The sequence below is a fragment of the Hippoglossus stenolepis genome, chromosome 6, assembly GCF_022539355.2.
Source record: "Hippoglossus stenolepis isolate QCI-W04-F060 chromosome 6, HSTE1.2, whole genome shotgun sequence".
Classification (NCBI taxonomy): Eukaryota; Metazoa; Chordata; class Actinopteri; order Pleuronectiformes; family Pleuronectidae; genus Hippoglossus; species Hippoglossus stenolepis.
Genome location: NC_061488.1, coordinates 14,314,018 through 14,455,334, shown reverse-complemented (window position 1 = coordinate 14,455,334; position 141,317 = coordinate 14,314,018). Strand labels below are relative to the sequence as shown.

The following is a 141,317-nucleotide window of genomic DNA, read 5'->3' as shown; positions in this document are numbered from 1 at the left end:
GTACTTAGCAGCAGTGCTTGTATCCTCATCACGTTTTTTTTTTCCCTGCCTTCTCCAGGGGACCTCATCTTCTTGGCTGGGTGCAGGTGCACAGCTCTTATTGCAAAGACAGAGGATTATTGTTGTTTTCCCACATAATTAATTAGGAGAGAATCATCCGCTTCCTTTGGGAATAGCCAGCATGCATCAACTCCTTTATCTTTTCCCTGAGGAGCGGATTAATAGGTATTAGAGATACAGACTGGAAAATGCCTTGTCTTCCAGTGTCAGGCTCTCTCCCTCTCCCCTTCTGTTGCCTGTGTTCATTGAACATCTGATTGCAGATTTAATATTTCCCAGGTACGGCTTTAAATAGATCTGTGACGGGTCCTCGACCTGACAGAGTTAATTATACCCGTTTATTACGGCGAAGCTTGTAACTGCATTAGTGACAGCTTTAATTAGTGATAGAAAACAATGTGTGCCCTGCCTCCTGATTGCATCCATTGTTAATGCTCACTGTGGCTGACACCTGCAGCCCTTTCTCCGTGATTTAGAGTAGAGGTCCCTGCTATCACAGTGCACATGGCTGAAGCACGGCCTGTTGCTAAGCGATGGGAGAATAAGACGTGGCAGGATTACAAAGGGCTTTGCTTTTTTATCGAAGCATGTGCTATCCATGAGGGGTTTTCTTTTCTCTCTGAGATTATTATAATGTTGAGTGACCTTGTTTCATCCCTGCACTTCTAATCAAACAGAACTGAATTCGTTGCCATGGGAACCCGGTGTAGACCAGACGTAGACTAAACACAGATTACAGTTACCTTTTTTTAAAACTCTGTCCTCTTGAGATTTTTCCAACATCCGCATGTCTCGGATTTATCTTGTTATATCCTTTTAGTGTTTTTAGGGCAAGTGCAATATTCGACTCACTTTTATTCTGCATTATTATTCTGGGTCTTGCGTATATGTCCTTGTGTAAAGTTTTTTGTTGTACCATGTAGCCTTCTGCAGCTGCTGTAGCACTTTGGCCCAAGACAAATTCCCCTATGGGACAATAAAGTATATTTGATTTGATTTGATTAACCTGCATGATCAACACCAGAAAAAAACACTACATTAACACCTTTAAGTGAGAAAAGAAGCCATGAACTCAGCTGGAAGGATAAAAACAGCTGGAGATTCATTATCATGTACAAGCCATTCAATGTTTTACTTTCCAGTTCCTTTATAGCAGCCATAATCAATGTTTGAAAAGAAGTAGGGTTCAGTTAGACTGATGAACACAGAATTATCCCCTGAATTAGCAACCCATCGTTTTGTAGCTTCACTTGTTTGGTATGTACGAATGTATGTCCAAGTGTTGTGGTAAGTTTGTTTTTAATTATTTAATGCTATAAAAACAGGATGAAACGTCATGATTGACAGCTGAGGCTGACTCACGATTGGTCGAGCACATGTTTTAGAGGAACCTCACTGCTGCACAGACTCTGGCTCCAAATGTGCAAGATGGCTGCATTTTGTGGCGTTTTTTTGGCTTCATTTCTGGATAGTGGGAGGAAGTGGAGGCACGACGTCCATCTTTATGTTAATGACTATGTAGCGAACATATTAGAACATTTAAATGCTAAAGAGACAAATATATCTAAGGAGTCGGCACAGATAAATCGAAGTGGAAAGTAGACTTGATGGTGGCTCCAAATGAATGAATACTGTATGTGTAAATAAGCCAATGTTTGCTGTCACGTTTGCCATATTAACTTAAAATGTGATAATTTGTCTGTGTTCACAACATCAATTGCCCGAAAGTGGCCAAAAAATATGTTCAGGTTCAAAATAAAAGCTAATCATGCAAAAGTAAACCTTTGTACTGTGTCATGCTGGGGACCCAGCTGCAGATCTAATGCGCACCCCCGGCATGTGGAGTGCAGCTGCATACAACTGTGTATGTTGTGCAAACCAGATGTTATAGGTGGAGCACAGAGAGAAGCTGCTGTATGTAAACATCACTTACATCGGTGCGATCAGGCTTCAGATAACACAAAGAGCTCACTGATAATCCTCACAGAGGTAGAGGGAGGTAAGAGTGTGTTGTTACTCCAAACGTTATCACTTGTGAAAAATGATTTGGTCATCTGAGGAGAAGAAATGGCATCTGGCTTCTACAGTGCTGCTTACAAGAGCTGTACTCACTGTTTTAATTGACAGATTTTCATTCTCTGTCACATTTTACACATTCATTATTTAGTCTATGGAAAAATAAAACAAACTCAATCACTGGTGTTTGTCTGTCGGTTTGTGCATTCATGGAGAGTCATAGATCAAGACGCCGATCTGTGGTAGAAAGTCTTTCTGAGCAGGTGCACAGAGAAGAGCAAGAGAAAGCAAGGCCACCTCACATTCACCACACAGACAAAACAGTCAAGGAAAGGCCGCAGGCAGTTGCCAGGCAACACTATCCCTATCACAGCAGGAAGCAGAGTCGAACAGCACATTAATCACTTTCGGCTTCATCTCGCCAGAGTCACCGTGCTACAATGCTCCGGTCAGACAGAGGTTTCACACTATGCTCAGTCACACGGGCTCATACCTGTTTTTTCTGGTGACTTACTCAAGACTTAGTGAGACACAAATAACCGCAGGTAAACATTTATGAAAATTAATATCATATTAGTCCATTAATGTCCCATTTTATGTGTCAACTTAAGTTTTTTTAGGTTTTACGTGTTTCAAACGTTTTATCTTGTGCTCAAAGAACCTTTTTTGCTGCTGAATATCATTGCCGTTCTGTTTCCAATCTGTTTGTTTCACCTCCCAAAGCATTAGGCAATGCCAGCTCCAAAAGAGTTAATGCAGGTTTATACTCTGCTGTGTTTGTCATGCTCAATGACTCCTAATGGGTGGGATCCAAGTGACATTTAAAGTGCAGTAAGTCATCAAAGGTTAAAATGTTCCCATGGGGTTGCCATGGATAACATTGCTCATGGTCAAACAAGTTTAAATTTGGGAATCGACTAGCGAAAAGACAGAGATTCAATTCAAAATAACCCGAATTTCAAGGTCCCTCTAATACAAAAAATAATTCCCTTCTCAGGCTGCCACAAAAGCTGATCACATCATCGTGATATATCTCATCTAATCTAATTTATCAAAAGATGTCCGCATCCATACATCATGTCATACTGAGGTAATTAAAATGATCCATGTCAGGTCCCTTGTTGCTATAATCCTCATTTATTAAATGATTTATGGTGACACCCTGAGTAGGAAGCTGCATTGGTGTAGCATCTTATTGGCAATGCATAGGCTCCCACAGCTTTACCAGAGCTGCAGCAGATCTGTGAATTGAGGAAAACTTGGAAAAGAAATTCATAAAGCGGCACGTGGGAGGATTCACTTGAGTTAAAAAAAATGACAAGGTTTTCCCCGCTCGGCCGTCTGCACTCACAAAGAGGCGGAATCAAATTCTGCCCAGTGAGCGAGATCGGCGAGCTATGGGAGGGAATCACTGCTGGCAGCCAGCAGCCTATATACCGGGAGCACTAATCCACAAAGCCATGCACTCATTACATTACATTGAAACCTGTAAATATTTTACCTAATATCATTTAAGAAATAGTTTCTCTTCACCTTGTGAAAATACACCATGACAGTGTGTCGCCGAGATGTTACTGCAATACCGAGGTATAAATTACATATGAAATTGCATTTTGTGGAGCAAAATAAACCCTTTTTACATTCCATATTATTCTTATGTTTGAGTTACAAGGTCTAAATACAGAATGCCTCATATAAACTGACAACTGAGCACATGTGTTACTCACTGTATCAACCAAAGATAGCCCAGTTTAATAAACAGGGAGCCCACGTGCAGGCTTGGAAAATAAAAAATAGTGGCACTCGTCGGAACACGGAGCTACTGTTAACATATTCAGTCGTCATATGGTAAGTGATGAGAAAACCTGTGAAAGCTTCGTATGGCCACATTCAGCCGCATGACTTATTTAACCAGTCAAGACCATCCAGCCACCTGGGAGCACCTCATCATGTCAGATGTAGGCAGCACACATTCATAAAAAATTAACAGGAAAATATAAAATATTGTAACTCTTACACTTCAGGCTTGGCAATGAAACAATTAATCTATAACGATATAACAAGGGTCTAATATATATTGATAGCTTATGCGCTGATATTGTCGCTTTTTTCTTGGCTAAACTCCTGATGGACTCTATATTAGACTGTAATAACCTTTAGATTTGCAGTAATGTGCACAGGAAATGTGTGTGAGGGGTCAGGATATGAGGATTTATACTTGGCCTGCACAGGCAAGATGATATTCGAGGAAAGGTCAAAGGTTTTGATATGAAAACATTTTTTTTTTCATCTTTGGAGCATGAATGTCCTGAACAAAACTCACATCAGTACAGAGCTTTTGGTGATAAGGGCTGACTCCATCGCTGTGCTTGTAAACAAAAACACATGATCCCTTGATGGCCTCTGTCCGCTAAACCATCCCTCATCTGAATCCTTCGGAGATAATTATGCATTGTTGTGAACGCGTCTGATCGTAGAATCTCCTGCTGAATCATGTGTGAAAGGCATCTTCTTGAGAAAGTCTGGACCAAATTCTGCAGACATCCTTCTGGAGTTCATGTCTGAAAACGGCTTTACCGAATCAGGAATCGTGCACAGACGAAGGAAATATAATTGGCCAATCTGTGTAAATGTGGCCCCTCTACGGCCCCTGATTTATAAAAATCCTACATCCGCCACTGCTTTAATCTGAACAGAGAATGTTGGATTGAATTGACCCCATGGCCGCTGTCATCATGACGATGATGTGAAGCTTCAATTTGGGCTACTTTACTTTTACCCTGCAGCCGCACAGATATCACAAATCTTTTAAAAGCTCTCCTGGGCTTTTTCTGTGGTGCGTCTCCGCAGCGCATCTCCCGGTAAACACCTCTGCCGTAAGACACGTTGACCACCACACTGCAGCAGAGCACGGACACAGCATCCGGCCTGTGAGCAGCACATGCAGTCAGCTGCTCATGCTCAATGATCTCCATGGCTGCTGCTGCTGCTGCTGATGCTGATGATGATGCTGATGCTGATGCTGATGCTGAGCAGGACCCGCTCCAAACGCAGTCTGAGACGGACGCGGCGGCACCGTCTGCACACGGAGCGATAAGATCCACTGAAATCAAACAGAGCGGCTTCAGTAGTCAGAAGTGCGTAGAGTCGTCTGCTCTTACGTGATCTTTTTTTTTCTTTTGCGTAATTTTGCACCGGGTATTGGATGCTGCGTCCGCGTGGACCGGGATTATTTTGGTGAGGATCTCTCTCTCTCTCTCTCTCTCTCTCTCTCTCTCTCTCTCTCTCTCCCTCTCCCTCTCCCTCTCTCTCCCTCTCTCTCTCTGTAGCGCGCTCTCCTCCACCCTGCATCCAGACACGGACTGAGCCAGACGGGAACCATCTGTGTGCAGCGACACTGTAAACAGACGAGGAGCTGTTTTCATGAAAGACAACATCTCTGCTGCTGCTGCTGCTGCTGCTGCTCGCTGGAGGAAGGTATGTGGCTCCCAGTCGGTGTCCGTCTCCATCCCTCCATCGGCTCACGTTTCCACGGTGTGCTCGTTTTGTTTTCTTCAGCAGAATGGTGCAATGCAACGTTTTGCACAGCCCTTCCTTCCACAGATGGATGAGGATGTGGCAGAATAAGACACTTAATGTTTGCACGTTTTTTTGTTCCTCTGTGTCATTGTGCACAACAGTACGGTGTCTGTGTGTGTTTTTGTCTGAGAAAAGGAGAGTAAGGGAGGGAGAGGAGGAAGAGGAGGAGGAAGAAAACAAATGCGTGTTTTCCAGACGTGTGAATGCACATGGGTTAGCGTGAGTAGGGGTTGTGTGCGTGTTATTTGTTTTGTAAGAAGACGCGAGTTGTGCATAGCAACAGAGGAAAGTTTGTGCAGTGCAGACCACAGTATATCCTTGAGGAAGCTGAGAGCAAGACTGAGGCCACTGTGCATGTCACACTGTGCACATGGCTGCAGAGGTGGCAAGTAACCAAGGACATTTACTCAAGTACAGTGAGATATCCACAAGTTTTTCATATGGAGCATAATTCACAATGAAAATGTCAGGGGTGTTATTATTATTTAAAATTGAGAGATCAGAGGGTAAATACATCTTCAGGTCAATCTCAGTGTAAGGTTATAATGCAGGATCGCTGTAATGCCTCTGTTTCTGCCTTTTTCCAGCCTTCAATCAGCGATGCCTGGGAACCCACCAGCTGCTCCTCCATGCTGTTTTCTGAGAATGGAATTGTAGTAGACCTCTCCAGGATTTAGATCAACTGCTAGCATGTTGCAGCCTTCCACCAGAGCAGGTGGCAGCCTGTTGGAAACGTTACCTCACTGGAGTAAGCGACCGAAATGGGCCCCCTTCCTCACCCTCTGTGTGGCTCTTCTCTGGCCTCCAGGGGCAGAGGCGTCGACCCTAAACTGCCATAAGACATGCATCTGTGCCTCCAACATAGTCAGCTGCTCCAAGATGAATTTGACCACTGTCCCCATTGTCATACCGCACTACACTGGCGTACTGGATCTCAGCTACAATGAGATCGCACGGCTGCGATCCGAGTGGACCCCAGTCAAGCTCCCAAAGCTCCACAACCTCCTCCTCAGCCACAACGGCCTCCAATTCTTGTCTTCAGAGGCGTTCGTGAATGTGAAGAACCTGCGCTACTTGGACCTGTCCTCCAACAACTTGCGGCAGCTGGAGGAGTTCATCTTTGAGCCCTTGGTCAACCTGGAGGTCCTGCTACTGTACCATAACCAAATTTCCCAGATTGACCGCACAGCCTTTACTGGCATGATCAACCTTCAGAAGCTCTACCTTAGCCAGAACCAAATCTCCCGCTTCCCCCTGGAGCTAGTGAAGGAGAAGTCCCGCCTGGAGAAGCTGAGCCTCCTGGACGTGTCCTCCAACAAGATCAAGATGTTGCCCATTGATGAGGTCCAGGTGCTGCCTGCTTGGATTAGAAATGGCCTCTATTTCCACAATAACCCTCTGCTGTGTCACTGTGATCTGTACACACTCCTAGCACATTGGTACCTTCGAAAACTCAACTCCGCTGTGGACTTCAGAGATGACTACACGTGTATTCTGCCTGGTCTGCAAAAAACACAAGTAGGTGTTTTTGACCTCAGCGGCAACGATATGAACTGCAGCACATTCAAGGAGGCGGATGAAGAAGCTTTCCTGGAGCAAACGCTCACCCTGGGATGTGACACCAAACACAGGGACATGTTAAAGACCTGGAAAATGCCCGGCAATGTGCCGGTGTCACCTGGAAGCAACCAGACAGCCAAAGTCTTGCAGGATGGACGTCTGCAGATTAGTCCGGTGAGGTCTGAGGACGCTGGGACCTACACATGCTTTGCGACGAGCGAGGCCTTCAATGAGACGATCTATGTGGTGCTGAAGGTTCACAACTTCACCATGCATGGGGGCGGGGAGTCCCTGAACACAGCATATACCACCTTGGTGGGCTGCCTGGCCAGCGTAGTGCTGGTGCTCATGTACCTTTACCTGACGCCGTGTCGCTGCTTCTGCTGCCCCAACAAGGGTAAGACTCGGGGTGAGGACAGCATCCACTCCTCCATGCTCAGTGTGTCACCGAGCCACGAGGACCCGGAACTCAAAGCTGAGCTGAACAGGCACGTGGCTTTCATAGACTCAAAGGACTTGCAGGGCCAGAACGGAAAGTTGAACCCAAATGGGAATGAGGACGACGACGATCTGGATGCAGAGGTTGGTTCTCTAATGAAGGGGAAGCGGAAGAAGTCGGTAGCAGAGTCCATTAGCTCCGTCTTTTCAAACACTCCCATGGTGGTCTGAGACGAAGTGGCGGATTCCACATGACTGGATGTATATGGTACAACATGAGCCATGTTTTAGCTATTGTAAACTGTGACTGACCTTGTGGGAGAAAACGGACCATGGGTGTTATTCTGTAGTTGCTGACAAGTGGAAATGAGGATCTCAAAGGGAGTAAAAAACAAACTGTCCTGTTGTTGACAGTGAGGACAATAAGCAGGACTTTTTCCAGCATTTCAATCTGTAGCACTTAATATTCATACTGTGAAGGTCACGTCAACTACTGATCAGCACTCAGGAAGTGATACATTAAATTGCTAAAGTGAAGGAAATGCGTCGGATACATGCACAGATTGAAATTAGCTCACATATCGTATATATACTGAAACCGTGGCTGGCTCATAATCATATTTATTACTAGAATAGATCATCTTACGTAAACATTAGGTCATAGGCTCATTTACCCCTTCTGAATCGATGCAGGGACACAGACTTAGATAGACGGCTGTCACCAGGCTATGAAAGCGTGTTTAATTAACCCTGACACACCTATAGAGAAACAGCATGCCATAAACCTACATTATATGAGAGCCATCAAACGTTTATCTTTTACTAAGAAAGCAGTGGCACAAACGTATTATTAGGCCGTCGTAGGTCGTTGTCATCTTAGTTGTATAATTCATCAGACTGATCTGTACTCATAGTCATATAGTGATAGAGGAGAGAGCTCTTTTTTCCTTTGCTATATTAAAGAGATTAATTAATAAATATGGTGTGCCATACAATTGTTAAATTAATCGTGTATCAAAATAAAAGCCTCTTAGCTACCTGCATTACTACAGTATAACCCAAAATAAACTACTGAAGCCTTACACAGTTCAAATGGATGGAGCGCCTGCAGCAGATACACGTTTGGGTGCAGGGACGTAGTTAATCTAGACTGATTATCAACATATTGTCTCAATTCTGTACACAGACATGTACCATGGTCCTTACAAGGACACATAGACGTTTTGTTTGTTGTGCACTGAGGTGCCCCTGACTCTACTGCAGAGTTTAACTCCTCCTCTCGGCCAAGTTGCAGCGTTTGTCTCTCTCTGTCACACTCGCAGGAAGTTACACTCGTGCTAAAAGCTGCCGGCTCATTTGATTCTTTCCTGTATGTGCACCTTACACAAGAATAGGGATTTATTTTAAAGTAACATTCTTCAAAAACGAAACGCAAACATTGGTGAACTCATTCATTATGTCATTACGTGAGATTTGAGTTCTTGCTGAGATGGGACATTCACACTGATTTAAAATGTAGCTGTTTCGCTCTGTGGTTGGTAGAAAACGATGTGCGTCGTATTAGCAGGTAAACATTAGAGACACATTATAAAATCAACAGGGTTCCTTTTGAAGAGGGAACAAAGATTTTACCGTTTGTAGCTGCTGACAGGAAACCTCGTTACACAGGGGACTCTGCGGTTTTATCCCTCGGAGCAGTCCCCTCATCTCAACAATGATTGAATCTATTGTGAATTGAATTTAGCAGACACATTGTATGCTATGCATACTTCATTCAAATATAGGGAGACTGTGTCTTGGCATAAAGAAGGAAAGAGTGAATTCATGAGTGTTTGGCATTTGTTTCAGGGTAGAACAAGGCGAGCCACCGTGTAGATGCTAATTGCATTTTTTTGATGGGATGCAGCTTCCCTCTGCTTTCCACATCTTTGTCTCTCCGAGCATGAGAGGAAAAGGTGTGTTATAATGAGTCACAGCAGCACCAAGCCATTCTCTGTGGCTCCCTGTGCGCTGACAGCCTCCATTCAGAACAGATAGGTTTTCTCTTTTGTTTGTGCACCTCTCTCATTAGGAGGCTGCCCTTACAGAAGTTCAGAAGCAATCATTCAGCCGGGCCATGAATGTGATGCCTTTTAAGTAGTTTGTAGTTTGTTTATGAGGGGAAACGCCTGAATTTTCCACTTTATACTGTATATGAACGGATAATTAAATAAATTACATACATCGTTCGAATAGGAATATCAATTTAGCTCTCAAAATGTTGGGATGCACACATTTCTTGGAGCAATATTGGTGGAATATTTACAGTTGCCGTGTTCACCGCAGCATCTCCTGTGTGGGTGAGAAAAGGAAGTCACACTCGGAGTGGTGTGTGAATCATTCCACGCTCTCACACATAACAGTACCAGGTGGAGAATTATAAAGCAGCAAAAATACCACAAGTCAACACACTTTTAAAACACACACACACCACACACACACCACACACACACACACACACACACACACACACACACACACACACACGCAGACTGGCTGCAGTTGCTAAACAAGCTGCCCAATGTTAAGGGATCCAGGCTCTGTATGTTTTGCCCTCTGGATTTTATGTGTGTGTCGTTCCCTGCTCGTCCATAGTGCAATCACGACTGAGAAGTCCGTCAGTAAGAGAATCTGGAATTGCTAAAAGAAAAACTGAACTTACACTCAGATATTTTGGCTGTTGAATAGCAAACATCAAAGTGCCAGACCATGAAGGAATCATGTGTTCGCCCTGCAGTAACCCAGCGCCAGTCCAGTCCAATCTGCCGTGGCTAATGGGTGGTCTTCTGTGGGTTGTCAGTAAAATTACAAGTTACAGTTTTGTACAGAGAAAAACAAAGTGCTGCTGCTCGTGAGGATCCTAATGTAGAGGAGAAGAGTGGTTTGTTCCCTCCAAAGCAAATCTGCCTTCCTATATATATCTATATATACAGTATATATACATGTATTAAGACTCACTTGTCTGTGTTCAGTATTGATAAGCTGTGTACTGCTATGTTCTACCAGTGTACTGACTGTATTCTTGTGTAATCCAATGTTGTTGATCATTTTGCATTTTGTCTGCCACTGTGCTACTGTTAGTTGTTTCAGATTTCAAGTCTTGACCTAAATGTTTATTTTTTAAGCAGGGGTGGGGGGTTAGTTTTTTATTGAAAGATAATGATTTTACACTGGACTCTGCTGAAGACTATGGTTGAACTGAAAAAAAAAAAAACTGCATAGATAAGGAAGCCGGCTGTGAAATCCTGATCCAAAGCCATAAGGAGTTGGAAGAGAACGCATGGGGCTTTATAGAAAGGTGACGTAGGGAGTTATAGGTGGGGAAGTGAGTTCTCCATCAGATACTTCATGACGATTAAAGCAACTACTTTCTATCTGCGAGAAAAGTCAAAGAATTGAAAATCAAGTAACAAGTCAGGGATTTTAATTAACATTTAAAATGACAGATCAGAGGGTAAATAAATCTCAGGAATATCCCAGTTTAAAGTTCTAATGTAATATGATGTGAAAACATCCTTTCAAAGGTTTTCACATTTGCAGCAACACTAAGACAAAATGTTTTATTTTTAGAGCAGATCACATGCCCTTTGCTATTTGTAGCAACGGCACTTAAACCGTTCCTTGAAATCATCAGTCCTGAAGAAGGGAGCGGCCTCTCCCTGCCCGACACACTTCTATCTCCATTCATCGCACTATTTAGTAGCAATTACTGTAACATCCTTGAGATGGTGGAGCTAAAAGCTCTCTGCTTCTACAATGTGATACTTTGAGTGTCTGCGGGACAAGAATGGAGCTTTTAACAGCCTTATCAGCCTTTAGAGTTTATTGACCACTGCTTCAAACACGAGTTGGTCACTGCCATAAAATCTTGATAGGTCTTTGCAGCTAATGGAATGGCTTTGCATGGTAAGGGCGTCTCTGACTGCAGGATAGGCGCAACCTAGTAGGAATTTAAGAATGCTGATATGTCATTTGACTCTAATAAAAGATCAAAAGTGAAACTTTGTGCTGTCTTACTGCTGTCTCTTACTTTTACTGGAAATAATCATCTACTGGGAAATGTTAAGATAAAATACGATTTGATAAGACGAGATACGTTATAAGGAGAAGATAAGAACCTTTATTAGTGCCACTATGGGGGAATCTGCTGTGTTACAGCAGCAAATAGGGATAGTGAAATGCCTACTTCGTAAAAGTAATAAATAAGTAAAGACAAAAATACTAGAAAATATAGAAAAAATGTAAACAGAATGCAAAAAACAGTATTGCACATATATGAAATTGAAATAGCACAAAAAAAAAAGATAATTTGAATTAGTTGAAAACCTGATTGAGATATTGAATATAAGGTGCATGTTGTTCATAGGTTCCTGTAGCTTTTTGCTTCTATAGTTTTTTTTATGGCTGGTATCTGAAGGTTCATCTTGAGAACAAAGGAGTGACCTTTTTTTCTTTAAATTACTATGACTAATATTATTAAAGTAAATATATACTTTTTAGAATACCTTAAACAGAATACAGTTGCTGAAGGGCTGTGTTTTTCCAATAATTTTCCTTTAACATATAACTGTTTTGATCAGATTTTACATTTGATTCCCTGTCACATGACCAGCAGAGAGCAGTATATGCAGTTATATACAATATGTGCTTATGTAACTTGGTGGAAAAGGCCAAAGGTTCCTGCTGCTCTTTCTATGGGGAAACATTAATGACTTACCACCATCTAGTGGTAACATGGTGTAGTGCACTAGAATATGTAAACAGATGTTACTTAGTCACCTATGAAGAATTTGTTTTGCATTCAAAAACTTCTATTAAATATCAAATGTGCATAGGTGACTATGCTTGAAAAAAGAAAAACCTTATTAGTTATTTTGATTTTCAAATAGAAAAAAAACCTTTACACGCCTGAATGTACGACAACTTGTGAAAAGGTGTGGAGAGAAAATCATGAATAAATAATTTTAATAATAATTTTAAATATTTCAAAAATATTCTGCTTCATTATGGGAAATTAATGTAATGAGTAAACTCAACTGACCAATGCTGCAGTTGTACCATTTTCAACACCCTGTCAGTTCATAACCTTACCATGTAAAATAACAGAAGAAAGGGCTACAAGAATTCAAGTTTTTTTTATTTGTTCACTGTGAAGAAACGTTTCACTTTAGCAGCATCATGAGAATACTGAGGTATTTTTAACCAAAACATTCAAGAAAACATTATTTTACAAAAATAAACAGTAATTTGCAGAAAAACACTCATTCCTGACATCTGTGCATAAAAATGTGACAACGTAAATAGATGTGTACACACACACACTCATGCACGCACATCCAAGACAAATATAACACATACATGTCTTTTGAGGCTTACAGGGCTGGATTTGCATCATCATAAAAACACTACTGGTTTGCAGTCTACTGCATGAAGAGCAGGTGAGTGCACTGACTCTTCAGGAGTTGGAAGTTTTGTCCAGGCCCCAAGCAAGCACATCCCCGATATTCTCCCCCTTCCAGGCAAGGAGGCTAGAGCGGGAGGGAGAGGACAAGCGCTTACACTTGGAGGTTTTGGATACTGAGGATGGCGGCGACTCGTTGCTTCCTTTGCGCTTTTGGCCACGACCATTGCAATCAAAACCCACCGCCTTCTGCTGAATTCCTGAGGCCCTCCCTCTGCCGCGGGGGGAGCGGTCTGTTTTTGCAGGTAAGGCCGAGCGCTTCTCCAAAGCTGACAAGTGTCTCTCTGAGGGCTGCAGTGGCAGAGGAGGACATGGCTTCTTTCCCTGTGAGAAGTTACTACTGGCTGGTCCTTTACAGGAAGGGGAGCGTGGCTGACCCTTCTCATGGAGAGGGGGATCCCTGACGTTTCTGGCGGATTTTTCCTTATTGCTCTGTGGCAGCCGGGTAGCTGCATCTTGCATAAGCACCACCTCCTTCTGCTGAACCTTGCTTTGTTGTCCAACAGGGTTGCTCCATCGGCCGGGCCCAAGGCTCACGGAGGAGGCGGAAGAAGGCGGTTTGGTACCCTGAGAGTTGTGCTGAGTGGTTTTGTTTTCCAGTTGTCCGATCGAGGTAGAGTCAAGGCTGAAGGAGCCCGTGGACTGGAAGGGTTTCCCTGTCGCTCTAACAGCTGGTGGTGTGACATGACAAGACCTGAGATCTGGTGATACTTGAGGCATTTTCCTGTAAGTTAAAGGAAGAGCGTGAGGATGATTAGATTCCTGTATTGCATGTAAATCATATAAAATAAGTATTTTGGTTTTTCTTTAAAGTGGTCTGGGTGGATCAGCTGCAGCCACATTCTGTGATGAAATATATTATCCAGTGGATTAAACTCACAAATGTTTGCTAACATCCCTTCAGTCAAGTCTGAATTATAGAAATATGAAAATAAAATGCAGAAATTCCCCTTTTACATTCACTTGAAGTTGGCAGCTACACATGTTTTTCTCAAGACTATGGGATGTAGTGAAATCTGGTGACTTGGTGATGCCATTAATTCTTCCATTCTCTTTATGTTATATTTCTATAAGGGTATCAGAATTTTGTCCATTCCTTCATTATATAATTAAAACGTGTATAAAATCAATGAGAGGCAATGCAAATCAGTATGTCTATCATCTCCATACGTGCAAAGACAGCACCTAGCAAAATAAAGATATTTATGCCGTCAAACCATTTACCACCGAGTAGGTTCAACCAAAAATGTATGCATTTTCTAAATTAATACTGGTGTGTGACTCTGCATGAATCCCTACCAGAGTGAAACCAGATACAGCTGCAGAACAACAACCTGCAGTGAATTCAGTGTCTTGTTCAAAGACAGACACCGGATCATTAGCTGGACGACTCCCAGCTCACTGAGCAGCTCTTTTCTTCACCTTGCTGGATACAAACAAGCACCATATCTGCTCTATATGCCGTGATGATACTCACTTCCACATGTGTGTGCTGACATGGTGCTCCAGCATGGTGTTGAGGGCAAACCGCAGGTGATGCAAGCGGCGGTCAAAGGTGAGGATGCTGCGACCCAATGTACGGCATCCAAAAGTGCAAAGCTACAGAACAGAGACACGTTTATGAATACAGACACGCTCCTGTGTTTGTTTTTAAATCTTAACAATGGCAAAGTAAAATGAAAATTGTTTTTCAAAGCAAATCATACAAAATTATGTTTAAACATTCCTGCATTGGGCTTATGATACAAATTCCTATCCCATCTAATGGCTGCTCTGTGCATCCGTGTGGTTCTCCACTCACTCCGAGAGGTTTGGGGTGACATGGTGAGGCCGGCAGATCCGTGGCTTCCTCCTGCTCATCGTCTTCACTTCCCTCACTTGACAGCAGGCTCTGGTTGAGGGCATAGGGAGGCTCCACTTCCACAGTGCGGTCGCCTTCCTCTTCTGGAAAATCTTCTTCTGTATCCTTGGACCTGCACGAAATAAAAATAATGGAGAATTTAAAATGATGGAACATCTTCTCAAAGAAAAGATTGTGATGCTTGCTCAATAGGTAACTTTAGTAAATCAAATTAACTTTGTTGATATGAAAGTATTTCATACCCGAGAATGTGGCAGTTGCTGCCGAGGTTGTGTCTGCTACCCTGAGTTAGTTTCTCTTCAAAAGCTTCCGAATGTTGCTCTTTGTCTTTTAATTTGACAAGAAGCGGCTCCATGTCTCGACCTGCAGAGGGGATTCTCTCTCTCTGCTCCACAGACAACTGATCAGACGCCTTAGTCCTTCCCTGCACTTTCTGCTGCTGGGGCGTTGTATTAGCCTGTGTGGAAAGAAAAGCAAACATCTCATTCTAAACAAATGTTGAAATCGTCCATGTTTCACCATCGGTGCATGGGCCCTAATGAAACACTCATATTTCTGTTGATAATAAACAACAAAAAAGAGAGTGCTGACGGCGTTGGGTGGAAAGGAAAAGACACTGAGAGCTTACATTGCATATAAGCTCCCGGCTGCTCAGCATCTTCCTCTCTGGATCCAGGATCTTGCAGTGTTTATTCAGGTCACGTTCTTTCTCTATGGGAAAAGAGAAAACACAGAAGTCCGTGAGTAACAGCAGGACACAGTCAGTCAACAGGATCCATGCAGGCAAAGAGATTACACACCAACATATGGTCTTTTTTCTCCAACAGAATAACACAAATAATTCTGAATACAATCTAATTACACAAATACTTCTTTATACAGACACACTATATGCCAGACTACTGTGCTAACACTCTCTACACTCTTGAGCTACTGCCTGCTGCACATTGGAGGATTTTAAAATCTTTCCTGATACAAACATTTTGGGAGACGACAGACATAATGACAGATGTAACCAATTCTTAAACAAGCAATTTCTGAGTGGTGATTCAAGAGACTTGGGAACTCGCAGAAACTTCAGAATAAAATAAAAACAAACATTGAGGCGGTTGGCAGGTGTCATCAGCTGCTTGTGCTTGTTTGTGCAATGTTTTGTTTGAACTGATATTGACGGTTTAGAGATGTGACCAAAAAGCAGCAGGGGAAGACAGAAGAGAAGTCGTGTAAACAAAAGACTTACTGTCTACGTTTTTATAAATCCGGCTGTAGGTTCTCGTTCCTCGGAGAGGAGTGTGAGACTCACTGGTCTGTCCAGCTGTGGACTTCTGCTCAGAGGGCCTCTCCGAGTTAGAAGGGGAGGGGGAACAGAGGCCAGGGGGCAGGGGTCCCGAGTGACATGGAGGAACCCTGGAACGAGGCATGGGCAGGGAGTGTTGTGGGAGAGAGGACTTTACCACTGAAGGCAAACTGAAGAGGAGGACGGAGAGATAAACTTCAGAATGGACTCATGAGATTCAGATATGCAAATTCAAAAAAGAAGGTTACAAAAAAATTGTACATGGCATAAAAGGAAACACAATAAAAAAAAGAATCTAATCGGATTGCCCAACACACGAGATTCCTCCCAAATCGGCATAATTCACAATTCATGTGCTGTTACGATATGAAGGTGAACAATCTTAAACAGTACCTTGCTGCCTCCCTCTGGGCCTTACTAGGCCTGTGCGGGTGGACAGGTAATGCTGCTGAGGAGGGGGCCCCATCCTCATGAAGACTGCCATCCTTCTGCTTTTCTCTAGGGTGGAAAAGATTTGAAGGAGGCTGGCCAGGAAGGGGTCGCTGCAGTGGAGACAGAGTCGATGGCTGGCCAAGCATTTTGGTAAGCGGGCCATGGCGCCGCTCACAGTGCTTCTCGAACGCTCCAGGCTTCACCACCTGACCACAGTGACTGCACACCACCAAATAGAAATCATCATGTGCCGGGCAGCGGCCATATATGTGCATGTCTGTAGAAGAAATAGAAAACTGAGTTAGTTTATGTTAAATTCATCAATCTGAGGTGATGCTGAATAGTGTCAGTGTTACTGAGTCGCCACCTTCTTTCCTGAGGGTCATGGTCTCAGATGGGTTCCTCCCACAGTTGCCGTTGTCTTCAGCATTAGACCCGGCTGCAAGCAAGGCAAAGACACACAGCATGAAATGTGGTGATGGGACATTTGTGTTTATCAGGTTCACTGATAAACCTGGACAGCTTTGCTTTGATGAAACCTGTGTCGTGCCAAAAAGTGATTTCTATTCAGTGGAAAACAGATTATTACGGGTTATGTTGCAGCCGTAAATATGTATTAAACTGGTAAAAAGAACAGGATCAGTTTCAATCTACTGCACAAGGAAAAGTATGATAAAGTCATAAGGATAATAGCAAAGAGATACATGCTCTATTTTTACATACAACACATCAATATAACACAGAGAAACCAGGGCCATAAAGTGTGTGTACAAGCTATGACTGTTTAATAAAACATAAACTGGGCGTTTTAGTGTCAAGAGGCTGTGCATCACTTTCTCACACAGGAACAGGTCTTTCACATCAGTCCATGTTTCAGATTTCAATGTTTTTACTGTTTCTTATAAATCTGAATGAATACAAACTTGAAATCTCCCTCTTGAATGACTCCACTCCCTGATGTTTCCTGATGCTGCAGCAGGAGCTCGTGTCTGCTGCCCAGTGTCTCTGCTCGCAGACTTAAATCCTTGTTAAGTAGTTGTTGTTAAGTGAGACAGCGGCGGAGTGTCTAGCAGTGATCTGACCACACATGACACCATCGTGTTTATCACTCGACGTTTCACCGCGACGTCTCTGAAACAATAACTTAAGGAGTGTTACGCTTTGTAAACCCTCCCTGCACTAGGACCCAGCAGGTCTTTTGTTTGGGTCGCGCTTTATGCCGCTCTCCGGTTTAAAAGAGGAAATAAAACCGCTCCACTGTGACTGTGCCCTGATGGACACCTCACCGAGGGCAGGGGGCCACACTCACCGTCCGGCGGGGAAACATCCACCATGTCCGCCCAGCGGCTCCAGTTTAATCCGACACAGTCGTCGAGGTTGGGATGTCGCCGACTCGAGGCGGCCATTGCTGCTCGAGCGCGGTCACGAGGGTGCGATCGCCGGTTCACGCGCAGCGCAAACCCGCGTCCCCGGAGCTCGCGGCCGCGCTGAGGCGGGGAATCCTGATCACATTGACACTTAAGCTCTTATAGCTTTTTATAGTATTATATATCCTACATGTCCCTGATATTGTGATTATGTATCATTGTGATTATTTCCTCCCTTGTTGTTTGTAATATATTTGAATTTGAAAAAGAATATATGTCTGTGGAGATTGTCAGTCATTCAGGTCATGGTATATCCAAGAGTTCTAAACAGTCAACTGGACTTTGTTGAGTTTCTTGAAGATGTTTCACCTCTCACCCAAGAGGCTTCTGTGGGTTTTAGAACCCTGCACTGGGCTCAGTCTGTGCCGACAAGGTCAGAGGGCAAAGAGAGGGAACAAACACACATCAAAAAAACACTTAAAGGTTCAATGTGTAGGATTTAGTGACAACTAGTGGTGAAGTTGCTTGTTGCAGCTGAATACCCCTCACCTCACCCTCCCCTTCCACACATGAGAGAGAACCTGTGGTAGCCTTCAGTTGTCATAAACTCAAAAGTTGTTTAGTTTGTCCAGTTTTGACGACTGTAAAAAAAATGGCGGCCTCCGTAGAGAGGACCCGCTCCCAATGTAAATATAAAGTATTTAAATAAAAAGGGATAATATTAGGGTAAAGAAAACCACAATCCTTTCAAATTAGACAATTTCACACTATTGAAAACATCACTAGGATTATTTTATATTCAACATCTGCCACTAGATCCCTTTCACCTAAATCCTACACACTGAACCTTTAAAACATGTGGTTATCCCAACTGGGCCTTTGCCAAAACCATAAAAAGGAGAAACAGATCAAAAAAGGAGGAAAAGAAGGATCAACAGAATAACATTGTGATCCCTTATGTTGCTAAAGTATCTGAAAAATTTAAAACATTTCAAACCTGAAAACACAATGAGGCAGAAAATGGTCCATCTTTAAGACAAAACACCCTGACATAAGAAGACCAATGTGGTATATTGTTGAATATAGGGAGGAATGCACAGACCTGTACATTGGGGAAACTGAACAAACAATTCACAAACACATGACACAGCACAGGAGAGCCAGCTCCTCAGGTCATAACTCAGCAGTCCGCCTACATCTAAAGGACAAGGGACATTCATTTGAAGACAACAATGTCTACAGTTTTTCCAGAGAAGACAGATGGTTTGAAAAAAGAGTGAAGGAAGCCATCTACGTCAAACTAAAGAAACCATCTCTGAACAGAGGAGGGTTAAGACACCACCTATCAGCCACTTACAATACAGTCTTGATTTCCATCCCCATGTTTCACTATAATTCACACCATAGGACACACAACTCACAGGGGGTCGGCAGGTCAACGACCCACAACGACTCCCAACGGTACCAACAGCAGGGTGGGTCCAGCCTCTCAAATAACCTCAAAGACTCCTAACAACCCTACAAGTTAAATACCTGGGACTCCCAGGTGTCAGTTAGAACTGAAGAAGCCTCTTGGACGTGAGGTGAAACATCTTCAAGAAACTCAACCAAGTCCAATTGTTAAATGATATAGTTTCTAGCTAATTTGGTTCTGGTCTTGTCCCCACACTGTAGCTTCTGTCAAGAAATGTGTACATTTATTTACCAACATATTTGATTCTGAATTCTCCGTCTTAGGAAAACATTTTGTTTGGTTTATTTTCTTACTCTCCTACAAAAGTTAAGCAATACTGTCATTAATTATTTGATGATTATTCCTAAATCACACATTCACAGATATAAATATAGTATCTATAAGCCATAATTAATTATTTTTGATAATAAAATCAAACAATATATTAAACCAATTCTACACTCCAAAAAAAAGAAAGCAATCAAAACCCTATATGTTTCTAGTATGATATTTTTGTGATGGGCTATCAACTTTGTATGTGCTGTGTTTGTACCAAACTTGTTTTGATGAATTTGTTAATAAAAACGTTGGGGGAAAAAAAGCTTATAGCATCTCAAGTCTGTTCTACTGCACACAAGAATAAAAATTTCACTCCACATCCCTGGATGTTGCTCACTACCTTATTTTCATAATAATCTGCATCAAATTGCATTTATCACTACACTTTATTTGACTGCACTAATGAGGGTGTGTGTGTGTTGGCAGTTGACGATGCCTTGCAGAGGTACATTGCTTGCCACCCACTCTGCAAGCTGGATGCCCAATCAGCACAAATTACTACAACTCGCACACCATCTTTTCAGAGTGAGAAACAGAAGGTGTGGCGTGACTGATTACAGTGCACTTTGTGAATCATGTGCTCAAGTGAGTGAGTGTGTGTGTGTGTTTGGTGTCAGGTCGGCTTCATCTGTCTGTTCAACACATTATGTACTGTACGTCTGCTAAAAAATATATAAATCAGTTATGCAAAAAAAAAATCAGACACGACAAATACAGTTCTTAATTTTTAATGATACACTGTATTTAATGTCCACACTGTAGATTCATGGATTGTGATAAGAACTCCCGTCTCTTCAATGTGACATTTTGGTCAACACAGTGAAGGCGCACACTTGAACTGTTAAACAAACAAGGCTTTATCAGAGAAGGAAATAAGAAAAAATGGCAATAACAGGGAAAACAGCTTGCCTTCCCTTGTAACAATGTGGAGGTAGAAGCCAGGCTAAAGCAAGATAGAACAAAAGTATGCAGTTAGTACAAATCACTCAGTTTTTTATAAACTCTGCTAAACAGTAACCAGCTAGTTAAGGGTGTAGAACAGTTGTATTCAAATTCTGTAAGACTTTCGGGAACCTCCGTTTTTTTTTCCTTTGATTTAAACATGAACTGAACAAATAAAACAAATCCTGTCCAGAAAAAAAACAGTTTAGCTAATAAGTGCAGTAACTTTAAATGTAAATAAACAAACAAAAGAGAGCCATCATGCTCTTAACAGTTATATGCACCACAAACATGACATTCAGCTATTTGTCTAATTTCACAACAGTAAAATGACTAGGCCACAAAAGTGTTGAAATAAAACTGCGTGGACACATTATAAATAATCTCATAAGGGCAAATTAATCATTTAAAAAAATATTATTTAACGTTTAATCATTGCATCTACGAATTTTTGATGCCTATTTCAAATTTTAGGATTAAACAGAAAGAGTGTCTCCAATTTTGTCTCCGGGCTATATTGTGTCAACAAAAAATGCACTTCAACTATTTTATATTCATTTGGTATTTTGTTATTCTGACACTCAAAACCCAGACTTTTTTGGTGTTTGGAAACAAAAATATGGTAGAGAAACAGTGTTGAAAGTTAAGATGATGACAAAGTGATGCTGCAGTTAAGCAAACAATGCATATATATGTGTGTGTGTGTGTGTTAAAAAAATGCAAACATTTATGAGAATACATTTTTTTCCCCCACTGGTATAACTTCCTGTGTAGCTTTCAGTCCAATAAGTCAAAGTCTACTACCGTTTGAAATTACATTACACCGCCGTAAATATAAAATTAATACCATGCAAAAAAAAGAGGCGGTTGGTTTTAGAAATGTGTATCTTACGTTCTACAGTATTATCCTAACAATTAGTACCTAAATGACACTTTCAATAAAACTACATGGTAGACACTTTTGAGATGAGGACGCTGTGCAGTTACGTTGGCCTACCAGCCCCCTCCACATCTGCAGGCTGCTCGGCAGATTTGTGGAACGGTGTTTCCTTGTAAATGAACCAGCAGTTACCGCTCCACAGGATGAGGTTAAGAAAACCAAAGATCTGCCGGAGAGTGACACACGAGTCAAATATCCTAGGCTGTGGTAGTGTACAGAGAACTTTAAAACAAAACACCAAGTTGCATACAGCTTACCACTGAAGCGTTGAGTCGGCCCATGTGAGGCATCGCGCCCTGGGTGCACGTGGTGATGGAATCCTTGCAGACATTAGGAATAAGTATAATGGTTGAAGGGCTGGTGGCAAACTTGACATCAGTCAAGCCTTTAGCCCAAGCAGACGATGATGCCAACCACAGGAAAGCAAAGGCCGCAGTCACCAACAGGTCCTAATATAACAGCAGAGAAAACTTATCATTGGTAAGAAGGGGTACATTTACTCAAGGAGCTTTCTTGGACACAGATTATCTAGTGCAGTTTGTTAGCTGCTATGTTACCACACCCTGCTCCCTGTTTCATTTACACAGCTCTGTTAAATGAACTTTCTCTGACCTCCTGCTGGATTCCAGTATGAAGTGGAATCCTTCAAATCCAGCAGCTTGTGTCAGAGATAAAACCTAGATCCAAACACTTAAAAGGTTCATTGTGTAAGATTTAGGTGAAGGGATCTATTGGTAGAAATTGAATATAAAATAATGCTAGTTATGTTTTCACTATTGCGTTTCATCTAAATTGTACAAATTGTGGTTTTCTTTACTGTAAAATGGGCCCTTTATAATAAATACTTACTTATATTTACATCTGGAGCGGGTCCTCTCTACGGAGGCCGCCATGTTTTTTACAGTAGCCCAAACTGAACAAACTAAACACCTTTTGAGTTTTTATGACAACTGAAGGCTACCACAGGTTCTTTTTCCATGTTTGGAAGGGGAGGGTGAACTGAGGGGTGTTCATATGCAACATGCAACTTCACCAATAGATGTCACTAAATTCTACACACTGAACCTTTAAGCATCAAGCTTTCCTGTGAGAAATACAACCTTGTAAATCACACAGTTACTTCTGGATGGGAGAAGACCTGGATAAGCACAAGCATTTCACCATTATTTCATTTCGTTTCTTATGCATTATAATTTTATTTCCTTTTCTTTTAAATGCCATGTTAACATGCTCTTATGTTTCTTAAAATCTTCCCTTGTTATTTTGAATAAAGTTTTAACATGATTTCATTTTCAACTATATTGTATGTAAAGTAATTTGAGCTACATTTCTTGTATGAAAGGTGTTACACAAAATAAATAACTTTTATTCTAACAAGTGAGAGACTTCAGACAAACTCACCACGAGGGGACCACGACTAGATTCTCTATACAAGTGCTGGTAGCCCAAGTAGAGGACTAGGGTGGCAGTGCAGTAAAGAAAGGCCAATACTCCAATAGCGACGAAAAACTCTGCCGAGGATGAGTGGTCTCCTGTCAGGAAGTAAGGAGTGGTGGTGGTGGTCTGATTGACTTTACAGTCCGGAACATTATAGGGATGCTGCATCAACCTGCGTAGACATAGATATATAAAAACACACACATTCTAGTATACTGCTACCTTGCTTTAGAGAGGTGTGACATGATTTGTCTTTGCTCTCAAACACACACACATACACACCTGAACGGGTAGTTAAACGCTGCGTGTACTTCACTAATCGCAATCCCTTTGCACTGGACGTTGATGCTGGTTGTGCCACTGTAACCTACAGTCGTAGCGAAGGCAAATATGGAGAACACCTGCAGCCACAGACAAAGACAGAAAGAGGAGAAACTTGTGCATGAGAGGATGTTCAGAAAACACATGCATACACATTCTTTTTTTTTTAACGCGACATACTTTTGACAGATTTCAAGCTAACTAACTAGCCACTAGTTGACTAGCAGGCCCACTGAGAATGATTTTTGTTGTTGTGATTTTTATTTCAGTCGCACCTCTGGTTGTGCATTTTAGAGGCATTTTCACTGGGCATCGCAACACCCATAGACTTCACACGCCTACCCTCGATAATGAAAATGAAGGGTGTGGGATATGTGGTCTAGTGGCAGCAAACATCATACATAAAACAGGATAGTTCACTGAAAAATATCAGAGGATATCAGAGGTAATTTAGGCTTAAAACGTGGAGTAAATGATGCTGTTGCGAGTTGAAGTCGAATGTCGGGGCTTACGGAAACTTGGCTGACACCACAGGAGCAGTATGGAGGCGTTTTATGTTTTTTTCTGTTGTTCTGCGAAGTCATACACGGGTTAATTAATTTGTGTTTGATTTGGCTGCAACACTGTTTACACCTGACACACATTTTATGGACTCAGAAACCTCGCCCACCCCTCCATCTACATAGTGGTGACTAGATAATGAGTGAATTTAAATGTTTCTGTGAACTTTCCCTTTAACACCTTACAGGAGCAGCTAAGCCTATAATGAGTATTATCTCTGATATAAACGTTGAAGCACACATCCAATCTCTCGTAAAATATTTATGATATGAGATATTGTCATTTGCCTACAAGTTTAATCATTGGCGCACGTAAACCATCAGTCTGAGCCACGTAAAGCTAACTTGTGGTTTAGAGCCGGACTTTATCATCGCCCTCTGAACTTCACAGCTCTGGTCTGCATAACTTCTCTGGGCGTGCAGCGGATCACAAGACGAACGACATAATCAATTTGAGAAGGATTTCCGCCACCATGCATGGACAGCTCTTGTGAAACACACCCCGCCGTAGGCCAATATGGTAAAAAACAAAAAAAACCCGTCCTTACAACGTGTCAGGGGAAAACTTACCCATTGTAACAAACGGATAAACGCCAACGGCTCTTTCAGGGGCCCCAAGTCAAGAGTGAATCCGGAAGTGAGCACTTTCTGGTGGGAAATAAAAGAAAGTTACAGAGTGAGAAAGGAGCCACCGCACAGCTCGAGTGGCCGCACGCACATCGGTGCTTGCAAAAGTGTCTGATCGTTCACTCTTCCTTTCCGTTACCTGGGCGACAGCTTCCATAGTTGCTCCGGAAACAGGGACCGTAAGTTTGTGTGTCCGTCAGAGTCTTCTGATCCCCGGATATTCTCTGTCGACGCTCCTCGGGCTTGTCAAACTTTTCTCAAACTTCAGCAAATAGTAGTAGGAAACACGTGACGTGATCACTGACGTTAGGGCGTCAATAGAGGGCGCTGATAGACAATGAAAAAACATACAGCAACAAGACTTCCGGTTTATCATATTTATCTCAAGTCTGCTCGTTGCTTTTGTTCTCAACAAACAAAACTAAACAGATATAATATAATATAATATAATATAATATAATATAATATAATATAATATAATTATTATAATATAATATAGTAAAACACGGTGATACAAACATATGTTGTTACTTAATTTGCAACAAATGTCACACTGCACCTTTGAATGTTTAGTTTTGTATTAAATGCATTAGACTTTTTTTTATATTAGGCTCTTTCTACATTTTAATTTTGCTATTGCACTGCTGAGCTGAGCGGTTTCTTCTTGTCCAACACCTTTCATTGTCCTGTTGACCCTGTGTTAACTTGCATATGACAAATAAAACTTGAAACTATAATACTAACAACAACTACACTTGTTGATATTGTTAACACAATGATTATTGCTATTATTTATTCCTACAAATGATTAATAACTAGAATCACTTTTCTGTGCTATTTATTTTCTTTATTACTATATAACTTGTTGACATTATCATTACTTTTATTGTCTAATATATTTATACCTCAAACTAGTCGATTTGGAAATGATTTGGAGTCAGCTTTCGCAAAAACGATGTCGGACACAGTAATTTTCTCTGGCCCTCTCCCTAACACAACAGGTGATGACATGTTTAGCCGCATGTTGTCTTTTAACCGCTGGCTGTCGAGGTGGTGTCCTGTAAATGGTGTGGGCTTTGTAGATAATTGGCAAACTTTTTGGAGGAAACCTGGTCTTGTTAGGAGAGACGGCGTTCATCCCACTTGGGATGGAGCATCTCTCTTATCTAGGAATATTACCCAGTCTATTAAATGACAACCCAGAGTTGGGACCAGGACGCAGAGCTGCAGTGCTAAACACTTCTCTGCGCTCCCTCTGGACCAGTCACACAACCACAAACCCATAGAGATTGTGTCTGTCCACCGTCCCGTTACATTATTTAAACCAAACAATAACAGAGGGAGAATTCCACACAAAAATCGAATACAAATTAACACAACCTCTGCAACAACTCAGGAAATAAAGACTTTTAAATGTGATCTGTTAAACATAAGATCATTGTCATCAAAGGCTATTTTAGTTAATGAACTAGTCTCAGATCATAAAATAGATTTATTGTCCCTCACTGAGACGTGGCTGCATCCTGATGAATATGTCAGCCTAAATGAATCTACTCCCCCAAGTCATGTAAATACACACGTTCCCAGAGAATTTGGTCGAGGAGGTGGAGTTGCTGCTATTTTTAACTCCAGTCTATTAATTAATCCTAAACCTAAACTAAGCTACAACTCATTTGAATGTCTTGTTCTTAGTCTTCCACGCCAATCCAAGAAACACCAACAGCCAATCATATTTGCTGTAGTTTACCGTGCCCCTGGGGCTTATACTGAATTTTTAACAGAATTCCCTGAGTTTTTATCAAACCTAGTCCTAAAGACCGATAAAATTATTATTGTTGGTGACTTTAATATTCATGTTGACAATAATAAAGATAGCCTTAGCGTAGCATTTATTTCGCAATTAGACTCAATTGGTTTCAGTCAGTGTGTACACCAACCTACTCATTGTTGTAACCACACACTTGACCTTATATTATCATACGGTGTCAAAATTGAAAATCTAACAGTACTTCCGCCAATCCAATTCTATCAGACCATAATTTAATAACCTTCGATTTTCACTATCAGAATATATGCCACTAATAATGAACTCATTTTCAAGATGTTTACCTGATAGTGCTGTAGCTAAATTTAAGGAAATAATTCCGATTACATTTAAACCCGTACTATCCGTCGATATAAACAACAAATTCATTAAAAACCCTAGCTCCACTGAGATTGACCATCTCGTCGATAGCTCTGTAAGGTCATTACGATTAACATTAGACTCAATAGCGCCTCTAAAAAAGAAACATATAAAACATAGTAAATTAGCTCCGTGGTATAATTCCAAGACACATGAGTTAAAACAAGTATCAAGAAAACTAGAAAGGAAGTGGCGCTCCAGCAACCGTGTTGAAAATCTCCTAGACTGGAAGAATAGTGTTAAAGCATATAAGAAGGCCCTCCACAAAGCAAGAGCTGCCTACTATTCAAAACTAATAGAAGAGAATAAAAACAACCCCAGGTTTCTCTTCAGCACTGTAGCCAGGCTGACTGAGAGTCACACCTCCACCGAGCCCAGTATTCCTCGATCCCTAAATAGCAATATCTTTATGAATTTCTTTAATGATAAAATTCTAACCATTAGAAATCAAATCAACCATCTCCTGCCCTCAATTGGCACTAATACCCCATCAAGAATAGAAAACTCAGAAATGGCCAAGAATCTTACCAATTATTTAGACAGCTTCTCTCTGATCAGAGACAAATTGTGATTTGTGAATATGGGCTATACAAATAAAATTTGATTGATTGATTGATTGAGTTGGTCACATACCATGGAAACTATTAAAAACGTGCCCACCTCTTTTTTTCATCAAAATGCATACAGTTTTCTCTGAGAAATTAAGGAAAATATTAAAAGGCGCCCTTCTTGTAATGTTAAAGAAAGTGAAATCTGGATCTGTACCATAATTTATTGGGTTCTTCTCTGACACATAACAGATCCTCCAACCAAGTTTCATTGTAATCCATCCAGTGGTCTTTGTGTAAGGATTCTAACTAGAAGTCTAATGAACAAACCAATGCAGATTAATACATAACCACCTTGGCAGAGGTAAATATCCCACATGCATTTCAGTTTGCAGAGTGGAAAATTTGAGTACATAGTGAATACACAGCAATGCTAATTACTTGTCACTAGAGGTCAGCTTTTCCACATAGACTATTTACTCATCAGGAAACTGATCTTTTATGGTCAAAGAAAGCCGTGTGTTCTCCCATGAATCCCATCAGTTTGCTGAACTCATTCACACCCAGGCTGTCAATGTAGTTGTCTCAGTTTAGTTCAGTGGAAAAGCCCATTTTAATGAAAACGCTTGTTTTGGGGCTTGGTACTCAGGGACAGTCAGGGACACAAGGTTCCATCCTTTCATTTGTATAGTTTTTCTCAGCACTTTGCACAGGGATTTTGGGTTCCTGTGGCACAGCTCTTATCCTAACAGGGCACATCTCAAAAGAATAAGAGTGGCTTTGTTCTCCACCTTTTAATAGTTGACAGGGCTGCTGTGGGGGAGGGGCTGCTACGCCATTGTACAGTCTCTTTGTGAAGGAATGCTGCTCTAGAGATCAGATTGTTTGGGTTTCTCAGTGCATCTGAATCAAGAAATACCCAAGCAAAGAGCTAACACACACACAAAGGATACTCCCAATGCTCCAAGGAAGACTGAGAGTGTAGCTAAGCTGTGCGAAATGTGGTCTCAAGTAGTTTCAGGGTTTTTAAAACCAGTGAAACTTGGTTAACAGCTTTTATTTTGGGCCGTGTTAAGATGACACCTTATTTATTGTTGCACCCTCACAGAACCTGTCAGGCAGGTTTTGCCAGAGCGAAGGCTCAACATGAGATTAATGTGATACTGACTCTCTGATGACGTCCTCTCATCTTTTACCAACAATTTCCCTTGTCCTGCTGGTAATAGGCATCAATGTCCCATCTCACGCAGGTGGAGACTTACCCAAGAGATGAACTTAGCCCACTACAAGTGAAATCTGAAACTATATATTATTTACAGTATTATTTAGTTGGAAATGGTTCAGACTGGCCAGTGGCAGCTCTGAGTGCAAGATTTGTTTTTTTCTGCAATGCATGACCAATAGTCATGGGTTTGTTATGATCCACAGTCCAATCACATGCACAAATTTAATCAAGAATGCAATATGATTCATTGAAGCCAACAAAATTATTAAATATCATTTGAGAATGCAGTAGGTTGTTCACAAGTATCAACTGTAATTCATTTACACAAGATCATATGATAGAAAGGATCATTTTCCTTTTTTGACCCCTTTCGTTTTGACGGTGGTGAATGTGATCATGAGCTTTCAGAGCAGATCCGTCACTCAGCTTACTCAAAACTGTTGAGACCATGCAAGAAGCGAGACTGATGCAACCAGATCCAAATCAAATAGTGTATAAAAAAACAGATTTAATGTCTGTAATCAGGGATTTCTTCCATGTTTTCCATTATAAGGGTGGGTGGATTTTCTCTTAAACATTTTGTGATGTTTTATTGATCCAGCTCCTAACAAACATTGGATTTATCACAACCAACCTCATTTTTTTTTAAATTGTGAATTTGCATCAACAGAGCATTTCAAATATTCAAAGTGCACAGCATTGCAATTCACCAATGGCAAGGATGTGCCACTGGTGGAGAGATTACTAAAATTCTGCATGATTTAATCTCTTGTTTGAGCTTCCCAACATCGCAAAAGATCCAGATGTTTAATCCTGAACAAAGAAAAATGCGGGTACGTGTATGAGTTTATGTTACACATTTTATTATTATGATTATATGTGTTCAAGGATTGGTAGAAAAATGTTGTATAATCAGAAGTAGTATTATAATCATCATGTTTATAAACAATGGCTAGTAAAAACATACCACTACTTTCAAAGCACACAGATTTGGGATCCTATATGCTTTTTAGTTATTTGTCCATGTGAAATGTTAAAATGTTTTTTCACCTTTAATTTGTGTTGCATTTAATATGAAATGTAGCGCTGTAATATCATCATATGGAAGTTGAAATTAAATTATCTTGTGGTAAAAAAAGCGTTTTCATCCTTTTGTACTTGGGTAAATGGGAACATTTTGCATACTGCAATTCACATTTCTTTCAAACCTTTATTTATTTGTGAATTTATCTAACTATCAGACCTATTAGGTTTTCAGTGACCGAGCCTGGTGGCTGAACCAAATATTTATAAAGTTGTAATAAAACATTAAAGGGATAGTTCACAGAAAAATTTAAAACTCGCTCATTATCCAATACAATTGAAGTAACCAGCGACTGAGTCTTGGAACGGGAAAAAATGAAACAAGGTCATTTATACCATGTTTTAAGCCTTAATGTGATCCACGTGCCCCAATGTGGCTCCAGGCTAAAAACATGGTGTAAATGACGCTGTTTATTGTCCAATTTGAATGCCGGGGCTTACGGACACCTGGTTGACACCACAGGAGCAGTATGGAGGCATTTTATGTTTTTATTTTTGAAGAATTGGTCAACATTTACTTAAATTGTATTGGATTTGGCTGCAACACTGTTCACCCCTGAAACTCCAAAAGTATGTTGTGGACTCAAACACGTCACCCACCCCTCCACTGGCATAGTGGTGATTAGATAATGAGTGAATTTTCATTTTGGGGTGAACTATCCCTTTGAGGTGCCATTCCACTGTGTATCAATATGATTGTCAACCTTGAATGTTATATATTTATATATTTAAATCAGCATTTTTCAGCCAGTCAATGATAATTGATTTGTCCTGCTTTCAGTGAGGTTGAAACTGGATGGAGTTAATGATAGTATCACTCAACCTATCCTGACACTGCCACTGACAGCTCATTATGCAGGATCCTCTGTTTGGGCACCGCCCTTCCAGAGTGTACCCAATCAGAAAAGTGAATAGGTGGACCACGATAGAGGAGCAGCCAATCGCAGCGCCTGGTGGCCGCACCGAGCATCACGGGTCTGCAGACACAATCAGCTCGATGGTTACAGTGGATCATGTTGTCTGAGGAGTTGCAGCTCGATTAACTGGCGTCAAAAACTGCGTTTCATTCGCAGTAAAACCGCGTTTTCTTGTTTCCCGTGTTGGTAATTTTTCGCTCCCGCAGTGCTGAAGTGGCCGGAGCAGCGAGGGCGCTCCGTGTTTTCAAAGCCCGAAACAGTCGGTGTCAGGAGGAGCGGTGTTTTTGTTGATGTCATCCGCGGCGGTGGAGCTGTAGCGACCTTCACTTTCTCCCGGATAAATAAACACTCGGTTTCTCGTGCTGTTCTTCGTCTTCTTCTTCTTCTTCTTCTTCTTCTTTTCCATTCCTGCCGTTGCCACCAGCAACGAGGATGGGACTCCTGCCGCTGCGGTGTGTCCTGCTCCTGTCGGCGTCTCTCCTCGCAGCCGGTTCAGATTTCCTGCCGGGATCCGAAGCCTCCGTGCGGCCGCTCTTCGCCAGGCGTCTGATCGCCGAGGAGGGAGCAGCGAGGGTGGCCAAGCGGTCCCTGCCCGCCTGGCTGGCCGCTCCACCGCTCCACAAGATCAGACGCCGGAGCACCGAGCCGGGCGACTCCTGCAAAGCTCTCCAAGGATACGACGCCAAGTTAGCGGCCAACACCCACCGTGTAAGTTTACCTGCGGGTCCTGTTACACTTCGCACGTCTGACAATTTAATGAGGCGAGAGGAGACGACGCGCAGGTGTCGGACCAGGCACAGGCCCGATCAGCCTCCAGGATCCTACAGCTACTGACGACGGGCTGTTTTCCATTCAGCCCAGGAGCTCAGGATGATGGAGGATATTACACTGTAGATTTATATTTCCCCTTGCAGGCCTGTCATTGTCAAGATCCTTAGCACGAGTCTAAGTTCAGATGTTTCCTGACACCTTTCTCCAAGCCCATTAAAGGACCCTACTGGTCTTTCTGGTGATTGCCACATCAAGGCTGCCCAGATTCTTGTCTTGAATATTTGGTGCAGTGACACACTAGAGAAGACTGTAACAACGCCTGATTCCTTCATACTTTAGGAACCATCGCGCTGAAGCCCCACCAAACCCTCTGAAGTGGCCATGACCTATATCTCCTTCTTGTCAAGCATGCAGCTCTCACTGTGTGTCTGAGGATCCCACTCTCCTCTGCCTGACTGGAGAGTGAAGCTGTCTGAGCGTTTATAGGAAAATTGGCCCAGGGGGGGGAAGGATCCATGTGACTGGCTGTGCGGTGGTTATTTTCTAATTAAAAGCTGTGTTTGTGCGGTAGTGAGAGCAGTTAGCAGGCAGCCAGTCTATTAGGAAACAGAGGGTACAGTATATTTGACTTTACTCGCACTTGGATCCTGAAGAGAAGTCTGAACTTGGTCTCGCCTGATTCCACAGATTCCGGCAAGGAAGAGAAGGCAACAAAAAAGACCTACGCAACTGTGCACTGCTTTCCTTAAAGCAAACAGGAGGCCGACAGAGTCCTGTGCTGCAAATTTCCCTAGCTCCTCGCAGCCATGTGATCAACTTTGCATTGTTGCCTTTGTATACTTGGCCTTAGTAATCTAAAGTTGACAGAATTCCTAGGGGCTCAGCCCTGTCATTCCCCCCAGGTTGCTGTTGCAGGTCCCATCGGCACCGGAGCTGCTTTCAGTCCGAGCTGCTGAAAGAGACCTGTCTGAAAACAGTTTGTGAGTGTCCGCCCAGCGGGAGAGTTAGAGGCCACTGACTGGAATTTCAGGATATGTGACTTTTATCTCAGGCCTCAATCTGAAAATGAAAGCATTGCCAAAGTGAAAACATGATTCTTGACTTTAAGATTGTGTTCTGTGGTTTTATTCAAAACTCAAAAAAGCTTTTACACCTCCTCATCTATGCTTAAACATGTGATTAGAGGAAACACAGTTTGGAGGCCAAATACACAAATAGTGTTGTGCTATTTACAATGCTATTTAGACATACTCCTCAACCAGTACTGTGGTTGTTGATGTGTGTTTTTTAATATATCTTTCATACATGAACATGTTTTGTCATTTCTCACAGTATACCTTCAATGACCTGAGTGGTTCGGTGTCCCTGGCCTGGGTTGGAGATGGCACAGGGGTGAGTATCACACCTAACATGTTCCACTGGCACAAAAAATGTTTCTTTCACAGATTTCTGAGTGAACCAGTTGAACCTTCTCTCTTTGCAGGTCATCCTGGCATTGACAACTTTTCAGGTGCCCTTCTTCATGATAAGACTCGGGCAGTCCAAACTCTATCGAAGGTAAGTCCCATGAAATAACTGGTTTTAAAAAAGTACATCATTGGATTTGCATTTGATTTGACTATTTCCCTACCAGTGAGAACTATGGGAAGTCATTCCAGGATGTCACCAGCCTCATCAACAACACCTTCATCAGATCAGAGTTTGGTATCGCTATCGGCCCTGAGAACTCAGGCAAAGTAAGTCATGTGCCGAGTGAGTCTGCACCATATTGACCACTGTAAAGATTTGCATGTGGCCTCATCAGTCTGAAACTCTGGACTCTGAATTACAGGTGATCCTGACAGGCGATGTGTCCGGAGGTCACGGGTCTCGAATCTTTACCTCTGATGACTTTGGGAAAAGTTTCACCCACAGGGACCTGCCCTTCGTCCCCCTGATGCAGATCACATACAACCCTGAAAATTCCAACGTGCTGCTCGTCCTCAGCAAGAGCGTAAGTGAATGTTAAAAGATCTGCGTTTTGTTTGGAAGGCAACATGTTTGGATGAGAGAATAGCATAAGAATAGTCTATATAAATTCCAGGTTTGTATGTGCGGATTTCAGAGTAGCAGTAGTTTAGTAATTAGTGATAAACTTAAGAGGGCAGGTGACCTTTTTAATGGCCTGTTGTAAAACCCTTAAGCGCCATCTCACTCCCTTTACGCAAAAGGCCTCCCATTGGTCAACCATTCTCTCTGCGTGTTTGCACAAAGTACATTTATTAAAATGGCCTTGGTGTTTATGAGCAGCTCTAGAAAACCAAGTTCCGTCTAACCTGTGTAAACATTGGTTTTATTGCGCATGAACTCGAAAATAATCATTTGTTTTTCATCCCCAGAATGAATTGTGGCTGTCTGAAGATTTTGGCAGCACCTGGAACAAGGCCCACAACACAGTGTGTCTGGTTAAATGGTGAGAGACAAGACAAACAGATGCACCTTAGTCACCTTAGTGCGCAGTGAACAAACACTTGTTATTCAATATCCTCAGGAGTCTGTTTCTCAGGGAAATATCTATTCAGTGAGCGTAGGGAGGATTAGAGGTACCCCATACAAAAGATTTCAAAAATTGAAATGATACCTAAGTCTGTTTTTTATTGTCTTTAGTTTTATTTCCTTCAATAAGCTACAGACGGGTGACAAATTAAAGATAAGCAGTAAGTGTTTTCATAGGGTGTTGCCATGTTGGGCGAACGTATTCAGCTTGAGCCACCTCAGTGCACCGCGGCATTGTTCCTTCAAGTCTCTATGGGGACGTTCCCTCATGTGTTCATAATCTCCCATAGGTGTTGAATTGGGTTGAGATCTGGTGACTATTGATTCATGTGACTCCACTTATCTTTCAGGTTTGTTTTAGTTGTCCCCTGTTTTCTGATCATTACTGCTGCTTTACGATGGACAAAGCAAAGTATATTTTTTGACTCTCAGTTCTGCTTTACTCTCCTTCACTAATTTAAATTAATATTATTTAGCCAAAGACATGTTTACAATGTTATTTCCAAGACTTTTGTTCTTGCTACACCTTTGCAAAATATATAATCATAAAACTGTGACTGTTTGAATAGCCAAGCCCTCAAAGCAATCTTGTTTATTTTTTATTTTTTTATGCACTTCCTGGTTTGTGTTGCCGAGTAACCTTTGGATCTCAAAATAACTTTCGTTTTACTTTTAAAGCTGGTTTGAAGTTCACAGTGTCTGAGAAAACTGTGTGTGTGAAATGGACTTCCTGATACATAACCTTTTAATGCTGCCCCAAAAGAGGCTGAACAGGCTTAACTGTGTCATAATCAAGGCCGGAGTTTTCTGATGTGAAAACACAACACTGCAAAGAAAGAACATAGTAAAGAAGGACATGTCTGCATGGTGGTTGTATTTGATTAGCCATGTCATGTGGTGCTTTCTTTCACGACTTAGCAAAACTAACAACATTATAGGAGTAAACGGAGAATATGTAGAGAATCCTCGTTGCAGGAATGTTTCTCAGCCTGACTTTGTTGTTTATTGAAATGTGTGGACACATCTATTTTGCTGTTAAATCCTTGACTCTGTGGACTGAAATTCTCCGTACTTTCCACGCTGATTCTAGGGGAAGGAAAAACACCATCTTCTTTACAGCCGGCCTCAACGGATCCTGCAGTAAGTGATTTAGTCTTTAAGCCAGACCTGAAATAAAAAATGATCATGTGACACTTTAACCCAGGCCTACTTTTGACCGCATCAATTTTGTCTGTAGGTGTAGACCACATGAAATATAATGTATTTTACATTTTCTGAATACAGTTTAAAAGACAATTTTCTACATGTTTGTATTGACACCTATTTTTCATGATTAACTGGGTTTGGATTTAAAGAATTTAAATGACAAATGCTATTAATAAATTAGTTGATTCTAACCAGATAAAACACCAGATATTTACATCTATATGCTTATATTCATCATTTAGACCTTTAATCCTACATGAAACTTTTGGTTACACTTGTAAATTTGCATACATTTTCATCAGACATTTTCATTTTCTTCTGTTTTACGTCAGTTGATCAGGGAATGCTGGAACTGAGAAGGACGTCAGACTACGGTAAAACCACCAAGACTGTCGCCAGTAAGATCTACTCGTTTGGCCTGGGTGGACGCTTCATCTTTGCCTCCGTGATGACGGGCAAGGTCAGTATACAGAACATCCAAATCATGGCAATACAAACGCATGATCAGGCACCCAGAGGCCAAATATTTCATTTGTTTTTAAGAAAAAGCGTCAGAACTTTGTAAATGTAATATTCTTCCTGTCTCCATGTATGGTTTAAAAGAAAAGTCATTAATCATCATGTTTGCATGGTATGCTATTTTAATAGTCACAGATGTTTGGAAATGTGTTGTTTGTGAAATATTGTTTTCTTTGCCTTTTATGAATTCATTCAAGTTAATAAGCTTAATTGGGTAATTACATTCTAACCTCTTCGTTTTCCCTGTTCTCTGCCTCACTTTTGATTTCATTACTGTCTCTTTCTCTGCAGGGGACTCTGAGGATGATCCATGTGTCAGTGGACCAGGGCGACACTTGGAACATGGCCCAGCTGCCCCCTGTTGGCCACGAGCAGTTCTACTCCATCCTGGCAGCGAACGATGAAATGGTCTTCATGCATGTTGACGAGCCGGGAGGTAAGTCCATGCTGCAACTTCACGCTTTTATTGTACAACAAAGCAGTAATGATAGTTGAAGAGTAGTAGACATATAGTGTGTTTGTCCCTTGTCTCCTGCTGTGTCACACATCGACATCTCCTGGATTTCTACAGACTTTATACTAGGAGGTCAGGCAGATAAAGTCTGTAGAAAGTACTGCGCGTCTCACTCAGATATTTGTGTTTTCATTCAAGTGCCTCATTATCCAATATTTTACTTATTATTATCAGTACACTGTTTCCTATCAGCCGCTGACCCTTCAAGTGAATGACTCTTCAGTATGTGTGATCCTCTTTGTCATTTGAATCTGTTTACAGATACAGGCTTTGGCACCATTTATGTATCAGATGACCGGGGCACCGTTTACTCCAAGTCGCTGGAGCGGCACCTTTATACCACCACAGGGGGTGACACAGACTTCACCAACGTCACCTCCCTGCGCGGAGTCTTCGTCACCAGTGTCCTGGCTGAAGGTACACAAATGTGTCCGTGTTTAGATAAAGGAATAGCAACACATGCATGTGCTCAGATTCCCTTAGAAACACACACAGATATGACTTCTCCATTACACACTGGAGCGAGGGCGTTAGGTAAATATTTAATTAGCTGTTCAGTGTTAGATGTGCTGTCTGACTGAAGCGGCTGGCTGACACTTGAGCAGAAATGTCTCACTTCACCAGCTAGATCTTAACTCCATCATGTCTGCTGCTGTTATTTCTATTTTCTCTCGAATTCTTTTTATTTTTAAATCTGCTCTTTTTCTCCCTTCTCTACATGAACATTCTGGGGTTACATTTTTATTGGGTCTGATCCATGCCTTGCTTACTTGTACAGTGTTTTCCTCAGAATTAGATCAATCTCTGGCTGTGGTTGCACACGCAGGGGGCGGGTGGGTGATGGGTGAATGCACGAGAGCAAACAGTTCACTCCTGTGTGCAACAGAGCCTGAAGGAAAGATAAGACTAAAGTCTCCATGCCGGCTGAGGAATTGGAACATGCACACCTACAGCCAAAGTTATGACGAGGGCTGGCTGCCTGCGAGGGTGGTAAATCTTTATAGCCGTTTTCGGACATGACCTCCGGGTAAAATCTGAAGAATTGATTACGGAGTTTAGCCAGAGTTTGCCTTTCACACAGCGCAGCGGGAGGTTCTCTCCACAGACATCAACTTCTCCTGGATTTCTACAGACTTTATACTGGGAGGTCAGGCGGATAAAGTCCGTAGAAACTGCGGAGCGTCTCACTCGGACATTTGCTCTCACACGTGCACCTCCTCCGGAGAAAACACGGAGGAACTGCAGAGTCCAGTGCATGTCTGAAATCAGCTTATGAAAGTTTTGACAGCACACCGACGTGGCAGGATTTCCCTCAGTGCTGCCAATTGAGAGAGAGAGAGAGGGAGGGAGACAGAGACAGAGACAGGAAGGGAGAGAGCAAGAGCAAGACAAAGAGCACTGCACACACTTATACAATGAAACAACAGCACAAAACACTAAGTTAGAGATTTTTTTTATGTTATAAGTGTGTAAAAAGAATTTTGTTTAATATTGAAACAGTGGCAGGACTCATTCGACTATGGCGGGCAATCACAGTCTAAGTAATATATGGTAACACTTTAGGGTGACTGAAGAATGTTACCATTCTTTTCTTGTTGTTCCAGGTGACTCTGTGCAGTCTGTGGTGTCGTTTGATCAAGGAGGGGAGTGGGTTCCCTTGAGGAAACCTGCCAACACCAAGTGTGACGCTACTGCCAAGGACCCAGAAAAGGTAAAGATAAAAAGAGGAAACTGATTCGTCTTGAGAGAAAGCAAAGATAAAACGATTGAACTGATTGTTTGGTATGATGAATTCAGTTTAGCAGTGAAATAAAAGCCAAATACTACACAGTGTTGGTCCTATAAACAGCCAGATACCAAATGCTGATTGTTTCTATGCCCACAGTGCAGTCTCCACATCCACGCAGCCTACAGCACCGCTATGAGGCTGAATGTCCCCATGCTGCCTCTGAGTGAACCAAATGCTGTGGGTCTCGTCATAGCTCATGGTAAATCCCAGTTCAGAGCTTTCACACACTCAATATGTAAGTTTTTTTTGTGAGATAATCTGGAAGTTATTTATCTGGATTTTCTCATCAGGGAGCGTTGGTGATTCCATCTCAGTGATGAAGCCTGATGTGTATGTGTCGGATGATGGAGGGTATACATGGATGAAGGCCCTCAATGGACCTCATCACTACTCCATTCTGGACTCTGGAGGGCTCCTGGTGGCTGTGGAGCACAGCCCCACTCAACCTATCAACAAGATCAAGTGAGTTACAGTCTTAAGCTGTTTTCAGATATGAACTTTGGAAAATATCTAGAGAATTGGGTTTGGAGATTGCCTTTCATATATAAAGACCGCAGCTGTCAGAGTCAGAGGCGAAAATGTCCAGAACATTCAGGCGAGGGTTGGCACCTGGGTAGAGCGTGCAGGAAGCAGAACAGGGCTTATAAATTCCATTGTGGAAATCACGTTTATTTATCAACAAAAACTCTCAAATAATTTATTTGTCACCAAAAACTCTCAAATATTGTTGTCTTTCCAAATTGACATCTTTAGCTGCATCTTTTACATTTATGGTTCCTTTTTTTTCATCTGGAAATATTCGCATTTTAGAAATGTCATGAACGAAGCTACTCGTTTGCTGTGGATTTTCCTAACTTAGATATTTTTCCTGCCAGAGAGGGCTGGCAGGAAAAGTTACGTCAAATATGCTGAGCAACTGACAATTGAGTTCTCATATAATGTATAACCCCTCAGGAAAATTTGTGTGACAGTGAGCTAGTATGCAAAAATAACAAGTCCCTAAAACTGAACAAGCTAAATGGTTTTCAACCATTATTCATTTTACTATTTTAATTGTGCTTTTCCTTTTGTAAAGTGTTTAATTTCAACTCACAGAGCTCCAAAACCACATTACAGAGAGTAACATCTTAAGCACTGTTACAACAAGGGTTTCACAGATTCCCAGAAGAATAATTCACTACTCTGGGAAAAACAATGGCGGAGTGGCCATCTGAGATCTGGGACTTTTCTCAGTGGGACGCTACACAAATTCAGCTCCTGGCTCAATGAAAAAGAAATACAACATCAGAGAGAGAGAAAGGTAAATGTGGTTGTGTGGTGGTGATCAGCCCAGGGGAGCAGGCTGCACAGCCCACTGTGGTTCTGAGTAGCTGTCATCTCCCTTACATCTCTCTCTCCCTCGTTTCGTCTGAAATATGCAAATGCTTCAAATAGTTTTGTGTCGAGCAGCAGAGCGAGTTCAGGTCGGCGAGTCCAGTGCAAACATACAAGTTTTACCGACAACAGGAAGCTCGTCTGAGTGAGCAGGACTTGTGCAGTGCCCGTTCTAAACCTATCTGTTTAGAATGTGCTGTTTGCTTGGGATGTGGCAATGCTGGTTGCAGTTTCTGAAACTGTAAAAGTGAAATGCAGCGAGTAACAACCGACTGCTGGACGCCACAGAACCCTGAAGCTACAGCTACACCTGTTTATTCAAAATTCCGTGAAGCTCCGTACGCAGAACCCAGAACTAAGGAATCTGTGTTTTTTTGCCATTGTTCTGAACGCACTGCTGTCGTGAACAACAACGTCTCTTATGTTGATCAGTCCCAGCCGCCGCTTGTACAGAGCGCTCAACTGTTTATTCAAATGTTATTGATATTGAACGCATCATGTGTCCAATACGCACCAAATTCATACTACACTTCCTTCCCATAACAAGACACATGCCAAGTGTGAGGCAATAAGATCTGCATTGCACATACAGACAGACAGAGATTTCTGCAGTTATTAGGTACATAGATGATGTGGTCAGCCTTGTGACCTGCATACACTGTAGCCATGAGATTCTCCTTTATGTTTATTTAAGGCTGATGTTTGTACATTTCTGATGTCTTGACAGGTTTTCTACAGATGAAGGACAGTGCTGGGGTGTGTACAACTTCACCGATGACCCCATCTACTTCACCGGGCTGGCATCGGAGCCGGGAGCTCGCTCTATGAATGTCAGTATCTGGGGCTACAGAGACTCCCTCCTCAGCCAGTACTGGATCTCCATCACCATCGACTTCAGGGATCTTCTCACCAGAGACTGTGAGTGACACGATTTAAAAAAGAAAAAAAAAAAAGAAAGAAAATTGTGTAGAATTGGAAATATTTTGTCATATTTTGTGATTTGTTTTAGATTATATGTAAACAAAGTGCAAAATGCGGATGTTTTTAGGTGACGATAGCGACTATGTGCAGTGGTTGGCCCACTCAGACGACATCAGTGATCCCAAGGATGGTTGCAACCTGGGCTACAAAGAGAAGTTCCTGCGTCTCAGAAAGGACTCTGTTTGCTGGAATGGACGAGATTACCAGGTCAACACTCAGCCGACCCCGTGTCCATGCACCCTGGATGACTTCCTGTGGTAAGACTCTGACCTGCACGCTCAAAATGTCAAACTCAACCACTCTGTTACATCGGATTAGACGTCTCTGGATAATGTTAGAATTCAAATAATTTTTTGGTGACTGATAACAACTCTCTTACTGGGTATACAGTATCAAGTAGAATTGTTTCCTTTGGGTAAAAATTGTTTGTGGCTTAACCCACAACTCAGAAAGTAGAATTACTAAGTCAAACAACTGGATATTTACAGTAGCAAGTGTAAATGTAGGTTTTTCTACTCGTATGCTTGTTGCAGTGATTTTGGATACTACCGTCAAGAGAACAGCTCAGAGTGTGTGGAGCAGCCAGACCTGAAAGGAAAAGTGCTGGAGTTCTGTCTGCATGGGAGAGAGGAGCAACTGCAGACTAGTGGGTAAGACTCCAGCTTCAGTCTCTGAAGTCCAACAGATCTCTGTAGCCTCTTTTCCACTGGTTTAAACACCCACCAACATCTGGCTTTTGTCTTCAATGGGAATAGATACAATCAGCATTCACTCCCGGGTCAAATGGCTCTGCAGGAGACGGCAGTAATGGAAACATGACACCCGGGAGAACACTCATTTCTTCTTCTTCTTCTTCTTCTTCTTCTTCTTCTTCTTCTTCTTCTTCTTCTTCTTCTTCTTCCTCTTCTTCTTCTTCTTCTTCTTCTTCTTCTTCTTCTTCTTCTTCTTCTTCTTCTTCCTCTTTATTTTGGCAGTAGACGTGACACTGCACCTTTTCTAGAACTACATTAGGATGAGCATTGAACTTCCGGCCGTTAAAGAGTTAATAGCCATGAGCGTTTACGTACTTATTGTTTTTTAAATCTTGGGAACAACGTACAACAGCGATAATGGTTTATTACTTAACATCAAATAACTGGGTTGATATTATTTTCAACCCATGCAGGTGATGTCTCTGTGACAACCTGTCAGGTGGTCGTGAATGCCCTGCACATGTCGCATGACTTGCCTGAAATTAATTGTCATGTGTGCTTGATGATTATCTATTTATTGTCTTTTGTCCTCACCAGTCTTACTAGAGTAGTGGTAGTAATAAAAGGTTAATATTAAAAGTGTACAACACTTCATGACAGGCCAGCAACACTGACATATGTTATGTTAGAGAAAGTGACAGAGGGCTGTCGATTGTGTTTGTCTGAGTCACAGGAGACGAGAATAAGGAAGTATCTGTGGCTTAGAAGTAAGAGGAAGAGGAAGTAAATGGGAGCGAGAATGAGTCTCCTCTTTTTATTGTGAAAGCGAGAAGGCTGACTAAAATGCAAAGTAAAGTTTTGGTAAACAAACTGTAAACACACACACAGACTAAAAAGAAAATCAATATTGGTAAAGCTGTAGCTGAAGAATCCAGTTAAAACAATTATGTAGAACAGGCAGGTTGTTGTATTGAGCCATATTATGAATTACTGAATAAATTAAAACTTAATAATAATAAAACAACTGTTTTAGACTTATTTTATGCATATGTTTATGCTTAATTTAAATTGTTAAAACATTTATTTGATAAGAGGATAAAATTATTATTATTATTATTATTAGTAGTAGTAATAGTAGTAGTAGTAATGGTACATAGTGGTATTATCACAATAAGTAAATCATGAAACCATCCAGTAATGGTCAAATGGTTTTCCTTAATAATAATAATAATAATAATAATAATAGGAATAAAACTAATAATAGTTTCCTCACTGACTGATTTGCTCTTGGTCCACAGCTACAGGAAGATCCCCGGAGATAAGTGTGAGGGAGGAAAGATGCCTGAGCGTAAAGAGATCGACCTCAGTATGAGGTGTGTGAGTGACCTCGTCGGCCCACAACTTCGGGTCAGTATCTCTGCTTCTTGAAAATGTTACAAACATTGATTTAGTCACAATGTTTGTTTATCTACAGTTTATCTGTAACTGTATTACCCTCCCCCCCCCAACACTTTTATCTGCTGTTTTTTTTTTACAGGTCGACGTGCACTCCTCCAAGTCTATTCCCATTGTAGTAACGGTCGTCATCGTCATGTTACTGAGCATCGCAGCAGGAGTCGTCTTTGTAAAGAAATATGTCTGTGGCGGCAGGTTGGTGCATCTCTCTGCTCGTATTCATAGTCCAGTTCTTAACCCAAACCTTTCTATTGAACAACATGACCAGGGAAACAATCTGTATCTTGGCTTAATTATTGTAAAATATTCAGGGCTCATTCTAGGGTAAAGAAAACAACAATTCGTACAATTTAGGTGATCACACACTCGTGGAAACATCACTAGGATTATTTTTTCTGTCAATAGATCCCTTTCACTTAAATCATACAAACTGAACCTTTAAGTGACCTGACAGTGTTGTGAATGTGCCTTCAGGTTCCTGGTTCACAGGTACTCTGTGCTGCAGCAACATGCCGAGGACAATGCTGCTGCGGAGGTAGACGACCCGCTTGAGACCAACCACACACAGAACGGGAAGATAGTGTTTCACGATGACTCAGATGAGGTACAGTGGATATATTTAACCTCCTCATATACAGGCCAAGATATGAACATGGGTTTAAGGTCTCCTTCAAAGATTAGGCTGAAAACCCACTATGTTATAGTGTTTCCAAATTACCTGAAACACCCTGCATCTCTGGCATTGCTCTACTGCAATTTCTTTGGTACTCGTTGGCCGACTTATTTGCCTGTACCTGTGATATGCTAATAACAGCAAATATAATATATTGAATGATAAACTGGAATCAGGAGTGTGGGAGGGAACAGTTTTGTACTCTATGTTTGTCCTTGCACCCTTCTGGTTTCCTCAAAAACTCTAAAGTGAAACTACATTTACCACCATATGTGGTCCAGTCTCAAAAGGTGTTATGAACTGTAGCTGGGTTTTCATTATCAGAGGATGACATTGTGTTTTAATGTTCCAGCATTAACCTGAAAGGACTTTTAACTAGGTCACCTGAGTAATGGAGTTAGGTGTGTGTGTGTGTGTGTGTGTGTGTGTGTGTGTGTGTGTGTGTGTGTGTGTGTGTGTGTGTGTGTGTGTGTGTGTGTGTGTGTGTGTGTGTGTGTGTGTGTGTGTGTGTGTGTGTGTGTGTGTGTGTGTGTAAACATGACCTTGTTCGCTCTCCTGTGTCAGGTTCTGACTTCAATGGTATGCTGTTCTCTTCTCTTTGCACAGGACCTGCTTGAATAGCAGGCGCAACCTGTCACGCAACTCAGCAACAGGTTTCCAGTCCACCTGGTGGCGGGCTGTTGTTCCTGCATCTCTCTTGTCTCCAGCTACTTCTTCCTTTCACCCTCTAGTCTGAACGTTGGCCTCAGCGAGCAGACGAAGAGTCTGCGGCACTCATCTGTGAAGTATAATGAATGTACAGAGGCGTCTTGGGACTAATGCACGGTTGAGGAGACCTAAGGAGATCTCGTGGTGTTGTGCTTCAGTTCTGATTCGATTGGTTGAGTTTGAATCTGCAATTAAGCAAAGTACTGATGCAGTCATTAGAACTGCTGACAGCCAGAGCAATGGGTTTTTTGAAACAAAGCTGTTTGTATAAATCCACCACCATTGCATTACGGGTCCTGCCTCTCCCATCACCTGGGAGTGCTCCTGGAAATTATACTTTTCACTTCTGTTGAAGGTCTTTATCCTTTTTCTCATGCACTTGTACATAAAACCTGTTTTTTATTCCTTTTGGATGTGGTTTCCGTTTGGAAGGTGTTAAAAGGATTGCTGTTGGAAGCTGGTAAACAACAATCTCAAACTACTCAAGGCTTTATCCCCACTTTTAATACAGTATTTAAACTGTCTAAACAGCCAATAATAAGTTCATATTAGAGACTCCTGTCTTGGCACTGATTTGTGAAATCCATTGGTGTGATCTGTGCTTGGAATATGAACCTCCATTCTTTTGTTGCTCTTCAGTACCAAGATCCTTTCTCAAAGTAATAAGATGCAAGTGAAAACTTTAATTTGCATTAGATTTGATAGCAATAATGTCTTTAGACCCAATGCATTGTCCAAACACCTTAAATAATCCTCTTGGCACAATATCTCTTAAGGTCTCCAGTTGCTCCATTTGTTGAATGGAGATGTTTTTGTGAAACACATTACGTGTCAGTGTATACGGTGGTAAAGTGTGTCTGTTTCAAGACAGGATTTATTTAAAAAAAAAAATTCTGCAGTTCTAACTGCCTAAAGCACAAGGTCCTTTGTATGCTAAGAGTTTGTAGTTTAACAATTTTCCTAAATGTGACCTAATGGTTAATGTGATAATGCTGTAATAATCACTGTAGTGTGTTTATAATCATTCAAGTCGTTTTTCTACTAACTTTTGAACTCTCATGGCAAATGAAAAAGAAAATTATTATAGTTTGATAGTAAATGTCAACAAATATTTTTTACGACGCATTCAGAAAACCCAATACATCAGTATAATTTGGTGATAGTAACACAGAAGCAATGTATGTGTGTGCGGGGGACGGTTCAATAATGTAAATGTTGTATAGGAAGATAAACATTGTAGCTTATTTGTTTATGCTGCAACACCACGTGAGAATTGTTTCTTTTTATATATTTGCATCTGAGGTGAAGCAAATTCTCTAAAATGACAGGGTTATTCAAAGTCTCTCATTTAGGTATATTTTACTGCTAACTACTGTTTTGTTTTCTATTTAATCATCTCGAAACTACTGTCATTGTGAAGCTAAACGTGATTGACCTCGCAACAGATCCGTCCTATCATGTCCAGTCTTACAGGTTTTGTTTTTCTCCTGCTTTTTAATATTTCTTGCACAATCATTTGTCTGTCTCGTTTTAAATGTGTTGCAGGTTTTTATTTATTTGTGAGGTGCAGGTTCAGAGTGCAGTAAACTTGATGCAGGTATGCAAGTGCCTGGGTGTGAGGGTTCTGATGTGAGGCCCCTCTAATGTGAGGCCGGCATCTGTTTACTGATAACTATTTATATCAACTAATGTGTAACCAGTTGCATCCAGTATGTCAGTGACTCCTCTTTGCTGCACTTGAGCAGAAAGAACATATGTTTCATATGGGCTCCTATTGAACTGCATGTTAACACTCAATACTATTTAAATCCACAGAGCTCTGTAAAGAATGCGGCAGTTAACCTGGTTACTATCTCTCATTTCTTGGTGTGAGACTAAGTTCTGACTGTGAGTCAACTCAAATAAAAAGGAGTGTGAATACAGGGTCATTACTCATCTGCTGTATGCTGTACACTGGGAGAGACTTGCCGAGCTCTTTAATGAGGTTTTATTGCATCGAGGGAGGGTAACACATTTTTTCTTGCAGTAGAACTACTGTATAAATAAGTCATAGTGAAGGTTCTGTAAATATACAAGGTTACATCTTTGTATCTGCTATGTTTCTCTCTTCTGTATATTTGAGGCAATTTTATTTGGGTTTGCCAATAAATTCATATGTTCCTCTACTTTGTTGAATATTATTTCCTACTTACACCATTAACAAATAGAATGACACTGTTTACCTCCAGAAAAACAGAAAAATATTAATTTATTAGACTTATTTTTGCCTGTACAGTAGAGATATATACTAGAAGTCGCTGAAATTTAATATTGCATGACGACAGCCAAACGTTCAACAGGAAGTCCTCATATTCTATACATAAAGTTTCCCTCTGCATCAAAGAAATCATTCCCAACTTGCACCACAGGAGAGGGCTTCTCCATCTCCATAAACTCTTCCAGCTGGTTATCTGTCAAAACCCAGCCATCCCAGCTCTCCTCTTCCTCTGTGTCCTCCTCTGTTGGATTAGTGCTGCTGGGCCTGTCCTCCTCTGTTGAGCTTGTCTCTATGGCATCTTTCCTGATGCCAGCTGGGAGCCTGGTGGGCAGAACAGTAACTGGGGCTGGACTCTTGGCCAGGGCTCCAGAGATCATCATCCGGTCAGCTGCAGAGATTAAAGCACCTTCTCTGCTTCCAGATGGGAGTATGGCCACCGCCTTGTTCCCCGGCAGCTTCAGTCTGTCCTGCCCTGCACCTGAAGGCAGCACCAGCTGACTCAATGCAGCCATTACTTTAGTGTCTTGCTTTGCTTTTCTTTCAGGCGCAGGAACAAACTTGTTCCTGAGGACCCTCAGGATGACATCCGGGGTGACAGAGAAGCCCTCAGCTAGACGCTCTACTGTCCACTCCTCTGGCTGCTCTTGCTTCAGGTATCTGAAAACATTACATTTTAAGCCTTAATTAAGTGAATGGTTCTTTTTGGTTTAGTGGCTGAACTGACAACAGACAGCTCCTCACCTGATCTGCTCAATAGCCTCCCAGGTCAGCTTCCTCTGTGGAGCTCCTGGTGGAGTCATCTGCCTCCTCAGTATGTGATACTTCACTGTCCTCTGCCTCTTCCTACCTTCACTGAAAAACACAGGAGATGTGATTTACAGTGTCACAGAGTGTGCAGAGAGAATTAAGTGCATTGGAGGCATTTTGTTTTCGTTGACTGTCCGTCCTATTCATGTGAACACAATAGCTCAAGAACGCCTTGAGCTAGTTTCTTTAAATTTAGTACAAATATAGATTATTTTGGTCTCATGAATGCAACAACTCAGGATCACCTCAAGGGAATGTCTTCAAATTTGGTGCAAACGTTCACCTGGACACAAATGTGAGCTGATTCGATTTTAGTGGTCTAAGGTCAGGTCACAGTGACCTCACAAACCCCATTTTTTTGGCCTTGTGGATGTGTTATCTTAAGAATATTCTGAAACAATACTTTCAAACATCTCTATTGCACAACAAAGACCATAAGGCACTTTAGTATTATATTCTTTCATAGGGCGCCCCAGCATACAACCACAAGATAATTCTCGTTAACATGAGAGTAATGTGTGATGACTGGCGCTTACTCCATCAAGGTCTGGAGCTTGTCCTCCACGTCCCCCACATCCTCCGGATGTCCTCCGCCCTCCTCCTCGGACATGTCCTGGCTGTGTCCTGCAGCTCTGCCTCTGCGCACATGGCTCTGTCCGATCCACGGAGCGACGCCTCTGCTGGAGAACCTGTTAGTGGGAGTCAGTGGCCGAGCACCGAGCCTGGAGAGCAGGGAGAGGACCTGCAGAGGCCGGGCCATGCTCACGGGCACCGGGTTCTGCTGTCAGGAGTCACCGCAGAGGAGGTTCATACAGTCCGGTGTGGGACAGGAAAAAACATCAGAAACTGACCGAGCGACGAACTCTATTAATAATACTCACTGAGAGGATTTCACTGCCTCACCGCTAGTTTAAAACGAGCAGAGACCTTCACTAAAACTAAACAACACCACACTGGTTGCCCTGTGAGACTCGTGCACACACTTCCGCAAACACGAGAATAAAGTGTGTGCAACACTGCCGTCTAGCGGGGTGGAGGTGAAGTAGCACAGATACTATATTGGAGTCTTGTTCAAGCCGCATAAACAACACAGAAGGTATATTACTAAATACTAGAAAATCTAAGTTTTTCTCCAATGTAGATACTCCAGGTTTATTATACAATTCAAAATGTATATATATATCCAGTATCACAAATTCATCTGGAGAACTGTCCTCATGTCAGACACGGTACTCACATCTTTCAATCTACAGGAACTGTTATCACAATTAAAATAATAGATGGATATATATCACTCAATACTTTTTACCTCCTTGGCTTAAGTAGGATTTGGACGTATACATTTTTTTAAATGTCACTCCTCTATATGTCTTTGTTCATGTAAAGGCTAGCACATGTTTTCAGTTGATTGGGGGCCTATTCTGTTGATGAAACGTTCTTAACAAACATACTTGTAAACTGTACTTGGCTGATACCTTCCATACAGAGTGGTCTTATCACAGAAAAGGCTGTTACAAAGTTGTCATAAGTGGTCTTTATAATTTTATTATTGTCTTCAAATGAATGGTTTCGATTTAATTTATCACATTTCTTTCCACACTGAAACAGATTTTTAATTCATCCATCAGGTGTATTGATTATTCATTAATTATTATGAACTGAACAAAGCTCAGTTGTAGCACAATATGTCATCATCACATTTTCTTAAACTATATGCTTTTTATACTCCAAATTATTAGAGAAAATGTCTATCTTTTTTTTGAAAATATATTTTGATAAAGATCTATCTGTTGATGAAAATAACCCAGTGGAACTGTTTAAAATTGTATATACTGTACATAGATGCCTCTCCTCTTTGTTTTACAAATTGAGCATAGGAGGTGTTTGGACTCAGTTAAAATTAGGAGGCTATACTTTTATATACTGTACAACAAACTTGTCATATTGAGGGTGATCAAGCAAAGCGGGACACAATTTATTTCTCAAAATTCTCCTCATCAACATGAGGCCTACAGTGAAGTCAGCTCACAGAAATAATTGAAAAACAAGTCATCTGTTTCCCTCTGTTGCCGAAGTAATATTTTGTGGTGGGAAACTTAGTTTAGCTATAACACTTATCAGCTGATTCTGACTATACTCTGCAGTTTAACTTCTAAAACTACTTGTAACTGTGTTTTGAACAGTGCCATATCACAATAACTTATTATTATCATTATTGTTTTTATAATTATTATCATCATCATCACAATATATCCTTATATTTATGTACAAACTTTTTTTGCTCGTGCAATCATCCTGTGCCACTGCACTTTACTTTATAACATTTCTATACAAACTTTTAGTTATTGTACAGACACTGGATGTCTCCTTTAGGACAATTCTATTGCCTTTTGTAAATAATGTATATTCTCTTGTCTTCCTGACTCTGACCTACCTGCTGCTGTAACAACTGAATTCCCCCCGTGTGGATCAATAAAGTTTTATCTTATCTTATCTTATATTACATTATCATTAAGTACACCGCTACTGAATAAAATGACTCTAGAGACAGAACAGTAACTTGATGGATGGTTATGACATTTCTTAGAAATAAAAATGAGTACTGTCTTGTGATTAAATGATCACATAACAACGTCAAAACATGTTTAGAACGGTTTTGCCCAAATAATTAAATAATGTTTTTTTCTCACAGTCCCTGCTTCTTTTTCATTTCACTTCACCGTATTAAAATAACCTTTTATATGTTTATTTACATCTGTGTTATACATTTTGCGTGATGGTTGTTCCTTGTTCGTGTTTTCATAAACTAATGTCAAAGAAATCATCAATCAAAAGAAGATAGGAAAGAACTAACGTGAATATAACACGTTGTGACGCAGCGGCCCCTGCCGGTCAGCCGGGGCCCTGCAGCTGAGTGTGAGGGACACGCAGCAGCGCACCTCCTCCCGCGGCGCCGTTGTCTCATTTGCGCCATTTTGTCCGCTCACTTTGTTGATTGGGCTTTAGCGAGCTGTACTGGAGCCAATCAGAGGGGAACCGGACAGCGGAGACACGGTAAGGGAGACCCGATTGAAGGCATTGGTAGTTGTCAGCACGGATTGGTTTGTCATGGACCAACCAAATTACTAACCCTGTTAAATGCAGGAGGACAAAAAACACAAGGAGCGTAATGGCAGCTCGTTTTCTGCCGCCGCGTCTCGGGCCGATCAGGCTGCAAATGACTCCTGGTTCCCGGCGTCTGGTCCTGCGAGGAAACATGTTGTGTGGTGCTCCGCAAGCCGCGGCTAACGCTAGCTAGTTAGCTTAGATATCGACTCTCAAACAAAGGGGGTGGTTGGAAATAGCCGCGTCCAGCCCACCAGTGTAGCATCGTATCATAAACTATAACAAGGCACAGCACACCCCACTGCTCGTGCTAGCGGGTTGCCTGTGGAATCAGCCTCTGTGCCGCGTTTTTACTGTGTCTCAAACAGCGTTTATCTGGCTATCTTAGCTTGCTAACTGAAGCTAGCAGTGTTAGCTCTCATACGTCCATGTCCTGTTTAATAAAAACAACACCCAGCCGCAAACCTCTCTGTAAACCTAGTGCATGATTAATATTATATACGTTTCTAAATTCCAGACACAACACGTGGTATGGTATGATACAGGTTCGCGTGATTTGAATACTGGAGGCCGCTTATGTGTCCTTATTCAAATAATGTCAAATGATAATGAGTTGCTATCAGGTCATGAACAACTAATAAGCCATTTGTGGATGGTCACTGAGGCTTTGGTTGTGTAACATGTGTTAATAATTGATGAATCTAACTGTAATAATCTAATACTGTGTAAATGTGTATTTCTTTTGTCTTAAGAGAAAAGGGTTGTGACAATAACAAGCCATGGAGCAGTACACCACTGCCACCACCACTACTGGGGAGCAGATAGTTGTGCAGACCACCAATGGACAGATCCAGCAGCAGGTGAGCTCAGACCCTATGCATAATAAATGTGGGTTATGATAAAGAAACGTATTCACATCCAACAGCACGGTTCACAGGTGCCAGAATCACAGCGTTCCAGTGGATTCCAGGTCCGGTCCAATGTCGTGATAACCACTTGTCTGAGATTGTAATTGTCCTGCCTTGTCTGCAGACACAGGGCACAGTGACGGCTGTGCAGCTGCAAACAGAGGCTCCGGTGGTGACGGCCTCAGGCCAGCAGGTGCAGACACTCCAGGTAGTGGTGTCACCGCCGCCCTGTGACAGTGCCATGACAGTGTTGCCAGTTTGCATGCCACAACCAGGGCTGTTTCTTTTTTTTACATTTCTTTTTTATTCATGATCCATCTCTATGCTGTTTGGTCTGTCCTCCCCCGCCCCAGCATGCCTAGCAGCTGCCTGAACTGCATGTTCCTCAGCACAGTGTGTTGTGTGCCAGACTCCGGTTTTCGCCCACTCCCTCATGCCTAAAAGAAAAATGAACAACAAAAATCGACTGTAGGTCTGAATAGTGTTTGTCTTTCATTTGTAAAAGCTAGTTTTACGAGTGGAACAATCTTCCTGATGAGTATGAAAGGCCAACAGGGGATGCAGGGCTGAAATACACGGATCCATATTCATCACTGGCTGTCACTTCTCATCATCGGGTTATATTTGTCTTAATCAAATGGCCAGGGAGTCCTTCCCTCTGGCATTTCTCTGTGGTACATCCACTGCCACAGGCTTTCAGCTGTCCATTTTTGTCACTCACTTATATGTTGTTGTTAGTTGGACCATCAGTACTTGTTAAGTTGTACATGGGAATGCAAATTGATTTGATGGCAGCATCTCCTCTTATCTAATCATTTGTTTTTAAGCAAGTCTGGATCCTTTCTGGAGGTTTCATGTTAGTATACCCTAAAACAGAGAGAATGACAACAAATCATCCAATTCTTTTTTTTATCCATGACATGGTTTCCTGGATGTTCTAGATTTCACGTTGCCTGCTTGCAGTCCTGTAAGTCACACGTGAGTAACTCCGTGGTACCGAACACTGCCAGTTCTCCTATAACATATCTCCTGTGTCTCCCTGTAGGTCCAGGGGCAGCCTCTCATGGTCCAGGTGAGCGGCGGTCAGCTCATCACATCATCAGGACAACCCATCATGGTGCAGGCCATGTCAGGGGGCCAGGGGCAAACCATAATGCAGGTCCCTGTATCTGGAACTCAGGGACTTCAGCAGGTAAGGGATAAGGCCTAGTTACTAGATTGGGATGTGTATTCAAGATTAACCCCATTATCCTGTACAAGGACACTGATATATGTTGAATAATACTGGTAGATACAAGGATGGGACCAATGTTTGTGTGTTTCTGTGTCTGTGTGTAGATCCAGCTGGTGCAGCCGGGTCAGATCCAGCTGCAGGGTGGTCAGACTCTCCAGCTCCAGGGTCAGCAGGGTCAGCCCCAGCAGATCATCATCCAGCAGCCCCAGACAGCCATCACTGCTGGACAGAACCAGGTATTAAACTCTGACCAGATGAATTTTAAATCCATTGCATGAAATCATTATCAATCAGACTACTGAATGTCTTCTCTCCTCACATGTGGCTCTATAGGGGCAGCAGATCAGCCTGCAGGGCCAGCAGGTGGCACAGACAGCCGACGGGCAGACCATCGTCTACCAGCCCGTCAATGCAGATGGCACTGTCCTGCAGCAGGGTAAGCTCGGTTCTCTCCTGCCTCTTGTGTTTGCCTTGTGCTTTTGTAGACTTTATAAACAGGTGCGCTGCTGAGTTGTGAGTTTTGAGCAATAACTGTGATGAGAATCTCTTTACAGGAATGATCACAATTCCAGCTTCCAGCTTGGCTGGTGCCCAGATTGTTCAGGCAGGGGGTGCCAACACCAACACCACTAACAGCGGCCAAGGCACTGTGACCGTCACCCTGCCCGTTTCTGGCAACATGGTCAATGCAGGTGGAATGGTCATGGTAAGACCCTCTGCAGAGGTATCCAGCATCTTATTACCTTTTCTTTTTTTCTTTTTTTTTGGTAGACTCACAAAAGGGTGTGTGATGTGGTATAGGTCACAGTTTTTTTTAAATGTAGTTTCTGTACAAATTTTGCTGCCAATTTCTGCATAATATAAAATTGTAGAATTTTTTTGCAATGGAATTTATTATCTTTTAATGAAATCATATTGCAGTGATTTGTGAATTAATTATTCAATATTTTGTCTTTACTATTAATTTAATGGTTTTTTACATAAACTGACAAAAGGAACCATGTCAAATGCGGCAAATATTCAGTTTATTGAAAACCCCTAACAACACACCACAACCCCTGCTATGCACCCACGTGTCGTCCTCTTTACCAGCAGACACTCGTTGATGTTACGTTGACCTTATGCTCTTCTCAACGTAACGTCAACCAGTGTCTGCTGGTAAAGAAGACGATTTAGCCAGAACGACTGATGACACATAAGTAGGTGATTTTGTGGATATTCATTTTACCATTTGTACTTTAACTGCTTGTTTGTCTCCATATATTCTATTGTGTATTTTCCACTCTAGAGGATTTAATTGCTGTGGGCCTGTTTTCTTCCATCAGATGGTCCCTGGAGGTGGTGGAGTTTCCACAATGCAGCGTATCCCCCTGCCAGGGGCGGAGATGCTGGAGGAGGAGCCTCTCTACGTCAATGCCAAACAGTACCATCGAATCCTGAAGCGACGACAGGCCCGGGCCAAGCTGGAGGCGGAGGGCAAGATCCCCAAAGAAAGGAGGGTATGGTTTGATGGTCGTTGTCGTGCAATACACAAACATGTACACATTTTAAAGCTCTCATCCTCACTACCCACTTAATGCAAATACTTATATTTAGCCCTTGTTCATCTCTTCATTAGATCCTTTTTTTATTTTGACTGGGCTTTTTCTGTACATCATCTTGTGTTTTGGGAGTAACAGACCAAGATTTCATGGGTGGGGTGGTGGATGATGATAGTCAAACAAAGAGCTGAAAGCTGCATAAAGGTTAAGACTGGGGTGTTAGTTGTCAATGGGATTGGTAGTACAACCCTGATGCTTTACAAGGAGTCATTTAATTTATTAGAAATATGCCTGATATTACTTTGAATGTAGCTGTATGGCTAGATACATTGAGATGAAAGTGAAAAATACAATATTTGGGGATGAGTGAAATGACCTTTGGCCTAATGTTTAACTGGCCATGATCCTTTACACCCGCTTTTTCTCCGACAGAAATACCTGCACGAGTCTCGCCACCGTCACGCTATGCAGCGTAAGCGAGGAGATGGAGGACGATTCTTTTCCCCCAAGGAAAAGGAGGAAATGGCGTTGGCCCTGTCACAGGTGTGACAAGAAGCTGCATGTAGCACAACACAAACTATACATCATCATCCAGTAATAAAGACCAAAAAATACAGACTGAATGGTCAACCCGCCTCTTTAAGATAGATTTTGTAACTAGACATTTCTATTGAATTAGTTTACCGTTTATTGGAAAACTGGATGTCTCCTTTAGGAATGAAACTCTTCATAATTTATAATTGTGACCTCATTGCCTTTCTTCTCGCGTGCAGCAGCAGCAGCAGCAGGAGGCAGCCCAGGCGGCAGCAGATGAGACGGTGGCTCAGATGATCCGGGTCTCTTAGCAAACATCTTCTGCCTGAGAACTTTACCCTGCCTGAGACTCTTCATCCCAGCCAAATCATCTGCCACACCTTCTCCTCTCATTTTTCTCCCCCATCTGCCCCATCGTACTACACCAGCTCTGCAGCTCCGTTACTGGGTTTCTTCTGTTCTCTCTCTACTTCTACATTGGTCTTCCAGGAAGCTGCCCATGTGGCTGCTGAGCCTCTGAACTGGTCTTCTTTTCTGAAATGGAGGATGCTTCCATGCTCAGCTTTACTGGTCAAGCACTTAAGACCAGCTTTTTCACGAGGATTTGTCGGACAGTAATGAAACATAGTTATGGGTAACCAGTGTCGGTCACACAGATGAAAAGGAAAGCTGTGAAGCCATACTCTGTCAGACCCTGGTCTGGTAAAAAATATGAGAATTTGTAACTTGTGGATTCTTGTTGCTTTAAATATTTTTTTGTAAATGGTACAGATTTTTTTTCAGAGACACTCGTTGAGCCTCGATGCTGCTCTTGTGTCCTTTATCTTTTATGTGATGCCCTGTATTTTTGACATTTCAATTTTTTTCAACCCATGTGCTGTGGGGGGTGGACTCAGCATCTCAAGAACAACCTGCATCTAATGCGCAAGAAACAGAAATGTTTAACTAATGTGAAGATGTTGTACAGAAATTATTTTCTTCCCCAGTGTGTGTTTTGGATGTACTCACTAATATGCCCATTTCTGTGGATGCATTTTATACAATTTGTGGTCAGACTTTTTGTGTTTGTAGGAAAAAAATGGCTATGTTGCATCACATTACATAATCTATCCATATAGTTACTTCATTGTGCAGTCCACCTAAGTGTTTGTTTTTTTCATTGTAGATAATAGATTTTTTTACCCAGCAGATGCAGTTGTGTGATGTTATTTTTTTTTTATAATGAAAAAAGTTGGACATTGAATTCATGAAACCTATGTCAATTAAATTTTATTAAGTGACTCACGGTTATTTGTGGTTATTTTAAATTTGGAGTTTTATTCAGATCAGATTTTCATCTTAATGCCACATATTTAAATTGCAGGAATTGTTTCCAATTAATTTAAGTTACAAACTTAACAGACTTTTAGAATGACACTCAATAGAGTACATACTGTACCTCGACCGAGGACCAACAGTCCCCTATGAAACCTCTAAAAATACCTGATTTTGTTCATCAAGATCCATGAATTCCCGTCCGAGAAATTCCAAAATGTTGAAAAACGCTGAAAAACTAAATAATAGGAATACATTTTATATAGCACCTTTCAAAACACAGTTAAATAGTGCTTTACAAGTAAAACATTTTTTAATTGAGGGCAAAAAATAGCGAACTATTAAAAGCAAACTAAAGATTACACAGCATTAGAGAACAAATACAACATTAAGATGTTACAGATGAAAAAAAGGTAGAAGGAAGATTTAAAAAAAGAAGAAGATTAGAGAGTGTTGACTTTGAGGAGACCTCCCAGGTTAAACACTCCCCCCCGAACAGGCTCTGCCAATCAGAGCCCTCAGCCTCCTCGAGATGCTGCACAGCTCTGTACAGACACGCGTTACTTCACCAAACGAAGTAAAGAGTAACAGTAACGTCATTACTCTCTATACGAGTAACGAGTAGCGAGGCTCACTCGTTTTGCTCACCTCCGGCGCTGACTGGATGCTCACCGCCCACACCCCACGGCCCACTTGTTCAGGTGACAACGCCAGACAGCCCGACCCCTCCCGCCGGAGATGTATCAGTGTGTGGATGACAGAAGAGCCGGAGGACCGAAGCGAGCGGTGTGTGCCGGCTGTTTGACAAAGTAACGACGACACAGAGCGGCTCCATCTTTTACTCTCTGCTGCGAGCGGAAGTGCCTCAGCGTCACTGTAACGACGACGACGGTGAAAAGCGAACGTCGGTGCCGAACTCCGCGGTTTATCTCTAGACGCAGCTTGATCTCCGGTAACGGCAGCACCTGGATGCGATGACCGAGTCGGTAGTGGACAGCAAGGCGGAGGTGAAACAAGCCACCAAATATGTCAAGGAGACCGAGAACGTGGCGGAGAAATACTCCGCGTTGACAGTGAGCAAGAACAGCAGCGATGTGAACATGAACGTCGGGGAGATGCCGTCCGCCGCGTTCACCGCAGTGCCCACTCTGAAATCAGTCAAGAAGGTAAGGGACGTGTGCGTGTCTGTGTGGGGGTGAGCAGTGGCACGCACATGTGATGAGGATCATAAATCCACGCACGGTACGCGTTGTACCGCAGTGGTGTACCGCTGCACCGCAAAGTCTGTGTACAATCTGTTTGCTCGTCACACATTTTCATGAGGAATCGTGTGTTTCTGTCAAATCCAAACTTGAGCAGGTGGTCAGCGGTGCTTTGCTGCTGCAATTGTTGGATGTGATGCTGCAGTGTCACACGTAACAGCTCATCCCCCCCTGAGGGCATCTCTCCCATCATCCCAAACCGAGCGGCTGGAAGTGGGAATGGAAGCAGTAGTGGGATTCAGATAAAGACCCTGAGAAGAGAGGCCACACAGAAAACACGTTATTTGTCAAATCACATATTTTATCACTGAGGTGGAAACCTATCATTTCCAGAAGCTGGATTATTATTAAAATCTGCCTCCACACTGAGCCTCCTGTTTATTTATATCCCACACTACAACATCCTGTAGGCAAGTCACAACCAAAAGCCAAGTTGAGCTCTTAAACCTCGGGATCTGCAAAGTGTAGAAATGCACGGGCTAACATATCTGAGCTCAGGCAGTGGGCTCAGTAAGTATGAGGCTTTTAATGAGGAGCCTTCTGAAGGATTTCAGTCCGGTGTGAATTGCAGTCTTTAAGTCCTCAAAGGTATCAGGGTGGTGGAAATTGAATCTGCAATAATGAATCATGTCTATGCCAACTCAAATCTTCCTTGTGCTCATGATATCACTCTTGAATCTGTGTGTGTGTGTGTGTGTGTGGGGGGGGGGGGGCATCATCATCATGGTTAGTAATATGAACAGCATGATGAAGAATGTTTTGTCAGCTTGAGGTGCACCTAGGAGAAAAGGCCTTACATTTATATTCTGTTACACAACAGCACAGAACAATCATTAAAACTAAGGACTCCCTCGAGATGACTTCACGTATCATGACAGATTCACCGTGGCAACACGCAGGCATTAGTACGGAACAGACGGTGAAGGCTTTTTTTTTTTGTCTCTCAAAACTAACATGCTAGGACTCAGGCTCAAAACGTCCCTGACCTTCAGTGCTCTGGTTCAGTGAAACACCGGCTTCGTGAAGCTCATGGTGATAAAAGCTTTTGCCAAAATATGTGGGACTTTTCAAGGCCATGGTATGATTAAATTTAGCATTACAGTTGTGTGCCATTTTTCCATCCCTCAAGGTGACCTTTATCTTGTGGCCTTTCTGCTTCTTACAGGTGCACTCTGACTAATACATATAGTCAGTTGGTGATTTATAGGGAGATTCGGGAGGGGTGGGGGGGCTGCCATCCCCTTTAAACCAAAATGACCTAAAAAACACCCCCTTAATAACCTGTTAATTCTACTATCCCCTCTCAGCCATCCCCCCATCCCCTATGAGTGCGAGTGCAGCGTAGATCAAGAACTCGTGTGTGCAGGTGAGCATCCTATAGTTAATGCTGCTAGCTAAGGTGCGGTATATGCAGTTTTTTTTTTTTTATTGAAACTTAATGGCATAGAAAAGAGAAGAAGGACAACTGTCTTTGCCTCGCTCTTCCTCTCCCTCCCACACAAACTGACACGCTGACCGGAACAGTCAGACGGACCATCAGAGGCACCAAGAGATTTCCTACCCGCGTCAGTTTTCGCTAAAACAGCCATAAAGCTAACCATCTTCTGCTGGCAGACAGAATTCAGCACAAGCTCTGTATATACCGCTTGTGTTCATTCACGCAATAAGCACACAGATCTTTGCTGGAGGGTTGTCGTCCGCCAATGACCATCCTAACAAATGCCCCACTGCATTTAGTCATAACTTGAAGTGTTATATATAGTGTGCACTGATATATTGGTTTGATATCCACTTTACAACATTAAATATTGCTTTTAAATTGTCAGCAAATAGTTGAAAATAAAAACATGTAAATGTAAACTAATCACTTATTATATTTGCTAAGGAATAATTTAAACTATGGAGGCTTAGTTAGCCTTAGTAAGAACCTCATGTTTACTATACATTTGTTGCGTTGCTCGTCCTTATATTTATTGCAGCAATGTTTTTATTTTTCTTTTTTTACAAAAGTATGTCTACTAAAGCTCTACAAAATATTGAGGATAATAAAAATATCTATTTTCCCAGCAGCAGGGCTCACAGACAGAGAACCTAAGCTCAGACCCCCTGTCTGCCAAGGCAATAATGTGTGGACTGTGAGCCGCTTCAGGGAGCCTGATTGAAAACATATTGGATGGTAGGACTGTGCTTATGAAAACAAAGAGCTATGTTATGAATAAATGTGAGAGCTCGGTGTCAAACTGAGCCACCTGTTTGCGTGAAGAAGATTAACAAGTAAAACAAATACTTGCAAATAATTGGGAAAAAAATCTAATTAAAATTCCCAGATATTAGCACTCGTGAAAATGAAGAGTTGGACGTCTGTCGAATTAATAGATTGCCACATAATCAGCTGAAAGGTGCGATGAGTAAAAGCAATCAATGCTACAAATTGAAAATGAACATTTAACGTGTGGGTGGGTGAGTCAAAGAACGCCACTGTTATGCCTCCTCTCTCTTTGAATCCGTCCAGCAGTTACACAACACGCCCCCCTGGGAATGAGACTCTCATCATGAATATGTTCATGCATCATCATTTTTTATTAAACAGAATCTCAAACGTATTCAGACCTCCTGTTCATCTTTATCTCCTTTTGTCGCGCTGACAACATTATGGTGGAGTAGCATGAAGGTCTTTTTTTCTTTTCTCACTTGGCAATTTTAAATTAAGGTGTGGAAACACACAGTACTGTAACTGATAATTAAATCTCTCTTTGCCTAAGCCTCAGACCCTGAGAGAGATTAAAATGTCAAACTTAAAGCCCCCACAGTATGTGTCATATTTGGAATTGTGTGACTTTGGTGACTCCTAAAGGTCGGACTGGACCTGGAGACATGAGAATGATTGGGCTGAATTTTAAAACCTCACATAGGCTGCATTAATGTTCACCAAGATTTCTAGACTTTTGGCAAAAGACTAATTTAAAGGTGAATGAAAATGTATACAAAACACAAAACCAAGATTTACAAAATATACATGACATATTATTCTCTTTGGGGCTTTAGGTTCAACTATCTCTGTTTAGAAACAACACTGACACCAGTTTCTTGATGTTTATTAAAACTCTAAGTCTGCTATAGTCCGCACAAGTGAAGCTCTGTGTTTTCCCCCACTGAGCAACCCATATAAACTTCAGGGGTAAAGTCACCATAGACTGAGAAATATAACACATCCATACTGACTAGTTTCATCATTCTTCAGCTGTGTCTGTGGTGTTTTAAAAAGCATGGCTGTAGTTTAATGACGGTGTTTGTTTCTTCTCTCTTCATATTTACCCTCTAAGTGGTATTGACAATATACCAGGGTCTAGACTAAACAGTGTGAAATTGAGTAGAAGTGATCATTTCTGCTAAAGGTCACAGTAGTTCTGAAGGTGTGTTTTCTTTCAAAACACTTTAAGCTGTCATGCTCATGTTGACCTGTGTAGGTGCCTTTTGCAGACAAACGAAATTACAATCATTATAGAGCTAGACCCATTTGACAAATTCACTTCTTGACTTGAGAATTACTTTACTGAACTTGTACTCTCTTATATTTTAGAAAATTATTTCAAAATAAAATCTCCCACATTAGAGCACATACATCTGCCAAGGCCCAATAACACCAAATTGCTCTCACTAGAAATTAGTCCCTAAACATGGCAGATTTGTTTTCATCAATATACATGAATTATTTCCAGGGAAATGCCAAAAAATGCAATGTTATCAAAAGTGATAATAAAAAAAAACACTTGGATCCGCCCCCTGATTTGGATCCGCACCAGAATTTATTGGGTTCTTCACTCACCTCATCCTTCTACCAAGTTTCATCGTAATCTCTCCAGACGTTTTGGCGTAATCTTGCTTACAAACAAACAAACATACAAAACAACCAACAAACAAATGGAGGAGGCTGAAAGCATAACCTCCTTGGGGGAAGTCTTTGACTGCTGTGAGCAGTCAATATACAAGGATCTAGTAATTGGATTAGACTGTGTGTGTTTTCAGTTGGGTGGCGCTGTTGAGCACTAGTGGTGTCTGGCGAAGGTGTTACTGTTGCCTTATGCCAGACACACAATGAACCCTTTACACCGCCGGCTGACCGCCACACCCCAGCTTAAGTCTGTGACCTGGCCTGCTATCCAAGAGAGAAAGGATATTTTTAGCTGCAAGATGGGACTGGATGGGCCGCTTATTGATGCTGCAGAAGGCTAATGGACACGGTTTAATTCCTCCTGTCACTCTCTTTTTAGTTTGTAATCCAAATCAGGAAGCCTGAAAGTAGAAGCTGGAGAAAATTGTGTGTGTATGTTTGTGTATGTGTTTCTTTTTCTGTACTTATTTCTGGTTTGTGGATCAGATTATTTTTTTGTCTCTCCAAGTTGTTCCTGTATTTGCTCTCGCAGCGCTTAAATAAATCTACCATAAAATATATCCAGACTTTAGCAGCTGGTTGTCAAGGGCAGAATCAGAGAGTGAAAGAGAGAGAGAAGGAAAAAAGCTCTCTCACTCGCTCTCTATCTCCAGGTCGGCCATTAGAAATCACGATAATAGGTGGGAACCTCCCCCCGGCTGTGCCTGGGAGTGTTCTGGGATAATAGCATCAGGGACACCTAGTACCATCACACACAGAGGACACAGGCACAGAGAAGTAGGCTGGAAAACTGGAGAGAGCAGGCAGCCATGGCACACAAACATGGGCACGGGAGAGAAAGGGTGAGTTGCCACTAATGCATCACTGGGAACGTATCCAGCACACTTATTCTTAAAGATAGCATAGGTGCATATCCCACACACAGATGTGCTGGAGTTACTTTAGGCATGTTGCAAGTTTTGTCATCTTTTTTGCAGTCATGTCAAGCAGTGGGTTTTTCTTTGACTTCTATGGGAAAAAAAAAACATTCAGCTGAAATCAGTTAGAGGCACACTCTCCTCACATGGTCGAGTTTGTTCACACAGCTCTTCTGATTGTGAGAGTTTGCTGTGTAAGACCAGCAGGATCTTATATTACACTGAGCAATTAATAAACAACGAGATTGATCTTTTGTTTACCTCAAGAGGCTTTTCTAGGTTTCCATGTCTTTGAATTCAGGTGAAAGATGCAGGAATTCAAAGGGGCTGTGCAAAACTTCTGCTGAATCCTCAGGAGTCCAAACTGATGCAAAGCCAACATAAAAGTCCTATTTTGCAAGTGCATGAGATGGAGCACACTGCAAATTGTGAAAACAGAGACATGCAGAGATCTTGTCAGTTCACACTGTCTCACAAGCTTCTTGAGTTTCTTTTTACTGACACAGTAGATTGTTGAAACCCAGGTGTCACTGCTCATGGAAAGAGGGAATGTGGTAGAAACACTGGTGAACAAAGTTACCAAGAGTTTCTGTACTGTTAACATGAATGGAAGTCATAGCTGTAACTATGAATATTGTCAAGAGGTAGAAGTACTTTTGTTCAAGTATTTTCGTCAGGGTGCCGGCCGTAGGGACGCCTTTCAACCTGTTTCAGCCTCTGCTAACGTTTGTGTGAGGAATACAGGTAACTATGCACAAAACTCTATCTTACTTAATATCTTACATTGTTTTTTGTTTTTATATTACCACAGGGATTTAGGCCGATATCTGTATGTACAGTGCACATCACTTTCACTGTTGTTAGTCTGGCATTTGTGTGTCCCTCGGATTTATTGTCTGTGTGTTGTGTCAACTCTGCTGCCCTGCACATGAGTTATTACTCCAAACACATCCTATGGACAACTAAAATAAGAGAACAAGGAAATCCAGTGGCAAAGTCACAATGAACGAAGACATGAAAAGGATGTCAACCATCAACCATCAACCAACCCAGAGCAACCACATGTAGAAATTATAGATTACAGAGAAAGGTTCCACACTGCTGAGAAATGTTCTTAACTTAATTTAATTGGCTTTAACAAATAGCCTTTCCATAAAAGGACTTTTGAGCTCAACATTCAGTTAATAGCCATGATGAGGAGTGAATGAAGAGGTTAAGGAAGAAACGTGGGAAAAAAATCAAGTAATAGTTCAGCGTATACATCTGCGAAGGGTGAACAATCCTACACACGACTGTCCAGTTCTTATACAAAAGATATAAAAGAAAAAATGAAGTTGTATGATAAACCTAAATTATATATTTTTCATAAAAGATAGATAAAGAAAATGATAACACGTTTGTCATTAAGCAACAAAGGTTTTCTTGGGAGGCAGACTGGTAGATTTCTCATCTTCTCCCCTCAACAAGGTATCTTTTGTATTAGCATTTATTCTATAAAACCCCACAGTAGAATATCTCTTACCAACATCAGTCAGAAAGATATACAGATCAGTTGAATTCATGGGGCAAACAGACCGGTTTTCAGAACCAAAACCCTCCTGCAAACATCCTATTACAGTAAAATGCTGAGTAATGTGACTACTCATGACGTTGTCTAGAAACAGTCGATTTCTTACAGTCCTGTTTCTTCACAGGGCTAGGTGACATCGAAATAGGACCTGCAGCTTTATCTTCCTGGACTTCTACATATGTGAAGTTACTGTGAATCATTTCTGCAGATTATTTCCGACCTCGCTACATTTGTGACATGAATCTCCCTGATCTGGATCTGCACCAAAATATAATGTTTTTTTTCCTGACCCATACCACATCCTTCCACCAGGTTTTTCAGTAATCTGTAGAGTAGTTTTTTACATAACCCTGCTAGCAGACAAACAAAACAAACATGCACATGAAACATGACCTCCTTGGCAGAGGTCATCATTGTCAGGATCAGTGTAGATAGACTGCTCTGCTGGACTTTTACCAAGTGACTCCTCACTGTCCTAACTGACCCAGTTTACTAAAGAACCTGAAGGTTAGGTCTTCCTCCTGTTTCTAATGTTGACAGCTGAGTGCTGTTTACTGCTGCTGCCTGCAGCCTGATTATGATAATTACAGGGTGTTGAATTAACGCAGTGTATTTGTCAGGTTTTTAATCTGATTTTAGCCTTTCCAAGCCCTAAAAAGAGCCAAAGTCATACTAGACGCTGGCTTTTATTTAGTATCTGAATGAAATGACCCAGATCAATGTATGTTGTAACATCAGTCACTGGACAGTTAAGACTGAACTTTTTTTTTGGGGGGGGGGGATAAAGGCTCATCCAGTGAATATCCAAGATAGCTGTGTGCTGATCCACGATATGTGTTTCCAGGTGTTTGATCTTGGGCCCTTTGAAGGGTCAGATCGACACGATTCACCACAACAACAACCGAAGCCTGTGGTTTTGAACAAAGCACAAATCACAGAACAGCATGGAGCATCTAAAAATAGGCAACAGCTCTTTTTTCCCTGAGCCACCTGTGATTTACTGTTACATGCTCAGGCAATTTACCTTCGAATTTATACTTCTTGTGGCCGAACCATCAAAATGAGCTAAATTGTTAACTTATGAGAGTGTGAACACATTACTGCAAATAACAGAGGGTTTATCACTGTTTATATGTGTTGATGATGATGGTATTTTTTGCTCCTCACTCCCCTGATTTCATAATGTCACGACGTTGACCCTTTGAGCTCTGCAATATAAATAGTCCACCTAATTTATAAGCAATAAATAATATAAACTCATGTCAATATAATATTTAATTAAAAAATCTTATTCAAATGTTGCTAAATAAACACATAAAACACATTGATCCAAAAGATCGCTAAACATATGAACATGTACAAGATATTTCTGTACTTACAATTCTTTTGAGATCTGCCAATTTTTCTCTGCTCCTCTCGACAAGTTTCTGGCACCACTGCGCATAATAATAAACACATTTTTCACCACACGTAATGGAACATAACAATGCCATCTTGAGTGTACAACGTGATGATGTGGAGAATAGAAGCCTTGCCTTTCTGTTGGAAGAAGAATGAACGCTCTGGCTATTAGGTTTTTTATTTTAGATACCACATATGCTGCTCACATTCTGTAACATTTTGTCCTGTTTTTTTTTCCTCACCAGATCCAGTTTGCAAACACAGAGGACAAACAGGAATTCAGTAAGTACCCCACCAAGGCCGGCCGCCGCTCCCTCTCCCGGTCCATCTCGCAGTCCTCCACAGACAGCTACAGCTCAGGTAACGGACACCTGAAAGCTTCACTCCACCACTTGATTAGTCAGTTAGATAAAACTAACTAACTGATGAGTTTTCTGTATGATTATTGACGTATGTGCTGTCCATAAATGCAACACATTTATAAACACACACGTTTGCAATAAACACACAACAGACGTGCATACAGGAAAAACAACACGTACACAAGCTCCAACTTTCTTACAATGGATTTGAAGTATACATTTCATAATTGGCTCTTTTGTATGCATTCCAGCATAGTGACCTTTTGTGTTCTCAATTTCCCAGCTGCATCCTACACCGACAGCTCGGATGATGAAACCTCCCCCCGGGACAAAGCCCAGGTCAACACCCATGGCAGCAGCGACTTCTGTGTGAAGAACATCAAGCAGGCTGAATTTGGCCGCCGAGAAATAGAGATCGCAGAACAAGGTATAGCTCAAAAAACCTATCAATGATTTTCCATTTTGAATAGAAAATATTGTATAACATAATCATGGGACCTTTGATCACAATGGGTTTGAGTTTAGTCTCCTCTGCAATCATAGGGAGGCACTAATGTACTTAGTGTATCAGCCATCAATACAAAGAGAGCTTTGACCTTCCAGTGGTGTGACTATGTTCCCAGATGTATATCATATGGCATCTGTTTTGTGGCTCAGCACAGTTTGATAAAGGTCCACTACTCCTGATTTTCAAACAGTATATAACCAAACGTTCTTAATTACTCTGAAAACATGAGACATTACCTATTTACTTCTTCTGATACATCCTCTTCCATCTGAGCTGTTTGTATGTACTCCCCCCCCTCTGTCCTCTCTCTCTGGCTGTTTACATTAAACATGTGAGTGAGAAGTAGGTGCGAGTGCTTGTCAAGAATTCTTCAGACTTAAAGCTTGAACGGCAACATCTGTTGCTGACACTGTTGTTCAATCATTTTCAATTTTACAGTCAAACCACTGCACATCGTTCTTCTCGCTCCCAAAAAACAAATGCTGAGCTCTTTGTCCTGTAAGCTTCCTTCAACTTTCTAAATCTGTTCCTCCCCAGACATGTCTGCCCTGATCTCCTTGAGGAAGAGAGCCCAGGGGGAGAAGCCACTGGCTGGGGCGAAGATAGTAGGCTGCACCCATATCACTGCTCAGACAGCAGTAAGTCCACTCATACTGTTCACTGCAGATCGCTGTGATTGTCACGTCCTTCTCCTCTTTATCACTGCAACCTTTCCATGTAACTGTATATCCTGTGGTTCCGTCTCAGGTCCTGATTGAAACCCTGGTCGCCCTCGGGGCCCAGTGTCGCTGGACTGCCTGTAACATCTACTCCACTCAGAATGAGGTGGCTGCTGCGCTCGCTGAAACAGGTGAGATCCTCTTCTCTGGAAAGTCTGATGCTTGTCACCTTAGGTCTTTGTTTACTAGAAACGCTAATTATAGTCCAGTATGGACGTCTGTAATGCAATAAAAAGTGTTGTGAAACAAACACTTTTGACAGTAAAGATGCATGAACCCAAATAAGACCTGAAACCAAACAGCATCTAATCTGCACATGTGCTTTCACTGTGTGATGCTGTTCTAATGGATCTGTTGCATGTGCAGTTTCCAGTCCTCTGCTCTGCTGTCCGTCGTAGCCATTAGGTGTGTGTGTGTTTTGTTTCTTGCAGGAGTACCTGTGTTTGCATGGAAGGGTGAGTCAGAGGATGACTTCTGGTGGTGCATCGATCGCTGTGTCAACACGGAGGGCTGGCAGGCCAATATGGTACCAGTCTGACAATCCCATGATATACCAGTCTTAGTCTGTTCTCCTCTATCTCTTCTATCCCCGGGCTCTGCTATGGTGTCACAGACGTTTTATTGTGAAGGTCATCTTTGTTGTTGTTAACTGATGCTGATTAGTTTCCCTTAGATCCTGGACGATGGCGGAGACTTAACCCACTGGGTGTACAAGAAGTATCCCAGTGTCTTCAAGAAAGTCCGGGGCATCGTAGAGGAGAGTGTCACTGGGGTGCACAGGTGAGATGGGAAGAAATAATGTCTCTAGAAAAATCACTGTCTCTTTTTGTATTTTATGCCACCATCTTCTGTCTGGTCAAATTAAATTTGCTGCTTTGTTTATTGGTACACAGGAACTCTATTTGTATAGTGTGGATGGTTGCCAAAGCAATGACTGTTGGCAAGAAATGTCCTCGTTTTACTTTTGCTTAATACAGCAAATAATGGGACAATAAATAATAAAGACTGCAGCAGTATTTCTTGGTTTATTGGTATTGATCAGACCCCTGAAGTTATTTTATGGTCGTTTTGTGCTGTGGCATAATAAAATCTTGCTTATAAATTTTGCCTTCAACACCCAAATTTACTCAAGTAACTAAAAAAGTGGGCAGTTTAACCAGTTTCTCCAGAGGGGGTGTGTGTCTGTGAATGCAAATGTCCCAGTGAGATCCTCTGGAGTTTCTGCAGACTTTCTCCACCTTGCTTCCTCAGTATAAAGTCCGCAGAAACTCCGGAGGAGCCGATGTGAGGACACAGCAGGAAATCCTCTGCAGGATTCACCAGGAGCGAGTGAGGGAGTTAATGATGCTTGATGGTTGATGATTGTGACAGACGAAAAACAAATATATCCGGATTAAAAATCACCATGTAGAATACACGTAGAGGATACTGACAAAGATGTCAAGAGAGTTTGTGTTGATAAGAGCCGACGCTGGTGTTGATGTGCTGTAAATAAAAAATATGCGATCTCTACAGTAGAATTAATACGTTACATCTCACCTCTACCTGCTGTTGTGAACGCGTCCGAGCAGAGAATCTCCCGCTGAGTTGTGCATGTTTGAAAGGAAACCTCTGGAGAAAGTCTGGACCCAATTCTCCGGACTTCCTCCATTAGACAAGTCAGAAAATGGCTTTAATGAGTGAGGATATAAGATCTTAAGTAACTCTTCATCGTTGCAGATAAATGTGTTCGTACCTGTTTACATACGTCCTACATACTGTCTCCTGACTGCTGTTCCTTTTCTATCAGTGCGGTTTATCTGTATTTATCATATGTTTTCACCAATAAATTGTTCCACTCCCCATATAAAAAGGAATTAGCAGCTTTGTGACTGATGCACATAGCTAATAAAAGCTACTAAATTGTAGCACTGTATTTAACTGAGTTAAGCTGCTTTTAAAATCCCTTTGAGGTATTTATATTTTCTCCTCTAGATGGAGTTGAGCTTGAAGCAACCAAGCTCCCAACGGAAGCAGTTTCTGATGATTTACATATACTGTGTCAGCACAGTATCAAAGACAGTTGTGTAAATCATATTCGTATTAATACACAGTGACTCTATAGATCGAAAAGGTCACTGGTCTGAGCTCGAGCCTATTTGAGAAACATGATAGAGCTGGACTGCAGCTCACAGCAGCTGCACATGTACTGTACAACTCTCAGTGGAATCAATTATCCAGGCCTTCCAGAAAGTGTAAGGTCATACAGGAGTGCCGCTCAGTTTGTGTTTGGATATGTTGTACGTCTGTTGTGTGTGTGTGTCCATATCTGCCTGAACATCTTTTCTCATGTGTCCTCTCAGATTGTACCAGTTGTCCAAGGCTGGCAAGCTGTGTGTCCCTGCCATGAATGTGAACGACTCAGTCACCAAGCAGAAATTCGACAACCTTTACTGCTGCCGTGAATCTATCCTGGACGGGTGAGGAGAATAAATCATCCAGAGAACTTGTCATTGTTTATGATCACGATGCTGTTGCTTTTTTGATAGACTTATTGTTTTTATTTATTGTGTTTGGAAGACTTATTGTATTTGAAGTATGACGATGCATTCAAGTGTTTTATTTTGCTTGTATCTGCCAGCTTGAAGAGAACCACAGATATCATGTTTGGAGGCAAACAAGTCGTGGTGTGTGGTTATGGAGAGGTGAATCACTCTTTTATTTTTATTTTAAATTTTCACTGCTGCAGAACTTTTTACACATTATATATTTATGTTTACAAATATTGTCATAACCCAGTGTCGACACAATTGTTTTGTATTGGTCTGTAGGTGGGGAAAGGCTGCTGCACTGCTCTTAAAGCTCTTGGAGCTATTGTGTGCATCACTGAGATTGACCCCATCTGTGCCCTGCAGGCATGGTGAGTCACTAACCATTACCAGACAGCACCGCTCCATCATTGAACGTACACCCTTAGTTGTACTGTGTCTATGTTGTGCATCACATTAGCTGTGATGCTAAAAGAACAATATTTAATGATCAGTTGTTTTACGCTTCTGTCAGTGTGTTTGTGCTGCTTGGACTAAAACATATCTGTATATGTATCCACACAGCATGGACGGTTTCAGAGTGGTTAAGCTGAGCGAAGTCATTCGACAGATGGACGTGGTGATAACTTGCACTGGTACGCTGCACCATGCAGTGACATCCATTACTTCTGCTTCGATAATCACAGTGTTTCCAGCACACTATGTGCATCTCATTTAAATATCCCATTTTAGGTCTCAGGGTAACAAACTGACTTTTTTAATCTGATAGCCAAAAGGCTTTTTGGCTCAGTGTGTTAGTCAAGTGAGAGGAAACACAATCATAATTTACATGTTTTTTTAAGTCATTTAAATAAAATGTTCAGTCTCTGCGAACATGACTCACTCCTACTTCATTGATTTGCTTTTTTACTCTTAAAATATAGGCAACAAGAATGTGGTCACCAGAGAACAGCTGGACCGAATGAAGAACGGCTGCATTGTCTGCAACATGGGACATTCCAATACTGAGATCGATGTGGTAATAAGTCGATGTAGCTGTGTGTGTACTAGTCTGTTGGATATGCAGTATGTGTGCCAGGAACATTTCTATTTAAATTTCCAGGTATGCACACATAGTGGGGTGCAGACCAGTGGCTTCAATAAAAGTCAAATGGAAGTAGAACATCACAGAGCTTTTCTCTTCACATATGAAAACACTGGAAGTTTCCTAACCAACTGTTCTAAAACAAATGATATGAAATATGATGGAGTGGACTCTTCTTGTCCAATTGCTCATTTAACTTTCTCTGGCTTTAAATGCCCAGTTTAGAAATCCAGGATAAAAGAGAGGCTTCTCTAAATCGCCTCTCTTTTACCAAACATGTCTATTCGATCCTTTTATATTCAAGAGAAGAGACTGGATGATTAACATCATCAATTAAAGCAAAAACTATGTGGAAAAATGTATTTGAAGTGTTTGCCCATGTCCCATCTGCGAACATGGAAGGGATGGGTTTATGACCTATACTGCAACCAGCCACCAGGGGGCGATCTAGATGTTTGGCTTCCTCTTTGTCATGTCTTCTATCTTTACGTAGATTTATGTGATTGTTTTCTATATTGATATGTTAATGAATAAATCACTCATCTCACATTCTACTTTTACCTGATTTTTTAAATTTGGTCGTGCAGCTGTATGAATGACTGTCTTCTATGTCTTCAGGCGAGCCTGCGCAGCCCCGAGCTGACCTGGGAGAGGGTTCGCTCTCAGGTGGATCACATCATCTGGCCGGATGGAAAGAGGGTTGTCCTTCTGGCAGAGGTAATGTCCCACGACAGCCCTACATCCCTCCAAATCTTAAATCAGTTTTATTACAGATAATGGCTTTTAACAGCACCTTTTAAATTGCACATTGCATTAACCCCAGCCTAAGAAGCCTTTTACTATTGTGAAATATTGCAGTGTTAGAATATTCATGATCACAATTTACCTTACTCTCTGAACTGTTGTTGTGCCGTGCTGTTCATACTCAATCTCCATTTTTTCTCAGGGTCGCCTTTTAAATCTGAGCTGCTCCACTGTGCCTACGTTTGTGTTGTCCATCACTGCTACAACTCAGGTTAGCAGTTTTGTCATCTCTGCCTTTGCTGATAATTAAGTTTTCCTTCTCACCACATCATCCTGCTGTTCTGTAGTAACATGTCCTTTCCTGTCATCCTTCACGTCTGTTTTTCTGTAGGCTCTGGCCCTGATTGAGTTATTCAACGCTCCAGAGGGACGTTACAAACAGGATGTGTATCTCCTGCCAAAGAAAATGGGTAAAGGCTGGCTCCACTGACACAAAAAGATTCTCCTAAACTTCCGTACATGAGTAATGACATATATCAGTTAGTTAAAATGTGCAGTTTTAGGTTATATACGAAGTTTGTACTACTTCACCTGCATTTTACTCATTGCTGCCACCCTGTGACTCTACCGTAGAATTACATGATCCATCAGAGCACATTTCTATTTGAAATATATCCCACAATCTGTCCCCCTCCTCCAGATGAGTATGTGGCGAGTTTGCACCTACCAAACTTTGACGCCCACCTAACGGAGCTGTCTGACGAGCAGGCCAAGTACATGGGCCTCAACAAGAATGGCCCCTTCAAACCAAACTACTACAGGTAGGTCTCACACTGCTGTACTTCTATTATCTACTATTGTCTACCTATATTTTTTTACCACAATGTATTTGCGTACTAAAGCCAAATATGTACAATAACACTCTGTTTCGTTCACAGGTATTAATGAAAGTGTCCGATGGTACGATCCTCAATACACAGTTGCCCTGGGATAAACAGAGATATCTATTTTATTTTCTAAATTGCTACAAAACGGAGGAATTATTTTACTTATTCTGAATGTAACTTATTAATAGCACTTCAGACATAGCATTAAATATGAAGAGTAACATATGTAGGAAACATAATATATATAACCAACTAACATTTTACATGACTTGTCACGTGTGTGAAAAACCAAGCCTGCTTGCATGCTTTCATGTGTATGTACTTAGTTGCTACTGCTTATTTTACTAGATCACAGAGTTGTTGATTTGTTCGGTAATCCTATTAACGCACAGTGCCAAATCAGGGCCGTAAGAATGGAACATGACATTTATGTTTGTCTGTCAATGGCATTAAGATTTTATCAGTACATTTAAGGGGCCAGAGTTTAGGCTGAGCCACATCTAACTCTGTATTACACTGTACATTCTTTAAGAAATGTTTTGTTCCATGTGTTTTTAAATGATCTCATTGGATGGTATCTGCATAGATGCTCTAAAAGGTAACATCAAGACATTCCTTTTATTACAGCAAAGCACAGTGATGAATCACAGTATAACGTGTTATGTAAACAACACAATCCAGTGATGTTTATTCTAAGAAGTTACAATAGCCTATGAATGGCTGGAGTCCAGTTTAAAGTCGTGACTCATGCTGTTGACATTCAATGTTCTTGCTAGAATGATCTAGTAACACCCAGAGATTTTTCTTGTGCTAATAACAGATTATATTACAGAAGAAGTTGAGGAGAAGGTGGCCAGTGAAACATTTCTATAACTTTCCTCATTTCCTACCGAGCTTTCATTTGCTCACCCTTATCCCAGCAGAGTGGTGTCTCGCTGAAGAGTGTTTCTACTGGATAAAACCTTTCAGGCCATGCTAGGAATGTGCCTTTTTAAATCATTCACAGCAATTCAATTTCCAAAATGACCTTAAATAAATGAACATTCCTCGCTTCCATTTACCCACCAGTGCTACATTTAATCTCTTCTTTCCTCTGCTTCTGCTGTTAAGTGTAACTCTACTGTAAGAACTATTATCTTTATGTTTGCCACATTACTGTCACTGTCTTAATTTGACCCGGTGGGGTCGCCTAAACAAATATTTCATGTGATCAAAATGCACAAGTGTCTACTAAGTATGTAAAAGAATGCATTCAATCAGCAATAAAGCCAGTCCTTTAACAGTTACATGTGTGAAACTGTTCATTCTGAGACAAATGAGAAAGAGGTGAATGGTTAAGGTAGAAAAACTTCCACACTTGAAGGAGCCTTGCACATACATTCTCCACATTGGGTTCCTATGACAGTCTGCCCCGCTGGCTGAGCGTCAAGCTTCTGTCCCATTCTGGAATATTCCCCGTCTCTCTCGCACCAGCCAGCTGCACTAGTCACTGAGCTCGGGGGAGGAGCTTGGGGAGGAGCTTGGAGTGTTCTGGAAACCCGGATGGAACAATATAAGCAGTGGCCTGAGTGAGAGCAGGCATTAGTTTGAGACACTGAACAAGAAGCCGACACAAGACGGAGTCTGCTGAGATCCTTCAACCTCTCGGAGCGACACAGAACTTCTCTCTGAAAGTAAGTAGCAACTTATTATTACTTTTTAGATTAAGATTGTTTCAGGATTTAAATGGTGGCATTAGTGCAGACTAAGGTTACAGTCTATCCATGATGGTGACACTTTAAGTACAAATGCAACCATTTTTGCCTTTGTATCTTCATTAATCATGACATCATGTGAATTTCAGTCTATTAGAGAAACACTGAAATTTGAGAATGAGTTTATTTGATTACAGAAAATTGGTGTTTGTAATAGTTTTTTTTTTTAATGTTTCCTTCTGCAAATTTAACATAGGTGTATATCTCTGATGGACAAAATAATAGCAACACAAACATTTTAATTTTGCTAACTGACATCGGTAATTAAGCAATTTTTTTTATGATTTCAGTTGTGGTGGTTGGTGCTTTTATGAGTAGGATAAAACATTGTAATTTAATTTCTTCCAAATTTTTGTAGGAACTTTAAAGGAACAAGCAGGATGTCTTCAGCGAAGGGAATATCCATTGGCATTGATTTGGGGACCACCTATTCTTGCGTTGCGGTTTTCCAACATGGCAAAGTGGAGATCATCGCCAACGACCAGGGCAACAGGACAACTCCCAGCTATGTGGCCTTTACCGACACAGAGAGGCTCATTGGAGATGCTGCCAAGAACCAGGTTGCCATGAACCCCACCAATACAATATTTGACGCCAAGCGACTAATCGGAAGAAAGTTTAGTGACTCCATCGTCCAGTCCGACATGAAACTTTGGCCTTTCAAGGTGATCAGTGATAACGGAAAGCCCAAAGTTCAGGTGGAGTATAAAGGCGAAACCAAAGCCTTCAACCCTGAGGAAATCTCGTCAATGGTCTTGGTTAAAATGAAGGAGATAGCCGAGGCCTACCTGGGACAAAAGGTTTCAAATGCAGTCATCACAGTGCCAGCTTATTTCAATGATTCTCAGAGGCAAGCCACTAAGGATGCTGGAGTGATCTCTGGTCTGAATGTTCTGAGGATCATCAACGAGCCCACAGCAGCAGCGATTGCCTACGGCTTGGATAAAGGTAAAAGAGGAGAGCGCAACGTGCTCATCTTTGATCTCGGTGGAGGCACCTTCGACGTGTCCATCCTGACCATTGAGGACGGCATCTTTGAGGTAAAAGCCACTGCAGGAGACACACACCTTGGTGGAGAGGACTTTGACAATCGGATGGTCAGTCACTTCCTAGAGGAATTTAAAAGAAAGTACAAGAAAGACATCAGCCAAAATAAGAGAGCAGTTAGGAGACTGCGCACAGCTTGTGAGAGAGCGAAAAGGACCCTGTCCTCAAGCACCCAGGCCAGCATTGAAATCGACTCTCTGTTTGAGGGCATTGACTTCTACACCTCCATCACAAGGGCACGCTTTGAGGAGCTCAACTCAGAGCTCTTCAGGGGAACACTGGAGCCAGTGGAGAAAGCCATACAAGATTCCAAGATGGATAAGTCCAAGATCCATGAAATCGTCCTGGTTGGTGGCTCCACAAGAATTCCCAAAATCCAGAAGTTCTTGCAAGATTTCTTTAATGGAAGAGAACTGAACAAGAGTATCAACCCAGATGAAGCAGTGGCTTATGGTGCAGCAGTCCAGGCTGCCATCCTCATGGGTGACAGGGGAGTGCAAGATCTGCTGCTGCTGGACGTGCTCCCTGTCTCTCGGTATTGAGACTGTTGGTGGAGTCATGGCGCCTAATCAAACGCACACCACTATCCCCAGCAAGCAAACCCAGATCTTCTCCACCTACTCTGATAACCAGCCTGGTGTGCTAATTCAGGTGTAGGGGGAGAGAGCCATGACCAAGGACAACAACCTCCTGGGCAAGTTTGAGCTCGCTGGCATCCCTCCTGCTCCCGAGGTGTACCACAGGTGGAGGTAACTTTCGACATTGATGCCAACGGCATTCTGAGCGTATCCGCCGTCGACAAAAGCACCAAGGAAAACAAAATCACCATCACCAATGACAAGGGCCGCTCAGCAAACAGGAGATTGAGCAAATGGTACAGGATGCTGAGAAGTACAAGGCTGATGACGGCCAGAAGAGGGACACGATTTCATCAAGGAACTCACTGGAGTCGATGCGTTTACAACATGAAGAGCAGTGTCGAGGATGACAGTATGAAAGGAAAGATTCAGGAGGAGGATAAAAAGTTGTCATTGACAAGTGCAACCAGACAATTTCCTGGCTGGAGAACAACCAGCTGGCAGAGAAGGACGAGTATGAGCACCAGCAGAAAGAACTAGAGAAGGTCTGCAAGCCCATTGTGACAAAGCTGTACCAGGAGCGGCAGCACCACCAGGAGGCAGCAGCGGCCATGCAGGAGGCAACGCTCAGGGTTCCCACTATTGAGGAAGTGGACTAATACCATGAATGTCAGCATTTTGTTTGCAGGAATATGATAACCTAGTCACAGTTGTTTGTTTGCACAAATATTGTTATTCATTGTTATTATTATTCACTAGTAATGATACAAATCTTGAATCTTGAAATATTTTACATGGCTTTGATGTTTGAACATTAAATTGGGAGTTTTCCTCTCAGTCAGCAAGCAGGTGTAGCTAAAATTGACTTCTCCATTATTAGCCCTCAATCAACTTGCACTCTTTATACATTTTTATTCTGCTTTGTTCACTTTTCCTTCTTGTGTCCTCTCACAGCACATTTTAAATAAAGTTTTATCAAAACCTTGAAATATTTGAAATGTATTTTCTAAAACATTTTTATAAATTTGCACCTAGAATTGAAGACAAATACCCTGCAGTCAGGAAGTAATGGTCCTGTTTTCTCAGAGCAGAGACCTCAGGTAGGAATTAAACTTGAATGCTTGTACTGCACTACAAGCATGAGGCCTGAAAACAAAGTGTAGTACTCAAAGCTAGATCAAACAAGAGAGAGAATCAGGGTCTCAGCATCAGTCTTGGCCATGAAAGACAGAATTGGTGTCATGTTGCACACTTTTAGTCAAAAGGCAGAGACTATAACTTTCCTCATTTCCTACCGAGCTTTCATTTGCTCACTCTTATCCCAGCAGAGTGGTGTCTCGCTGAAGAGTGTTTCTACTGGTTAAAACCTTTCAGGCCATGCTAGGAATGTGCCTTTTAAATCATTCACAGCAATTCAATTTCCAAAATGACCTTAAATAGATGAACATTCCTCGCTTACATTTACCCACCAGTGCTACATTTAATGTCTTCTTTCCTCTGCTTCTGCTGTTAAGTGTAACTCTACTGTAAGAACTATTATCTTTATGTTTGCCACATTACTGTCACTGTCTTAATTTGACCCGGTGGGGTCGCCTAAACAAATGTTTCATGTGATCAAAATGCACAAGTGTCTACTAAGTATGTAAAAAAACATTCAATCAGCAATAAAGCCAGTCCTTTAACAGTTACATGTGTGAAACTGTTCATTCTGAGACAAATGAGAAAGAGGTGAATGGTTAAGGTAGAAAAACTTCCACACTTGAAGGAGCCTTGCACATACATTCTCCACATTGGGTTCCTATGACAGTCTGCCCCGCTGGCTGAGCGTCAAGCTTCTGTCTCATTCTGGAATATTCCCCGTCTCTCTCGCACCAGCCAGCTGCACTAGTCACTGAGCTCGGGGGAGGAGCTTGGGGAGGAGCTTGGAGTGCTCTGGAAACCCGGATGGAACAATATAAGCAGTGGCCTGAGTGAGAGTCTGCTGAGATCCTTCAACATCTCTGATCAACACAGAGCTTAACTCTGAAAGTAAGTAGCAGCTGATTATAACTTTTTAGATTTAGATTCTTTCAGGATTTAAATGTTGACATTAGTGCAGACTAATGTTACAATCTATCCATGAGGGTGACACTTTAAGGACAAGTGCATCAATTCTGCCATTGTATCTATGGGCTGCTGTTGGAGTCAAAATTAAATAAATACATATGTAGGTAAATAAATAAATAGATAATTAAATAAATAAATATGGCTATGAAATAAACCCTGAAATAAAAATAAAGGGCAATATATACATATAATATAAATATATAACTGAATCCATTTACTTAAACAAATAAATAAATACAAATACTTTTTTCAAAATGATGTTTTTCAAAAGATGACATTTATTTATTTCATGGGACTTTTAATTTAATAATGCCACATTTATTTCATGGGTCAGTGACTTTGTTGAAGAACAGTGGAAACACAGCTGCTCAGTGATAAGAGCAGAAGCTGTAGTTGGTTTGTACCGAGCTGGAGTTTCTGTGTCCTCCTCCACTCTGCTCTCACTGTAACTAATAAACACTCATCACTAGTTATCAGGACCTGACCAGCACAATCCACCTGCAGCCTCAGCTCTTATCATTGAGCAGCTGTGACCACAGAAACTTTCTGTTTCCACTGCTCTTCAACAAAGTCACTGACCGGCTGCTTCCCGTGAACGAGCTCTGCTCTCACTGCATGTGTGCGTACACCCCCTGCATTTGCATGTGAGAATTATAAATAGTCTCATGAAATAAATGTACCATGAAATAAATAAAGGTCGTCTTTTGAAAAACATGATTTTGAAATAAGTAATTGTATTCATTTATTTATTAAGGTAAATGGATTCAGTTATATATTTATACTATGCTAAATTTATATATTTATTGCCATATATTTTATTTCAAGGTTTATTTCATAACCATATTTATTTATTTATTTAATTTGGACTCAAACGGCATTCCAGATATATCTTCATTAATCATGTGAGGTGAATAATTTTAGTCTATTAGAGAAACACTTAAATTTGAGAATTAGTTTATTTGATTACAGAAAAATAATAATGGTGTTAGCAATAGTTTTTTATGTTTCCTTCTGCATCTTTAACATAGGTTTATATCTCTGATAAATAGATGGACAAAATTAATAGCAACACAAACATTTTATTTGTGCTAACTGGCATCAGTAATCAAGCAATTTGAAATATTGGTTATATTGGTTGGTGCTTTTATGAGTAGCATTAAACATTGTAAATGCAATTTCTTGCCAAATTTTTGTAGGTTCTTAAAGGAACAAGCAGGATGTCTTCAGCGAAGGGAATATCCATTGGCATTGATTTGGGAACCACCTATTCTTGTGTTGGGGTTTTCCAACATGGCAAAGTGGAGATCATCGCCAACGACCAGGGCAACAGGACAACTCCCAGCTATGTGGCCTTTACCGACACAGAGAGGCTCATTGGAGATGCTGCCAAGAACAAGGTCGCCATGAACCCCACCAATACAATATTTCACGCCAAGCGACTAATCGGAAGAAAGTTTAGTGACTCCATCGTCCAGTCCGACATGAAACTTTGGCCTTTCAAGGTGATCAGTGATAACGGAAAGCCCAAAGTTCAGGTGGAGTATAAAGGCAAAACCAAAGCCTTCTACCCTGAGGAAATCTCGTCAATGGTCTTGGTTAAAATGAAGGAGATAGCCGAGGCCTACCTGGGACAAAAGGTTTCAAATGCAGTCATCACAGTGCCAGCTTATTTCAATGATTCTCAGAGGCAAGCCACTAAGGATGCTGGAGTGATCTCTGGTCTGAATGTTCTGAGGATCATCAACGAGCCCACAGCAGCAGCGATTGCCTACGGCTTGGATAAAGGTAAAAGGGAGAGCGCAACGTGCTCATCTTTGATCTCGGTGGAGGCACCTTCAACGTGTCCATCCTGACCATTGAGGACGGCTTCTTTGAGGTAAAAGCCACTGCAGGAGACACACACCTTGGTGGAGAGGACTTTGACAATCGGATGGTCAGTCACTTCCTAGAGGAATTTAAAAGAAAGTACAAGAAAGACATCAGCCAAAATAAGAGAGCAGTTAGAAGACTGCGCACAGCTTGTGAGAGAGCGAAAAGGACCCTGTCCTCAAGCTCCAAGGCCAGCATTGAAATCGACTCTCTGTTTGAGGGCATTGACTTCTACACCTCCATCACAAGGGCACGCTTTGAGGAGCTCAACTCAGAGCTCTTCAGGGGAACACTGGAGCCAGTGGAGAAAGCCCTACAAGATTCCAAGTTGGATAAGTCCAAGATCCATGAAATCGTCCTGGTTGGTGGCTCCACAAGAATTCCCAAAATCCAGAAGTTCTTGCAAGATTTCTTTAATGGCAGAGAACTGAACAAGAGTATCAACCCAGATGAAGCAGTGGCTTATGGTGCAGCAGTCCAGGCTGCCATCCTCATGGGTGACACTTCGGAGAACGTGCAAGATCTGCTGCTGCTGGACGTGGCTCCCCTGTCTCTCGGTATTGAGACTGTTGGTGGAGTCATGACGCCGCTAATCAAACGCAACACCACTATCCCCAGCAAGCAAACCCAGATCTTCTCCACCTACTCTGATAACCAGCCTGGTGTGCTAATTCAGGTGTATGAGGGGGAGAGAGCCATGACCAAGGACAACAACCTCCTGGGCAAGTTTGAGCTCGCTGGCATCCCTCCTGCTCCCCGAGGTGTACCACAGGTGGAGGTAACTTTCGACATTGATGCCAACGGCATTCTGAACGTATCCGCCGTCGACAAAAGCACCGGCAAGGAAAACAAAATCACCATCACCAATGACAAGGGCCGCCTCAGCAAACAGGAGATTGAGCAAATGGTACAGGATGCTGAGAAGTACAAGGCTGATGACGACCAGAAGAGGGACACGATTTCATCAAGGAACTCACTGGAGTCGTACGTTTACAACATGAAGAGCAGTGTCGAGGATGACAGTATGAAAGGAAAGATTCAGGAGGAGGATAAAAAAGTTGTCATTGACAAGTGCAACCAGACAATTTCCTGGCTGGAGAACAACCAGCTGGCAGAGAAGGACGAGTATGAGCACCAGCAGAAAGAACTAGAGAAGGTCTGCAAGCCCATTGTGACAAAGCTGTACCAGGGAGCGGCACCACCACCAGGAGGCAGCAGCGGCCATGCAGGAGGCAACGCTCAGGGTCCCACTATTGAGGAAGTGGACTAATACCATGAATGTCAGCATTTTGTTTGCAGGAATATGATAACCTAGTCACAGTTGTTTGTTTGCACAAATATTGTTATTCATTGTTATTATTATTCACTAGTAATGATACAAATCTTGAATCTTGAAATATTTTACATGGCTTTGATGTTTGAACATTAAATTGGGAGTTTTCCTCTCAGTCAGCAAGCAGGTGTAGCTAAAATTGACTTCTCCATTATTAGCCCTCAATCAACTTGCACTCTTTATACATTTTTATTCTGCTTTGTTCACTTTTCCTTCTTGTGTCCTCTCACAGCACATTTTAAATAAAGTTTTATCAAAACCTTGAAATATTTGAAATGTATTTTCTAAAACATTTTTATAAATTTGCACCTAGAATTGAAGACAAATACCCTGCAGTCAGGGAAGTAATGGTCCTGTTTTCTCAGAGCAGAGACCTCAGGTAGGAATTAAACTTGAATGCTTGTACTGCACTACAAGCATGAGGCCTGAAAACAAAGTGTAGTACTCAAAGCTAGATCAAACAAGAGAGAGAATCAGGGTCTCAGCATCAGTCTTGGCCATGAAAGACAGAATTGGTGTCATGTTGCACACTTTTAGTCAAAAGGCAGAGACTATAACTTTCCTCATTTCCTACCGAGCTTTCATTTGCTCACTCTTATCCCAGCAGAGTGGTGTCTCGCTGAAGAGTGTTTCTACTGGATAAAACCTTTCAGGCCATGCTAGGAATGTGCCTTTTTAAATCATTCACAGCAATTCAATTTCCAAAATGACCTTAAATAGATGAACATTCCTCGCTTACATTTACCCACCAGTGCTACATTTAATGTCTTCTTTCCTCTGCTTCTGCTGTTAAGTGTAACTCTACTGTAAGAACTATTATCTTTATGTTTGCCACATTACTGTCACTGTCTTAATTTGACCCGGTGGGGTCGCCTAAACAAATGTTTCATGTGATCAAAATGCACAAGTGTCTACTAAGTATGTAAAAGAATGCATTCAATCAGCAATAAAGCGAGTCCTTTAACAGTTACATGTGTGAAACTGTTCATTCTGAGACAAATGAGAAAGAGGTGAATGGTTAAGGTAGAAAAACTTCCACACTTGAAGGAGCCTTGCACATACATTCTCCACATTGGGTTCCTATGACAGTCTGCCCCGCTGTTAGGCGTCAAGCTTCTGTCCCATTCTGGAATATTCCCGTCTCTCTCGCACCAGCCAGCTGCACTAGTCACTGAGCTCGGGGAGGAGCTTGGGGGAGGCTTGGAGTGCTCTGGAAACCCGGATGGAACAATATAAGCAGTGGCCTGAGTGAGAGTCTGCTGAGATCCTTCAACATCTCTGATCAACACAGAGCTTAACTCTGAAAGTAAGTAGCAGCTGATTATAACTTTTTAGATTTAGATTCTTTCAGGATTTAAATGTTGACATTAGTGCAGACTAATGTTACAATCTATCCATGAGGGTGACACTTTAAGGACAAGTGCATCAATTCTGCCATTGTATCTATGGGCTGCTGTTGGAGTCAAAATTAAATAAATACATATGTAGGTAAATAAATAAATAGATAATTAAATAAATAAATATGGCTATGAAATAAACCCTGAAATAAAAATAAAGGGCAATATATACATATAATATAAATATATAACTGAATCCATTTACTTAAACAAATAAATAAATACAAATACTTTTTTCAAAATGATGTTTTTCAAAAGATGACATTTATTTATTTCATGGGACTTTTAATTTAATAATGCCACATTTATTTCATGGGTCAGTGACTTTGTTGAAGAACAGTGGAAACACAGCTGCTCAGTGATAAGAGCAGAAGCTGTAGTTGGTTTGTACCGAGCTGGAGTTTCTGTGTCCTCCTCCACTCTGCTCTCACTGTAACTAATAAACACTCATCACTAGTTATCAGGACCTGACCAGCACAATCCACCTGCAGCCTCAGCTCTTATCATTGAGCAGCTGTGACCACAGAAACTTTCTGTTTCCACTGCTCTTCAACAAAGTCACTGACCGGCTGCTTCCCGTGAACGAGCTCTGCTCTCACTGCGTGTGTGCGTACACCCCCTGCATTTGCATGTGAGAATTGAAATAAATAGTCATGAAATAAATGTACATGAAATAAATAAAGGTCGTCTTTTGAAAAACATCATTTTGAAATAAGTAATTGTATTCATTTATTTATTAAGGTAAATGGATTCAGTTATATATTTATACTATGCTAAATTTATATATTTATTGCCATATATTTTATTTCAAGGTTTATTTCATAACCATATTTATTTATTTATTTAATTTGGACTCAAACAGCATTCCAGATATATCTTCATTAATCGTGACATGAGGTGAATTTTAGTCTATTAGAGAAACACTTAAATTTGAGAATTAGTTTATTTGATTACAGAAAAATAATAATGGTGTTAGCAATAGTTTTTTTTTATGTTTCCTTCTGCATCTTTAACATAGGTTTATATCTCTGATAAATAGATGGACAAAATTAATAGCAACACAAACATTTTATTTGTGCTAACTGGCATCAGTAATCAAGCAATTTTGAAATATTGGTTATATTGGTTGGTGCTTTTATGAGTAGCATTAAACATTGTAAATGTAATTTCTTGCCAAATTTTTGTAGGTTCTTAAAGGAACAAGCAGGATGTCTTCAGCGAAGGGAATATCCATTGGCATTGATTTGGGAACCACCTATTCTTGTGTTGGGGTTTTCCAACATGGCAAAGTGGAGATCATCGCCAACGACCAGGGCAACAGGACAACTCCCAGCTATGTGGCCTTTACCGACACAGAGAGGCTCATTGGAGATGCTGCCAAGAACAAGGTCGCCATGAACCCCACCAATACAATATTTCACGCCAAGCGACTAATCGGAAGAAAGTTTAGTGACTCCATCGTCCAGTCCGACATGAAACTTTGGCCTTTCAAGGTGATCAGTGATAACGGAAAGCCCAAAGTTCAGGTGGAGTATAAAGGCGAAACCAAAGCCTTCTACCCTGAGGAAATCTCGTCAATGGTCTTGGTTAAAATGAAGGAGATAGCCGAGGCCTACCTGGGACAAAAGGTTTCAAATGCAGTCATCACAGTGCCAGCTTATTTCAATGATTCTCAGAGGCAAGCCACTAAGGATGCTGGAGTGATCTCTGGTCTGAATGTTCTGAGGATCATCAACGAGCCCACAGCAGCAGCGATTGCCTACGGCTTGGATAAAGGTAAAAGAGAAGAGCGCAACGTGCTCATCTTTGATCTCGGTGGAGGCACCTTCAACGTGTCCATCCTGACCATTGAGGACGGCTTCTTTGAGGTAAAAGCCACTGCAGGAGACACACACCTTGGTGGAGAGGACTTTGACAATCGGATGGTCAGTCACTTCCTAGAGGAATTTAAAAGAAAGTACAAGAAAGACATCAGCCAAAATAAGAGAGCAGTTAGAAGACTAGCTGACAGCTTGTGAGAAAGGACCCTGTCCTCAAGCTCCAAGGCCAGCATTGAAATCTCTCTGTTTGAGGGCATTGACTTCTACACCTCCATCACAAGGGCACGCTTTGAGGAGCTCAACTCAGAGCTCTTCAGGGAACACTGGAGCCAGTGGAGAAAGCCCTACAAGATTCCAAGTTGGATAAGTCCAAGATCCATGAAATCGTCCTGGTTGGTGGCTCCACAAGAATTCCCAAAATCCAGAAGTTCTTGCAAGATTTCTTTAATGGCAGAGAACTGAACAAGAGTATCAACCCAGATGAAGCAGTGGCTTATGGTGCAGCAGTCCAGGCTGCCATCCTCATGGGTGACACTTCGGAGAACGTCCAAGATCTGCTGCTGCTGGACGTGGCTCCCCTGTCTCTCGGTATTGAGACTGTTGGTGGAGTCATGACGCCGCTAATCAAACGCAACACCACTATCCCCAGCAAGCAAACCCAGATCTTCTCCACCTACTCTGATAACCAGCCTGGTGTGCTAATTCAGGTGTATGAGGGGGAGAGAGCAATGACCAAGGACAACAACCTCCTGGGCAAGTTTTTATTCACTGGCATCCTTCCTGCTCCCCGAGGTGTACCACAGGTGGAGGTAACTTTCGACATTGATGCCAACGGCATTCTGAACATATCCGCCATCGACAAATGCACCGGCGAGGAAGTGGACTAATACCATGAATGTCAGCATTTTGTTTGCAAGAATATGATAACCTAGTCACAGTTGTTTGTTTGCACAAATATTGTTATTCATTGTTATTATTATTCACTAGTAATGATAAAAATATTTTACATGGCTGTGATGTTTGAACATGAAATTGAGTTTTCCTCCTAGTCAGGAAGCAGGTGTAGCTAAAATTCACTTCACCATTATTAGCCCTCAATCAACTTGCACTCTTTATACATGTTTATTCTGCTTAGTTCACTTTTCCCTCTTGTGTCCTCTCACAGCACATTTTAAATAAAGTTTTATCCAAACCTTGAAATATTTGAAATGTATTTTCTAAAACATATTTACAAATATGCACCTAGAATTGAAGACAAATACCCTGCAGTCAGGGAAGTAATGGTCCTGTTTTCTCAGAGCAAAGACCTCAGGTAGGAATTAAACTTGAATGCTTGTACTGCACTACAAGCATGAGGCCTGAAAACAAAGTGTAGTACTCAAAGCTAGATCAAACAAGAGAGAGAGAATCAGGATCTCAGCATCAGTCATGGCCATGAAAGACAGTTTTGGTGTCATGTTGCACACTTTAAGTCAAAAGGCCGACTAGGTCATTTCTTTCATGTGCTGATGAAAAGAGAGGGTGGGATCAATAGAAAAGTAAAAAGGAAGATAAGGCCAAAGGACAGAAACTTCTTCAACAGGATTTAACCCTCCCTAACCCTCAAGCTTTGCCGGTGGTCCATACAAATCCATGTTCCCTAATGCACAGTCACAGCTGAAGATCTGATAGTTCAGCCTGTGACTCAGTTATATGACTCTGTATCCTGATGTCTTTCTTTCGCAACTAACTTGAAATGAAACTCATTTTGATCCAATGAGTTCATGTTCATAAAATAACATCTGACCTCGTTAAAGCGATGCTTTCCTGACCTCTTGTGGTCCAAGTCAGCACTTTCTGAGAGAATGTTCACTCTACACAAAGAAGGGAGTCCAGTCAGGAATAATTAAAGAAAGAGAATTATTTATTAACACAACTACACAGGGCCATTGCAACAGAGGACCCCAGAGAATGGCTGATCATGTTAATCCACTGCAACAACAATTGTGTATTTCCCCCACAGGTTCCTTCGAAACATCCCTGAACTACAAGCTGACCGACGTATATGTGTAAAATGTATGAACAGATACACACAGATCTACAATAAAAAGTACCTACAGTGAAAACTCACGCAGTTTATTTGTGACATAAAACGATGCAAATCCTCTTGATTTTTAAATTTGTTCTCTGTTCAAGAAGCTTGTTGTTCACAAAAGAATCCTCTAGGTGGCAATATCAAACCGTGTCAGCAACATCACGAGTTCTCTGACACATAGGAGACAGAGCTACCTGTTGGATCCATGGACTGTATATAAAGATCACACTAGTTGCATCATAATATAATGTTGATGAACTTCGGCCAGTCCCGGAAATGATCTGAGAGCAGAAATTGTATGATTTGTTTGTGTACTTGTTTGTATTGTGAGACATCAGTAAATATAATTGTTTGTGTGCATTTGTTGGGTTGTGTAATGGTAACACTCCATCAGTCAGCGTGCTCAAGCGCAGTGTGCCCCTTACACTTTCACATGCAGCAGCAGACACGTCATAAACACCTGTACAACCTATTGACTTTCAGTGCTGTTTATACTTTTTGTTACTGGGTTTGGATATCATCCATTCAATTTGTATTTTGTTTATATGTCAGCCTGTTGCCATGAGGATCCACACCTGAGAATGCACATATTTACAGTCTGGAGTGGGAAAAAATTATAAAGCTTACAAAAACAACAGACACACCCACTCACACACACAACCTAACCCTCACCCTAAACTAATCATACAATGTGTCTTCACCATAAAAAATAATGATTACATCACATTTCATTATTGGGACTTGTTTTTTGTCCCTATAAGGTCTCTCTATAAATGTGAGGACACTCATTGGCATAATGCATTCCCCAGCCCCTAACCCTAACCTTACATACACACAATTAAGATCTCTAACCCTTACCCTACTTCTATTAAATCTGTTGGATTTGTGAGGACCAGCCAAAATGTCCTCACAAAGTCAAAATGTCCTCACAATGATGGCACCTAAATTGGCCCTCAAAACTATAGACATGTGCGCGAACACACACACACACACCTCATCAGCCCATCCTCTCGGTCTAATTAGAGGGAGTGGTTCAATAATGCGCCAACCGCCGCCAGCAGCCAACGAGTTAAACCGTCGATGCCGTCGTTGAAACGCACCATCCAACCGGGCTGTGTCGCTGAGGGAGGACAGGCTACATGTGGAGGAGCAACAGATCCCCAGCTGCAAAACAACAGCACATCTGGCACGCGAGCTGAGCCGCGCACATTGAGCAGGACGAGCCGCTGGGATATCTCAACGCATTGCATGGTTTTAAACGCGCGTCTGCGTCCTCCTCAGGCGTCTTCTGTGGAAAGGAGAAAAGTTGTCAGGGACAGTTGTGCGTTTTTGTGCGCTTGGAATTTTAGAGAAGTGTCACGTTACTCCAGGATCAGCGCTTCATGCTACATAGGCCCGCGCTATACCTGCGTAATGAGTGCGTAATTCAGCCAATATTCCTCCTTTTTGTCGGCGGCATCCTCGCGTTCACGGAGAATTGAGTGCAACATCTGGAGGCATCTGTGTGAATCTCACTGTGCTTCATTCGACGATACATATCTCTGTGTTTTTTTGCGGCACAAGACTGAGTTTGGTAACAGGTGGTTTTTCATTGAGCGTCTCACTTGGAGCGTCTGGACCATCAGGTGGATGCATGAGGCTCACAGGCCACCACAAGCACCGGGCTCTGGAATGAGGACCCACTTTGCGTGGATTTTTTGATTTTCTATTTTGTTTTTGTACGAGTGGAACAACAGTTAGTAACGGAGGAGAAGGCGAACGGCCAGAGGGTCTCCGCGTCTCAATGATCAGCTCCGTGTGTGTTTCGTCTTACCGGGGGCGCAAGTCGGGCAACAAACCGCCGTCGAAAACATGTCTGAAGGAGGAGATGGCCAGGGGGGAAGACTCGGACAAAATTATCATCAACGTGGGCGGCACTCGACACGAGACCTACAAGAGCACCCTGAGGACGCTGCCGGGGACCCGCCTGGCGTGGCTGGCGGACCCGGAACCGCAGCCCGGCTCCGACGCCCCGGCCGCGGCGCCCCCGAGCTCCACCGAGCTCTTCTTCGACAGACACCCGGGCATCTTCGCCTACGTGCTCAACTACTACCGGACTGGCAAGCTGCACTGCCCGGCGGACGTCTGCGGGCCCCTGTTCGAGGAGGAACTAGCGTTCTGGGGGATCGACGAGACGGACGTGGAGCCGTGCTGCTGGATGACCTACCGGCAGCACCGGGACGCGGAGGAAGCCCTGGAGATATTCGAGCCGCCGGACCCGGAGGACACCGACGACGACAGGGAGGTTCCGAGGCGGTTCGGCATCGAGGACTGTCCCGACAGGTCGAGGGGCTGCTGCGAAGTTTGGCAGCCGAAGATCTGGGCCCTGTTTGACGACCCCTACTCGTCCAGAGCAGCCAGGGTGAGTCCAGCAGCTGGTTTGCTCCTCTGTGCGCTTTAGTGGCCGCATGTCGGTGTCAAAACATTACAATCCTGCAAGTGGTTTTCAATGTAGGGAAAAGGCGCACATGTGTTTATCAACAGGTGTCCGTGCCTCCGTGGCTCAGCCAATCAGCGTGCAGCAGCCACAGAGACATGGGTGAATCTGAACTATCAACATTTACCTCAAACAATCCGGATTTAACACGAGATAATCTAGTCTGATCTGCATCTGATCCAAAGAGTGGAGAGCAGGACACAGTAAATCAACAATAAAACAGTTAAACATATCGAATAATCCAAACAACCTGTTGCTTTTTAAGTGAAATCCAGGTTTCAGTTGAATCCAGCTGATTATTTTATTCAGTAGCAAAATCTCTTGGAGTTTGAAACAAGTCTGTGAAGTTTGTGGTGAGTTGAGTTGATGCCTGATGTGAATGAACTCCTCTCCATCTTGGTCACAGTTCATATCTTCATAGAGCCCATATTGTAAACGGTCTGTATTTTTCCAATCTTTTTCTTTTCTCGTCTTGATGATAACTCAAAGTTCTTCACAGTACAGTTTGGCCATTCACACACATTCATACAGAGCATGGGTTAGGTGGATGGGGGCGCCAGCGTGTCAAACAGAGACAACAACCATCCACACTCACATTCACATTCACACAGATGATCAATTTAGAGTCTCCAATTAACATAACCCCAATCTGCATGTCTTTGGACTGTGGAGAAAGCTGGAGTTCCCAGGGACAACCTGCGTAAATACACTCATGATTGAGCTGTTTGGTCACTTTGGAGGCTGTAGTTTGTGGTGCTGTTGATCTGTAGGTTATAATAAGAGGTGTTGCAATGTACCCTCTTTACTGTAAACCTGGTGGACAAAAGGTCAGTAGAAACTATGTGGCAACTTCTCGCATCCGGTAGCATTTTTTTTCATCATGTGATTTTAAAAATAGTTTTATTTTTCTGGTTTTTCCATCAATTAATTGAAGGGCCTTCTAACACATTTTTTTTGTTTAAAATATGACAAAATGTGACATTTTCTTCTCCACAGGTAACGCAGACTTTTTCTTACAATGCCCTCACTCCAGGCAACTGTCAGAGAGCAGCTTTTCAGTTCTCAGTTAAATATATGGAAAATACTGAAATTGAGCAAATGCTGTTTCATGACAGAAATACAGAGCTGGTAAAGTGTTCCCACGCGTCCTGCCCAAGCTTTGTTCTCCAAAGCCCTTAAAACACAAGTGTTTAAATCACACTGTATGTTAATGAGAAGGAAAGGGTCCACACGCAAATAGAGGCAAGAGAAAAAGTAGAATTATTGACCTGTGATTGTATTCCTTCCAACTAGTGAAGTTACAGTCTACATACATGTTTTTCCAGACTCATTTTAGGTCATGACCTTTGACCTTTGACCACTGAATCTACTCCAAAAATATGTTTTGTTCACCGAAATAAACTAAAGTGAACCCAACTGAACTAATCAGCTCATCTTTGAGTTCAAATGACAACTGGTCAAAACTTGAAGAAAGCAAGAGATTTCATGTTCCAGAGGCCAAAAACATGATTTGTGAGGTCACAGTGACCTTGACCTTTGACCTCCAAAAACCTTCAGTCCATGAGACTCTTTGTACCAGATGGGTGTCCGGGATGAAGCCTGTCACGTTGACAAGTACATGAGGTCACCATGACCTAGCAAATTTAAAGAAATTCCCTTAAGGGTGATCCTGAGTTACTGTTTTCACAAAACCAAAAATGGAATTTGTAAGGTCTCTTGTAAGGCGAATTTGACCTATAACCTTTAATAAAATATAAAATATATCTAGTTCATCTTGAACGTTTGTAAGAAATTTGAAGTAATTCTTTCTCTGTGTTCTTGAGGTATCGTGTTCGCAAGAATGGGATGGACAACCGGCCACTGGCTGTCACATGGAATCATAATAAATCAATCAATTCATGACAAAGCTAAATTGTATGTCACCCACGTAAGAGTTTTGAGTGAAACTCACCTGCTTCCCCTTATTTCTCAAGATTTTATACAAAGATCTACATCATATCACAGCTTAGGTGTTTTGTTAAGTATTAAACATGATACTCTTGTGTTTGTTTTATGGATAAAATAAATATTGTTGTGTTGTAAAATAGAATCAATTTACTCTTATTGCTTCTATGGGAGACATCATCTTGCTGCAAGCATTTGAACGTACATGTGCTGTGCATAGTGGCTCGGAGACAAAGGCAGAGTGCTTAGTGAAGTAAACGTGAAAGCGAGCGCTGAGCGTCTCTATGGCGGCGCTGTCAGGACCAGGGGCTTTCATCAGGCTCCAACTAAAACACATTGAGTTCAGAGAGAGAGAGAGGCGGATTGTCTCTGGAGTTTCTGTTTGCCTGCTGGTGAAGTTGAAAGCTCTATTCAGAAACGCTCGCTGTGTTTTGCATGTATAATGTTCTTGCTGCATGCCAGTAACGCTACAACTAGTGTTTATTTAGCTCCCTGTCCAGGTGGCATTTGCAGCCTGTCACAGTGGAACAGCTGACATCTCTGAGTCACAGCTGCCACGGCGACGCTGCCATCTGAAGATGACCCGCACCGTTCCTGCCAGTTAATCACGTCTGTCTCCAACTGTACTGAACATTCCTAAATGGTTTGTTTCAGAGCTGCAAGGTTCTTCAAAACAACCCCAGCAAAGCAGATCTATCTGAGAGTCTGTGGTGTAAGAATAAGTGAGGGCGGGGTCCATATTGACTCAGTCCTAATGCTCTCTGTCCATTTCCTCTCCCACCGATTCATGTACGTATACGAATGTTCCGTGTGCGTTCTGAGAGCATTTGGCGGGAGTCACGTTACCTTGATGGCCTCTGTGTTTCAAAAGAGCCTCTGAGCTCATCTTAGGTAATGTGATGAAAGCTAGAGGGAAGTTAATCCTCCATCATTTAGGCCACATCCTCTTCACGACGAGGTCGAGGCTGGAGGTGTGCGGCTCGGTGAAAGTCAGCACATGAAACCTGGGTCGGATCCCAAATCACAGACAGGAGAGAATCATCTTACAACACACGCTGCTGTCAGAGGAGTGACGGCTCTGTACCCCATCACGCTGGAGACAGTACGGTGATCATATTAACACCATGAATGATGACATTTTATTAATAATTCCAGCTGCACGGCTGCAGTGTCAGTTGATCCAGACTGAAATACATTAGCAAGTTGTCCTCAGAGGATGGATCTCAGTTTTCTCACATGTGACAATCAGACCTGGATGTAACGTTGCCCTCGGAGCAGACATCTCTGTTCAGTCTTCCCTTATGCAATATTTCATTAATTGCACATCCCTGATGCCTGTAATTAATCACCGCTGTGGTAATGGGCTGCAGCTTGTTATCAGTGATGAACAATTAAAGCTGCCGTTCCCACAGAACAGAGAAGCGGATCTTCTCCCACGTAGAGGAAAAAAATCAATTTGTCTTTGTTATGAGACCCAGGCATTGACTGGTACGTATTATCTGGAGTATTAACCAATCTCTTGACCAGTTTAGCTCTTTGTTTTCATATACATACTTTATTAATTGATCTTTACAGTCTTAATGCGTGGCTTTTGAATAGACCACAGACAATTATGTCTTGTTTAATATTTATTGGAGCCCAATCGATCACTCGCATATATATGTTTTTTACGTTAAGTTGTAAATATTTGGGTGTATTTGCGTTTTCTTATTTATCGATAGTTATTTATGATAAAGTTCAGGGTTAAACTTTATAAATATCAAGCCTCAATGACATTTCACAATTTAGAAATCATTGACAACTTTTAAGAAATAGATATATTGGCTGATATTTGACAAATCACCCCCCCAAATATCTGTATCAAGAAGGCTCTATTATTTATAGAGATTTTATTCTTATCTTATGAGTCATGGTTTTAGTGATATTAATATATTTGTTAAATATTAATATTGGGAGGAAGATCTTACCATAATAACTCAACATCTCACCTTTTGTCAGCAGATAATGATAGAAATATGTTCACTTTTAAATTATTGATCTAGTCGCCACATCTTCATCCAAACCTCACTTTCGTTTGTAAAACTGAGACGATCAACAATTAACATTCACTTGGATATGAAAATACTGATCATTGTCTCGCAGTGAGTTTATTGGAATATTGCTTCTTAGGACAGATATTCTCACACCTCACATTTAGTCTCAGTGCGAGCTGATAAATAATAAAGCTGAAGCCCTTATTCCTGTGGGCTCATCTCTCACAGCCCTGACACCTCTCCCTGCTTCTCTGCGAATGGAACACAGGATTTGATTTTTCACACATCATCAGAGCAGCGTGGCCGTGCTAAGGAGACTTTTATAACTGACTTCTCTGTGAAAGACGAATCCTGAGTGATTCCCGCCGGCTGTTTACTCTCCTCTGTTCTAAGACGTTCACTGATAATAGAAACACTGTGTTGCTGCATCACAGAGTCTGAAAGGAGCCGCAGACTTTGTTTTGCAGGCAAAAAGAATCAATAAATACACATTAGTTAAAATATCATCTTTCTTCCACAAAAACCGAAGAGCATTCTCAGCTACAACTTAACTGACATTTATCGATGTGTGTTAAAAGCTCTTTAGAGTTCAGATATTTCATTTAATTTGAATAGAACTACTGAAGTCACAGTGTATTTATGGAGATTGGTGAAGCAGATTAAATGGGTTTTTGTCAAGCTCACACCTTGGTAGGATTGCAGTATATTTTTATTCAGACAGAGCAGAAGAAAAGAGGCTCAGTGTTTCTCTCTTTGAATGTATCACATTTTTACCTGTCACTTTAATGCACTCAGTATTTTTACTGGTCACTGTTTTTGAAGGATTGATGAACTTTTTCTTTATCCTCAAAGTTCTGCTTCAACTCTGTGGCCTGTACTTTCGTTTGGAGACCAAATTGTCAAATGAATTTCAAAGTACTTCACCACCATCAGACACAGACGCACATACAGTGTGATGCTGCTTTAAATCTCAGGTTGACATTCAGTGTTTTAACTCTGCCAAGGAGGTAAAAAACCTGTTTTTTTTCTCAGCAGGATTATGTAAAAACTACAGAGCAGATTCCCAGGAAACTTGGTGGAAGGATGGGACGTGGGCAAAGACAGAATCTGGTCAAAGGAGTGGATCCAGGATTCTTTTCCACTTTCTTTGACATTGCGAGACAGGGCGTTTCTGAAATTGTCACTCATTCTCAGGGAATAATTATTGGATCTTAATAAAACAAATCAGGCACATTTATGGAATTGATATCTATGAGTGTGTGTAATTTGATGCAGCCTGATTGAATCTAAGAGGACTGTTGGCGCTCGGCGGAGGTATCGTGCCTCTCTAACTCTAACTGTTTACAGATGGCTGTTTTTCATTTTGTCTCTAGACCAGGGTTCTTTGACACACATGCACCTACATGCTTTCTTAAGGGTTTACCTGCAGACATCATAAAATCCATGTGGCATTGGACATGTTTGTGTTTCTGCTATTTGCAAACATACAGTATTTGCTCTTAGATGCTGGTGTGGTCGTCGCCCTTCAGTGGCATTGACAATACACTGTAGCTACAATGCTAGTTTGTTTAGTCTTCCTCTCATCCTCTTGCTCAGCCTGCTAACCAAACACATACATTTTTATTAAGACCTGTTTTTAAAAGGTTGACCTAAAGGTGAGGTATTTCATGTCCCATATGGTCTAGTGGTTAGGATTCCTGGTTTTCACCCAGGTGGCCCGGGTTCACCTCCCGGTATGGGAAGTACTATGGCAACTTAAGTCTATCTGAAAAAGGTACTCATTATACACATTATGTTTTAGTTCTCTGTCCACAATCACTCAACATTGTCTATCCTGGTCATACAGGGATAGTTAAAAAAAATTCATCCATCATCTTCTCACCACGATGATGATGGAGGGGTGGCTGAAGAGAGTCTTCACCTCCTCTGTTATGTTGTAAGTGGTCGTTTTTGGATTTACCAGTATCCTGGTGCTGCTGTAATTCATTAATCAATTTCCCTCAATAACAGAGACAAAAGTCTGTATTTTGCAGATGTTTCTGGTTCCCAGGAGAAGAGCAGCTAAGAGGCCGAGTAGTGGACACTATTTCTCCTCCATCCTCAGGCGCACCTAAGCCCAGACACAAATCAGAGTGACACAGAATCTAAAAATCTGCTGTGGTTGGCTTTACAGCTGCTGTGACGGCTTCTTGTTTTGGACCCTGCGTAGAGCGTCTGTGTTAGTAACAGGGTGTGATGCTGAGTTGCTGAAGGTGATAGCTGCGATGGGACTCCCCAGCTGCTGCACTCCGACGCACAGCCTGCTGCCCGTCGACTGTCGTGTTATACTCCCCCCTGCCCTTATTTTCCCATCTGGGACCAGGCAATTGTCCCCTTGGGGACCTCTGTGTCTCTCCACTCCCTCCAGACAACCTTGAATTGGCGTCTTTGTGGCACCACTGAAATGACACATCATCTCCACTGCTGTAGGTACAGCACTCAGAGAGTTTTTTAATAATCTGTATCATGGTTTGTATAAATGCACCTACATGCTTTCTTAAGGGTTTACCTGCAGACATCATAAAATCCATGTGGAATTGGACATGTTTGTGTTTCTGCTATTTGCAAAGATACAGTATTTGCTCTTAGATGCTGGTGTGGTCGTCGCCCTTCAGTGGCATTAACAATACACTGTAGCTACAATGCTAGTTTGTTTAGTCTTTCTCTCATCCTCTTGCTCAGCCTGCTAACCAAACACATGCATTTTTATTAAGACCTGCTTTTAAAAGTAATTTGAGCAATAATCACATGTGACGAGGTTGACCTAAAGTTGAGGTGTGTCAAGTCCCATATGGTCTAGTGGTTAGGATTCCTGGTTTTCACCCAGGTGGCCTGGGTTCAACTCCCGGTATGGGAAGTAGTATGGCAACCTAAGTCTTTCTTAAAAAAAGGTACTCATTATACATTAAAAGTGGATAGAATTCCCACTGCTGTAGGTACAGCACTCCGAGAGTTTTTTAATAATCTGTATCATTGTTTGTATAAATCACAAAGTATTGAAGTTGTAAGTGTTATTGGATCTTTTTATTTAATTAAAAAACATCTGGCCAAGTGTTAAGAGGCTTAAAGCAGCTAGTCCGTATTTTTACAGATCAAATGACTGCACAGTATGGTGAAGTCAAGTCGGAGGCTTGAGTCTTCCTGCAGCGGCAGCAGGTGGTTTGGTTCCGACCTGGCTCTTTGGTGCAGGTCTTCTTCATTCTCTCTCCTCATATCACACTTCAACTATCCTGTAATTAAATTGTAAATAGAAAAAACACATGTTAGTTTTAAAGCTTGAATCTAAAACTGCAGGTTTAAGTAAAATTCCATATTTACAGAATATATCTTTATGTCTCTATTTATACATCTACAAAAATGTCTATATTGAATGTTTTATATGTAAAATCTTTAAAAAATCGGCCATGCGACTTGAAACTGGCTTGATTAGAATAATCTTTATCAGAAATAGTTTTAAATATGACAAGGCTCAGAACTATGGCCAATCAATCTAATATAGTGAAGTAAAAACTAAAATATCTGTCTCTGACTTTTGCAACTGTGCAAATTCCACAAAAGTGCAGTAAATGTACTGTAAGAAGTGAAGCTAAAACTTAATTGAGAATCTACCATTACAGCCGCACAGACACAGATTGGTGGACAAATAATGAAGGAGTTGTTTAAATAATATTATATAGTCTTTCTATCAAACCCTCAGCCAGAAGACCAGGAATTGCAAAATATAACGTTCTGCATTAACAGTCAGTTGGCCTCCTAATGATTCTTGCTTGTGTAATATCAGCAGGCTCAGCCGAGCAACACGGAAAACACTCTGTGGTGCAAAGAGACATTATGGTAATCACTCCGACAGCGTTTAAAATGACCGCTGTAAACATGATATTGTGGCCTCTCTTAACTTCAGGCCTTAAACAAACTGCACAGACACATTTAAATGCTGCAAGATTTACTAAGCAAGACAACGACTTGCCGACATGAATGCGCAAACAAAAAAAGACTCAGCACGTGAAGTGGCAGCAACATACAGAAGCACGCATGCAGGTGTGAGGTCCGGCTGTTTCATGTTATTATTAGACTTTTCCCCATGAGCCTTTTATGAGCAGAGCACATAGTCTTCGTGCGTTCGAGGACCTCCAGCACCCTCCCTGCAGAGGTGGCCACGGCTGCAGATCCCCGGCTCTGTTTAGGTCTGGGATAAACCGTTTGGCATTTGAGTAAACTGAACGCTGTCAGAGCCCGTTTGGCTCATCAGAGGCATCCGAGCAGCAGCAGGACTCACAGGTTGCATCTGGTGGCAGCTGGTTTGTCGGTTGTGTCGTAGCAGAGCTCAGCACAGGAGACTTCTCTGTGTCTTTTTTGTCCATGTTTATTTATGCAAAATGATTAAAGTCACCTGGAATTAATACATCATGAAAAGACCAATACAGATGAATGATGAATCAAAGATGAAATAGAATTACGGCCCTGCAGTTGTATGGCTCCATCAACCAGTGCTATTTCAGGCTACATACTTTCCACTCATAAAAGGTGACCGTGACCTTTGACCTTTGACCACTGAAATCTGATCAGTTTATCTTTGACTCCAAGTGGATGTTTGTGCTGAAGTTGCAGAAATTCCCTCATGGTTTTCCTCAGATGTTGCGTTCAAGAGGCCAAAAATGTGTTTAGTGATGTCACAGTGACCTTGACCTTTGACCTTTGGTCAATCTAATCAGGTCTAATCAGCTTCATCTTCCAGTTCCACCCCAAAAATAGATCTTGATTTTGTTGATGCTTATGAATCATACTAAGGTATCATAATAACAATTTTACATGTCACAATCATCACTTGCTAATCCACCCAGGTTCGTCCGTTCTGCATTTCTGCTGCTTGTCTTGTTGTGATTCACCTCGTGATTCCTTCTGTAGTACGCTCACACACATGTGCACGGTTAGCCCTGCTGATGCTCAGGGAATCTGTGTCCACGCAACAGGGGGATCTCTGATCTCCTCCTGGGGCCGAGTCGAGGCTTCACGGCCTTCCCTTTTGTTTTGCAGCGCTGGCTTCGTCTTCTCAAGGGATCGGTGTTGTGAGCTTCCCAGAGCTCTGCAGGGACACAGGGGAAAGCAGTACATGATCCGTGTGCAAAATATATACACCAACATACAGTGCGGGTTTGTTTACATGGGTGCAGTATCTCAGTTTTTGCTGTTTTAAACTGCTACCGGCCAGTTATTTTACTTTCCATTCAATAAACTCCACAAACTATCCAGTACTTATTTAGATTGCTTGTTCCGATGTGTCCTCATCAGACTTTAGGTCCAAACACCAAAAAAACTGACTGATATGTGAGAGGCCCTGCAGGCGGAAAAAAGCCTAAGTGCATGCAGGGCAGACGTACATGTTTATCCAGCTGCAAGATTAGAAAGGTTTGGGGAGGCATTACAATTTGTCCCGGCTTTAGTAAACAATAAAGACAGATCAGGTATGAGTGAGCACACAATGTTAACACAAACACTGCGGCCATTGTGCTGGATCAGGTGTGTGCCGTGCAGCCACATTATTCACTTTACCTACCGGGAATTTTAAAAGTGGTTGGATTTACTTCTCTATGTGGTTTGTATTTGTATTTTCAAGATATTTGTATTATATTAGATGTTTTAATCCCACTCTGTGACATGTCTGATAAACCTGAATGTGTGAATATACTGTGAGTCCTGTCCATTGTCTCTGCGTCCCAGTGCCTGCAGGCTCTGCTCCTCTTCTCACGCATCCTTTGTGCTCAGATTGCAAATGAAGAATCTTTATATGATGTATGCTGAAATACCAAATTTATTTATATCTCATATTTCATAAACCAGAACAATCATAAAAATAATAACAATAAAATAAAAATAAGATATATGTATACTGTTGCCTTGTTTTAATTTGGAATATATTTAAATTGTATCTATGTTGTTGAATGTGTGTCATTTATACTTTATAGACACTGTGATGGCAATGTCAAATTTCCCTCTAGGACATTAAATTATATCTTATCTTATCTAATCTTACAAAGGACCGTTTATATACTGTATATAAATAAAATCCAAAGAGAATACAACATCACCTGCATTAAACACAGTAGTATTTAAAAAGTAGTATGCAATATAATGACATACATACATTTGACAGGTGTAACGTTAGCCCCAAGAACTGACAAGAGTGAGTCAGTTCACACAGTGAGCGCCCCCTGCTGTCTGTGACCAGCAGGGCTCATGTTAATTGAATCAGGTTTTCTCTCAGCATCATCCAGTCTCTTTGTACAAGGGAGTAATTGGTTTTGAATTGGTCTATGCTTTTTACGAGGAGATTGTCCTGGCTCTCTCCTGTGGACACTGTGTTTTTTTTAGTCCCTAATCTTCAAACTGCAGTGGTAGTGGACAATCACAACAGGGAGCTGTTTCCTAAAGGAAATAGGTGTTTACGAGGAGGCAGGAGCAAAATGACAATATTAGGCTGCATTAGTACAAAATTATATAAAATTTTGGGGATTTTAACAATTCACTGGTTTCACTGTGGAGTATTTTTGCTCCTTTGTTTATTAGTTTATCAAAGCCACATATCAGCAGGTAAATCTACTCATATTGTCCTGGAATGACCCTTTATTGTAAAAATGTGAACTTTTGTTTGGGTTTAGGATATTTCAGACACACAGTCTCCTATAGAAAATGCCCTGTTGTATATATATAGACTTAATGGATTTTTTGTACTTTCACTTACTGTAGATCAGCTGGATCTCATTGCCTCGGCTGGAAAATAATCCCTCTAAACATGTTTCTTTAGGGACTTGATTTACACATGATTATAATTAAATATGGTGCAGGGATTGAAAATGGTTTGCAGGAGGCACACGTACTGCAGACAAAGATTTGAATGGGAGCTCTTGCACCACACAAGCGAGTTTGATAAACAACATTGATTGCATATTAATTGAGCGAAACATTACATTGTGCTGATTATCGATGACTAACTTTGTTATCTCGTCTCGTTCAGGGAGTTGCATTTGCCTCTCTCTTCTTCATCCTGGTGTCCATCACCACTTTCTGCCTGGAGACACACGAGGCCTTCAATGAACTTCAAAACCGCACGGAGCAGGTTATCGTGGGCAACGTCACACACAACGTGGAGAGGAGGGAGATGGTGACCAAGCCCATCCTCACCGTGGTGGAGGGCGTCTGTGTGGTCTGGTTCACGTTTGAATTCCTGGTGCGTATCGTCTGCTGCCCAGGCAAGGTGGTCTTCATCAGGAACTCACTCAACATCATTGACTTTGTGGCCATTCTGCCCTTCTACCTGGAGATGGGCCTGAGTGGTCTGTCATCCAAAGCTGCCAGTGACGTGCTGGGCTTCCTCCGAGTGGTGCGGTTTGTTCGGATCCTCCGGATCTTCAAACTGACGCGACACTTTGTCGGCCTGCGTGTGCTGGGACACACGCTGAGGGCCAGTGTCAATGAATTCCTCCTCCTCATCATCTTCTTGGCACTGGGTGTTCTCATCTTCGCCACCATGATTTACTACGCTGAGCGCATCGGGGCCAAGCCCGACGACCCCACGGGCTCCAACCACACACACTTCAAGAACATCCCCATCAGCTTCTGGTGGGCAGTGGTTACCATGACGACACTGGGCTACGGAGACATGTACCCACAGACGTGGTTGGGCATGATGGTGGGGGCCCTGTGCGCACTGGCTGGGGTCCTGACCATTGCCATGCCGGTCCCCGTCATCGTCAATAACTTTGGGATGTACTACTCGCTGGCTATGGCCAAACAGAAACTGCCGAAGAAGAAGAAGAAGCATAACCCGAACCCAGACGCTCCGACTGACTCAGCCTCGTTTGGGAAGTCGGAAACAAACTCACACAGAGACAGCACGCAGAGTGACACGTGTCCGCTGGCTGCTGAGGAGAGTGTCAGCAGGAATCGTTCAGGTCAGACTGTGATGATAAAAGACCAGTTCTCTCAAACAATAGGAAAACATTTTCTCACTCGCCTTTTGTGGTGTGGAACCAAGCAGTTATTTTTAGTCTAATTTAAATTTCACTCTCAGGTTGGATGCTGCTGATTCAATAAAAAAATAATAAAAAAAAGATTTGTCATCTTGTTGAAAAATTACCCTTTAATTTAAATATTGATTTATCCACATATCTGGTAGAAAGAGATGTTTAATTTTTAAGTTATTCACCTCCATTGTAATGATAAATCGTGTGAACTCTCAAAACCTAAATACAAGCACCACTAGATGCAAGTGAGAAAATGCTTTCTTTTGTAATTTGGTTGAACTCCACCTTTAAGATGATGTTACAGTTTTTAGTTTTTACTCATAAGCTTTTAATTTAGATGAATTTTACACCATTCATTAAATTGGATAGTTCATCTTTCCAGAAACCACATGATAGACATCAGAGTGTCTGATAGTAACGTAAACGTCCACTGTGTCTCACAGCTCCTGAGGCTTCTCAGAGTTTTCCTGACAGACGAACCGCACTTAGTCACAAAGAGAGTAACACACCGGGATCAAATTACTCCTCATGAGATCTCAGTCAAATTGGATTTTATCACAGAAAAATACAGATTTCATGCAATATACCTCTGCCTTTGTCTGAGCCCTGGGGGGAGGCTCGGTAAAAGCTTTGGCATTTACGGCGCTGTGTGTTTTTGTCATCCTGTCAGGTTCCAAACAGAACGGTGATGCGAAAGTGGCCCTTTCAGAGGAGGAAGGCTGTAGCCTGACCCAGCCGCTGTCCCCCAGTGAAAAGTGGTCCCTGCGGTGCACCCGAGGGCGAGACAAGAATAAGAAAGAGGCCACCTGCTTCCTCCTGACATCAGGAGACCCATCTGTCCATACTGGTAGGTTACATACATGTCAGTTTGCACATGACCAGCTACATTTACAGTGTTGCATGTTGTACTGCAATCCTGCTGCACTGTAGGTTTTAATTGACTCCCCTGAGAAAATTCAAAGGCGTTTCGGCAGGTCAGTGGTGTTTTCTCAACTGTTGCGTTCAGGGACTGAAATAATGTTGTATTATTCAAAACCAGGATTTAGCCACATGGAACTAGTTCCCAACTTAGCTCATATTTATTGTTATTTGCTTTATTCGTACCATTTCTGAATGCTCAATATAAAACTATAGCCAGGAGGCCTTAGCTTTGCATAAGACTGGAAAAAGCTACACAGGCTCTGTCCAAGGGCAACAAAATACGACCTATCAGCAATTATCTCAACTTCATGGAGTCCCTACTGTTTAAAGTCTACATGCCTGCCAAATAAATGGTCAGAACCATATAAAGAGCACTTGTCATTTCCAAACTTTTTGTACCAATAAAAAAACCGAACAAGATATAAAATGGTATTATGTGTTATTAATTGTGTCATCTAACTCTCAGCAAGAAAGCAAAGACGTGCAATAATCCTCAAAATAAAAGGTTTCACAAGAATAGAGACCTACAGCCAGGCTTGGAGCCCACACTGTAAATATACACCAGAAAAACACAGCTGATGGATGGATGGATGAAAACATTAAGATTTGGCCTCAGGGTGTTGACAGACAAAGGACCATGTTATTAGATTGGTGTTATTAGAAGGTGGAAGCTAAATGTTCCTGTGTTTTACTGTAAGACATGTTTAAGGGTACGATACATAATGTAAGATAGGATATAGATGAAGAGATATGATACGATACAATACAATACAGTACAGTATGGAACGATCTAAATATTCTTGGCTTCACTTAAACCAAAATTTGAAACCTGTGTGGATGTTGGTATAATAACCACAATGTTTTTTATTTATATGACATATGCTAAATTTTGACCTGATGATGACACTAGATAACCCATGAAGAAAAATAGAGCTATTTTGGTGATCACCTGACAGACAGTGTCATCCCTGTAGCTCTGGGGCGAGGTGTAAATGTCTATAGACTCACCACAACAAGCTTTGTTTGCTGCTGAGAAGGTGAAAGAAAAACTCCAGGGTATGTAGCCTCTTCCTACCTTAACTTCAATCATCTCTTGCAACCTCCCACTGACTTAAGGCAGTCATTATTCAGCTGACAGATCCAAAGGAAATCAATGGGAGAGCTTTGCAGTACTAATTGCATCATCCATCTGTCTGTGTGTCTCAAGGAGCTGTACTAGCTTAGGGTAAGCAGCAGCATAAGGTACCAATCAACCTGTTGTGTCTAAATATGGAAGAAAAAGTCCCATACACTCAGGTTCAGTCAAGGAAATACCACAAAATAGTTTTGCTGTGATTGTTCACAGACTGCATTAATGATGCCTTAGCAACACATTTTAACGATACACTACTAATATTCACCCTGCGCACATGTCTGTACTTACATGCAAAATTTCTTATTAACACAAGAGTTGATATTTACCAAACTTAGGGTTTCTCCAGAGACCTATTGGAGCTGATTAATCGAAAGTCAAAGGTCAAGGTAAAAAAAAAAAAAGGTCCACAATCACATTATCAAAGACATATAACAGGGAGACAATCTAAAGCTTATAACGAATAGATCCTGACTCCCCACCTCATGATATCATATGACATCATGAAGAAGTCACACAGAAGCCGGAAAATGATGAATGAACCTAAAAATGTGTTCACTATATGTGAGGAATTATGTCACAATGAAGTCAGAAAATGACCTAATATACTGTAACATCCTGATGGCTTCACTAAGCGCTGGCATCTTTTGATTGCAGTCTGTCTGTCTGCATGTGTTAGCCATGTCTGGAGAAGCGTTCATTTCATCAACATCAGTGGTGTTGCAGATCACAACAACGGCACGTTGAAGATGGGCAATGGTACTGATTCTCCTGTTCGGGCTTCTGTGTACTGAGCTGAGCTTCACCGATCACTGATTAAACAGGTGAACAGCTCTTTGTGCAGCAGCAGCAGCGGTGCAGTTAAGGGTTCTGTGGACTGAGTCCTGTCGTCGGTCGTTACTTGCTGCGGCTGAATTACTGCAGGTCAACCACAGAGAAAGCAAACAGTCCTTTCCAAACAGGCAGGTTTTCAATGGGCACTGCATTAGTCATTATAATATAAAAAACATTAGCATTGCCTGATTGGGGTAGATACAGCGCGGGTATCACCCCTCCGATGCTTTGTATTGGTGACTATTTTAAACAGTCATCTGACAGAGGTAACACAATAAAGGAGATGACGTTCTTGCAATTCTCTCAATTGGCATCCGCTGCAGCCTGCTATCTCTCTCCTGGATCTCACATCTGAGCTTCCCAAAGTACCCAAAAGCCACTTGTGAGAAGAGGCTCTATATTTGGCAGCCATGGATTCATTCCTGACATCCTGAGCACACATCCCACCCAGTCAACATCCTGACTCTTGTCTGCAAACAGCCCGGCGACAGTAAAGGTGTTTTCCTGCGAAACTGCACTTTACGGAGGTGCATTTTTTCTACCGACGCTCATTAGCACATCACTGTTGAGGAAAAAACAGCACATAAATGGGGCACTTACTGTATAGCTTGGCTCCTTTGAGATGTATACAATCTCGCCCCCCCCCCCGACAGCCATTACAAGGAAATTGTGTCCGAATGTTTTTCCTGAAAGCCTTGTCAGTCCCTGCATGTGTTGAGTGTTGTAGACTGGTGTAGGTTAATGGCATGTTGTCATATGCAAAAAAAACCCACAACCTTGCTATCTGTCAGATAGAAGGGAAGTGTGTGGAGATCTAATTCTGCTCAGGGGAGGAAATCAATATAAATGTTACAGCCCCACAGTCACAGTGGGAAAGACAAACACAAAGCGTCCACAGCCTGTGTTCACGCTGAGTACCCTACATTTAAGCTAAATGATCTGGTCAGCTCATGAGATCATCCGAGCTCTCTTCTGATCACAAAGACAAAAACCATGGAAAGCTGAGCAAAGCCAGAACACCTCAAAATGAATCTTAGACAAGAGGGAGGAGAGGGGGTAATTCAATCTGGAGCTCTGTGTCTGCTGAGTATGTGGACAATGACATCCCAGTCTATTACAGGAGAAGATCACACATACACAACACATTTTGTGCTCATTACATTCAAGAAGAGTTCAAGTAGAATCTCAATATTCCTGAAGAATCTGTTATGGCAGAATTCAAAGTTTCAAGGCCTTTGTGTGTTTGCAGCCGTTTTGAGTTAGATGGAGATAGACGAAGGCACCGCGGCTCTGCTGTTCAGAGCTATGCCCACAGGGGATGGTGTTTGCCTAATTGCTGGGTTAGGGGATAGAAGGTATGGATAATATTTCAACAGAGCAGTATGGCAGGAAACAAAAAGAGGGCCAGCAGGTCTGAAGATGCTCCGATGGTTATCGGCGTCAGGAAATGGTTGCCCACCCTGCAGTTTGGAGCAAAACGTTGGTGGATTCGAGGTCATTAAGTCAGTCACACGGATTGCGTGACCTGGCTGAAAGCACGTGGTCCCTGCGATGTGACAACCACCAGCGTGTTTCCTTATGATGAGCGCTGCTAAGAGGAGGCAGCAGGTGGCCATTCAGACAAGCAGAGAAAAGGCTGCTGAGCGTGGATGAACCCTCTCCTCTGGATGATTGCTACTAATAGGTTTCCATTAACAACATGGGTGGTGAAAGTGATGTCTTCTACTGGGTTTAGATCTGTAGAAGTCCTCTGTTGCTGCTTTCCCATGCGTCGAACTCTGGACATTTTCCTGACATTATATGGAAGGGCTTGAAGGCAAATGTCCATGTCAGTTCCACAGGACATTTTCTGGGACTTCTCCTTCCTGTGTCTGGTAAAATATCCAGAAAGTGTCAGAGTGAGCCCATATGAGAATGTAGCAAGACAATGTCTGGAAAATTCACAACAAGCAAGTGGGGTGTTTTAATGATGTTTTTAATATGCAACAGATGCAAAAAAAACGAAAAAATAAAAGGAAAACAAATATCTCTTTTGGTGATATGAGCCGCCAGACATTTTCCATTTGTTGTGAATGTGTCCTCTGCTGCAGTTTTCATGTGTGAAAGGCAAATTCTCTCCTGACATTTTCTAGAGTTCACGTCTGAAAACGGCTTCTCTGTGGTGGAGAGCTGAGACATCCAACAGAAAATTATCATACGCAATTCAAACAAATACTTTAGTAGAAGTCGCACACCGAAGATCTTTTTTTCTATAGTCTTTCCTGCTCGTACCATAAGTCAGTGTGTTGCTGTCTTTTGTCTCTCCTAACAGACATCTGTAAAGACATGCTCGCTGCCACTGGAAACTACGCTCAGCCCGAGGTCACCACTCTGACCTGATGCTGATTGGCCACCAGGAGGAAGAAGAGTGTGAACCCGCAGTGGAGTCCAAGCTGTTCAGAGATTCACCCTGATTTATTTTCTGTCCTAAATGAACTGCAGACCTGATTCTTTTAGTCATGACAAAGTCTTGTTGTTTTGTTTGGTTTCGGTCATACATCCTGGACCTTGTGGTGCTGCTAAGCAGATTTGCCATAGGTGCACTCATTTACATGTTACAGAGCATTTTGCATGTATGCATGATCAATTATTGTAAAATGTACTGTACCATTAATTCACTGTTAATACACTTAACTGTCACTGGTTGTCGTACAGACCCCGAGAGTGTATTTTCTTGTCATGACCGGTGAAGTTTCTGCCAGAGCTGGAAGAGTTTTGGTTATTTCACACAAGGGATTTAGTTTTCATCTGTATTCTTCTCCCTGGTTTGATGAGAAATGTGACATATTTCTATCCAGCAAACAGGGTTTAGCAACATTTGAATCTGCATCAGGATTTGTCACTGTTAATCAAATCTCATCAAACCACAGCGTCCTGACGAATCTTATTAGCAGAGTTTTAGGTCTGTAGACTTTAAATATATATTTTTCACACTTCAGCTTATTTACTCATGAATGTTTCATGTTATAGAGGACAGGTTGAGATATTTCAGGGGCTGTAATCATGAGGCTGTCTGTTTTAATTGCTTGGCAACCTTCTTCGCTCATGAGATTTGGCGTTTGTTTGCGTGTTTGTCCGTTCATGTTTGTAGTCCTATGTACAGAAACAGTCACTTTGAGCTCTTTTTGGAACTCAAAACACTGCCTTCTCGCTTTGGATTCGTGTCTTATATCCATAAATGTCATCAACTGTCAAGTAAGAACACTAAGACACTTGTAATTATGAGTCTGTACAGCAAAACTGTAACTGTGAACTAGGATTAGATGAAAACTTGAAATAATTTGTTTGATCCTCGACCGAACAGACCCAGAGTTCTATGTTGATCATCCGGTCTCTGCCTTCTGTCGTGCCACTGCTTCTTAACACTGACCACAGGGCCAACGCGTAGATATCCTTACAAGGGGACACAGCCGTGGTTATGAATGCTGCTCAGGCAACACATTGTTTGTAAATCCTTGTACAATAACAGAAAAAAAGGAGCAGTATTGCCTGTCTATTACATTAGCCGCATACAGTTGATGCATCATTACGGTTGAGTCAGGACCAAAGACTCCAGTAGATCACATGGTAGATTTTCAGTACCATTGTTAGTAAAACATACACGCAGTGCAATGCCATCAGTTCCACTTGTGCCTCATGTTGAGTAATGGAGCTTAGATATGTGCAGTGACTTCATTAGATTTGGTAGAAACCCTCTGTAGTAGCAGAAGGAATGTTTCTTTCACTCTTGACTTATATAATATGTTCCTTGTGGTCGACCATAGTGGCCTTATGTTTAATGAACAAAGAGAAACTTCATTTCATCTTCATTAGACTCTGTTTCTCTGCTGACCCACAGCTCTGTAATTATGTATAAGCACAGTTTCACGTATGTAGCACAGGACAATATTCTGGATCATTCCTTTGACTCTGTTCTCCTCCTCTCCTCTCTAACCCTAACCATTTCTGTAGCAGATTATCATTTTGATAATTCACGTTTTTAGCCTCATTTTCTCTTTTCCTCTGTTGTATATATACTCGAATGTGATGGAGAAGCACAGAGCACGTCAATTTCATTTCTCCCCATTATGGATTATATAGGTGACTGTTATGGTGTCAGATGTATGCGTGTGAGGGAGTGTGTGCGAGTGTGTGTGTGTGTTGTATAATGTAGGCATGTGTTTCTTTGCAGAAATACAAATAAAATCCATTTCCCCTCCTGGTGAATATGAAATCTCATTGTTTACGTGCACTCTTGTTTTTATTTCCATTCACAGCTTGCTCTGTGGAATCTGAATTTTGGTCATTAACTGCACCGTGTGCGTCAGTACAGTGAAGCTGTTATACTGTACGACTATTTATCCCAGTGACACACAAGTGCATTCTGGTTGATCTTGTGCTCGGTTAAAGTGGTGTAATGTAACAGTCATGGCCGTGCCTCCTGCTCTCCTGTGCCTCTGTGAGGATGTAGTGAAGGTGGAGATGGCTCACAGAGCTCATCTCCATGGAGATTTGGGATGACAGGCACCGCTATTTATTGCTTGGATGCCTAACCCTCCAACCCCCCGCCGCCCTCTGTCTTTCACATGCAAAGAAACACCACTCATTCACATACAAACACAAACACACACACACACAAACACACACACACACACACACACACACACACACACACACACAGATGCCCATGTTTTTACAGCTATCTTAGTGAGGACACTCATTGGCATAATGCATTCCCTAGCCCCTTACCCTAACCCTAACCATCCAAACTAAATGTCTAACCCTAACCCTTAACCTAACCTAAACCTAATTTTAACCCTAACCCTAAAACCAAGTCTTAATCCCCAAACAGTCCATTAAAGGGGGGGGGGGGTCACAAAGTGAGGACCTCACTTTCCCAAAATGTCCTCATTCGGTTGTAGGCTCAAACTGGTCCTCACAAAGCTGTACAAGAGCACACACACACACACACAAATCTTGTACTAGCTCTTAGTGAGGACACTCATAGGTATAATGTATTTTCTACCCTGTTACCCTAACCTTTACCATCACAGCTAATTCCCTAACCATAACCTAAACCCAGGGGTGGAATGTAACAAAGTACAACTACTTAATTAACGTACTTAAGTATGTTTTTAATGTATCTATACTTTACTTAAGTCAATGTATTTTCCTTGGCTTTACTTCTACTCCTCTACATATATCAGCAAATATATGCACTTTCTACTCCACCACACTTTTATAAAGCATTGCGTTACATCTTCACATTGTTTCTCATATTTTTCTTATAAGTAATCAATAACAAATGGGCAATTGGTCCACTGATCCAATCAGAGCAGGCAGGTAACAGACCACGCCTCCTTCAATGAGAGCATCACTGCTGAAATGGATTCAGAAGAGGCCACCGCCGAGACTCAACCATAATGATATAGTAGACAGTTGCATTAACAAATAGGCCTCTCTGTGCAAGTACTTTTACTTTAATACTTATAGTGCATTTAAAAGCAAGCACTTTCCTTCTTTTACTCAATAGAAAAGTTTTTCTTCTGGTACTTTGACTTTTACATAAGTACATTTTAATTTATTTATTTGTAAGTAAAATGTTCCTGTACTTCCTAAACTACTGCCTAAACCTAGTTCAAACCCCAAAAGAGAAATGCACAAATCTTTGTACATCTATCATAGTGAGGACACTCTTGACATAATGCATTTACTAGCCCCTAACCTAAACCATTGAACCAAAGTGCCTAACACTAAAACCAAGTCTTTACCCTGAAACAGCCCATAAAGTGGGTCAGAAAGTGAGGAACGGCCAACATGTCCTCACTCTGAAGGTTATAGGCTCAAAATGGTCCTCACAAAGACGTCTGTACAGGCACACACACACGCACACACGCACATCCTCACAGACACACACTCACTCCACCTCAGCCCAGTGGGATCCTCATTGCTGTTGTTGCCCACAAGGAACATTTTGATGTTCAGGGGATGCGTTGTGGTTAATGAAAGGGGTGGGGGGGCTAGTACGATGTTACGGGTCAGACCACACCATCAGGGATGAATGAAAATGAGACACTATGTGGTCATATAAAAGCAGACACGTGTTTTACCGAAGCTACAAGCTCTATAGGTATCTCATGCTGACGTTCAGATTTGCTTCTCCCGGCTTTGAAACACACCATACAAGAAATTGTACTTTCTTGATTCTTGTTGTTCTGGGTTTGTACCCTCGTGGTTGAATGCACTTATTGTAAGTCGCTTTGGATAAAAGCGTCAGCTAAATGAAATGTAATGTAATCCTTCTGCTTTCACCACAACAAGATAGAAATGAAAGGATTTAAGGTGTCAACAGAATTGAAAAGTTATATTTGAACAAGCACTAATCTCTTATTCCTCATGAAAAATAATCATTAACAAGAATCTTCACAGAAAATAATTCATTGCAGGTATTTCTTCAGCACAAAGTATTTTCTTATGAAATGCTGTTTATTAACAGTGTTGCTCTTTTGTGTTCTGTCCCTCTTGGTACCGCTTTACATGAACACACGTCCTGAATAGTGTCATTGTCATTGTATTGTTATATTGTTGTTTCGCTGCTTGGTGCTGTGCATGCTGATTTTGTTGCTTTTGTCGTCATTCTGGTGTCTCATTTCCGTTGAAGTAGTTTCCAAAGAACCGCGGCTGATTGAGAGCAGGCAAAGTATCACTGGCACATTTACGATTAAAAGACAATTGTCTGTAGTGTGGGCACCACAAACACAATTCTAGTCACATCCATAATATTTGGGTGGAAGTAGAAATTGAATCGGTTTTTAAAACTTCCAAATAAACCAAAAGACATATTAAGAAAAAATATATAAATATATAAATACCTGTGTGACTGGTTAGCTGTAGATATAAGTGAGGAAGTGCACACAGTGGCCACTTTATTAGGAACGAATTAAGATTAAGATTGACTGATTCTGTCAGAGACAAAGTATTAATTTAAATATATGTTTATTATTGAGATTATTTGCAGTCGGGTTGTACTGGACTACATCATATAGAAAAGTGTCTCTAATATTTTGTCCACTTTATTTCACAAGCACAAGGAGTGTAAGATAGCAGAAATATGTTCAGGACCATTAACTGCGATCTCAACAATAACAATATGGAAAGTCAAGAAAGTGAACATTATAATCTTCTTAAATTTCAATTTAATTTTGTCCCTAATAAAGTGATTTCTGTCCATAGCTTGTCATTTCTATCTTTTAATTTAAGATGTCGAGGATCTCACTGACTCCGAAGGGAAATGCCACCTTAACAGTCGTCTTTAAGTCATTGTGCTCAAAGGTGATAATTGCCCGGCTGGATCCTGTGATTTGGTTAAATGTCATATTTTGATGACTCTATCAACACAAAGCAGCTATCGTATTACTAGCTAATAGTTTTTCACACCTGAATTACTCCATTACTAAAGCCACACTGGCCGCTCAGGGGGCCCGGGGAAAAAGGCGATGGACGGATTGGCGAGGCTGTGATTCAAGAAACAAGACGAGCCGGAGCAGAGGAGAAGGAGTCGGGGTTGAGAGAGAGAATCTGTCAGGGCTTGTCCTGTCATCCTAGATTATTCCCTTTCATTGTTTCCCTCATTCCATGTTTTCTTTTTTCCCCCCCCTCCTCTGTTGAAGGTTGTCATGACAATATTGAACACTGTTTCCATGGAGAGAGGCTGAGCCCCAGCCATTACACCCTTTCATTCATTCGTGCCAAACTGTGGAAAAGAGACCATCTTGACTTCTTATCATGCCAGTAACAAGATTTCTCTCATTTATATATATTATTTATGAGGGTGTAATTTAGAGGGTGGGTTTAAATAGCGAATGTATTTAATATCCATCTTTTAACTATAATAATAATAATAATAATAATAATAATAATAATAATAATAATAATAAATCAGTTCATTAAACCCACTTTGTAGAAATATTACTTTTAGAATTTAAGATTGCTAATTTATCTGTTTCTATCTGTATAGTTTGCCCAATTTCTATCTAATCATGTGACTATCTGTGCCAAAATTCAGGGGATTGTCCATTTGAAGACCGATTGTGTCTCTGCAGCACGACTCGGCTTTGACAGCTTCTTCAAATGCAACCTGCAAGAGCATCATTTCATCCCCAAGGACTGAAGGACTCCGAGGGTGGATCCATCTCAGGCAGGGCCAAGCGGTGAGACCCACACGTCAGATGCTTACGTTTTAATGCATCAAGCTTCGACTCAACCGAAACATCTAACGATACATATGTTAAAAAAACTTTTACTGACTCATCCATCGACCTCGACCTCCTCCCAATGTGGACTTTGTTGCTCTACGTTTCCTGACTTCCTCCTTTGCGTGCATCATTAATACAACAGCCACTAGAGGGCTTTGCCAGTTTAACGTATCCATGTAGTTTGCTAAAAAAGATAAAATAAAAGATAAATCGCAACGGAGGCTCTTAATAAACTGTTGACGGTCTCGTTTACAACTGGAATGTCATCAGGGCACCAAAAATCAACATTTGTCTCAGCAGCTGACGACCGTTCTGCCTCAGCGCTTTGTGATCATCCCTGTCCTGAAGAGAAAGGCCCACAGACCCGTAAGTGGGGATGGAGACGTAATGATCTGTAGCGAGCAGGAGAATTATTTCTCAGTCAACTATCCTAAAGGGACTTTCCCCCCGCCGCAGAAGCATTACGTGTTCAGCAGAAGGCCAATCTCCTGTGGGCCACTAATGGACACTGCTCCCTTTTCTCCTGTGCCCCTATTTGTGTGTGTGTGTGAGAGTGTGTGAGAGAGAGAAGGAGATGGAGAGAGAGAAAAAAGTGGGAAACACAATGTCCCAGAGTGAAAGAACTTTGATATTTGTTCTATGTCAAAGTAGAACAAATATCTATGTCTCCATCAACGTTGACCATCAACATCTCACCACTCCCGACACTCCTACCACCACTCTCTTCCTCTGCAGCCCTCATGTGATGATCACACCATCAACAACACACCGGCCGAACAACCAGCAACTGTGTAATCAAAAACTTTATTTCATTTTTTTCAAATGGAACATAAATCCTTATTTTCTGGACCGGTTAACGATCACTACTATGACCACTACTAACACTCTACTGATGAAGTTTATACATGAGATATATGGGAGACAGATGAGTCAGTCACAGACAGCTTGTGGCTAAAATAACACAAGAAAGGTTTGATCAGTGACGTTTTATTCTTGCTGAATATGCTTCCCCACAGAGCACGGAAATAATGACACGTGAAAACCCAGTAAATGACCTCATGAGTTGTTTTTAAGATGAGGTAAGAATAAATATTGATATCAGGATAGGATAGGATTAGAATATATAAGAATATATATTAGATATTGATGTTTTAATTTGAATTGATAGTTAGATTTTAGGGCTGATGATAAATGCCTGTGGTTGTGAATAACTGGCTGCTTTCAGTTCTCGTCCAGATGACTCAGATGTTGTGCGTCTTCATTTAAATGAGAGACTGGAGGTGTGTGGGTTTGCGAGCCTGTGGAAAGGCCAGCCAGCAGGGCCACTTCATTTTGAGCTCATTTGGCCTCGACCGAGGGAGGAAAATATGAGAATGTGGTGTCTGGATTTGTGATTACGAATTCATCTATATACAGCTGTGTTTCTGAGCGGTGGAGTCCCGGAACACGGCTCAGTGGACTGATGAAAAAATAAACCCCCGATCAAATATAGGGAAGAGGAAAGTGTGGAGAAAAAAGGAACAGGCTCATGACCCCCACATCATCTGTCAGACCTGGTGGTGGTTCTACATGGCTGAAACTGGCACACTGACTCACTCCACAACGATCCCAAACAAAAGCAACCAGAGAACATTTCGGGAAAAGTGCCTCCTTACTCTGAATGTTGAACGCTGAATGTCCTCGTGTCAGTGACAGTGGTCCACCTGCTGAAGAGGACAGAGAGACACAACAACAAGCAACAGCTTGAGCAGACTGTGGAGCATCACTACTGCTGATGTCTATGGGTCCAAGATGTCAGACGATATATGATGATGAGGATTTGTAATGTAATTTGGGCCAAATGTGCTTGGCCCAAATTATATCTATGATGGAGGGAGATCTGTCCAGCCGTATAAGATATCCATAGTTAAAGGTTATAGTAAGACATTATATATATATAATTTGAACAAGCTTTAATAATAATAATAATAATAATAATAATAATAATAATAATAATAATAATCCAAAAATAAACAATGTTATAAAATGACCATGAACAGTGTCCAACACAACTGACAGATATTTCCACATTTTAAGAACAGGGACTTAATCATGTTGTATATTTTGTAAGTTACACATTTCATTTTGCTTATTTGTGAAACAAGAATCGACATAAATAAATAAATAAATTTTAAATAATAAAAAGGAACAGGAAAAACACGCGTTCGTATTTCAAACAACACAGAGTGTGAACTCTACACAATCTGAGCCGTGTGTGCTCAACCTTTTACCTCTCGAGCTTCCTGCTTCATGAGAGAACAATAACTCTCAGTAATCAACCTTCACCGAGTGGCCTGCCTGATTGGATTTGTGCCAATAAATGAAAAAAAATAAAATAAATAAAACTCTGCTTTTTCTCAGAAGTCAAACTTTCACACGTAGCTCCCAGGTGGACTGTGCCTGGAAACTGTTTGACAATCACGAGGAGTTTTTCCAAGAAATATGTATTCACCCTGAACAAACTCACAAATAATACCATTCATAAAACTGACATGTAACTGTCATGTGCGCTGTGTCTGTACGTCTTGGAATCTGGAGTCAGCAGCAGGAGAGCATATGAAACTTTGAGTGTTGTCTGTACAGGCTCTTTACAACCATTTAGTAAATTCGTGTTTCTGGGGATGAGATTCTTCCCCTCAAGTGGGAGGGACGTCTCAGAGCTTGGCCATTATGTCTAAAGACAGGCGGGAAATAACAGCCATTAGTATGTGCATTTGCCTCTTTATCGTACCCTCTCAAGTCTCTGAAACAAAGGGTCCATTTAGATACGTCCACATGCCGTCACTTCCTGACACTTTGAAAGGAAAAAAAGAAATGGATAATAGAAGTGGACAGTCGGAGCTCATGAATATTTATCGCTACAATGGCTTCCCTCAAATCCTCCTCTTCACATACTGTAAAGGCCTCGGTGAAAACCCGCCAGCAGACTCTATCTCTTCCCTTTACAGTAACACCACACTGCACACTTCAGATCTGACAGTGCGTCATCCCTAATGCACAATGAAGTCTTTACATCCTTCTGAGATCAATGATGAGTTAGAGAGCGAGAACACGTGCATTTTGTAGTCTTTTCTCAGCGGTGGTCTAATCAGTGCCCACTGCTCTTCAACCGTCATTACGGTGTTTCAGAGCTGCACTCCAGCAGAACGCTTGAATGAGTGCAATCATCTCTTCTGACCGGGCCAGCACACACTAAATGGCTAATGCATTAGTGATGAAGCATCCCCACGATAGGAGGGGAATCATTATGGCGCCGAGGTTATTCATCAAGGGATTGTTGTGTTTTACGTTCAGCTCCTCAATACAACGGAAAGTTGTTAAATATTTCATATTGCTTTTTGTGCTTTAATTGCAGCCACGTCAAGTAACTAGTGGTAGATTATCTGACTTGAAGCTGGGTTGGAGGCGACTCTGTGACTTGAACTTGAGTCAGACTTACATCAAAAGGGCCTGATCTAACAACAACATGACGAACAAGACCGAGAAGGTTGCGTTCGCTCAGATCCTGTTCAGATATCTGGATTCTCATCCCTCCTGAGTGGTCCGATCACATGTGGGCAAACCTAAGAGGACGCAGCTGCGAGCCGCTGAGGACCTATTTGAGGTCCGATCACTCAGACCACATTCAGATGTGGTCAGGGATGGATCCGCCCACATTCCTTTAGCAGCGTAACACGAATGCATCCCGGACCACACTGAAGGACGCTACTCTACAGTTAATCATTTTTACAGTCATTGATTTATTGATATTGATTTATTTGTGGCGGCCTGCAATAGCTGACCGGCATTGATCAACATTGACATTATTTTTATTGTTAAAATTTGGTAGACTCTTTGTAGAACTGTGTGCAGACAGAGCCCTGGTAAATTCTTATATGTACTGATGACAGTTCACAGGAGCTCCACAAGGAACCGTGTTGGCTCCATTTCGTTTCACATTGGGCATGGCAGACGTCTCTGTTGGCTGTATCAGTAAATGTGGAGAGTACGTGCAGGGGCCTCATCGGTGACTTTGGAGAGTGTTGCCAGTGAAATTGTCTCCAGCTCAATGCCAATGAGACTGAGGAGATGGTTCTTGGTGCAAACCTTTCATCAGAAAGCCCAGTGAGCATCCACTGGGCCGTTCAGTCCTACAGATACTTGGGTATCTATCTCATCAAGATGGACTGGAAGGACACCACCGTCACCCTTATTTGTCACCTAACATCTGGCTTTTGTCTGCAATAGGAATGGATACAATCTGCTTTCACTCCTGGGTCAAATGAGTCTGCAGTAGACACAGGTTTTTATCTGCTCCAGGCTCTGATCGGCAGTGATGGAAATATAACACAACATCCGTTTTGGTGCGTTCATGACAAGGGGAAAAACACAGAAAGGCAAACTTATCTACTGCCAATGGGAAAGGAGTCAATTGCCTTCTTTTAGTGGTCAGGCAATGATGCAGCACTTCAGGCCGTCTTGTGGCCCGGGACATAATGGATGTGAGTCTAAAGTGGCCCATTTGTCAAATATCAGACTTTGCCCAATATCCCGAAAACATGCAGTGCTCTAGGGAAGGTGTAATCTGGATGTGAACCTAAAGTGGCCAATGTGGTAAATTATGAATGTGGCCCTAACAGCACAAAACACATCTGGACTAACTTTGGCACCTTTGGTTGACATGTGGTATTACTGTGGCTCACTTCTGGCAAAAAGGATTGAAAGCCAAAGAGCCATCATTCCATGCGGTGTGTTGTTTGGATGACAAATCTGGGCCAAAACAATTTTGCTACGTGATAAAATGTCTGAGTGTATTTAATGAAGTCATATTTCCTGTGTTTGATTAAAAATGGAAGTGGACTTGAACCTAACTTGACGTGGGATAAGTAAAAGTGTATATTGTGACCTGGTAAATAACAGCAGTGACACATCTTGAATTTCTGACTATTAGACCAATGCACAGAAACCATTTTGTCCCGACTATAAAAAGGAAATAGTGTAGCACACTGTAGCTCTGGCAGCTGAATCTGCAGAGACACGTTTACCTGCAACAACTTCTCTGTAAATAAGTCATCACCATCTGGGTCATTTCTTCATAGGCGGTGTTTTCCCGCCCTTCATTCACACCCCCCTGTCTGGCGAGAGCAAAAGCTGCTGCGAGGCTGCGTCAACAGACAAATATAGCGTAGACACGAAACCATAGCAACCAATGAGGATCTCTATAGGAGCAGTCTCAATCAATGTAGGGATCAATGCAACAAATCAGCCTCCTCAACCATCTGAAGAAAGTTAAACCACTCCCCTCACCCCCTGTGGGACAGCTGCAAAAGTAAATTAAATAGGAATGTTCAAATCTGTACATACCTGAAAGACAAATGATTATTCAGCCACAGTTCTATCAGTGATTTGCACGGGAGCCACAAACCCATTTCTTGCAGTACATTTTTGTTTTTCACATTTTCTGAAGGGTTTCCCTGCAGGAAATCAGAGGTAGAAATCACTCATGTGGGAAATACAGAATGTCTGCCGTTGAAATTGGTGTGAGCCATCACTGTCACATGTCCTCGGATGTCGTATTTCGTGTTATGATGCCCGATTAAGTGAGATCAATATCACATTCCTGACTGGCAAGATTTCTGCCAAGTGCTGCTGGAGAAGAAAATGAGAGAATGAACTGGCTCCGAATATTTCCAGAGAACTTGCTGCTCGCTGGCAGATTTCTCCCTGTGAGCCAACCCCCAGGACGCACGTCGATATTTCCATCAGTTCACTTTGAGTGTTTTGTTTTTGTGTTAAAAGCCTTCATTCTAAATTTTCAAGATTTCTACTTGCAACAGTTTGCAGGTGAGGAAGTAACAAGTTACATTTACTCTACTTACTGAAACAGAATTATTGTTGTGCAATTGTAGCTAGTAACGTGTTGTGGGAGTATTTTAAAAATTCGTTATTTACTTTGACTTAAAGATAAAATATGCAACAATTCTTCATTAAAATATCAAAAAAGACTAGATTTATATTATATTATATGATTTACGACTTGTCTACAAACAACATGCTTTTTCACTTTAAAACAAAGTGCAGTGTGTTTACACAAAAAGTTAGATTTCGTCTTAAATCACAAATGTCAGACATCCATGTATCTGAGAAATGATGCAGTCATATGTGTTTGTCTTTGGACCCGACTGTTTATACTGTTTCACTTCTGAAGGATCCTGTGATCTCTGCGCTTCCCCTCTCTCTTCCTGGCGGTTTTCAAAAGTCTTCCTGTTTACCTCGGCCAGGTTTTACGTATATGAAGATGAAATGACCTGCTTTGTGTGTGCAAACATTATCTCTATAAAAAGAAAGAGGACGGCTCAACTTTTTTTCTGTAATGTATCGTTGTTTTGTTTTAACTTCCCATGTTCACTTACTGTCAAGTAAAGAGATTTTCTATCCATGTCCATCAACGGCTGCTGTTACCGGCCAATCAGCTCTGCTTCGGGTAAAAACACAGTCGTCTGTCTCTATCGCCCGTTCTGAGATATTTCTGGCACAGCGTGTATACAACACAAGTGAAACAGGAAATGTTCTCCTCTGAACAGTCGTTAAAAGTCGGAACTGGTTTTCAGTGGGTTTCTGGGGCCGCAGTCGACTCAGCCATGTAATTGGGATCCAGGAAGACAAGGTGCATTGTGGTCCAGCGGTGCTTGAGTGTGGCGATAATTGCAGCAGTCCATGTTCCTCAAGTCTTATGCGGGATCATTATTTTCTTGATAATTTTACATTACTTTATACTCTAATGTAAAGATCAATGTTTTTCCTCAGCTCCTGCACGTCTGATGACATGTAAGAGAAACAAATCTTACAAGATAAATTTGGATGTTTCTTAGATTTGTCTCTTTGCTTCCTGCTTCCCTTCGCTCTGCGTCAGATGATTGACCTCTCCAGCTCTCGCAGCACTGCTCTAATCCTCGTGTTCAACTTGTTGCTCATCCGACAGGAAAAAACAAACGGAGCGGAAACGGCCGCCTCTCGTGACCTGCTCTACCTGTTTCTCTGAGTCCCAGCTGATTGTGAATACTGCTCACATTCATCGTCATATCACCTTCCCACTATTCAACAGGGTATGAGGACATTGCTGGATATCCAGTATTTCAACATCAGTTCTTTTCGCCTTGTTGTAAAGAAATTGTGGAACATTTGTCAACAGTCTAACCCAGGGACATCAGACCTGTGACTGTTGGGCTATTTTATTCCCTGACATGCAAGTCCAGGAACAATGAGGATCAATTTCTCTATTCCTGTTTCAAAATACTATACATTTTCAATTTCAATTTTTCTTTAAAAAACAATTGTATAGGGAATTTTGTGGCTCCAGAAGGAAGCTGCGCAGGTTTTCAAGTCAGCGTTTGTTGGGGCTGAAAGTCTTAGAAGTAAAAATAAACCTAAGGTGTGGAACTAGTGAGAAATTCTGTATTCAATTGTATTTGTATAGCACCAAATCACAACATGTATTCGACTTTACATAATAAGGTTGAGGCCTTACAATATTATAAGCTTATTTAATTTAATCAAATTTTATTTTATTTCACTATTCTTTATTTCATTATGAGTCAAGTTTATTATAAATATAGAAATAAGTGCATCAGAACTCTGTAGCCTGGTTTTCCTCTCTGCTTGAAGCTTAAGGCTTGAGTCAACATTGCCCCTCTACTTTAACTCACCTGTGGCTCCGACAGATTCGTCAGTTATCAAGGTGCATTGTGGGTAATGTAGACACCAGGATTTCACCAGGAAGAAGAATGCATGTCATTAAAAAGACAATACCTGCAGTTTGTTTTGTCATTGAAGGTAAACTCATTTAGATACAGTATTAGTGCAATCCCGTTTACATTGTTAATGTTCTGTTTACGTTATGTATATATTTGGTTTACATTGTGTATATTATTACTCTTTTTTTATATTTCCTTGTGTTTATATTGGATGTTTACTTATTCATTGATTTTTACTGATGTTTCTCATCTTTTACTGTTCCCTTTGCAGCTGCAACACAGTAGATTCAACCTGTAGGGAAATTAAACCTGATTATCTTTTCTCTTTATTTTATCAAATTTGTTCCTCATGCGTGCAACGGTAAATTGGTGGAGTTAAATTGCTCAAAACAGAATCTGTCTGGTGGCAGAAATTTCGAGATGTGCTCAGTGTTTCCTTAATTCTGCCAAAATGCCTGCTGTACCTGTTATCTGTATGTGATAAAGTTGATTTGACAAGTTTAAAGATAGCCTGCTGATAGACAAAACGAAGATACAGTGTGAACAAATGATTTTACATGTGAACAAATGAAAAGCAGGCAGCTAAAACCATAATGAACACCAGATATGAATTGAAAAACAAATTGGAACAAAGGAAAATTTGATAAAATATTTGTTTTTAATGTTTAGTATTTGACACTAGCTTAGTAAAATAAGAAGGATAACAGAGGATTACTGGTTGTATCCTGTTTACTTACTGGAGGTTTTGTTTTGATGCTTTACATTGACGTTATGACACATTCACACAACAATCTTTGCAGTCGTGCAGTTTTTATCTACTGGGCAGACGATCCAAGCATTCAGACCTGAACCCCTTCTGATAAAAAATCCATTTCCAAAGCATGAAATCACTGTCTGTCCCTCTAACATGTGGCATGTGGCCCCCTTCACTGACAGTGCTTTTAAATCGAGCCTTGTTTGCAGTGAGACGAGCTGATCAGTAATGAGCTGTTGCGGCTGTCGGCTCAGTCGTCTGGACAGGCCTCACACAGGACCATCTGGCCTCGGCTGTGGGAGCTGACAGCAGCTGAAAGAGCCATGTGAGAAAATGACTGATGGATCGACGCCCGCGCACTCTCAACCTGCCAGGAAAGTGCCGCTCAAAGTGTGAAAAATATCCAGGGACGGCCTTTTCCTGGACCAGGTGGCGGGGCAGTGGGAAAATGGGAAGTGGCCTCTTGGCTTCTTGTGCTGTTTTTAGATAATCATCTGTAAAGGAAGCTGCAGGTGGGATTCCCATTAATATGCCTGCATATGCACTGTGTGTGTGTGTATGTGTGTGTGTGTGTGTACTATCAAGTCACCGCAGCCTATTTGGGTCTCATGTGCTGTGGTGGGAAATGATTTGTTTACAGGATACAGAATAGTTTGACGTTCTTCAAAGTTCTACAAAGTGTACCGGACAGCTGACTCAAGAGGGGAAGTGTGACGCAACCAGGGGAGACAAATAGCTTGATATTTACACAACCTGTGTGGCCAAAACCAACATAGCAGCAGCAGCAGCAGCAGCAGCAGCAGCAGTCCCCGTTTTATTGGAATACTAAGTGCATCACTCTATAGACTCCAAGATGGCCCGTGGGAGTGGAGAGGCATTTTATTAAATCCACTTCTCAGCAGAAGCGAAGCTTCAATTAGACTGGAAGACTCATCTCAGTCATTTCTCAAAATCGAGTACATTAAAACTCCATGAGTCACGTGTTTACAAATGGCAACGAGAACATTTTCACACCATTGCGAGCACTGATGTTCTGCATCTGAACGCCACCGTGAGCAGCCGTATGGAGCCAGCAGGGGATGGAGCTCGCAGCCCTGCACACGACCACAGTGGAGCTCATGGTGCTGTTGTAGGTTTAACTGGAGATGGTGGAAAACCCTGAGGGCGACCAGACCAAACTGCAGCTTCCATTTCTGACCCAGTGTCTGCCACAGCGGGACACAAACCCAATCTAGTTGGGGGAAGAGGGTTTTAAAAAGGAGCCACAGGGGTAAAGTCGTCCACAGAGACAAAGTTAGCTGTGGTGGATGATGAGGGAGGAATGAATAAAAACGTCCTCTTCGGTTATTAAATAGAAATATACAACAATTGATTATCACTTTATCATCAGGAGCAGGCTAATACACAGATAAGAATGAGATCATCTCTTGACTGTGGTGACAATTTATAAAGAGACAATGAAATGCCACTGCTGTGAACAGGCCTTTCCCAAAGAGCTGCGTCATAGTGGTAAAACATAAAGATTCTTAGAGAATCTACTCAGCCTGTAGCGGTGATTTATTCAATGGAAATAAAACTGTAACACAACACAACTCAACTTCTGCAGCGTTTAATATATTTTTTTCCAAATTGAGAATTGATACATGAGTATATTTTACTGCTTGATCTTGGTTTTAAATCTTATCTCCAATTGGTGAACTCTCTCTTTAAATGCTGTCTGGTATCAGTTCTTTTACATAACTCAAATTCTGCTTCTTCTAAAAATATGTCCTCTACTTGCCTCTCACACACATGTATATTGTCATACACCTCCTCCGTACTTGCTATAAAGCATGTGATCTATAATATTTGATAAAATATATGATTGATAATAAATTAATATTAAACTTTGAATTAGTAGGAAGTCATTTTACCCATCGATGTGCTTAGGATGATAAAAATGTTCCTCATGGTTAGAAGTTATCTTACCGAGCGCCTCTGAATATTTATTATGAGTAAAGTTATTAACGTCACATAAGTATAAATAAAACTCAACAGCACATCACTGCATTCGAACCCAGAATAAATTACACAGACAACATGTTTCTGTTTCATAAAAGTGGTGATTTTAATTTCCGGTCCAAAAAACTAAAGTTTCTGACGTTCTGTTACAGTCGAACATTCCTTCGTGATGGTGTTGCCAGTTTTGTGCTGGAAACCACCGCAGCTCCAGTGAGAAACAATAAGAAGAGATTGCTTACATTAGAGGTCCCAGGTCACTGTAACAACAGGATTTAATCTACCGGATTAGATCAGCAGCACACAACACTGACAGAGGAGAAAGAAACCACACATTTAAACATCAAAAACCTACATTTACACACACACACGCACACACACTCGGATACACACACAGTCACAGTCACTCAGCTATTTGGATTGAGAACAACCACACACTAACACCACAAATCAACAGACTCTAAAGTAACATTACCTACAGTACAAAAATCAAAAATATCTCAAAATATACAATTATTATTTACAGCTCAAGTTTACATCCTGTCACTCTTACTATAGATGCTCAGTGTGAATTCATCAGAATGTACATCAATATGTACAGATTAAATACATCATCTTAAATACTATAAATATAACTATGGTTTGCTCACATAAAGACTATCTGCACATAAAATAAAATACACTATTACTCTACCTTTGTTGAGATAATCGCAGTAACTGAGTTAAGCTCTAGAAGTTGCTCTGTGGCACGTAATGCAACACAGCCGACACATGGACGATACAAAAAGACCCTGGAGTTGGGCTCTTCAATAATAAATATTAAATATCACAATATCCTATTCACTTGAACAGTATTCGAAATAATTTATTAAATATTAGAGGCAAGACCTGCTGTGCCTAGACTGGAAATAACTTGTAATTCTATCAATAGCAGTGAATAGAGGAAAATAAAAAACTCTGTGCTCTTTGTGTGAGATCCACCACATCAGTAGTTTGTCAGACTCCATCTTTATATCGTGCACATCAGTCTGTAACTACAGCGACAGAAACTACTGGTGCAGTTAAGCGTCCAGTGAGGATGGCAGTGCAGAGAGCAGCTTCACCCTCCACTGACCTCTCGGCAGATGCAGGAATCAGACCATAACTAACGTGATCTACAAGTGTCTGACTCTGTATTTTCTGATCCTCGAAACAGACATGAAGCTCACTTTTGTGCTCACGTTCCTGTGCTTCCCCTAAATGTGCTTTTACTCCCGAGCCAAAACTTTTTTTACACAGGTGAGAGCCTTCACCTGAGGCCACAAGTCGATTGGCCATTAAACATCCAGTATATTATCACAGAAGATTAACATTAACAGTTGTGCACATACTCATTTGTAAGGTCCTAACTCCTTCAAAATGGAGACCAACCCTCCATCCATTATCTGTGCTGCTGACAGGTCGCCAGCTTGTCATTAGAAAAACAGAAACATTCACTCTCAAAGCAGTGGCTGATTAACAGTGTCCAAATAACCTAACTGAAATCCGCATGTTGTTGGACTGTGGGAGGAAGCCAGAATAACTGGAGAAAACCCATGCAGACATGGGAAGAAGGTGTCAACTCCACCCTGGTCTAACTGAGATTCAAACCAGCAACCTTCTGACTGTGAAGCGCTAGGATTAACTGCCTGTTACAGCTCACAGGCCTGGGTCAGCACACAGAGTGACGACAGTACCAACCAAAGGAATGGAAGCATCAACCAACACATGTTTTCAAAATCATTAAAAGCCAGATTATAGCCCCTTATGACCATATCGGTGTTTTGTATTAACATGTATAAATAAATATATTGAAATAACGACTTCTTCAGTTTCAGGATCCTTGTTTTCTGCAAGCTGGCTCACACTGTCATGTCTGACTGGGACACTACAACTGAACAGAGGCCACTTTAATCTAATCAGCAACTCTTGTGCTTTTACTGTACCTAATACACTAATAATATCCTCTAGGATAAGATACATTAGACAGTGACTTGTGTCTCTTGTATATACACAGTACATGCTGTATTTACTGAATATGTATAAATATTGCTTATCTATTCAGTGATGGTATTGGAATGATAAATGTTTAACCTCCACAGAGCCTTTTTTGCCAGATTTGTGCTTCACAAACAACTCCAGGGTCTCTGACTAATTAAAGTGCTCAAGTGAACGAGATGTCGACAGTAACGCGGGATCAAGAGAAAGGAAGAAGAGAAAAGCATAAGGCGATACAGACGACGGAGATGCTGCTCAGGCACCAAAACAATGTGACTGTGCTTCACACTACATCTGTTCAGTCTCAAGTATCTGTGTTGTCTCAGGGAGGGGCCACAGGAGACCGCGTGTCACTGGCTCCCCCTGCTGGCCATCAGAGACACCCAGTGGTGAGGACCAAACATTATTATTCCAAACATTTACATCATGGTACATTTTTCACATCACACCCTTCCACATACATTGTCATACAATATTATACATTACAAAATAAAGAGCTTTAAGTTTTCCACAAAAAAGACATCAAAGTGTATATCGTAGTGCTTATGAAATGACGTCATTGAGGAATGTACAACAATTAGGCCCGAGACATCAACCTCTCAGGGAGGAGATGGGATTGGTCCACAGCGTGGCAGTGAACCTCTTGTTAAATGCACTGTAGCATTAATATCATTGAAGGACATGGACAGTAAAATGTCTCATCCCTGTATTGCTGAACAAACAGATGTGCAGGTGGAGCAGACAAAGCAAGGTGCCAACTCTTCTCTTTCTCCTCCACATCAGAAGAGGATCCGTATCTATGGTGCGTTGCCACGGCATCCCCCGGGTAACACAACTCTATTTTTAACCAGGCAGGGTCACCGGGAGCTCTCGTTCAGCGGTGGACGACAACACACTAACATGCACATCTGCCTGCGCACAAAGACAAAACTCACATAACCTATTCCTTCTGTGTCTGCCTCTCTAAGCCGCTCTGCTTATCTCTACCTGTGCACCGTCACCTCTGTCCTTCTAAGGCATTGATTAAAAATGGAATCGCTTGATTAAAGTGATTGATTCAAATGGAAAAGCTTTGTCTGACCCAGCTGCAACTGGAGCGGCACAGAGAGGATGTGTGCAGAGCCTTGTTTTTATCGAGGAGGAGATTGTTTAAAAAGAAAAGTGCGTCTCTGTGTTCAAGCGCAGAGATGCTCTAACGATAGGGGGCGTCTGTGCTTCAGTGTTGATGGAAAATAAATGAGGACGCGAATAGTTTCCGCTGGTTTTGCACTACAGTGGTGTATATACACGATTTACGGTGACATCTCAGACTACTGCACGACACATATGTATAGTATTCTACACCGGTGGGGAAAAGGGGAATAGAAGGAGATCCCCAGCTTCACGAGGACCCTACTTTGACTGGTCATTATTGCTGATGCATGATAGGCACAATAAACGTGAAGATATACTAATGTGCTTGTAACACTGTGTACACGATCAGAATCACTTATTACACACTGCTATGGATGCGATGGAATCATTTTGTCATACACTGTACATGAGAGACGTTCCCATACAGCGATAGAGATTAGGACAAAGATGAGTGTGTTTCGTTTTCGGAGTCTTCTTCCACCCTGTCCCCACAAATAACAATCCTCTACAGCCGAACCGGAGTAAGATGATGACCTCCCAGAGCTACGGACATCCAGCTGTCTCAAAAAAGAGCCTTCTCCAGACAGGTAAACACGTGGGATTACATTTCAGTATAACATTAATCATCTGGTGTTGCACACACCTTAACCTCGGCCAGAGCTTATTACAAAACAAAGCCTGTATGTAAGCTTCATTCCTCCGTCTGTTGCCCCCTCTATCCCCCTCTCTCTGCCCCTGTAATATCTTGACAGATGAAATAGCTCATCATATCTGGTGAGACTCACATTCCCATGATCCCTTCATCTCAGCCGGGGTCGATGGGCAATCAGCAGCATGAATCCTTTGATGGGGAAGAACCATAGGACCAGAGAAGGGGGGACAGTGGGATTCAGCTCTGGGGGTTAAGGTGTGATGAACGCTGCAACAACTGGCAGTGAATTTTCTCTCCTTCTTGACTTCCTCTGCTCCTCCCTCTCTTCCTCTGACTCCCTCTCTCGAAGCAGGGCCGGGGGTTTAACTGGCGGGAGGATCAACAAGCTCAGTGGATCATAGCTCAGACTCCGGCGAGCCGATGTTCTGGTAGCCCGTCTTGGTGCTGGTGCCGTAGTTGGTGTTGGTCATCTCCTGAGTGCCGCCAGGGCCCAGTTGGGCACGGTGGGCGGGCATCGGGGAGGGAGCCTCGCTGGGGTTCTTGCTGAGGATGAAGCGCTGCTCGTCCTGCTCTTCCAGGTTGGAGATCTCCTTCATCATGCCTTTACGGTAGGAGACAGACAGCTTGTTGGAGCCGTCTGAGATCAGGTTGAAGTGGCGGACGAGGAAGACGACGGGTAAAGGCAGCATGGCCGCAAAAATGAGGGCGTAGGCCATGGCTAAAGCCCAGGGGGGGTAGCTATGGAAACGCTCTGCGCCCTGGCAGCGGGAAGAGAAAGAGAAAGAGACAAAGAGGTATGAAAAAAAGGGAAAGAAGAGAAGGGAGAGAACACAGTCATAGACAGGAGAAAACTGAACACTGACCTCGGCCTCCACCCAGGCGTTGTATCCTGCAGGACTCACAGCCATCTCAATGACAGTGGAGATGATGAGCAACACCAAGATAGCTGGAGAAACGTACCTCCACATGTAGTAATAGAAAGAGTAGGGCCTGAAACCAAGCATGTCCTCCAGGTCCTGCATGAACCTGTGAAGGAATGAAAGAAGGAATAATAAATGTCCCATCAGATATATGTCTTTGACCCAACATCCTAGATGCCACTGTGCTGACTAAATTAAACACACTCTAGGTAAGAAAAACATATTGATCTGTGGTGAACATTTCCTTTAAAATGAAGGGAAAAGTGATGAATATAAAGTTACCTCTTAGTGCCATAGATCCAGGCTACAGAGATGTTCTCCAGGATCACCACCACAGTGAGAGGCAAACCAGCTGAGTAGTCGTCAAACATGGTGACAAAGTAGTTCCCTGAACGCTGCACAAACAGCAGGCCTAACAGGAAGGCTATGACACAGCAGGCCACTGAGGGAGAGAAGAAGAAAACTGTCAGAATCTGAGATCAAGTAAAAATAATTTAGATTTTAACAACCAGAATCCAGACTCACCACACAGGATCTCCTTGCGGATCTTGAAGGCATCCAGTATGGGCGTGGTGATGCCGGTCATGGTGCCGATCATGCTTCCTAACCCCAAGTTGATTAGCATGAAGAAGAACATGACGGACCAGAAGGGACTGGCGGGGAAATGTGTCATGGCCTCTGTGAAGGCAATGAATGCCAGGCCTGTGCCCTGAACAGCCTGGATGATGGAGAGAAGGAGGTGAAGAGGTTTACGCTTGTCAAGGATGGCTAATGTGCTGCTTGAAAAAAAAACTACTTCCATTAATTGATGTGATATTAGATGACACTTAAAATCCCACCTTCACCAACAAAGGAGAAAAAAAGGGGAAAAGGAAATGATCACAGTGTCCGAACAATATTTCTTTACATAACATTGAAAACTCAAGAAAATGGACGAGATCTGTTTCCTTGAAGTTGTGACAAATATTAATATAAATTGGAAATGAAGACAAATAACATACTAGAATGGCACTCAGTAAAGCGCATACCGCAGCCAAGGCCAAACAGTCCGCTTAAATAAAATCAAGCTGCACCAAATGTTTACACACTCATAGATACATTTTAAACAGAGTGAAAAAATATTCCTTGACCTGCCCCCTGATCCAGATCCACACCAAAATGTAACGGTTTCTGCCCAGAACCATAACACATCCTCTCACAAAGTTTCATGGTAACCCGCTCAGTTGTTTTAGCGTAATCTTGCTTAAAAACAAACAAACAAACAAACAAACAAACAAACGGAGAGGGAGGAGAACATGAAAACATCTGGCTCACTGACCTTGTTGAGTTCGTCCTCCAGGAGGCAGGCGTCCAGGCCCAGCTGGTCGAAGCTGTCCTCCTTTACCGTCTTAATGACGCCGTACATCTCTTCGTAGTCCTGGGCAGACAGATGGGAGAAGTTGATGTGAGGTGGGATGAGCTCTTTGCTCAGCACATCGGTGCTTAGGAAGCCCAGGATCCTCTCTGCATTCCTGCACATTAGAGATGTGGAGAGGATGTTCGGGTTAGGGAGGGAAGGTTAGAGTGAAAATCAGGAAAGCCATGCAGCGTGTGTTACAGTGTGACACACTCACTCGACGACACACTTCTCGTTCATTACGTTCGCCTTGAAGCCCAGCACAGCAAACACGACTAAAGTGGCCAGGATGGACGTAACAAAGTTGATGATGGAGACCAGCAAGGCATCGAAGTGGCAGTTGTTGTCTCGCTTGTTGTAGCTGGAGAAAGCGATGACGCCTCCAAAGCCCAGACCGAGGGCGAAGAAGACCTGAGTGGCTGCTTCTCTCCACACCTGCGGCTCCAACATCTTTTCCAGCTGAAGACAAGAGGAGAGAAAAAGATCAGTGATGGATTACATCATATTTATTGTCATTCATCATGTTCTCCTCTCAAGTAGCTACATTATAGTTATTACATAGATATTCTTGATAGATAGATAAATGGATATCTGCCTCCTTGAACACACGACTGACAGCATATTCACAAATTCTAAATATATTTTTGATTCTTCTTTTATTTATTATTTTTTTCTTCTTTTTTCAATTTTTATTTGGGTTCTTTGTCCTTTTTCTTCTTGTATTTGGAAAAATGTATTTGTTATAACAGCCACATTTAAGTCTGTGGATACAGAAATATTCAGTAAAAAGTCTAAATTCTACAAACAATACCTGGTTTATCTTTAATATACATATTGTATTACAACAGTAAATTCTACAACTACCCCTGTTGCAATACATGGCAGTATGAAGTCAACTTACAGTTCCACCAAAGGCTAAAATGTTGATCTCACAGTGAAACGTAAAAACCATGAATCCATGGATCTGCCATATTTTTGTTGTTTCCTACTCTTCTTCCAACTACAAATGAACTCACATTGCATGATCACAGATATCAGATAACTACACAGCAATAACCTCGTCAAGGAGGTGATGTTTTCACCCCATTTGTTTGTTTGTGAGCAGGATTACACAGAAACTGCTCAACAAATTTCCACAAAACTTGGTGGAAGGATGGGACAAGAAAGAACACAGTCAATTATTGAGCAGATCCGGACAAAGCTGTGAATCAAGGGAATGTTTTTTCACTATCCTCCACATTGACAGATGGGGTGTCTTAAAACTTTTCCAACAATTTATGTGAGAATAATCCATTAATCCAGGCTCATTTATGAGCCAGTGTCATTTGGGTGCAAATTTAAATCCTATAAAGTGTTGTAGTTCACAGTAAGTAACACTGCTCCTATTAACTGTGCATTTTGGTATGCCACCACAGACACCACTAGAGGGAGACATCAACCCAACACTTGACATAATAGGGTTGTTTATGTTTATGCTCTATGAGGAAATGTGAGTGGTGTAAGTGGTCTAGGTGCTGGAACCATCAGCTGCTCAAGGCTGAACAAAATCAAGTTAAATATGTGCTCTGCCAGTAATCCGTGTATGAGTGATCAGCACTGAGACGGCAGCCGGCTTCAGAATTCATTTTGCCCTCCAGCACCACACACTTACATGTTAGAGAAAGCTCTCTCCATTGTGTAAATTTCACCAACATCCTGCTGAGTTAACCCTCTTTTAGAATTGCACCTTCGCTGAGCCAAAATGGCCTCCGTTTTTCATCTCACCTTGGGGGTGAACATGTGAGCGATGCCGTCCACTGCTCCTTTCAGCATCAAACCTCGTACCAGGAAACAGAAGAGCACCACGTACGGGAACAGGGAGCTGAAGTACATCACCTGAGAGAGAGAGAGAGAGAGAGAGAGAGAGAGAGAGAGAGAGAGAGAGAGAGAGAGAGAGAGAGAGAGAGAGTCAAGTACATCACACAGTGTTGCCATGGACACAGTTTTCTGAGGCCCCACACATGAAGGAGGAACTGTGACAATACACTCATAAACACACACACACATACACAATGAACATATCCCAGAACTATTTTGTGTTTGCTTGGCACTAAATCTGTGAAATCCGACCAAATGTGGAGAAGACTCCTTGAGGTTTATGGAGATGAGTCAAAAATCCTTCCTGCAGCATTGTGGGTAACCACCGCAGCACATACAGTACTATGATAACTGGATCGCCAATTTTAGCGTTAGAAAACAAAACGTGTCAGACCTCGGCGATCGACTCACTGTTTATCTATCGAAGCAGCGGGCCGGATGTTGCGATGTGGAACATGACTCACTCTCTGGATCGACATAACAGGCTGTTGTTGCCAAAAGGAGCGTTTTTCCCATCCTTTTCCATCCTGTCTTTGCTTGGTTCAGTTTAAGCTTATTAATGTTGCATGTCTCTCTCCTCCATAATATAGATGAGATTCCAAAAATAGACAAGTGCTGGCGAGAGACTTTAGCATATTATCTATGACTGAAAAGCATCAGCACAGTGGATAAAACACTCGCCGATAAGGATCATTGATTAGAAAAAGGATTTCAAAGCTTTTGCTGAAATGATGTTTTGTCTACGTCTTCACACAGAGTCTATGCTGTGGTGAGTTACGTGCACAGAGTTAATCTCTACAGTTTGCAGGCTCTGCTGCTGCTGTGAAGCCACAGACACCAGCCGTACCTTCCCAGAGGACTGGATGCCCTTGATGACAGCCAGGCAGACCAAGATCCAGGCCACCAGCAGGGACAGGGTCATCTTCCAGTTCAGGCCACCGGTGTCGTCGATGGAGCTGGTTATGTTGAGAGTCTGGCGGTACCAGAAGTAAGTGGTGGCTGAGCTCTTCTCACACTCTGGCTCCACAACTATAAGAGTAAAGAGAAAAGTAAGGGAACTGGCTTAAACAATGCTTAAACTATAATTTGTTTTAATTCAGAGAGGTTATACGTACTTTTTGAAACAGATCAACTTGTTTAAAGTATTTATAATATTTGTGGCATTTGTCTTGATTTAACGCAGTAAAATCTAATATGACTTATCACTGTTGTTCACTTCCAGAAAACCAATAAAATAAAATTCAAATCCTCTACTGTACTGATTTTTTCACCTTTCTTCAAGCTCTATATATAAATGTGTGTGTGTGGACTTATTTTTACATAATATCCACAAGTCGAAAAAAAAGATTAGTCAATTGACATTAAATGAATTCCCAATGATTTTGATACTTTATCTGTCCTTTATATCCAGTTGTTTTCCAAGCAAAATCTTTGAATAAGTTACTTTCTGCTGTAAAAAACTGTGAGTGGCATTTTTTGTATTAATTTCGATTAATCCAGGAAATAATCTGCAGATTTTGTGATAATAAAAATTGCAGCCCTAATAAGAAGAATCTTCCAGTGTAGTGACTGAATGTAAAATCTTAATTTGTCAAGTGACCAGTGACTAGCGCTCAGATATATGTAGCGGAGTAAAAAGGACGAAATAGAAATACAATTGTAAAGTGCATAATAAGTGCACATGGGTAAATGTCAGCTCTGCCCATAGCCAAACAAAATTCTATATATGAATACTCTATCCCGGCTCCATTCTTAACCCTAAGAAGAGGCGACATCCTGCCCTTGAATGCTAATAAAAGCTGATGCACTTTATGATGCCACAGCCCTCTCCACAGGCTGCCACCCATTCGAGCTCCTGACACTGTGGTCTGGGTCACACTCTCTGACAGACCTCACCAACAGAGCTGCTCTGTAGGATGAAGTGCAGGGACAGCCAGACTACAGAGACAGCTCAACCACTTCTCTGTTAGTCAGCAGAGACACAACTGTGCACAGCCACAGCGAGACGAGGAGCGGCTTCGAAGCAAAGACACGTTCAGATTTAAGCAGTGTAGTGTTGGGCTGCCTGTCTGCGTCTGCTGGGATACTTTGCTGAATACATACAGAATATATGTCTTGCAGGACTCTGAAGCATTCACTTCATTTTTTCTCTATTTGATGTCAAAGGCTGAACAATGAAACACTATGTTGTGTTTTTGCTGTTCATCTCTGTTAAACTTTCAGCTGTGTTGTGCAGTGTATTGTGTTCTGGTGACTCACTGGCTTGGGTTCCATTTATCAGGATGGGGCACTCAGCCCAAGGCAGTGGAAACTGGAAGGACTGGACGAAATAGAAGATGCTCCAGCCGATAATCACGTTATAATAAAGGCCCACAAAACCGCAAACCTGAGGGGGAATGAGAGGAAACAACAACACGTGTCACTCCTGAAGAGACAATATACAAGCAGCACAGCGGAGGAGCAGCCAGCGGGTTTGTGGAGGTGATTACCTCTTCTTGAGTCAGGGCACACAGCTTAAGCTGGAGAGCGTATGAATTATTGAGCCGTTTGCTCTCAGCAGCCAAGGCTGGGGTCCTGTTTGAGAAGGTGTTTATTTATAGCTGCTGAATCTCCCTGTGCCACCTCCGAGCTGCCACACGCCTCACTGCCCCAGGCCAAACCTCTCCCCCTCCCTCATTGACACTAAATTGATGAAATCCCTCTCACGACGACTGACAGAAACAGTGACGCAGTAGATCACTGACTGAGCGGCTGAATGAATATGTTTTTATGCTGCTGAGGAGGTGGGGACATGATGGGTCACTACTCCTGCTGATGATGGGGACATGTTATGACAGTGATGGGGACTGGTCTTTGGATGCCACTCGCTGTAAAGCATCAAGAGGAAGTAACGTGAGAAGGCAGAGGACTGAGGTCTGCAGCACGTTTGTTGTCTCTGTGTAACGCTGAGCCGAGCTGTGAAAGTGAGACAAATTAAATCCAGCTCCAATCCAGTGACATGGAGACACTGGTCATAAATATACATTATATTTCTTCACAGGGTACTTTAACTGTCATGCTCAATAATTACAGCTTCCACAATACTGAGTGGCATTTTGTAGAGAGATCATGAATTGTCACCAATATCTTTATTAATGGTTCATTAACCATGTTTGATTGTTTACCAGATCAGCTTTAAAATACAAAAGACATTGTGTCGTGTCCCTTTTGTTGGTGCATGTGTATCTTCTGTAATTGAAGCTTTGCTTAATTGTTTTACAGTCTCAATGACTTTAAAGTGGGAAAAACTGTTTTGCCAATAACAGGACCTCAAAGGTTAGTATGTCATCAGTATATCAGTCGTACACAGCCATTTTACAGCCTATTTATTAATCCTATGTGGTTTTAATGTTTAATGACTCAATCACAGATTTTAGATGTCCGTGCTTTATATAAACTTACATGTAACAATCTGGCTATAAAAAAATAGCTGCAATATCTTTCATCTTTATGTACAGTCTTGTCTACACAGCTATTGTACAGATCTTTATGTTTCTCAGATAATTAATTTTAATTTCAGTTTGTGATAATGAATTAATGTCGACACTTACCATCAGGCTGGAAACTCCGATGCCTCCCAGCTGCGGGTAGACATAGTTCCACACTCCGATGCTGCCGCGCCTGATCCTCTGACCCACCGCCAGCTCCAGGAAGAACAAGGGGATGCCGATGAGCAGGAGGAGAATAGAGTAGGGAACCAAGTAGGCACCTGAGACAGAGGGAGGTCAGAGGGAGGAGGAATTATTGCAGAATCTACGATGCTTTGATCATTTTTTTGTGATGGAAATCCATGTGTAGTGAAGGACAAAATCTGATGGTCCAAATAGAAGCTGGGACATAATTAATTTCTCTCCTTCTGGTTCTATTTTGAGGATTATTCTCTCTATCCACTGCTCTAATTTCACCGTTTCCACTCCTGTCTTCTCCTTTTCCCTTTCACACTTTCGCTTTCTTCATCTTCAATTTCCTTTCACCACTTTGTCAGATAACATTTTTTTTTTTTTGCAGAGGGAACAATGGAGAGAGAGAGACAGAAAGCACGTTCAGACCTGCTTACGTCAAGACATGAATGGACACCATGGTGACAAAACCATCCAGAGCCATCGAGGACGGGCTCACACTGATGGACAGCCGCTGTTTCCAGATGAAAAACAAATGACTGTGATGTTTGACTCAATCAGACACACTGATAACGTTGTGAGTGGCTATTAGAGCTACAGCAGCAGACAGAGGAAACAAAGAGAAGAACACAGTGTTGTGTTACAGAGAGGTATTATTATGTGGACTGTTACAAGCGACTACTGTGCTGCTGCCGACTTTTACAGATCTTTGATGTCTATTCTGAGACAAATGCACCAGACAGAGGAAAAGAAAATGTGTTTGTGGGGAACTGTGGAGCTTTGTTTTTCCTACCAAATATCGCGTATGAGCCATGCAGGTGGAGAGACCTTATATGAATGTGTTACCTAGTGGTATATATATCACTAGGTAACACATAATAAGACAAATAGAATAAAATGTGAATTTAGACCATAAATATCCCTCTATTATCAGCTGACAATGGGCGAGAGGCATGGTGCAGCCCGAGCAGGAAGCCAGTGTGTCACAGGGTCCACATTGAGACGACAACCATTCACATTCTAAATCACACTTAATGTCCTGAAAATAAATGATTACAAGCCAGTTGTAATTAAAAGAAACCCTAACCCTAGGCCAAACAGCTCCCTTGAATCCAATGAAGCTGCTTCAGATTTCACAGACTCATAAATATCTGTTCCCTAAATGTACCTGCATTTTTTCATTAAGATTTACTCTCTGAGAAATCAAGGAAATATTTAAAAAATGCTCAATCTCACAATGTTAAAAGACGTGAAGAAGTGAAGATCCGGATCTGTCTCCAAATGTAATGGGTTGTTCCCTGACCCTTACTTCCTACTACCCCCAAGTTTCATGGTAATCCGCTCAGTAGTTTTTGCATAATCCTGCTAACAAACCAACCAACCAACAAACAATGATAACATAACCTGCATGTAAATGTAGTCTTAATAGAAGTAGGTTATCATTATCATGAGATTACTGTGGCGATATCAAACATTACATTTCAGGTTAGTGAATTACTGCATATTAGTTTGTCCCAGTTTTGATTATAATGACTATTTTTGAACATGTTTTTGCAGAACAGCCAATAAGGATCAAGTGGGAAGATAATCTTCATGTTTTTCTGTCCAACACTTTAATAAGACTATATTTATATCCTATATTTAGAAAATGAACAAAAAACAAATCAAACTAAATTATATGTGTAAGTCTCTGGCAGTTTGTTCTTATAACGAGGACAAGCCCAGACAAGACAATGCAGCACCTATACCACTGAGTCAGCGGGGGATACACACTCTACTGCACACGCTGTGATTAAACTGTGCAAATACACACACACACATTCAGCTTTGTTATATCATGCATTTCAAATACCCTCTTTACACACACCTCCCACACAAGGTCGCACCCACAATGGTGAGAGCCCAGAAAATCAATGTTTACTCTTCCACTTCATACATCTTGGCCACAACCCTTTCATCTCATCGTAATACCAGTAAATCAAAATACCGATCAGATAAGGCTGAGAAATCTGCAAGAAAAACAAATACAGATTAGACTGGAGGGTCTCCCGATATGATGCTAAACCTCTCAGTGGTACCACATTATTCGGAGGAGAAAGTTCCTCATCTTGTAGCTGCTGGCGGCTCAAGTTCACTGAGAAACGTTGAAGAGACTGCTCCTGTGACTTGTGCGATTAGTTGGCTAATTGGTTGACAGGACGCAATTTATCAAAGAGGAGGAGGCTGCATCTCCGTCAACATGTGAACTGAGAAAGAGGTTTAAATAAAAAGTGAGAGAGTACTGCATCAAATCAAATTGTATTTGTATAGCCGATGTTCACGAATCACAATTTGCACCATGGGGCTTAACAATCTGTACAGGGAGCTACATCCTCTTTCCGTAACCCTCACGTATACAAGCCATTATACTGATAATTATTGAATACTAAAACTAAAATTAAAACTCTATGAAAATGTAGACAAAATTACGCATTAAAATATGAAACCAATGTTAAAGGAAGTTTTCCCTTGGAAGGTTTTATACAAGACATATTTTTTATTTGACTCAGTCTTCATGATCATATCACCACCATACATTTCCAGCATCAGTCAATTATATCAAATTATTACCTTAAAGGAATGAAATTGAAATTTTGGCAATTGAGCTGTTTTGCTTTCTTGGCAGGAGTTAGATGTGAAGATCACTTCTCCCAGCAGCTTAGCTTAATTAGCATAAAGGCTCTTCCACCAATATTTATACATGATGTGAACAAACATAGCAACAAACTGAATGAATGTTTTGCACACAAAAGTTGCTGACATCATCCCTTATAAACCAATTTAACGTAATTTTAAAATCAGTTTAAAATAGTAGCTTCCAATGTCAATCTGTCACATGCAAACTGCATATCAATCAAACCCATGTGTTCAACCCCACTTTTTAGTCAAAACAGACGTTTTATTCATTAATGTGTTTTAAATCATTTATATGCCTGCCTCACCTCATCCGTTTTCTATGCTTTTTGTTATTTTGCAAATATTGGAAATTGGTGTCCAGGTTTCGTATTTTTCATTTACACATTTTATTCAGTGTCCACGTATTTTTTCCACATTCCAACAGTTGGAACAATGACTTCACAACTCGGGAAATTGGACATTCCGAGGAGCACGATATTGCACAGTTACTCCTTAGACTGTCAGCAGATGGCAAATGGATCCACAAAAAAATATGTAGCACAGTTTAATCAGTGCAAAATGTTCACGTCCTTTGGTGAAATGTTCAGACATTGACAAATGTTCGGACTCCGCCGCCCCCACAGAACGCGGAATTTCCAGAGCAGTAACCACTGACCATATCTGGTACTGACCATAATAACAACTGTAATTGCTGCAGTGTTTATTTCTATAATGTGATGCAAAATTCTGGTTTTATGAGATAACTCTTTACATCACTGAACTCCACAACAATCACCAAGGCTCCTGGGCTTTCTCAATCAAATCATGTGTGAGTAGTTGCCAGACTCCAACAGGATCCTGGACAAGACTGTGGACAGCAAACAAATCCCCTATTCAAGTGAATGAACAAAATCAAACATACAATTTAATTTACTACTTCCATATGGTCATTTATTTTACAGGACTAATACAAAAAAGCTCACATAAACAGCCATGAATTCTTCATTGTTACCAATTAGTCAGCACCCCGAGGGTACAGATGTTACCTATGGGTGGCACAATTAGAAACTTCCAGATCTGGGAATGTTAGTGCACTTTGCACATTGGACTGAACAAAACTTTCAGATTTCTGTGGCTCAGACAGACACTGAACTGCTCAAATGCAACAGAATCTCGTACAGACATCATTTCACCTACCTCCACCGTTCTTCTGGCACAGATAGGGAAACCTCCAGACGTTACCCAAGCCCACAGAGAAGCCAACCTGGGCCAGGATGTACTGGAGCTTGTTGTTCCAGGCCGGCCGGCCGTCCTCAGCGTCTGGGTCAGGGGAGGGCAGCAGGGCCTTTACAGGAGCAGTCGAGCCAGGGCTCAGGCCCATACTCATCTGACTGCTCTTATAGTCCATGGGGTGCTCCAGGGACAGCAGGTCGGCCACAGACTCAGTGACGGGCTCATTGCTGTGCTCCCGCTGGGTCACCTTGGTGTTCTTTGGCATGGCAGCAGCCCAGGAGGTCTTTCAGAGGGGTGAAGGTGTCAGCAGCAAGGAGAGCAGAGCGTGAGATCAGGAGGTGCAGGAAGATGGGAAGGTGCCGGGGAGAGAAAGTTGTGCTTTTATCTTGAATCTGTGAAGAAAAATGGTTGGAGACAGACAGTAAATGTAGGTGCTTAGTTAAAACTTTTGCACACTTTCTACTTATACCTTATATACTTAGACTTGTAACAAGACTTTCCATAAGGAGACACACGTTTTTCTCATAATGTTTTTACGTCATCATCTACCTTTAGACATCATTTCCCTCATTAACTAAATAAGCTGAATAACAGAACGTTCAAACTGGCAGATGACTACGATGGTTGAAGAATTGTCAAAGAGTTGAGGGACAGTAACCATTCCACCTTAAGAAGCGTAGATCACAGTAAATAAATAAAAATTTATTGACAACTTGATTTTTCCTTTTCACTATTTTCTGACATCTTAAATGAAATAAACAATGAGATTTATTGCCTTCGCCAAGGAGGTTGTATTTTCACCGATGCCCATTTGTTTGTTGTTTGTTTGTTTGCTAACAAGATTACATAGAAACAACAGAACAGATTTCCAAGAAACTTGGTATAGAAGGATGCAGTATGGCTCAGGGAAGAACCCATTAATGTGTGGTGCAGTTCCAGGAAATAGTTTTTCACTCTCTTCAACATTTTGAGATCAGGCGTTATTCAACATCTCCACTGTTTTTTGCAGGGAATAATTGATGGATGTTGATTAAAAAAATATATCAGGGATGCCTAGGGGACTGATGTCTATGAGTGTGTGAAATTCAGTGCAGCTTAGTTGAATTTAAGGGGACTGTTGGGCCTTGGTATTGGCTCTACTGAGTGCTATTTCAGCTATTTCACTTCTACAGTAAATCCACCAATATGCTACTGGATGATAAAAAGCTAATGAACTGGCTTAATCGCAAAATGTATCAATTAAGCTTTATGGGTTTTGTTGAATTCAAAATGTCCAAAGTTCTCTGGCTGTAGCTTCTCAAACGTGAACATTCGCTGTGTTTATTCTTCTTCTATGATAATAAACCAAATAGTTTGGGTTTAAAAAGCTGATTGAACAAACAAGATATCAGAATTTGCATTGTTGATCTTTGGGATACTGTGATTTTTGTATTGGGGTATTTATATAAATCAATCAATAAAAGATAATAATTGGTATTTAAGGCAGCATAATAGGAAACAGTCAGACTTATGACAAGTGACTATTTTGGTTCTGCTGCTCCTCCTATTATGGAGAAAACAGTATTTTACAGAGCACTTTAAGGCCATAAGTGAGGTATTTCAGTAATCCACTTCATTATGGTGAGTGAGACACAGATTGAATTACAATCCATTTCACAGCAGAGCCCATTATACTAAAGTTGAGTCATGTGAACAGCAGAGCCGTCTGGTGTCAGGGGAACACGCTGCAGTAAAACTATCGCCTCCGAGCAAAAACATCAGCTTCAGCTTCTTGTCTGCAGGTTGTTTTAACGTTTCAGTTGTTGTATTGAAAGAGTCCAGTGCTCCAGTATTAACTGGCTGTTGTACTGCATTTGTTTGGAGTGTTAGTGTCTCCACATTCTCTGGCATGTACTACTTTATCACAGGCCCTTTAGTAGTGCTACATAACTGTTTCCTTTAAGTCTCCTACAACAGAAACTGGTGTAAAGGTCTAAATCACATTGCAGCATATGAGCTACTGCATCTGAAATTCCAGGAGGTCTGAAACTCTTGTGAACATGAGGATTTTACAAATACCAGCTGCGATTTGTTTTAGCAGCAGGACTAAACCACTCAGATCCTTGTCTGAGATATTAAACAGTGATTAAAACAGTTCTATGGCGATTTATCAGCCAATTGCCCTCCTAAAACATTGTCAGACTCACAATGGTCAGTTTCTTACAGATAAAGCATGAAAGTACCAGTCTATCCTCCTTAACATAATTTCTAAAGACAAAGCATCTCTCTTTATCTCTGCTGTAAAACCCTATAATCTGGAGACATGATCGTTTTAAATGAAAATGAAAATTTGCAGCTGCAAGCACAAAATGACACGATGATTGACTGTGCTGAAGATGCAGCTGTGGCCTCGAGTTTACAGAAGCTGGCAGGAAGCTTCCTTCAACATCAAAAGATGAAGTGATGCTTTTGAGCAAGGCACCAAACCAACTAACTGATGCCACTGCCCACAACTCTGAGTGTGTGTTTGTGTGCTCATTGATCCCGGTTCCACGTGTGTTCACTACTTACAGATGAGTTGAATGCAGTTGAATTTTCCTGTGTGTAAAAGCACAGCTGGATAACAAACAAGTTTTCTTTTCTTCTTCCAAACAATAGTGTTTGAAAAGTCATGAAATCAACGTGAGGTCTTTAGCTTCTACTATAAATAAATTATAATTACCTAAAGGTCGGCTTTACAATAATAATATGTGTTTAAATACAAAATTACAGAGCTTCAAGAGCAGAAAATGACTGAAACGACTTTGTGCACAGTTTTCTGGTTTAGCTGATAAATGAGATCTGGAGACAACTAGGCAACAGAGATTAAAGCTCAGCTTTTATTCACGTTGACTTCTCAAGCAGGGTTGCCAGCTCTAAAGCCCACCCAGAGGCCACACCAGCAGCACGCACATCACATTCCTCAAAGGTGGCGACGAGCCCCTTGTAGTCACGACACACAGCAGCTCCGAGGCTGCAAGCTCGACAGAGATCCCGGAGCTGCAATGACCCTTTTCCCACAGCAGCCTACAACTACACAACACTGAGTCACCATCCAAAACTCTGTGAATGAGGTGTGGGGGCGACGGTGTGAATGTTTGAAAACAAAAATGCGTCTTTTTGTCAGGTTGCTGACCTGGATTTTCAGTTGTGTAGAGTTGGAGCTCCGGAAGGCTTGTCACACTCTATTTTTGCCCTATTTTCATATGAACGGAAATGTGGGTATAGTTAGTAACAACCAGCCCCATTTACTAACTATGGGTCGAGAAGATGGGGGCATCGATTTTCTGTTTGGCTGTTTAATCGTGTGTGGAGTGAAGGTTTTTCAATGTTGATGCAGAGACACACAAGCGACTTCACGACTTTCACAGTATGTGCTGACACAGATGGCCCATTAGAGAGAACGCCGCTTTCAACATCCACTGAACGACACAGTATTAGGAGTAATCAAGTGGCCACAAGTGGGTTTCTTTTCCATGATACTCTGCACGAGTGTACTAAAGAGATAACGATGCAAGGAATTAGAAGTGTTTAAGAACCTTGTGCTGCAGACACTTAAGTAGCCTACATGTGAGCTGTTGAAAGGCATTATGGGAGGCGTGGTAACAGACCCCTGTAACAAACATGTGCATAGGCCTCAGAGGCAGATATGTGTATTCCTGAAGCTCCACAGACAGTTGGGTGTTGATTATCATATACCTGCTCAGGTTCTCTGTTCCCTGCCACAAAGATATGCTCCACTTTTATCTAGTCTGGTTGCTAGGCAATGGCTCTTCCTGCAAAATTGAAATCCCGTCCCTGCAGCATCAGTGGTCGCCTATCTCTGCTCTCAACTTCTTAAACGGACAGGCGTGATATTTCCTGAAGGACGTCTGCAAACACCACGTAGCCTCTGTGACTGTGACTGTGGCAACGCTGCAGGAGGGAACAGTGGGTTGTGGGATCTGCTGCAGTGTGAATCCGGCAGCCAGACACAGGCAGATGCATGTTGGATTTAAAACCCTTTCTGGGTATAAACATGGAGTCATTGAAAACTATAAGATTGTGATGAACTACCTCTCACTGGGATTTGATCCGGAACAGCACAGTGATTGTGACAGGTTAAAAAAAAAAAACACTGCACC

At 41.8% G+C, this 141,317-nt stretch overlaps 12 protein-coding genes and 2 non-coding genes across 22 annotated transcripts in view; 10 read left to right on the top strand and 4 right to left on the bottom strand.

Moving 5' to 3' along the window:
- Positions 1–4,988: 4,988 nt before the first annotated feature.
- amigo1 (adhesion molecule with Ig-like domain 1) lies at positions 4,989–11,693 on the top strand. The gene is made up of 2 exons (XM_035158232.2): positions 4,989–5,553; positions 6,243–11,693. Exon 2 carries the CDS (start codon positions 6,346–6,348, stop codon positions 7,882–7,884), a length of 1,539 nt encoding a protein of 512 aa, XP_035014123.1. The 5' UTR covers positions 4,989–5,553; positions 6,243–6,345; the 3' UTR covers positions 7,885–11,693.
- A 1,118-nt stretch (positions 11,694–12,811) lies between these two features.
- Positions 12,812–19,493, bottom strand: atxn7l2b (ataxin 7-like 2b). Its single transcript, XM_035159731.2, has 11 exons — positions 19,468–19,493; positions 19,213–19,228; positions 18,053–18,245; positions 17,111–17,182; positions 16,705–17,020; positions 16,255–16,481; positions 15,643–15,725; positions 15,257–15,471; positions 14,955–15,126; positions 14,631–14,752; positions 12,812–13,877 (listed from the first exon to the last, which is right to left on the bottom strand). Exons 1-11 carry the CDS (start codon positions 19,491–19,493, stop codon positions 13,148–13,150), a joined length of 2,172 nt encoding a protein of 723 aa, XP_035015622.2. The 3' UTR covers positions 12,812–13,147.
- A 1,121-nt stretch (positions 19,494–20,614) lies between these two features.
- On the bottom strand, positions 20,615–25,034 carry sypl2b (synaptophysin-like 2b). The gene is made up of 6 exons (XM_035159732.2): positions 24,869–25,034; positions 24,673–24,750; positions 23,504–23,622; positions 23,186–23,393; positions 22,042–22,233; positions 20,615–21,950 (listed from the first exon to the last, which is right to left on the bottom strand). Exons 1-6 carry the CDS (start codon positions 24,884–24,886, stop codon positions 21,828–21,830), a joined length of 738 nt encoding a protein of 245 aa, XP_035015623.2. The 5' UTR covers positions 24,887–25,034; the 3' UTR covers positions 20,615–21,827.
- Positions 25,035–30,726: 5,692 nt separating this feature from the next.
- On the top strand, positions 30,727–46,069 carry sort1b (sortilin 1b). The gene is made up of 20 exons (XM_035159802.2): positions 30,727–31,395; positions 32,791–32,850; positions 32,942–33,015; positions 33,092–33,194; positions 33,290–33,451; positions 33,837–33,910; positions 35,084–35,133; positions 35,532–35,659; positions 36,010–36,154; positions 36,494–36,649; positions 37,837–37,943; positions 38,118–38,220; positions 38,312–38,483; positions 40,123–40,313; positions 40,444–40,633; positions 40,910–41,026; positions 42,367–42,475; positions 42,606–42,718; positions 42,998–43,127; positions 43,803–46,069. The coding sequence occupies exons 1-20, from the start codon at positions 31,120–31,122 to the stop codon at positions 43,815–43,817; spliced, it is 2,475 nt and encodes an 824-aa protein (XP_035015693.1). The 5' UTR covers positions 30,727–31,119; the 3' UTR covers positions 43,818–46,069.
- Positions 46,070–46,135: 66 nt separating this feature from the next.
- On the bottom strand, positions 46,136–47,995 carry ngrn (neugrin, neurite outgrowth associated). Its single transcript, XM_035158027.2, has 3 exons — positions 47,505–47,995; positions 46,903–47,013; positions 46,136–46,818 (listed from the first exon to the last, which is right to left on the bottom strand). The coding sequence occupies exons 1-3, from the start codon at positions 47,726–47,728 to the stop codon at positions 46,251–46,253; spliced, it is 903 nt and encodes a 300-aa protein (XP_035013918.2). The 5' UTR covers positions 47,729–47,995; the 3' UTR covers positions 46,136–46,250.
- Positions 47,996–49,869: 1,874 nt separating this feature from the next.
- On the top strand, positions 49,870–55,570 carry nfyal (nuclear transcription factor Y, alpha, like). Of its 7 annotated transcripts, none has more exons than XM_047340395.1 (10): positions 49,870–50,022; positions 50,826–50,933; positions 51,106–51,189; positions 52,027–52,173; positions 52,320–52,451; positions 52,549–52,651; positions 52,770–52,921; positions 53,541–53,714; positions 54,189–54,299; positions 54,530–55,570. In XM_047340395.1, exons 2-10 carry the CDS (start codon positions 50,853–50,855, stop codon positions 54,599–54,601), a joined length of 1,056 nt encoding a protein of 351 aa, XP_047196351.1. In that variant the 5' UTR covers positions 49,870–50,022; positions 50,826–50,852; the 3' UTR covers positions 54,602–55,570. The 7 variants fall into 7 exon arrangements, with proteins under 7 accessions (XP_047196351.1, XP_035015600.1, XP_035015602.1 ...); XM_035159709.2 differs by having other exon boundaries at positions 52,770–52,939; XM_035159711.2 differs by having other exon boundaries at positions 51,106–51,192.
- A 554-nt stretch (positions 55,571–56,124) lies between these two features.
- Positions 56,125–72,764, top strand: ahcyl1 (adenosylhomocysteinase-like 1). Of its 3 annotated transcripts, none has more exons than XM_035158086.2 (17): positions 56,127–56,770; positions 64,892–65,006; positions 65,292–65,435; positions 66,054–66,154; positions 66,264–66,366; positions 66,667–66,761; positions 66,909–67,015; positions 68,578–68,694; positions 68,856–68,919; positions 69,046–69,134; positions 69,328–69,398; positions 69,687–69,781; positions 70,466–70,564; positions 70,794–70,862; positions 70,983–71,061; positions 71,292–71,412; positions 71,530–72,764. In XM_035158086.2, the coding sequence occupies exons 1-17, from the start codon at positions 56,579–56,581 to the stop codon at positions 71,534–71,536; spliced, it is 1,668 nt and encodes a 555-aa protein (XP_035013977.1). In that variant the 5' UTR covers positions 56,127–56,578; the 3' UTR covers positions 71,537–72,764. The 3 variants fall into 3 exon arrangements, with proteins under 3 accessions (XP_035013978.1, XP_035013977.1, XP_035013979.1); XM_035158088.2 differs by lacking the exon at positions 56,127–56,770 and adding an exon at positions 61,463–61,600; XM_035158087.1 differs by lacking the exon at positions 71,530–72,764 and having other exon boundaries at positions 56,125–56,770; positions 71,292–71,416.
- Positions 72,765–73,052: 288 nt separating this feature from the next.
- LOC118110398 (heat shock 70 kDa protein) lies at positions 73,053–80,432 on the top strand. The gene is given in 4 exon segments (XM_035158083.2): positions 73,053–73,109; positions 76,844–76,885; positions 78,160–78,751; positions 78,754–80,432. Coding segments are annotated over 2 exon segments (1,920 nt in total). The 5' UTR covers positions 73,053–73,109; positions 76,844–76,885; positions 78,160–78,180; the 3' UTR covers positions 80,103–80,432.
- On the top strand, positions 73,058–75,846 carry LOC118110396 (heat shock 70 kDa protein). The gene is given in 9 exon segments (XM_035158080.2): positions 73,058–73,155; positions 73,591–74,805; positions 74,807–75,006; positions 75,009–75,125; positions 75,128–75,234; positions 75,236–75,302; positions 75,305–75,430; positions 75,433–75,491; positions 75,493–75,846. Coding segments are annotated over 8 exon segments (1,893 nt in total). The 5' UTR covers positions 73,058–73,155; positions 73,591–73,612; the 3' UTR covers positions 75,517–75,846.
- A 936-nt stretch (positions 80,433–81,368) lies between the features above and the next one.
- On the top strand, positions 81,369–84,582 carry LOC118111103 (heat shock 70 kDa protein). The gene is given in 3 exon segments (XM_035159435.2): positions 81,369–81,471; positions 82,750–83,695; positions 83,698–84,582. Coding segments are annotated over 2 exon segments (1,497 nt in total). The 5' UTR covers positions 81,369–81,471; positions 82,750–82,770; the 3' UTR covers positions 84,270–84,582.
- A 1,935-nt stretch (positions 84,583–86,517) lies between these two features.
- kcnc4 (potassium voltage-gated channel, Shaw-related subfamily, member 4) lies at positions 86,518–107,113 on the top strand. The gene is made up of 4 exons (XM_035159434.2): positions 86,518–87,857; positions 98,961–99,897; positions 100,640–100,816; positions 105,168–107,113. Exons 1-4 carry the CDS (start codon positions 87,240–87,242, stop codon positions 105,233–105,235), a joined length of 1,800 nt encoding a protein of 599 aa, XP_035015325.1. The 5' UTR covers positions 86,518–87,239; the 3' UTR covers positions 105,236–107,113.
- trnae-uuc lies at positions 93,580–93,651 on the top strand. Its single transcript has one exon. It is a non-coding gene; the product is annotated as a tRNA-Glu (tRNA).
- trnae-uuc lies at positions 94,734–94,805 on the top strand. Its single transcript has one exon. It is a non-coding gene; the product is annotated as a tRNA-Glu (tRNA).
- Positions 107,114–121,737: 14,624 nt separating the features above from the next.
- Positions 121,738–141,317, bottom strand: part of slc6a17 (solute carrier family 6 member 17) — a 20,454-nt gene continuing 874 nt past the window's right edge. Inside the window, exons 2-12 of the mRNA XM_035160435.2 lie at positions 137,140–137,567; positions 133,219–133,376; positions 131,888–132,014; positions 130,476–130,657; positions 129,536–129,646; positions 127,989–128,230; positions 127,694–127,886; positions 126,901–127,093; positions 126,658–126,817; positions 126,319–126,481; positions 121,738–126,213 (exon numbers count right to left, since the gene is read on the bottom strand). Coding sequence (XP_035016326.1) covers positions 125,851–126,213; positions 126,319–126,481; positions 126,658–126,817; positions 126,901–127,093; positions 127,694–127,886; positions 127,989–128,230; positions 129,536–129,646; positions 130,476–130,657; positions 131,888–132,014; positions 133,219–133,376; positions 137,140–137,440 — 2,193 coding nt within the window. The 5' untranslated portion in view covers positions 137,441–137,567 and the 3' untranslated portion in view covers positions 121,738–125,850. The remainder of the gene's footprint in view (positions 126,214–126,318; positions 126,482–126,657; positions 126,818–126,900; positions 127,094–127,693; positions 127,887–127,988; positions 128,231–129,535; positions 129,647–130,475; positions 130,658–131,887; positions 132,015–133,218; positions 133,377–137,139; positions 137,568–141,317) is intronic.

What these genes read in the sequence shown, in the direction of transcription:
- amigo1 (XM_035158232.2), top strand. Translation starts at nt 6,346, where the DNA reads ATGTTGCAGCCTTCCACCAGAGCAGGTGGCAGCCTGTTGGAAACGTTA.
- atxn7l2b (XM_035159731.2), bottom strand. Translation starts at nt 19,493, where the DNA reads ATGGGGATGGAAATCAAGACTGTATT. An exon ending in CATGACCCTCAGGAAAGAAG is followed by an intron (nt 17,021 to 17,110) that starts GTGGCGACTCAG and finishes TTTCTTCTACAG; the next exon opens with ACATGCACATATATGGCCGC. An exon ending in GCCCAGAGGGAGGCAGCAAG is followed by an intron (nt 16,482 to 16,704) that starts GTACTGTTTAAG and finishes CCTCCTCTTCAG; the next exon opens with TTTGCCTTCAGTGGTAAAGT.
- sypl2b (XM_035159732.2), bottom strand. An exon ending in TTATCCGTTTGTTACAATGG is followed by an intron (nt 23,623 to 24,672) that starts GTAAGTTTTCCC and finishes CTGTGGCTGCAG; the next exon opens with GTGTTCTCCATATTTGCCTT. An exon ending in CTAGTCGTGGTCCCCTCGTG is followed by an intron (nt 22,234 to 23,185) that starts GTGAGTTTGTCT and finishes CTGTTATATTAG; the next exon opens with GACCTGTTGGTGACTGCGGC.
- sort1b (XM_035159802.2), top strand. Translation starts at nt 31,120, where the DNA reads ATGGGACTCCTGCCGCTGCGGTGTGTCCTGCTCCTGTCGGCGTCTCTC. An exon ending in GCCCTGAGAACTCAGGCAAA is followed by an intron (nt 33,195 to 33,289) that starts GTAAGTCATGTG and finishes TCTGAATTACAG; the next exon opens with GTGATCCTGACAGGCGATGT. An exon ending in ACCCTGGATGACTTCCTGTG is followed by an intron (nt 40,634 to 40,909) that starts GTAAGACTCTGA and finishes TGCTTGTTGCAG; the next exon opens with TGATTTTGGATACTACCGTC.
- ngrn (XM_035158027.2), bottom strand. Translation starts at nt 47,728, where the DNA reads ATGGCCCGGCCTCTGCAGGTCCTCTCCCTGCTCTCCAGGCTCGGTGCT. An exon ending in AAGCTCCAGACCTTGATGGA is followed by an intron (nt 47,014 to 47,504) that starts GTAAGCGCCAGT and finishes TGTGTTTTTCAG; the next exon opens with TGAAGGTAGGAAGAGGCAGA. An exon ending in GAGGCTATTGAGCAGATCAG is followed by an intron (nt 46,819 to 46,902) that starts GTGAGGAGCTGT and finishes TAATGTTTTCAG; the next exon opens with ATACCTGAAGCAAGAGCAGC.
- nfyal (XM_035159708.2), top strand. Translation starts at nt 50,853, where the DNA reads ATGGAGCAGTACACCACTGCCACCACCACTACTGGGGAGCAGATAGTT. An exon ending in TGGTAAGACCCTCTGCAGAG is followed by an intron (nt 52,940 to 53,540) that starts GTATCCAGCATC and finishes TTCTTCCATCAG; the next exon opens with ATGGTCCCTGGAGGTGGTGG. An exon ending in TGGCGTTGGCCCTGTCACAG is followed by an intron (nt 54,300 to 54,529) that starts GTGTGACAAGAA and finishes TCTCGCGTGCAG; the next exon opens with CAGCAGCAGCAGCAGGAGGC.
- ahcyl1 (XM_035158086.2), top strand. Translation starts at nt 56,579, where the DNA reads ATGACCGAGTCGGTAGTGGACAGCAAGGCGGAGGTGAAACAAGCCACC. An exon ending in AATAGAGATCGCAGAACAAG is followed by an intron (nt 65,436 to 66,053) that starts GTATAGCTCAAA and finishes GTTCCTCCCCAG; the next exon opens with ACATGTCTGCCCTGATCTCC. An exon ending in CGTGAATCTATCCTGGACGG is followed by an intron (nt 68,695 to 68,855) that starts GTGAGGAGAATA and finishes TGTATCTGCCAG; the next exon opens with CTTGAAGAGAACCACAGATA.
- kcnc4 (XM_035159434.2), top strand. Translation starts at nt 87,240, where the DNA reads ATGATCAGCTCCGTGTGTGTTTCGTCTTACCGGGGGCGCAAGTCGGGC. An exon ending in TGTCAGCAGGAATCGTTCAG is followed by an intron (nt 99,898 to 100,639) that starts GTCAGACTGTGA and finishes TCATCCTGTCAG; the next exon opens with GTTCCAAACAGAACGGTGAT. An exon ending in AGACCCATCTGTCCATACTG is followed by an intron (nt 100,817 to 105,167) that starts GTAGGTTACATA and finishes CTCTCCTAACAG; the next exon opens with ACATCTGTAAAGACATGCTC.